General features: G+C 46.6%; 3 protein-coding genes across 8 annotated transcripts in view; 2 read left to right on the plus strand and 1 right to left on the minus strand.

Moving 5' to 3' along the window:
* Positions 1-1,549, minus strand: part of CDC7 (cell division cycle 7) — a 15,422-nt gene extending 13,873 nt beyond the window's left edge. Inside the window, exon 1 of the mRNA XM_069862769.1 lies at positions 1,499-1,549. The gene's annotated coding sequence lies outside the window, so the exon portion shown is untranslated. The remainder of the gene's footprint in view (positions 1-1,498) is intronic.
* Positions 1,550-15,868: 14,319 nt separating this feature from the next.
* On the plus strand, positions 15,869-42,918 carry HFM1 (helicase for meiosis 1). Its single transcript, XM_069862773.1, has 39 exons — positions 15,869-15,995; positions 16,593-16,691; positions 17,078-17,190; positions 18,603-18,924; positions 19,697-19,959; positions 20,155-20,202; positions 20,416-20,486; positions 20,947-21,079; positions 22,124-22,275; positions 22,622-22,699; positions 22,824-22,985; positions 23,428-23,628; positions 23,712-23,800; positions 24,608-24,651; positions 24,738-24,839; positions 25,419-25,564; positions 27,008-27,102; positions 27,839-27,972; positions 28,858-28,905; positions 30,248-30,328; positions 30,925-31,016; positions 31,824-31,930; positions 32,021-32,068; positions 32,271-32,368; positions 32,455-32,586; positions 33,023-33,108; positions 34,008-34,091; positions 34,886-35,043; positions 35,739-35,842; positions 37,299-37,454; positions 37,879-37,974; positions 38,371-38,489; positions 39,329-39,411; positions 39,562-39,671; positions 40,543-40,641; positions 41,097-41,157; positions 41,429-41,519; positions 41,897-42,054; positions 42,326-42,918. Exons 2-39 carry the CDS (start codon positions 16,621-16,623, stop codon positions 42,390-42,392), a joined length of 4,302 nt encoding a protein of 1,433 aa, XP_069718874.1. The 5' UTR covers positions 15,869-15,995; positions 16,593-16,620; the 3' UTR covers positions 42,393-42,918.
* Positions 42,919-72,440: 29,522 nt separating this feature from the next.
* Positions 72,441-114,686, plus strand: ZNF644 (zinc finger protein 644). Of its 6 annotated transcripts, XM_069862811.1 has the most exons (9): positions 72,441-72,520; positions 87,512-87,567; positions 97,543-97,616; positions 98,596-100,630; positions 101,072-101,627; positions 102,084-102,689; positions 105,226-105,348; positions 112,285-112,387; positions 113,104-114,686. In XM_069862811.1, exons 4-9 carry the CDS (start codon positions 98,627-98,629, stop codon positions 113,294-113,296), a joined length of 3,585 nt encoding a protein of 1,194 aa, XP_069718912.1. In that variant the 5' UTR covers positions 72,441-72,520; positions 87,512-87,567; positions 97,543-97,616; positions 98,596-98,626; the 3' UTR covers positions 113,297-114,686. The 6 variants fall into 6 exon arrangements, with proteins under 6 accessions (XP_069718912.1, XP_069718907.1, XP_069718911.1 ...); XM_069862807.1 differs by lacking the exon at positions 105,226-105,348 and adding an exon at positions 74,096-74,203 and having other exon boundaries at positions 72,495-72,520; positions 98,596-101,627; XM_069862806.1 differs by lacking the exon at positions 105,226-105,348 and having other exon boundaries at positions 98,596-101,627.
* The last annotated feature ends 27,181 nt before the right edge of the window (positions 114,687-141,867 follow it).

The raw sequence follows: 141,867 nt of genomic DNA on the forward strand, positions 1-141,867 counted from the left end.
CTAGCAATATGGAAAAAGGGGAAAAGAAAGAAGACCACGGGAGAAGCATAGACATAACAAGAAACAATGACACATGCTTATATTGAAATGCTTCTTTCCAAATCATGGGAACACTGTCAATACACCTGTACATCAGTACTGTACAAATATTGTACAACCAAAACACCCTGATAATCCTGCTTCAAGAGGAAAAGAAAGGCAGAGAGCTACAGGGCAGGACAAACAGCAACAGGTGAGCCTGTAAGCACCTTTCCCAACACTGGTTCCACTCAAAGACCTCCCTTGCTTGTAACTCTGCCAAACCTTCAAAGTTCTGGCTGAATTTTTCCACATAGGGGAAACACTCTGAAAAACTTCAGACTGGAGGATTGATCGATTTCAACTGACTTCATCTGTTTCGTCCCCAAGGAACTGGAGCTACCTTTACTCTGTCATGCTCACGCAACAGAACAGGGACAGGCAATTTCTGAGGGAGCTTTGCTGAAGAGTGGGACTGACAACCTAAGGAATGAGATTAGGAATATTTCTGTGCTCTCACAGGCACTCCTGCTAGTAGCACGTAGGCAGATAAGCCAGTTCCAAACCTGAAACAACAGGGCCTCAGTAACAGAACACGGTGTGGGGCAACAACATCTGGGTGACCTCTTCCAGGGCCTCCCCACCCTCACAGGAAAACATTTCTCCTCAAGATCTCATCTCAATCTCCCCTCTTTCAGCTGAAAACCGTCCCCCCTCATCCTACCCCTGCATTCCCTGACCAAAAGCTCCACCCCAGCTTTCCTGAAGCCCCTGAGCCCTCGGCTAAAGCAATGCCTGCACCTGGATCGCAGCCTGCTAAAGGGCAAAGCTCCTTTAACAGGCACTGACACCGACACACCTGGAAACAATAAAGCTGATATTAATGACTCGACTTTGGCAATTAAGGGAGGGGAGCGCTTCAGCCAGGTTAAGCCCTGCACTAAGGTGGGGCCCGGGGAGTGGGGGAGGAGAACAGGGGGGTGGAGGGAACAGGCTGAGGGGAGCAAAGAGGGTAGTGAAGGGGCTCGGGGGAGAAAGGGAGGCAGAGGAGAGCGGGGAGCAGGGAGGGGATGAGAGGGGAGCAGGAGGCTGATAGAAGTAGGAGGGGGAACAGGGAGGGCAGGGGGTGGCTGGGGGTCGAAGGGAGCAGAGAGGGCGGGGAGGGATCAAAGGGGAGCAGAGAGGCTGAGGGGCAGGCAGGGAGGGCAGAGGGGGATCCGAGAGTAGCAGGGAGGGGGCGAGAGAGGAGCAATGGGGTAATGGGGGGGAGAGAGAGCGGGAAGAGAGGGCTGAGGGGAAGAAGCTGATGGGGGGGCGGGGAGCAACGTGGGGAGTAGAGAGCGGAGAGAAGCGGGAAGAGGGGGCTGAGGCGACAGGAGGCTGATGGAAGCGGTGGGCGCTGAGGGGAGCAAAGGGAGAGCGGGGAGGCTTTGCGGGGCGCGGGGGAGCGATGGGGGCGCTGAGGGGAGCGGGGACTCACGCGCGCGGCGATTCGCCGGCTGCCGCCTCGTCCCCAGCGCCGCGCGCGCCCAATGGCGGCGCCAGCCGGAAACCGCCGCCCGGCCAATGGCGGCGCGGGGGGAGCGGCCATGGCGGCCCCGGCCGGGCCCGCCCCCGGCTGCCCCCACGGCGGGGGCTGCTTGTGTCTTGTGAGCAGAACGGCACTTGTGGGATCGTAGGAGCACCAGGTTGGAAAAGACCACGAAGCAACGGAGACCACTTGAGCAACGAAGCTGGTGAAGGGGCTGGAGAGCAGGTCTTAAGAGGAGCGGCTGAGAGAGCTGGGGGTGTTTAGCCTGGAGAAGAGGAGGCTGAGGGGAGACCTCATTGCTCTCTACAACTACCTGAAAGGAGGTTGTGGAGAGGAGGGAGCTGGGCTCTTCTCCCAAGGGACAGGGGACAGGACGAGAGGGAATGGCCTCAAGCTCCACCAGGGGAGGTTCAGGCTGGACATTAGGAAAAAATATTTCACAGAAAGGGTCATTGGGCCCTGGCAGAGGCTGCCCAGGGAGGGGGTTGAGTCCCCTTCCCTGGAGGGGTTTAAGGGACGGGTGGACAAGGTGCTGAGGGGCATGGTTTAGTGTTTGATAGGAATGGTTGGACTCGATGATCCGGTGGGTCTCTTCCAACCTGGTTATTCTATGATTCTATGACCCACCGGATCATCGAGTCCAACCATTCCCATCAATCACTAACCCATGTCCCTCAGCGCCTCGTCCACCCGTCCCTTAAACCCCTCCAGGGGAGGGGACTCGACCAGAAACTACTTAGAAATGAGCAAAGGAAGGTGGTTCTTGCCCTGGCAGTACTGAATATATATATAAATATACACACAGCGAATTAAATGTTAATGATGACTGTTAAATGTATTCTTCAGTCTTCATTAGCCTAAGTGTCACATGCTGTCAAACTTTTAATTCCTCTTCTTGTTGGCAGCATGATCCCAGGTCAATGTTTTCTCTCTTTGCCACCAGGTTGAGGCCAATCTGTCTGCGCTGTTGTGCCCTTCAGGAATACTGTCAAATTCAGTCATTCGGGACTCAGGAGTCTTGCAGTGACGTGAAGAGATTGATCTGAAAACCATGGCACTAAAGCCCTGTTTTCTGTTTTTCGTTTTGCATTTCCATACCTTAACTGTTTTACAGGAAAGCTGAGATCGCCAGCTTTGCTGTCACGTGTAGACAAGCCCATCTCGATGCTTTGCAGCTCTGGAATAACGCACTTGGATGTGGCAGTGACTGTCTCTGACAGGATTTCCTGATCGCTTATATCTGAAATGTCAAGAATTATTGCGGTGTCAGAAAACAGACCAGAATAAAGCAGCCTCTGCAACCTGCTTGAAGGGAGTTAAAAAATAGATATAAAACTGGCCTTGGGCAAAGATGCAGAGGAATTCTTGACCTTTTATAAATTGGGTGTCATTGAAACAAAATATGTTTTAATAAATCAATAGAAGACATCAGAATAAGGATCGCAGGCTCTGCTGCCCAGTGGGAAAGTTGGAAAGGACTGGTGAATCAGCTGATGAGTTGGCCATAGCAAAAAGGTTCGCTCAGATGATGGCTTACAGAGCACAGATGTTTATGGTGGCTCTGCTGAGGGTGATTAAGGTATGGTCTGCACGGGTCTGGTGCTCACAGTGTGTGGCGGGTACTGAAGAAATGAAGTGAGCATAGAGAAGAGCTGCAGAATGACCTGAAGTCAGAGAAAATACCATGTGATTGTCCTATCACCCATCACTTGGGAGAAGAGACCAACACCCACCTCTCTGTAACCTTTTAGGTAGTTGCAAGGAGCAATAAGGTCTCCCCTCAGCTGACAGACAAACCCAAAGCTTTCCTCAGCAGCAACAACCCGTTTGAAGCCATTTCAATGTTCCTGTACTTACTGCAGCTCATGGCATCAATTGCTTCCGAACAGGAACGCCAGGTGTGGCCAAAGCGGTACCTTACAGACACAGACCGAGCACTTTCCCTCTACCCATGTTATATCTTGACTTGGAGCATCTGACTGAGCACGTAGTTACAGTCATCTTTGTCGCTCTCTGTGTTTTACCACCATGCAAGGGTTTTTTTTGTGATTGAACAAGAGATTCTGCTCTTCAACAGATCTGTAGATGCCACTGTGCTTTTGCTCCACTATCCGACGCAAGGCTGAATCTGGTAACCTCACTTACTGAGTAATTGTGTTGTCACTGGGAATACTCCCGTATGTAAAATGAGCGGGACTTGGCCCTTCGGCCATATTTTTGTAATAAAAGATAAAATGAGATTTTTAGGAAACTGCAACTTATGACCATAATATTTATGAGGCTGTCAGGGCTGCACTGTAAAAACTCCTATTATTTAATTCTTCACTCTGACACTAAAGCATCATTTCATCTATATGCAAATAAGAATGTACTCTACTGCTGTTTCTTCACTGAAGAAGCTGTTTGAATTATTCACATTTCATTAATAAAGCTTCATAAATAAGTATTTTTTCTACTCAATTGGTAGTGGCCAGGGGAGAGAATCTATTTATCAGCCTTTGCTATTATGAGCTTCATAACAAAATATGAAGATTTATGGAGTGCATAATTAGATGTTATGTGATTGTAATGGAAACACTGGGTTATCCAGATGAAATACTCTTTTCTTTATGCATTTCTCCTTGGTAGAGGCGCTTTCTGGAAAATGGGCTAAACCCATCCCCATCATGAAGTTCCAAGAGCTGCCTCTGGAGGGCACAGGGCAGTTTAATGCCTTTTTTTTGATTATACACACCAAAATAATGTTGACTAGTGAGAAAGTGCCTAAGGAATGCCAGGGAGAAGCAGGCAGAGGAAACACTGTGCCTGGCTGGGCAGAGGTGCTGGGCTGCAGGCTGGAGATTTAACTGCACCCAGAGCAATCCAGAGCACAGGGATGCCCTGGTGCTCTGCTCAGCCAAACCATCAGCTGCCTCGTGTGCAGCACAGGGAACTTCAGGGACACAGGTATCCTCTACAGCAAAATAAGAGTGAGCCACTGAGGCCAAAGTGGCTCAGGGAAGTGCCTGACAACTTCTTGGTCTGAGTGAGGTCCTCCAAGCAAAGGGTTTGGCAGCTCACAAGCCCTCCAGGGCAGAATTTTGATGACTGCATCCTGGTTTTGATTCTGGTTCTTCACTCTGCAGTGTGCAAACCACAGGACCAGATGGCACAGCTACAGATCCGTGCGAGCCGGTTACGCAACTGCTTCCCTTTATAGCCACAAAATATGGGAACAATGAGGTAAACGGATCAAAAATAATGCCACTCTTCAAGAAAGCAGCAAGCTGCAAGCACTGAGCTGTGAGATCTGCAATGCTGTCATCCAACAGGCTTTTCTGAAATATCTATCTCTCCTCTCCCATGGTTCTCAGCCATGGGAGACACAGCCATGGGAAGGGAGGCTCTCTGGACGGTATTTTAATGGTCTGACGCCATTCCCTGCAGCAATGTTACCCAACACCCAGTGCTCTCGTGTTTGCGAAGCGCTAATGATTCAATGGGGCTGAATTAAAGAGCTCCTCTTCTCAGCTCATGCTCTCCTCCACCACCTTGAAGTCCTATTTCCAGCCAGTGTTTCGGAGCTGAGGGCATTCCAAAGGGCCAGGACTCCCCCTGCGGCATCACCTATTGCCTTCTTCGAAAGGAGTTGATTACAAAGCAGAGGAATTGGATGTACAGGATTGAGATAGTTTGTCTCTTTTTCCTGAGAACTGGTAGATCATGAACCTAGAAGATAGGTTTAACACGACAATGACAGTAATGAAATGCCGCATCTTTTTTGTTCAGTCTCAGTTTACACCTCTCTTTTCCAGTGTTTCTGCAGCTGTTCCTTGTGGGATGTGGGGTTCAAAACAGCAGTTATTTGAAATGTCATGAACAGCCAATAGAAATAGGACGAGCTGCAAGCTCCCCTCCCCAATTTAACATGAGGATAGTGGGGCTTTAATCCCTCCTAAACACACAACCAACAGTTCTTGGTATAATGTTAAAATATAACATAAAAATACCATTTCATGTAAATTGCAGCTCTCTATGACTGTAGACACATGCTGCAGACTGTCTAGCTACATATATCATCACGGTAGAGATGGCTTGTTTTTATGACAGCAGCAAATAATGCTGCCAACATTTCTACTAATAAAATAAAACTAGGAAACTAGGAAAAAATGTAGATAATGCAAAAATACAACTGAAATGTTTTTAAAAAGGAATTCTACACCTGTAAAATCTCATTTTACTGCCTTTTTCTACCAGAATGTTCTGAATGAATTAGAAATTACTGAAATGCTGCTGAAGCAAAGCCACGTTCTGCTGTAATTTCACCACAAGCAGAATATTCCACTTGGAGACATCACGTTTGCCCAAAGTTTGGATGGAGAGTCTTAAAACAATTCATTATTTTAAAATGGAAGCGTTCTGAGGTATTGGAATTGCTCAAGCATCACCTTGAATCTGTACCAGATTGTCCAAGTGCAAAGACAAAGCCAACTAAATGGCCTAGCACAGGGATCGTATATTTTGAAATCTCGCCCTTGTCCTACTGTGATGAGAATGCCGGGGGGCTTTCCAGAAGTCAATTAAGGAATCACTGGTTATAACAATTAAAAATCAAGCTATGCTTTACTGCCAGAGAGGGGAGGTGGCAGCTACTGGGAAAACACTCTGACTCCTTGAAATTCTCTGTATTTCAGTGACACATTGTACAACTCTTCAATGGGCAGAAAGGAATAACGGGTAAGATGTGTATGTTGAGCTGGACACGCAGCAGCAGTGGTCACAAAGGGGAAGTTGGGCTGCTGGGTTTTATCTTGTTCCCCAAGGTAACTGCTGTAGATCAGGTTTTGCCCTTTCCCATACTCATACATCTTTGTGCTGATATTTCTACATTTCCAGGGCAGATTGGTCTGCATTTAATGCTGGAGACATGTTCCATGCTCCCAGTGTCAGGCAGCGAGGACCAGGGGACAATCAAGCTGTATTTTTACTCCTTGAAATACACACTGCACACACCCCATGAGCTAACAGTGGAGCAGACAGTCTCTGTGCAAGACCCCTGTGTGCCGCCTCACTCTTTGGGAAACAGGACGAGAAGCAGCAGTAATGACTTTGTCTTAAAAGCTTGGAGAATATTTGGGGAAACTAGAATTTATTTTTGAAAGACAAGCTACCTTGTGAGTAACTGCGACCAGATCTTCCTTTGGAAACCAGCTTCGGCAGGGGCTGTCAAACTCAAGACACAGGATCCAGGTGCCCCTTCCAGGTGTCTCAGCCTCTCTGCCTTGGTTCTGTTTTCCCCTTTCTTTTACTGAGTAAGCCTCCCCGACTGAGCTGGCGTCCCCTGGAGTATTGCACAGCCACTACTGTGGGGACAGATCTCAGCTCCACCACGAGAACTGCCTTCTCCCTCTGCTCTCCTTGCGCACCTGGAAGTGGTGGGCAGAGCTGTGCTGCAGAGCTGCCGGCTGCAGCGGCCACACAGTAAATCCGTGTGCTAAAACTGCACAAACACTGGCCTTCTGTCGCGATGCTCTGGCACTCTGCCCTTGCTCACACTCCCAGTTTTTACAATACTGTTATTTCTAATGAATACTGTGAGTTTGCTGCAGCCACAGTTCAGAGTAAGCTGATCTTGTTAATTTGATGTAAGTCAGTATGATTTGCAAAAGCATTCTGTTAAGGTAGAAGTTTTTAATATTTAGTTTCTTTCATACTAAATTAAACAGATTTAAAAGCGGTATGAAATCCACGCTTGCAGTTCAGCACTATTAGAATGCGAACAAATTACATTTTCCACTTTTGAATATTGATTTGGCTCTTTGGTTCTCCTTGCAAATGTGATCCAGACATAACTGATGTCACCAGAAATACTTTGCTTGCTTATAGTGGGTTTTTGGTTGGGTTCCTTTGCATGAATTAAATATTTGGACAAGAGCAGACATCCCTGTACTCTGCTGTAGCCTGGGGGAATGCAGTGGTTTGGTTCGGGGGAGCTCCCAGCTGATTTTCCTGAGCCAAACGCTCATGCTGGCACATATGCACTCTTCCTACAGAAGGTTTAATTATGCCATACCATTTCAAATGGTTTTACTATGGAGGAGCTGAGACAGGCCTGGCCTTCTAAACCCAGCAATTGAGTAATTGGAGTTTTCACCCCAAAGGTAGGAGGTGTGGATTGAAATCCACATAATAAAATAAAATAAGGTATCTTGAGTGAATGCTAGAACTACAATGCTGTTTGGAAAAACAAGAAGGGAGAACACCACATACTTTGGAGTGACTTGCTGAATTCCGTAATTTCCCAAGTCTTCCCCAAAATTACATGGGAAGCCAAGGCCTTCAGTCATTCACAGGACATTCCAGAGAAAATCCACGTGGTGCACCACATCCCAGCAGAAGGGATGCACTCAGAGCATCGAGGCATCCTGCCTTCTTCAGCAGATGCAGCCTCAGGCCACTGATCATGCCGCCTTTCTCCATGTGTTTAAATATATATCCTCTCTTCTTAATATCTTACCAAAAAACTAACCACTTTCTCTGTCTGGTCTGAATTAATACATGAAAAGGCTGATTAGCGAATAGCTGGACTAAATATGCAAATTACAAAGTTTTCATCGCTTTATTTGAGAAAGTGGTTTTAAAACTTTATCAACGTCAACGTGTCAGCTTGCGTTTCTCTGTGAAATCTTGAAACTGCTCTTTCATCTGTGTTGTAAACACATCAACAAGTATGTAGAATGTCTTGACTTTGAAATGCTGTCACCTACTTTCTGTATCGTTGTCAGTAGTCAGCTTGTTATAAAAGTGTTTCATATCCAACTCTGTTTCTTTTGGTAGTGTGTCGACATACTGCATTTTTCAACTGTGTTCCTTGCTGCCTCTTCCATTTTTATCAAAAATTCTGTCTGACAGAAGTTTTTCTCTTTCTTTGGAACATGTTGATGTCTCAGGTTCTCCACTGTCACCAAAGCAGTTGTGCTACTTTGAGGATAACTTGAGTCTGTGTAAACCATCCTCAGCATTTTGCGCCAAAGTGCACTGGGATTTTGAACTCAAATGTTTCTGTGATGGTGAGAAGTCCCCAGGCTTCAGTTATTGCCTTTACTTCTTAGTTTGGAAGTTTCCCAGAACATGTTCCATCTAATACAATGCCTATTCCTGACGTGCTCTGCAATGTGGAGTCCACAGTTTGCTTGGAACAGACCCATCTGGTGCTGGACAATTTAAAGGGTGGTGTAGTCAGGCTTTCTCTTCTGCTGCTTCTCAGGTAACTTTCTGTTTTGTTTGGGTTTTGCTTGCAGAAGATAACGTGTCAGAACTGGTACAATCGCACCAAATACTCCAACTGGAAGTGGAACATCTGTACAAATTACTGCACTGCAGAATGTAAGACACTTGCTATTGTCATGTTTAGAATTATAATCATTTCATGATGATTTTCAGTCCAAAAACACAACGCTGCTCAAGTTTATAGAGGTACAATTTTCGCTAAATTGGAAAAAAATATTCTGTTCAAATGCTTTCAGGACTTGTACAGCAGAATTGCATCAAACTGTACAGGAAGGCTGTGAACCCAAGAACTGTCATGAAGTACTCGACATAACAATATTAACATTGGATACTAGCATCATTCTGGTGCGTACTATAATGCCAACATCTTGTCCAATCTGCAACACTAGGGTTCCCTCACACCTTTCAAAGGCCCACAGCATGTTCAGTTCCTAAATTAATGCAGTCCAAGTGCTTTAGAACACAACCATTTCCCTGGTATCTAATGTGGACTCAGGAGGGTTGGCTTGCATCCCTTCCATCACCTGCAAGGGCCCATCACTCTTCTCCACTTGTGCTGCCACTGCAATGACAACCTAATGCTCTCTTCAGGACTAGACCGTGCTTTTGTGGCTGTGTACGGGAGACACAGTTTTACATGTAACCATTTTATGACGCACTCAATAAATACTGTTATATTTTCAAGCATCAAATTATTAAATCTAAAATCAAAAGGCTCGAGACAATGTTCTTCACGATCATAAAAGCTAAAATAGCTAAGTATGGGAGAAAGTCCACACTTAAAGGAGTGTATGCTTTCTACTTTAATGCAAGGAGAATAAACTTCTTTCCTGAAGAAAGATGACTACACAAACTTTTTTCCCCCACTACTGTTACAGATCACAGTCCTGATAACTAACATACCATAAAGAAGTATTTTCTAGTTACGGTATGTTTCAAAACCAGGTTGACATGAACCAGAGATCAAACAAAATCTGTATACATGGACCTACTTTGAAAAAGCTAAGGATCTGTAGGGTGTTCAGATCATACAGGCTGCTGAAATTTAATTGGCATACTGTTGCTGTTTAACTTAAAACACACAGCACAGCTACAGCATAGAAGATTATTAGAAATAACTGAGTAAGCAGGCTGTCAGCTTAGGAAAGGCAGTTTAAGATTATCAGAATTAGCTCCAGAATACACATGTCTTAGCCCTGACTACACTGAGCTATTAATTATGTTGGCTGGACCCCCTTCACCTCACACCATTTCTTCAAACATGGCTTGTGGGGTTGGGTTGCTTTATTCCATTTTAATCAACCTAAGTTTAGTAATTAGGATGAGACCAGGGAAGGAAAAAAGCATGTAAGATAAGCTTTCCTATAAATCTTTGGACAAGCATTTCAAAGAGGACAAGAGCTAAAATATTTGCTGCTTTTTTCTTTTCCTGAAGAAAACAAAGTGGACATGAACCAAAGAAAACAAGTTCCTCTGAGGAGGACTCCGACAGGGGGATGCTAAGTGGCCACAGTGTCATGCAAAGAGTCAAGGTCTGCTTACCTCTTGTCAGCTTCTCAAACCACTAACTGCCAAAATAAAAAATGTTTCAACAGACATAAACCCTCTTGGTGAAAAAATCACTTTGTCTAAAACAAAATATATTCTGAAAATCCACCTTATGTCAGAGCTGTATTTGCAAAACTCACGGATTTTCTCCTGTCCCTCAAGTGGGGCAGATACCTCAGTCGTATTCAGATTTCTGTGTATGTAGCTTTTCCAAGATGGGAAACACCTCTTTGCCTGAGAATTACATTCCTGACTTGTTCAGTGGACTTTTTCTTCCCTTAATGCATTTTCTGGTCAGTTTAAGGAGCAGCAGCAAGTTAGCAGATTTCTCTTACAAGCCTGCTTCAAAGCCAACTGCTCTGCAAGTACTATCGAGGAGTATTTGTAGAACTGAACATTCAGAAGATGAACATTTTGGATGTGTATGTATTCAGTGATTCAGTGATACATGAAGAATACTATGAGTAAACGTTTTAAAAATTGACAATGCTGCACACAAAATGAAATTCCTAAACAGTGCATATTGCTTCAAAACCTGGGCAGAAAGAAAGTTTATTTTCTCCAGGGAACTGGTTTGATAAAATGAACAGGCTCACGCTGCAACAAGAAAACAACTTTGCTGCAGTTCCCTGCTCATGCACAAAGCTCACTGCAGAACTATTCATAACATTAATTTGTGCTAATGTTTATGTTTTATACAAATGAGAAAACTGTTCTAGGAAAAATCTGTAGATTCTAGAATTATATAGATAAAATTATATCTATTCTATTAAAATATAATACACTCATCTAATGAAAAGAATAAATCTACAAATGTATTCCTTTTCAGGGGCTTCTGAACCATTCTTCTCAGTGATAGAATTATAGTTTCCAATACAAAGCAAGGAATTGTGCTGACAGGAAATATTGTCAAAGACCTGGAATCCAGATGTTAGCCATTGTATAATAGTAAATATCATTGGTTCATAATAATCTAGAAGAAAAGCTAATGAAATAAGGACATTTTGTTGTACCTCATCCTTCTGTTGAGACCTGACTTGGACAGAATAGCTGTATTTCAAAAAGCGTCCCTCTCTCCTCCCTTTAAAAAGTACATTGTTGGAATTGACACAATGAAAATAACCAAATCAGTTCTTCTCCAAAACAGTGGTTGCACATACAATTCAGAAGCAGACTCCATGCATCAATGGGACATTCTTGGTATTTTACTTTTAAGAAAAGCAGCGATGACCTGCCTTCTAGAAGGTACATGTCATGGCACTAATCTCATTTTCTTTCCTTCCACATAGGCCACATTTGAACAACCGAGTCTTTAATTTAAATATACAAAATTTAAAAGTATCAGCTAAGTGAATTGTAAATTCTATACTCAGTAATATGATGCGATATGGTATCTATGTGCAAAACATGGATGTCTCAATAGTTTGTGACATAAAATACTGTGTTTGTACATGATGAGACTTGTTCAGGGTGGAGTTGAGAACAAGAAATGTGCTCGTTTCGTTAATTTGAAGTAAGATGCTAATACTATACAAAATTCATGTGGTCCTTGGTGGGTAGCCTATGCTTGAGGGGTTCAGCAGAAGGAATTAATCTCTTAAAAGAGAGAATCCTGTACAGGTAAGAAAGTGAAAAAGGAAACAAATGTAAAAACGAAAGAAAAGAGAAGAACACTTTCCCCACCTCACTATGAAAAAATATAGTGTGAACTATATTTTCCTTTAGTCCCGTAAAGCCCAAAGTTCAAGAGCCAAGCTTGCTGGGAAGTGCGGAGAGGGGCACGGCCAGAGCAGGCAGCTGGCTGCCGCCCTGGGGAGCGGCACGGGGATCAGGACTGGGGGATCCCCTCCGGCGGACACGCAGAGCGGCACTGCCGGGGCCCCAACGGAGCTGCGTTTAGCTCTCTTAAGACCCAGCCTTGCAAACACTTATGCACATGAGTAACTTCAGCTGCCACGAATCGAGTTATTCACCTGGTTTGCGTTTTTGCAAGGGTGGTGCAACATCAGGGCCGTGTTTGTAAATGCCAGCCAAGGGGAGAAAAGGGAGGAAACTCCCCTTTTCTTTTTCTTGTCTAAGCAACTTAGTTTTCACTGTATTTTTATTTCTCAGTTTTGACCGGAATAGGTTACAACTGCAAATATTTTTTTTTAAATTCTTGAATCTTACTATTTTTTTTAATAAATGAATCGTTGCAACCATCTCAAGCATGTGATAAAAATTGTACAGTTCAAGGGCTGTCTGCAATTTTCAGACCTTTTAATGCTTGACAGTGATTTCTGTTACGAGGGAGGGCACTCTTTAGAGAGCAATGGTTTTGTCACATCTCTGAGATTTTGGATAAAGCCAAACAAAGGGAACTGGGAGAAGACACCAATGATTGTCAGCCCACTTGTGTCTGGATGCTTTTCTGCATTTAATTTGTTTGCAGCTGATTTGTTCAATTTGTAAGTTCTGGAGAAAACTGGATCTTCTAACAGCTTTGTATTTACTAAGTATGGGTATTGTTCTGTTATCATACGGATCACTGACCAATGTCTGGTGTTTGTGATTTTCTAGTTGCGTTGCTCCAGAACATGCAGGTTTATGACTTAGTATGTGATCTCCTTGAGCTGGAAAGACTCAAAACATATGGCAGATCAGATGTTAGGCTTGGGGAAAATCAAAAATTAAACTGTCTCAGAGCAGTTGAGAGACTGCTTTGCTATATATTTTATGTGATTTGTGCATGTGTTGAGGGAGATGTCACCTAGGGAAGAGAATCGAAGAAAAAATAGCTTTAAAAACTGAACTGTTTGTATTATCGCTTTAAACTTTAAAGTCTGGTCAGCTAAAAGCAGATGTTGTGAACTAAGATGGAAACTTGCCTGAGGCCAGAATCAAAGAAGGCATCCTCTAATAGTAAGAAGTAAAAAAGCTTTCTGGGTTCAGAATTTATTACTAGCACAAAATGAATGCTTATTGTATGCTTGTAAGTCCAAACATTTCCCCACTTTTATTGAAATTACTGAATAACATTGGTAGCTTCAGAATTTAATTTCAGACAAGGGGTTCATTAGCAACCCTGATTGTATTCTGAGCTCTTTATCATAAAATCTTTTGTTGTTCCGTGCCAGCCAAGATCCTGTCATGTTGGAAGTCGGAATGCAGTGCTGCTTACCCTTTGGCTGGCTGCCCAGTAATTAGACAGGGAGGTGGATTAACGCATCTAAACATTTGGTGTATATTTGGAAGTACTGTAATATGACACAGTTCTGATGCAAGACTTTATAAGGTAGGAAAAATAAAGGAAAGACCTCATATACACAGAACTGCAAAAATGAGCATAACTCTTACTACATGCTTTTAATTGGCCTGGGCTTGCGCAGTCTGACAGACTACACTTACACTGCGTAAACAGACAATGTCTAAGAATCTGAAATGAAAAGTTAAAAATTAATCAATACTTTCAAGAAAGTAAACCAAATACGTTGATTAAATAAAAATTATTTATGTCAAATTCAATCAATATTTGAGAAAATCTTCTGTCTCCTTTTCATCAATTTATGTATGAGGAAATACATATTCACCATAGCTGCTTCTACAGTAGCTGTTGAATGGCACGAAGCTTTGAACCAGCTCAAAATTCACTTTTTCTGAGACAGTTCTGCAATTTATTTTGAATTTACTAATTCAAAAGATATCCTGGCAAGTCCAGAATTAGAAGTTACAGTATTTCTGTGTGGGAAAAAGCAGTGCTGCAAATACTTTACCTGGTATTGTTTTGGTTCATATAAACTGAGGCAGCTGCTCTAGTTCAGCAGCAAGAAAAGAATATATGAACAATTTTCCAAAATCCACTAAAAAGAATTGTATGGATCGATATTTTCAGTGTACTTATTTCTTCCTGTAGGGAATCCTTTTGCTAACAGCGTTGTACAGTGCAGGAATCTGCCACCTTCTCTGGTTTATACTCAGCTATACTCAGTGTGAACTGAGAGAAAAAAACACCTCTGCTCTCAAGAGTTTCTTGTAAACCAAAAGTCACAAATGTATGTTTCTGATACTGTTGTCTTCTAGATAAGTGGAAAGTGACACAGGAATGATGCAAACTCAGAGATTAATCCTCATGAGAATTGCAGGGATTTTTTTTGAGAGCAGCCCTGTGGAGAGGGACCTGGGGGTCCTGGGGAATGAGAAGGTGGACGTGAGCCAGCAATGTGCTCTCACAGACCAGAAGCCAGGGACTTGTCCCTGCCCATGGTAGGGTGGTGGCCCCTTCCAACCCAAACCATTCGATGATTCTGGGAAGATTTATCCACATACCTGTAAGCGGGAGACACATTCAGCTCTTGTCTGGCTGCACATGGAGAGCACTCTCACGATGCCCAGGCTCGCGTTAAAGGATCCTTGCTTTGTGAAGCTCCAAAATGGGACTCAGAGAGTTGATTTGCTGGCACTTTTGGTGTCACTGATACAAGAAGTGCAATATTTTGATTTAATCTAAAGTAATCATTGAAGCAAGTGTATTTTTTGCAAGTTGGGCAGAACGTCTCAGCTCCAAATTAGCAAGAGATGTGACTGACGTTCATAATGACATTACAGTGAGTCCTTGGAAAGTAACAGAACATGCATAAGATTCTGGGAAGATTTATCCAGCTCTTGTCTGGCTGCACATGGAGATTATTGCATCGTGTTGGCATTGAAGGGCGTTTGCTTTGTGAAGCTCCAAAATGGGTCTCAGAGAGTCAATTTGCTGGCATTTTTGGTTTCACTGCTACAAAAAGCAGAATATTTTGATTCAGGCTGAAGTAGAGTTGAGTTTTCATCCAAGTAACCATATTTTTTGAAAGCCAGACAGAATGTCGCTCCATGCATGTTTATTGCATGCTCTGACCGTGCATGGATGGTGATCGCTCCCTCAAGTTGCCTGGGCTGGCGTTGAAGGGCGGGTGCCCTTGCTCCAAAGGGGTCTCGGAGTCGATTCGCTGGCACTTTTGGTGCCACCGCCCCTCGCTGCTTTCAGCGTGGAGCCGCCCGGCTCCCACAGCCTCTGGAGGGTAGCGCTGCCCTGCGAAATGACCGAGTGGGAATCTTCCCTCTCCCTCGGCAGGCGTGGCTGAGGAGCTCCGAGTGGTCCTTGCGCCGCCATTTTGTGTGAGGGCGCCGCCCTGACACCCCCGATGCCGCCATTTTGTGTGAGGGCGCCACCCTGACACCCCCGACGCCGCCATTTTGTGTGAGGGCGCCGCCCTGGCACCCCCGACGCCGCCATTTTGTGTGAGGGCGCCGCCCTCACACCCCCGACGCCGCCATTTTGTGTGAGGGCGCCGCCCTGGCACCCCCGACGCCGCCATTTTGTGTGAAGCTGACCCGTGTGGAGTTCGCCTCAGATGGGAGAAGGAGCCTGGCTGCAAGCAGGGTACTTGCAGGAGCGGAGAAGGAGCGTTCTGAGGAGGGGACACCTTCTGTCCCCTCTGTGAGCAGCACTGCATGAAGGTCTGTTGTGCCATGACATCACGTATTTGTATGTACATCGTTAAGCAATTGAAATTAATGGAACCAATCAAAGAATAAATGATGTACGGAGAGAGGAGGGCCTGAAGGGCCTGCGAGATTCAATATTGTGAGTAACGAGGACTGCTCAAGGGTGGAAATCACAAATCCAAATTACTTAAATGGAAGTTGCATAATTATAGATTGGATTCCCCAACTGAGGTATGAAAACCATTTCCTACTGGTGTGAAGTGTTTGCAGCTCTTGGTGCTTATGGAGTGGTGTTTATTCAGCTGGATAAGCACTTAAGGCAGATAATTACTATTTGAATAGCTTCAGCTTGATGGGACTCCTGGCAGATGCTATCTGCTTTCTCTGCTGATGCCCAGCCTGAGAACTCCTGCTTTGGATTACTGACATTGAAAGTATGCGAAAGCACGGTGGCAAAATTTACTGTAAACTTTATTTGGATCTTCTCACATACCTACTTGTCCCCTCCTGATGTGGTAACGAACAGGTTGTTTAAAGTGCTGTCTTACAGGACTTTTTGGTCATAAGTAAAAGGAGACACATTTTATCAGGAGGGGGTTTCTCTTCTTGAAGAAGAATTAAGGACCCAGGCGAGAGCTCTAAAGGAAAAAAAAAAGCTAGAAATTAAGTATCAGCACTGATAACAAGTGAGCTTTGTATCGCTTATTCAGGTTCAGTTTAGCAATTCCAGTGTCACAGCTCCTTGTGCTGCCTCTTGCAGATTAAGAGACTTCACGTTTGATCTGAAAATGTTCCGCTCTGCCGACAATGGCTTTTCATTGGATAGTTTGTTTTATGAAAGACCAGATACAAGACCTAGGTAAATTTTTATTATTAAGTATATATAACTGTTTCCCAAGTTTTTCCATGCTCTGATTTGTTTTACAAAAGATTTTTTTTCTGTAACTCCCTTTTCTGCCTACCAGTAGAAATGTGGGGCTAGAAATTTATAACCCATACTGCAAAATGTTTGTCCAAGCACAGTGAAGTTTGAGTGGTGCAGGTGTATCTTAGGGTTGTAAGAAATATTGGTCAGCTGAAGTTTTGCCCCTATTTCCTGTGATTGAAAAATCACATGAAGTGAAGAATAAGCGTATTTTTTTTTGCAGGAGGAGCAGTAGGTTATTTCAGTTGGTGATATTGAACTAGGTGCTGTGGAGGATGCTTAAAGAATGCTTTCACCTTCTGTTTGTGTGTTAAAAATAGGTCTCTAGAAGATGAAAAGCCTAAGTCTTGGTGTATTGCGCCTGCTCCAGCTATTGCTGAAATTCCGGCTGCAGAGGAGTTGCAGAGGGAACTGGAAGAAAACACTCTAATGGGTAAAATATCATAGAACAGGGTCATTGAGGGTGGAAAAGAGTCACAGAGTCCAACTGTAAATCTAACACTGCCAAGTCCCACTGAACCATGATGTTTGACATTGGTATTGAATGGCTTAAGAAATAATTAGCTTGACAGAGAATTCCTCCTCTCCAATGCTGTGAAATATGAAACATTCTAGGTGTGCAAATATAGACAAAGAATGCCTTTTAGTTGAGAGTGATGGTCTTACACATGTTTGGAGGATTGGCAGTCGTCTTTGGGCATGTACAGGCTAAAAGTTTACTGTGCAGAGGTGGCCAAGGTAAGAAGTGGGATCAACATTTTAGCTACTCGTTTAGCATCCTAACGGAGTGGGATACAGCTGTAAGCACATAATGTGACACGTGGATCTGATGCCCTGTCCTGCACCCAAGGAACACAGGGTTTCCATGAACCTGTCTTCCTTCTCGGGCTTTGTACAGATTGCTCTTCAGGAGGGAAGATTTGAACCTGGCCATTGATTGCTGCAAAGCCGAGTATTCCTTCTGCCTGAGCATTCAGGATCACCTGAAGGAAATGGGTGGTAACAAGTTTCGTTGCTTTATCTCTGTCACCCTGATTTCTGTTATTCTGAGTGGCTATGCTGACTTCTGATATTCTCTATTCAGGAATTCTATTCTTAAGACAGAAAGGTTTTTTTTCCTGCTTTACGCAAGGGCAATTCTGTTAAGACCTGCTCACTCAAAAGAGCTTTCTGGTGTTTGTTCTGTTGGCACTGTTGAGGTTATGGCACAAACAGGCTGCTGCCATTGTAGGTTTCTAGATGGATAACACTGCAATTAAGAGCCTGCGGAACAGAGCTGTTCAAAGATCTTGTTCCATTGAATTGCTTATTCCTGCTCTTGCCTTCCGTTTGCTGACAGCAATCCTTGTGCAGTCAGCCTGATCAGGACACCGATCCTGCTGAGAGCTCACCCTGCAAAAGGTGACAGTTAACCAAGCTGGCTGTGAAACCAGCCTGTCCCTGACAGCATTACTGGTTGTGACTGCTGAGATTGCAGGGTTATCTCGCGGCTGTTCCTCGGAGGAACTTATAGCTTGGTCATTGTGTCATTTTCTTAAAAGACCAGCTTTCTTCTGGGACAGGGTGAAGAATTTATCTCTTACAAACTACTTTGTAGTTCTGAGTAGTTTTGCTCCATTACTTTGTATAGGAAGCCCAGAAAGTGACCCTATTTTTAGAACTTTTGATTTGACAGCAGGTACGTGGCATTCAGCTGCACAAGTCATAGAACATACACCACAGTTCTTGCAGTAAGATAGAAATACCAGCTCATATGATACATGTGAATTTGGCTTATTCTGTGTGGAAGATATTTAATAAAACTACTATGAATATTAATAGAAGTAATAATGTGTTGTTTTGTAGGAGGGAGAACGCACCAGCAGTTTATACAGCAGTGTAAGAGTAACGGTGAAGCAGTCAGTGGTAAATCACTAGCCCCTGTTCGGTTTGGCATCGCCTCAGAGAAAAAAGTGCTCCAGTTAAGCATGGGAGAAAAAGAGAACGTTAGTTTTCAGCGTGAAAGTCTGAAGATGGTTTCATTGTTTCTGTCTTCTGACCCGCACAAAACTCAAACAGCAACAGGGGTTTCTCAGCAACCTGGTGCAGACTTTTCCCAAAATAAGATCTTAAGTAATTTTCCAGCAGACAGTGATGATGAAAGTGTTCATTCAGCATTTAGAAAAAGGTATGTGTCTGGTCAGCTCTGGTAGGTCATCAGCTGTCAGAATAGTGCTGTTATTATACATGCATGTGTTGAGCACAGACATTTGGGTCCTTCAGTTAAAGGTACTTTAGCAGGGCTCCGCGCACCAACCTTTTTCAGTATAAGGAGAAGAGACACTTCTTGTTTGCAGTATTTTAGTGCTGCCATGAAATGTGTCCTGAGCTTAGCCTCTTTTGTGAGGAAAGCAAGGATGAGGGTTTCTCTTTTGATCTTGAAGAAGTTGTTAGATAACAAAGGTTTTTCAAAATATCATCTCGAGTTCTTCAACCACATGATAACGTTTGAGCAGACTGAGGTCACTGGCTCTTCAGAGCAGAGGTCAGCCAGCCAGGAACACCTTGAGCAGTTCTCAGCATAGTTTCAGTGCTCCTGGGAGGAGAGATTTTTACAGATAGACTACTCTTCTATGCCCACTCTTCTGTGTTCCTCAGAACCTGGGTTTCTCTATAGGTTTTAATTATGCAGTTTGACAGTTAATCTGTTGTCAGATTTCCTGTCTGGACAGACAGGTTTTTCTTTCACGTTCTGTCTGGAGTGAAAGTAAAGGGAAAATGTATCTGGCGAGGCGTCTTCTTCAGGTGGTAGAGTGTCAGTTCAAATACAGCCAGATCCAAACTTGTCTTTGATTGTATCTTGCTAGTTCCGTTTCTGATACAAACATACCTGTTTTTCAGATGTTAGAGAAACTGTCTAAGGTTGCAATAAACTAATGAAGGTCCTGAATCTTTTGCAGCTTATTTAAAATGTCTGGTTCTGTGTACAAAACCAACGAATTTGAAGATCATTCTATGGATGCGAAAGAAATTGATCCTCACTTAAATATGAGTGAAAACATGGAAGAAGTGAGAAAAGAAGCCTTATGGAGAAAGAATCATGCTCCAGTAACTCAAGACTCAGATTTTACTCTGCATAGGGTAAATGATGGGGACATTGTGCCTGAAAATGGAATCAAAATGAAACCATTTCGTAGTGCTGCAGCAATTCTGGATGTGACAGGTAAATGAATGCTTTGCAAATGATGAGCTTGTGACCTCCCTGTCCTATCCTGTCATCTCCTGTATCCCCTAGACCTTGCAGTTCCCTGCGGAACCTCACAGAATGCCCCCATGAATGAGGTCACGAAGGTACCTTTCACGATTACTGGTTCAAAACAAACCCAGTTTCATGAATGTACTACTTTTATTTCTTCAGGAACTACAGGAAGAAAACTGGACATGTTGAGGTCTGTTGCAGAAATACGTATCCTTGTGCTGGCTGGGTCTTATTCACTAAGCTCACTACAATGCTTTTGCATTGACAGAATCACAAGGTTCTGTTTGTAGCCACAGGAACTCCTCTGTTGCACTGGAAGAGTTTTGATTGGTAATGTGGTACTGGGAATCAGATGATACAGTGCTAGAATAAATTGTATGATTTTCACTCAGTTGTTTTAACTTCCTTAATGCTGCCAAGCAACCCAATTTAGAAGTATTTTTAAGGAGTTCCCATATTTTAACTACGCACAGTCTAAAGCTTTGGATGATGTAAGTATGACATGTGAGCTGCACCTGCATGTAGTACTTTGCAGATAAATTTAAATGGTATTTTGCTATTCCTAACTTAAAAGGGGTTGGAAAACTGCGATATACCCAGTAACCTCTTCCTGGAATAGCTGAGCAGGATTATGCTTAGCTGGTAGAAGAGACCAGAAGGACTTTATGAAATGCTTTTTCTCCATCTTGAGTACGTTTGTGTGAAGGTATGAGTTACTTGTGTATTTATGTGTACAGATCAGGAATTGTGTTTAATGGTTTTCACAGGAAGATTACGAAAAGCAGAACTTGTTGTCCTTTCACATTTGATAGACAATTTTTCAGAGGACTCCATGTATCGGCGTAGTAATAATGTCCTCACGTTGTTTTCCCCAGACAGTACTTTTGGGATGTCTGAGTGAGTACAAGGGATGGCTGGTTTATATTCACTCCTTTGCAATTCCTTTTTTAGCTTCTCTACACAGACAGGAATTTTGTGATTTGCGCTCCAACTGGCTCTGGCAAAACTGTGATGTTCGAGCTGGCCATTACCAGATTGCTCATGGAAGTGCCACTGCCATGGTTAAACATTAAAGTTGTTTACAGTAAGTCTTATGCAGCTTTCAGCCTTTTGGTGACAGCAGTAGCATTGTACCTGTTAGTATTTAACAGCACTGTGGGAGCATGGTGTTCAGCATTGCCTGGACAAATAAAGGTTTAAAGAAACGTTTGAAGAGTTTGCCCTCTATGGCAGTGAGGTCTATGTGAGTAGCGGAGAGGGAAGCAAAGGAAATGAAAGCCAATTCTGAGTGCCAGAACCAGAGCTGGTGCAGTATCTTCTGTGTGCCTGACTGTTGCTCTGAGAGGAGGATCTGGTTTCCCAGCATGCACTTACCTGGCAGGGTTTCATGGGAACTGCTGCTTTCTGTCTGCCAGTTCAGAGGCAGCAGAGCTGTTCCCCTTCTGGGTTAGATGAGCTGTATAGGAACTGAAGAAATTACTGAAGAGGGTCATAAGCACACATTTTTCTTTCCTTCTTGGAGAGTTGAGTTCATATCATGTAAATCAGGTTTGAAAACTGAGTTTGCCCTGGTTTTAATGAATTCATCCGGTGATAGATTTGTCAGTCTTGCTGTTAATGGTTAAGCTTTATATTTACAAAAGTTTCAGCCTATTTTTTTAATCTTCAATTTCTATGTGTACAAATTTTTACAATAAAGCCAGTGTGGATTTAGAGCGTACTGTACATTGCAAGCAGGTCTTTAATTAAAGGTGTGTGTTACAGTTTCTGTGTCAGCAGATTGAGCTAGGGTGTTTCTGAGTGCTGTAATGGGTTTGATTGCCCTGGTAGCATTTATACAAAAGGACTAGTTGGAACTTTGAGGAAGAAGAGAGGGTGTAAGTAACCTTAATTGAAGGGTTCTGTTTCTGATTGCCTGTAGGGAAGCCCAAACTCCACATTGACCTGTGCAAATGGAATAGGATAATGATACCAGTTACAAGATTTATGGTTCTGTGAGCAAAGCTGAAAATTAGGGAAATTAAATTAAAGCATACTGCTTAAGAATGTATGCATTTAGCATCTTTAACAATACAGTGGAAGATGTGGTTTTCCTGCTATGGCCCTGATTATTTTGCATTATTTGTAGTGGCTCCAATAAAAGCTCTGTGCAGCCAGCGTTTTGACGATTGGAAAGAAAAATTTGGACCTATAGGACTCAGTTGCAAGGAACTGACAGGAGATACAGTGATGGACGATTTGTTTGAAATACATCACGCTCACATTATTATCACGACCCCGGTAGGTTTCAATCCTGATCCTTACAAAACCTGGAATAAGCAGACCCTGGTAACTGCTCACTGTCTGCTACTAGTATTGCTTCTCTGGTTTGTCATAAGCAGTCATTTTATGCTCCTTACACTTCCCTGCGCTCGGCTTTGCTTGCTACTCGTTCATATAGACAACCGTTAGTAAACTCATGGTGTGCCAGGTGAAACATAGGTGGCATCAGCTGGGATCGAGTTAATGAATTTTATTTAACTGTCTACTGAAGTTCAAGCAGGGCTGCTTGGGCTGTACTCTGACACATGTTGGCCTTCAAAGCATCTTTCACCTTCTGTTTGGTTGAGTTGTTTTTTCCTTTTAGGAAAAATGGGATAGTATGACTAGAAGGTGGAGGGACAATTCTGTAGTCCAGCTTGTGCGACTGTTTCTTATTGATGAGGTAAGAAAATTACTGTTTATATGCACTGGTTTGTTTGGAGACTTGGAAAAGATACTGTTCACTTAACAGATGTACAGACTGTAACTGGAGGAAAGTTTAGCTGATCTTCTACAATTCCCAATAGGTGCATGTTATAAAGGATGAAAGCCGTGGTGCAACGTTAGAAGTTGTAGTCAGTCGGATGAAGACTGTTCAGTCTTCTCTCTGGCATCTTTCGGAGAACCATGACACTGTTTCTCCCTTGAGATTTGTAGCTGTTTCTGCAACAATCCCAAATGCTGAAGATGTAAGTGTTACGTTTTAACTGTATTTTAATTCACGGAGCTGTAGTTTGTACAAGGTACGTGGAGGTATAAACTCTGACTGCTGGCAGAGCTGTCCTTTTGAAGCTGTTGGCTGAAGGCAGGGTGAGGTTGATGTGAATGTAGCAGATCACTACAGCCATATGGAACCATCAACAGAGTAGGGACAAGCTTCAGTTTTAGATTTCCGTTTGTAGTTTTTGTCTCTAAGAACAAAACACAGCAGAATTGAGATTTCAGTCCAAATTAGATTGGTCTTGTAGAACGCAGAACCTCCCCTGTGATTTTAGTGATAAATGTGATGTCAAATGTGTTACTGGCTTACATGGGACAAAAGCTAAGTTAATTGTTGTGTGATGCAGTTAGAGCAGAGAGTGGTTAAAAGCAGAACTTTGTCATTTCAATTTTATTTCTTCTTCTTTAAAGATTGCAGAGTGGCTTTCGGATAGCAAGATGCCTGCTGTATGTCTGAAAATAGATGATGATCAGCGGCCAGTGAAGCTACGCAAAATTGTTCTTGGTTTTCCTTGCAGTGACAGTCAGACAGAATTCAAATTTGACTTAACTCTCAACTACAAGATTGCCAGCGTCATACAAACATACTCAGAACAGAAACCAGCGCTTGTGGTACAGCAGCTTGTTTTTTTCCATCATATTGGAAATTGTTTCTTAAAGGTGTTGATTCAAAAAAAATCTTTTCTTATTTATAGTTCTGTGCCACAAGAAAAGGAGTACAGCAGGCGGCCTCTGTTCTTGCAAAAGACGCTAAGTTTCTGCTAAGTATCGAACAGAAACAAAGGTATTGTTGTATTTGAGTTGTTAATAAGTGTTTCTGTGGTTTAGTAAACCTGTGGCATCTGTGAAGCTGGTACAGTTTCTAGCAGAGGCACATCTGCAGCAAAACCATCACCACAGCTGACGTTCTTTGAGTAAACTGACACTCTTGTTTGGAAGTTTCGTTCTCAGATTTTAGGATACTTCTCACAAACATTCAGTTGTTTGTAGAAGTTGCTTTCTAAGCATACGAATGTTAATTCCTGTGGACCTATTAGTCCTTGTAGTGGAAAGATTAAACATATGGCTAGTTGAATGGGATGTGGTCTTAGTGTTTTAAATTAAGCCATAAGTCTTTGCATTATCAGATACCTTTATTAATTACACTCTGACCCAACGCATTTGTTATTTATGACAGGATTGCCTGGTGATGGCAGCTCCAGAAGCTGCTTCCCAATAGTGGACCTCACACATGGTGGTCTTTGCCCTGTGTGAACAGCACGTCTAGGTTGTAGGCTGTGGTTTGGGGAGGTGGCTGGGCTGTAAAGGCTGCCCGAGAGTGTCAGCTCGTTTCCTTCGTGAAGATGGGAAAGGTGGCAGTTGAAACTATCCAGGATCTATATTTAAAAAGTTATCCTGTGACTGTGTCCTTTTGGCCTAATGGGGAGGGAGGCTTCTTGCAGTCTGCAGTGGGGTGATTGCATGTCTAGTTTCATGTGACACTTTGCTTTTGCAGTTTAAAAACATACTTGTGATTTTGCATATTGCACTTAGATTAGTGAATTTGTTCTGTGATTTTGAAGTATTCTTTTTGTATGTGTGTGTTGCATAGGTTACAGAGGTCTGCAAATTCATTGAAAGATTCCAAACTCAAAGGTAAGTACAACATACTGCTCTTCTCTGTGAGTGAAAACTTGATTAAGGACACATAGCCAAGTGATGGATGTGGTTTCCATTTTCAGATCTTTTAATGTGTGGTGTGGCTTATCATCATGCGGGCATGGAGGTATCTGACAGAAAAATGATCGAAGGAGCTTTTACTGCAGGAGACTTACCAGTGCTTTGTGAGTGATTGTAACTTTGCAAGTGCAAATGTTGTTAGTGTGTCCTGAGAAGATTGCAGCTTGGAAAGGGTGATATGCTATGATTCTGTGGTATGTTTAACCTTTGGAGTTCATTTGTGAGATGCAGATAAAGATGTGTTTGTGCTTTTACCCTGTGAGTGCATATGCATGCTGTTATTAATAACCACAGGACTGCTCTGCTTTTCACTGTACATGGAGGCCACCCTCCCTATCCACCAAGGGATGGGAATAATGTTTCTTCTCAGTGTGTGTTACATTGGAGACAGATTGGGTTCTGGGTTGGCTCCAGATGCTAAGGAACGTTTAAATACAAATATCTGGGATGCACTGTGTTAAAGAACGTTTGGTAATAAGTGGGCACTAATGATCAGATACGCAGAAATTGTTATGCAAGCACGTCTGTGATTTACGTGTGACTTGTTGTGGTGCAGAACGCCCACTGACTTTGTTAGGAAATTAGAGCTTTCAGGAATCACAAGCGAGTTGCTTATTGGCTGCTTGTTTAGTGCCTGCTGGACATTTCAGTGGTGCTCATCAACGTTCTTTAACCTGATGTAGTTACCACCAGCACTTTAGCCGTGGGAGTCAATCTGCCTGCGCACCTGGTGGTCATAAAATCCACAATGCACTACGTTGGAGGAGTGTTTCAGGAGTACAGCGAAACAGATATTCTGCAGATGATTGGGAGAGCAGGGAGGCCTCAAGTAAGTCCATGCTGTGTTATACTGATGCTGTCTATAGGCAGATTAGTGGAAACTGTTCTTGGCAGAGAAACTACAATGCACATAATCTTACTGCAGCATTTGGTTCTTAAAGGGATGTTATGAATAGTTAAACTGGTCCTGGGTAACTTCCTCATTTAAAAAGAGATCTATTTGCTTTTGTATTGTACACTGAGAAGTGCTGCCTCCTCTTGTTATGGGAAAATGTAAAGATTACACTTGACTTACAAAGCAGATTACGAGTAGAGGACAAGTAGGGAGCTGGCACACAGCTTATAAATCACATGATAAAAACTCTTGGATGGAGAGCAATGTGCTTTTGTTGTAACAGCAGAGCAATAAAATATCTCGTTAACAGTGGAGCAGAGGGGCAGGCTCAGAAATGCTGCCTTCAAAGAGCTATAATTCATCGTGCTTCCACAAGAGGCTGCTGATGCCAAGAATGATGTGTTCAGAAAGGGTTTAGATGCTGCTCTGCTTGTAGAAAGGAAAGGGTGGGGATTAAAAAATGATCATTTTAGTTTTATCTCTTTTAAAGTTTCCAAGTCATTTATGTTAGATCTTACTTTTAGGTCTTTTAGGTTTTGGGAATACGGGTAAAGTCTAACACAGGAAATCGCTTACCCTGCATCTGTCTCCAGAGGCTGCTTATGTTGGCCACTGGTGGATGCTGTGAACCTGACAGCATCTTATCTTGGCCTAAGACCTGAATTGGCACAGACATTCTGATGTTCCTAACTTTGGGGTTTGTTTGGGTTGTTTTTTTTTTTTTGCTAGAGACTGTAATTCAGTACGTTTTTAAAGTTGTGATGCAGAATCCTGAGGCACTTTAACTCACAGAGTCACAACCTGAGTATTTACCAAACTCTGCCTTTCAGTAACATGTACGCTAATTTGATTGGAAGAACACAAGGGTCAGGAAACTGTTTGTACAAACCCCAGTAGATCAGTCTGACAGGATTTTTTTCATTGCAAAAATAAATAATCTAAGTGAGGTGGCTGGAGAGCAGGTGATGAAGACATAAAACATTACTGTAAAAAGGCTGACTCTTCACTCAAGATGTTCTAGTGCTTGTGGATGACTAATGGTAATGCACATCATCTCCTTGGCTGTAGGCCTTGACAAGAGGTCAGTGCAGTTCGGTTTGGGGTGTTTGCTGCAGGTCTCCACTGTACATGCGTGAGCACACAAGGGCTGATATGCTGACCGTCCTGCCACAGGACTGGGATCTCCAATCCTACTCGCTGCCCGGAGTAGTGAGGACTTGACTTTAAGTTAGAGAGGCCTTGGCATTCGACAGCCAGTTCAACAAGGATTTTAAGGAAACATGTTTAGTGGCTTCAACAGATACAGAAGGCGTTTTCAACTGTGATTCTTCTGCCGAGAGCTAGAGAGCAGGTTTTGTGTGTGCTTTTACCTTTCAGTTTGACACTACAGCCACAGCAGTTATCATGACTCGTTGGAGCACGAGAGAGAAGTACATACAGATGTTAAATGGTGCTGATGTGATAGAGAGCAGGTAACTCACAATTTTGTGAGGCTGTATAGAAGGGAGCAACATGTCATAGTTCCTACAGAAAGTGTTTTCTCAGATGGGCTTGAGGTGCTTTTTGGTCCATTTAGAAGACATTTAAGAAAAATCTAATGCAATTCAACTCAAGCCATTGACACCCTCCGTTTTATTAGCTAAAACTATCTTGAGAATGTCTTAAACTTAAACAAAAGGTAGTTGTAGGTTCCTGCTGGAAAGCTGCCACAACTGGAAAAGTCCATAATGCAAAGGCAAAAGGCAAGAACTGAACCAAGATTGTGTGTCTGAATTTTTAGATGATAGAGCCTGGTAAACACCACACTACAGAGTTCACGTGAGGTGAACAGTAGCAAGGGAAGTAGGTAGGAAATTACAATATTAAAGGGTAAAAAAGGAAATTTTGCTCATGTAGTTTTGCTAAGTTTTTTAATTTTTCAAATATATACAAACTATCAACACTGCTGTAACTTTTACATAAGTGAAGCATTGTTTTCTAAGTCATTGGGAAACCTTACAATTGGCAAGTGTTTTTATTTTTCCTTGCTGGACATTAAGTGATAACAAAGAAATGGCATTGTTGATTATGTATATATTCTTTACTGTTTTCTATTGATACAGTAAAGTGGCGGGGGGGGGGAGTGGAGCTGGTTATGTTTGGGGCTTTCTCAAGTTTTAGTGCTACTAATTGGGAAATGTACTCACCTTGTTTGTTTGGTTATGTCAGCTTGCACAGGCATCTTGTGGAGCACTTAAATGCAGAAATTGTGCTGCACACTGTCACAAATGTCAGTGTGGCTTTGGAGTGGATTCGATCGACATTCCTGTACATCAGAGCCTTAAAAAATCCAGCTCATTATGGTTTGTTGATTTGTTTTTAATCCATCTAAACTATGACACTAGGATGTGTTAGCACTATAGTGTTTGTTGCTTTTATTTTCTTGTGGACTGTTATTTCATAAGAGATTAGAAACAAGGTGTGTGATATGGCCTGTAACGTTAACAGGAACAGTTTCAGGTGGCTTACTGGAAGAGATAGGAGTTTCAGTATGGTCTAACCCTTAAAAACTGTGAATAAGCCATTGATACCTATGTAACGATCTGTTTCTTGTGCTCTCAGTACACCGAGCCACACATTAATGCTGTCCCAAGACGTGATGTCCGTTTCAGCCCTGATTATGCAATCTGCTGCTAAGGAAGAAAATTACCTAATATTTCATAGCTTTTCTACCACGAAGGTTCAATGACCTTAATGCTGGGGTTACAGCTGAGCTGTCTCCCCATTTCAAGCCCTGGCTATTGCTGCGGACCTGGCCGCTTGCTCTGTGCTTGATTCCAAAGTCACTGGGCACCGGCTGTAGGCAATTTTGTTTGAGGATTTATAGACAGGACTGGAACATGGTCCCTCTAGGACCAGAGCAGGTGTTCCAGGTGCCTTCTTGTACTCTAAGCTGGGAGCACTCTACAGCTGAAGGTGCTCCCTGGCATTTCTGCAGCATGTAGGACCCTGATGTTTTACACATGGGTATCTGCAGCTTTTGCTCTTGCACATCTATTCCAACAGCCACTGGCTGATACCCAGGGACTTGCACTGTGGGAGGCTTCCAGTGTAGTTGGTAGCTACAGATTTTTCACTTCAGGGTGTTTGGCTCCCAACAGTCAGCAAATCTATTTTGGTGGGGAACAGAGCTGAGAAGGGAGTATAGAATTGCATTGAGTTAAAAAGCCTCTTGTCTTTACATGAAGGTTTCTCATCTGGATTGGATAAAACTGGAATTGAAGCAAAATTACAAGGTAAGTGGCTTTTAAGCCATCTTTTGGTAAGGTGTTGCATTTTAGGGCAGGTTCATCCATGTTTCTATCTCAATTGACTCAAATAGAATCATTCACAGAATAAGTGTGACTTACTATGTTACGCTATTTATTTAATTTGATAACTTTGAAACACTATCAGTGTATTTTGACTGGTAGAAAAGTTTTTCTTGCATAGAAAAAAAATTAAATGCCTTTACGTACCTCATTTCCATATTCAGAAACATGGAGCAGAGCACTTTTAATTTTGATATCTTGTAATTCTTTCTAATTGTCCATTGACTGATCTCATTCACTTTCCTTAATTTCTATTACTATACTTTTTAAAAAGCTCTTTTCAGAAATTGTCACCTTCCCTTCATCATAGATCTAGCCTCAAAACAAAGGATGTAAAATGTAAATGTTTTTCCCTTATTCGGAAACAGTTTAAAATTGCAGGAATGGAGCATGTTATTACCTAAATCAGCCTGTATGGGAGAAGGTGTGGTGTGAAGTCCCCTCTACAGATAGCGCTAGGGCAGAAGGCTGCACTTACAAATGTGTTTTAGGTGTGGATTGCATTTCCTTGAAGTGCTCTGATCTCAGAAACAATCTCTTTACGGTTCTGAAGGAAAACAGCTCCTTTTCTCTGCACACATGACATGTTTTGTAGTGATGCACCTAGTTATGTTTTCATACATTCACATGCAATGTGAGTGATTGCTGGTTGCTATGGGAGCTATCGCTTTGGATGCTTTCCCAACTTACTTTTAAATGTTGAACATCATATTAATGCAATTTTTGTCTTTTAATTACATTGACTTGGAAGGAGAGAAAACCAAAACACTGCAGTCATCCTTCTGCAGGTATCTGATGAAATAGGTTTAGTGAAGAAAACACAAATGCACTTGATACAGGATGAAAATTCTGGTGGAGGATTCATGAATACCTGTGGGTGCTTGAAATTTCAGCTGTTTCAGTGTTAACACGGTAGCAGAAATCTTGTGTATAAATGGTGTGGGCTCTCCGGTCCCTCATTCGGAATTGAACAAGGCAGCGTGTGTTCCGTGTGCCCAGTTTCTCTTACTTTGCCACTTGTCCACTTATGCCTTACTGAAAAAGAGCTGGGATTTCCTGTATGAGATATCTTGGAGTGAGCTGTCCCTGGAGAGGAGTTAACCACTGGCTTTAGCAGAAGCAGGACCCGTCTAAATCCTTGGCTTGAGTTCTGGGAATTACTTGGCTACACGTTCATTGTAATTTGATGGTGATGTTGTTTTGAGTTGTATGTGGATAACTTTTTCTGTGCACCCTAAAAATGCATCTGTTTTCAAATCGTTGACAGAACTGTGTTTGAAGAACTTAAATGATTTATCATCTCTTGATTTGATCAGGATGGATGAAGCAAATAATTTCAAACCAACAGGTAGCACTTTTAAAAATACGCTAATTGTCAGAAGTGATGTTGAGCTAGCAGTGAACTGCAAAGGGGCAGGACTCTTCCTGTGATCAGTAACAGGACTACCCAAGTGTGGTAGAGAGCAGGGTCTGAGGGGCTGTTTGAGCAAAGTGTAGGATTGAATGATGTTCTCTGAATGCCGATCCATGCATGGATCTTGTCTTGTGGGTGCTGGAGATTTAATTGCCTATTAGGAGACAATTACAGAATGTGATCCCAGGATAACTGGGTGTGACACTGCAATGGAAGACGGGTTTGATCAGTACCTGCTCTTCACAGCCCCCTGCCAGAGGTGGGAGGCTTCTCAGCGGCCACAGTTCCCAGTTGATTTTGTCAGTGTGAATCCATCTCCACTGGAGAACTCGAACTCCATGTGTTCTTCCTGCCCCTCTGTGCTCGGTCAGTGAGGTCCAGCAGCAGCTAGGGGTGAGAATGCACTGAGGCAGCGGGAGGAATGGCATAGAGCCACATCCTAAGAGAATGAATTTGATTTTGTGACTTGAAAAAAATACACCGAAAAGACTTGGCAGATTTCTTTTTTAAAATATATTCTTCTCTTCTAGAGACTGGAAGATTAATGGCTTGGTATTATATTGCATTTGATACAGTGAAACAGTTTTTCACCATTAAGGGGACAGAGACGCTAAAGGAATTGGTAATTTAACTTTATAAAAAAATTTACGTATGTTCATTGTACTTTAAACAGAATCAAAGATAAGCAGCAGAAGGGTTTATTTCCTTTAAAGAGCTCAGGCTTTATTTATGTAAAGTTTTAGAGAATAAATCTAAATCGATTCCATATGGGGCATTTCTGAGGCTTTGTACTCTGAGATCTTGCAATTTCCAACTTTCTCCTCTCACCAGCCTTGCTTGTTAATATACGAAGTTGCTGAAGTTGTTCAGTTTGTGTATTAAGTATTGTATTGTTTTGTATTGTAAAATCCAGCTGCATGGAAAGCAAGTTTTCCTTCTAAGGGAATCTCTTTGTCTCGCTGGTTTAAGTAGTTTTCCTCTGTCAGATCACAGGTTGTTATCCTCACTGTTGGGTCACAAGAGATGTTTTGTTTTCAAGCAAATGCAACAGTAGAGCAAAGCGGCCATGATTAAATGGAAAGCCTGTTCTGTGGCTGGCTTTGCTACTGAAGGATGGAGAAAGTAAACTGAAATACATAACAGATTTGTATTTGCCTTGTATGTCATAAAGTGTCAGCAGTGGGGTTGATGGGGGATAATTTAAAGGGGAAAAGTAATGTAGAAATGGAAAGAAATACCTTCCCCTTTTGCCATGTGGCAGCCTTTACAGAAAGGTGATAGGGAGTTGGTTAGGTCAGACCTGACACCACTCTGCATAGTTGCAGTGCTGAGACAATAAATGCTTTTTAGAAGTGTTTTCTTAAAAAGAAGTTGAAGGAAGCAGTAGAAAATGGCAAAGAGAAACACTAAAACAGTTCAATTGTTACAGGTCACGATGATCTCCAACTGCGCAGAGTTTCTGGATGTCAAGCTAAGAACAAATGAGAAAAAAATACTGAACACTTTGAACAAAGACAAGGACAAAATAACTATCAGGTATCAAAAATAGATACATTGAAAAAGGCGAGTATCTTTTTAGCAAGAAAGAAAATTAATAGCACAAAATATGTTCATTTTCATGCATAGGTTTCCAATGGAGGGGAAGATAAAAACAAGAGAAATGAAAATAAACTGGTAACTATCACATTGTGTTGTTACTTCTTATGGAAAAGCTGTTGGGTTATGGCTGTTGAAGGCCTTGTATCATTTTACAGAGGACCAGATCTTGCATTTCATTATTTCTGTTCTGAATCTTCTTTTGTTTTCTGGTAGGAACTGTTATACTGTTAAACTTTAGCTTACCGTACAGCTTATATACCAAAAACTCTTTTCCCAGTCTCATTCAGGCCCAGCTAGGATGCATTCCTGTTCAGGACTTCACTTTGACACAGGATACTGGCAGAATATTTAGAAATGGCTTACGAGTTACTAGATGTACGGTAACATTTAATCCTTCTCTAAGCTATCTAATAGTAACCAACATTTTATCTGAGTAATACAAGTCAGCCTTGGTTTTACAGGGTTGTCTGACTTCCTGGCATCGTGTAAGAACAACTTCTCTGCTCTGTTGAACTCTCTGATTCTAGCCAAGTGTTTCAGGTGCAGGCTTTGGGAAAATTCGCTTCATGTGTCTAAACAACTGGAAAAAATTGGTAGGTACTCATCAGAAATTATAAAGGTGAAATCTGATAGAGAATCAAGCCTCATTATCAGGCTGCTAATTTCTGGGGGTCTGCTTACATAGTTAAATGAGTCTCCTAATTACTCATTTGCCACAGTTGAGTCCCACAGTTGTCAGCATAGTCTGTCATGGTAAAAGTGGTCCATTTAGTGATTTATTTGTTTTTCTGGCTTTCAGAGTATTTGAGTTGTTCTTTGATTTGTATTGCATTTCTTTTTCTGTACTAATGGTCAAATGAAATTAAATAACAACTACCAAAGATGTGTAGTGATTTGCTGGACAAAAAGCTGGGACAAACATACTATAAAATGATTTCTGCTTGTTTTTTCCTGCTATCATTGAGTTGATGAGAAGAATTTGAGATCAGGGATTGTCACTTAACAGCATAAAACTTAAATGTTTCACAGGTGTCTCGCTGTCAAACGCTATGGTGAATGCAGGGCTGACAACATTCAAAAAAATAGAAGACATAAATGCAAGGGAGCTCGAACTGGTAATTTGTAATTTTCTGTGCAGATAAATATGATAAGGGAAATGGGGAGTGTTAATCCTGTTCCATACAAACAGTGTGGTTAACGTAGATCTGCTGTATAGCAGTCGGCACCATTTTAAGTGGGTTAGATGAGCAAATTAAAAAGTGCAGCTGCTGCTTGTTTTCCTTGACAATATGTTTTGTTTTAGCAAATTTAGCAGGGATGATTTCACCTATTTGGCTGATTTTGAAAAGCAGTTGCTTTGGCGTGTAGAATTTGGTCATTAGCATAGTTTGAAACAAAGGACAATGTGCATTTCCCTTGTAAGAATGTTAGAGAAAACATAAAAGGAACAGGTATCGACAGTTTCTGTTACTGTAGGTGAATGATGAGAGCTCTGGATACCTGTTATTGCTGGGTTTAGTTAAGTTAGAAGGAGGATGAGGAAGTTGGGTTTCAGCCCAGGACAAGAGCTTTGCCTCTCCTGAGGCAAATAGTGTTGTGGAAGATCTAATGGATTTCTGAAGGAAATGGATCTTACTTGGGGTTTGCTGTTTGGGCCTTAGGAATTTGATTTTTCTTTTCTGCCCCCGTTATGGTTTTCCTGTCCTTTGGTTTTGTTTTGACTAAAGCTGAGGCAGTGTAGAACCCTCATCTCCCGTAAAACCGAAGCAGTCTGGTTTGAGGCTGTTGGCTGGTTCACTGGCTCTCACCTGAGCAGACGCGGTCCAACATGGAGCAGTACTGCCCTTTTGTTTTGATGATGTTGCTGTCCTGGGCATCACTGACAGCAGAGAACCAGGGGTGACAGAGCTTTTGCTGGTAGCATAATTACTCAGGTGACTGATTCCTTGGATTTACATTTCTATTGGCATCTCTGATCAGCTGAATGTATCAGAAATGAAATTAAACTTTGCAGATTTTGAACAGGCATCCGCCTTTTGGAAACCAGATAAAAGAGTCTGTTCTGCACCTTCCAAAATACAAACTCGTCATTGAACAGGTAAATACTTTTCTGTTTATTTTATGGTTTTATACTGATACTATTAAGTGAAAGAGCAAATACTGAATTAAAAGACATTTTGAGCCTTTGCTGGTAGAAGATTATACAATGTAGAGGCCTCTTTGCACCTTAGCACACATAATCAAACTCTTACAAACTGAAGGAGAGCCTTGGAATGTACCTCCCTACAATACTTTGGCCTCTCATAATAGCATTTTGTTATAGATGCAGGGTGCAATTCCGTGTGCGGGCAGAGCTTTTTGGTTCTGGTACACACTTGGTCTTCGAACAGGTCACATAACTTTAAAACAGCCTTAAAATGTCTCGCAAAGATAGTGCAACTGAAGATGCCTTTGAAGCTAGGAACTAAATAAAAGTGTGAAATCCTATTGGTATAATGATCAGTTCTGGTTTATTGTTTCATTTGCCATAGTAGCAGGTTAATAGCTCTAATGCTGTTCTTGGAAGAAAGATTTAACAATTACAAATATGTTGGGATGCCAAAATTTACCTCATTTTCTTTTCACGTCTTTCTCTTTGCTTTGAACAGCAGGGAATTTTTCTAGGGCTCAGTGCAGACTCTCTTTTATTCTCAACACTTAATCAAATCTTGGCTGTTCAGCTATGGGCAAGTTAGTATGGTGTGGTGGTGTCTCAGAGCAAGAAATACAAATGGTACCACAAAATGCCATTTCTTGGATTGAGCTGTTGTGCTTCTATTAAAAATTTATGGAAGGGCATATATTTTACTTGGCATCTTTTAGCAATAATGTCTTCATGTTATTCTTCTCTAGCTTCCAAAATACAGCAATACGTTGGCTGAAATAATAATAACCATCACGTTAACCAACTATGAGCAGCTGCAGGCAAAGAGGACAGCAACAGACTTTCACTACGTTACTCTGATCATAGGAGATGCTGACAACCAAGTCATTTTTAATCAGAAGATTATGTTCGTATGACCAGGGGGTTTGCCTCACATCTTTTCAGGGGGCTGGCTTTTAATCCTCTCTGTGACTTGCGGCATTTGCAGTACTTTCTACTGATGCCAAATGGTACCAAATCATTCTCTGTCACACAACATTTTCTAGTCATTGCTGCCACTTAAAATGGTGGGCAAGATTCACAAACTCCAACCATGCCAATGTGCCTGTCAGCACAGAGAGCAGGGCTAAATGTCTGCACAACGCTGACAGCATATTGTGGAGGTCATAATAATTCCCACCTAACTATAAACCAAGTAAATATACCTGTTAAAAAATACATTCTTAAGCCTTATTAGCTGGATTTCTTTAATTATATCATATAGTCTAAATTGTTTTGTGCTCAGAGATGGAATTAAATTCTCCAGTTGGCCAAGATATGCTTGGAGCAAATGGGGAAAGAGAAACAAAATCTTTTTCAACTGTATGCCCTTCATGTGAGTTTGGGCCAGTCTGGCACTTCTGGCAGAGCTGAATCTGCTTGGCAGGATCCTAGCTCTCTCATGGCCAAAAATCCCATTGGAAGGTTTTGCTTGGGCCCCTGACCCAGCAAAGCCCAAGAGCTAAGGCCAAGTAAAGGCTGTTTCATTTGATTACAGAGACCACAGTGCTCGGCCTTATTTGCCTTGTCTGTGTCTAACAAAGCTTCTCTGATACATTTCAGGGATTCTGCACTGCTGAAAACTGGAAACTGGGTGAAGAAAATTGACGTGAGAAGAGCTCTTAAGTCAGAGGTCATCAGTATAAATTTAATTAGTTCAGATTATGGTAGGTGGATTGGTGGGCTTTTAATATAAAAACAGCTGCAGGAGAGTTTTGAATAAATTATTAAAACACTTTATATAAAGACAAAAATGTAATACAATCAATGGGTCTGGGAGCAAAATTCCATTGCATGTCTTTTGCTGGATCCTAATTATGTAACTGCTTGTTTCATTTACTCGCATATTAATGAACTGGGAGACATCCAAACTGCTGCCAGGAGGTAGCGTTTGGCTCTGCTGGCACAGGTTAGGATTTGCTTGTGCTCTTCACCTTGAAGCTGAATTAACTTTCAGTGGGAACAACCTATTGGCTTCATAGGTTATTTGTGCAGAGAAGAGCTGTCTTTGTGAATGATGAGGTTTTGCATTGGGATAAAGAAGTACTGAGTATGGGTTAGTGTCCGCGCCAGCAGAAAGAGATTTCTACAGTGGAGAACATTGTGCCTTAAGGTGTGTGGATTGAAACATTGATCCCCTTGTGGTTGGCTTCCATAGAACTGAACTGGAGCAGCAGCTGGGGAGAGACAGCGATGGCTCTGGAACCTAGAACTTGGAAACACAATTTAACAACAGATTAATACGAAATTTTGTTGCTGGGCCCCACCTGTAGAGGTGGTTGCTGCGTGCTAGGCTAACCAAAGTATAATGGGTGCTTCCGAGATAAACACTGAGTAGTGAGACTGTTACAAGAATCCAGCCTGGAATAATCTGTGTTCCTGCAGCTAACCCTGCGGCTCGGGAAAAAGGAAGGGTGTTCTAACCAGAGATGAAGACAAGGTTGTCCTTCTATTACTGCTTGGCTATCTACATGCTGTGCCGAGTTCAGTAAAACTCACCAGTCTATTTTTCTGAAATTAGCAACAGCATGGTTAGACTGAAACCAGGTCTTACCAGTCTCTAGTTATTTTAGAGTCTGCCGCTGTTTCAGACCTGAAGGTGATCTCTCAAGGTTTTTTAAAAGCTTGTCTGGTCAGAAAATTTGCCCAATAAAATACAAAAATACTCTTTTAATAAGTGGTATGTGTCATACTCTCATGTTGATCTTGGTTTATTAGAACCAGAACTGTTATTAGTGTTCAACTTCACAAGCACTGTTGATGTACTCCTTGCCAATGCAGAGCTGCTGTTGCTCCTGTAACGAAGTGAGTACGATTTTGAAGTTAGCATTATATCAGCAGTGCAAAGCCAGAGAGAAATAATACAGAAACGTTCTGTTAAGGGGCTGAATTATTACTTATTGAGTCACCACGTCTTTAATTCCGACGACAATGTTTGGGGTTTTTAATCTCAGTCACAAAGAATCCATTCACATTATAGTGTATTTTTAATGGTACATTATCCTGATGAACTTCTGTGATCTTTTAATAACTTTTTTTACTTTCTGAAGTTCTTCAGAAAAATGAAGACAATCAGTAGTTTAATAATGGTTTATTTTCAATAATTCTCTCTGGTTTTCCCAGTTGGCCTCGACATACAGCAAGCGTACACAGCATTTTACCTGACACCAGCACCAGGCGGAAGCAGAGTGGTTGCAAATCAAAAACTGACAGCGGAGCCTTCCCTTGATCGGTGTTGCGGCTCACCCCAAGGTCTGCCGGCAGCAGAGGCGGCTACAGGTAAACGGTCAGGTCGCAGCATCCACAGTGCCAAAGGCAGCAGAACATGGCAGTTTGCTTTCAGTCCAGAGCCAGATCGTTATTTACCTGTGCTGCTTCAAGTGTAATAGAAGTACCGCGCTGCTGCTGCACGTTGATGAGTATGACAGTGCAGGTCTTTAAGGAACTGGAAAGTAAAAACAACCTTTGGTGCTTGGTATCAAATATTAGCATTTGAATGGGGGAATGTGGTCACACCTCTCTCTTTCAGTAACTCTGATGAAGTTATTTCTAAATACATTGTTTGAGCAGCCCAAAGTTTGGTTGAAGGCAACTAAATTCTAGTGACCCGGATGACTTACAGCCTGTCCTTTACTGCAGGAAGTATGTTCCAAACAATAGATAAGGAATTTAAAAAGAGCATTTCTGTGTTGTGTTTCTCTAGGAGGCAGATCTAAACAGGAGATTGTTTACAAGAAATCTGGAAACAGAGAGTGCAACCATCGCTGTAGGAATAAAAATGTGTGTGGGCACGACTGCTGTGAGTTTCAATAAATCTACTGTTTCTGACACTTCCAGACAAATGTAATTTAGAGTAACTTCGTTTCTACCAGAAGCTCCGTTAGCAGTAGCAGTGAAAGCAAGAGTCAGGCCTGAGTTGTTGCTATGCTGCAGTCACGCAAGCACTAATGAAAAGCTTTGCCAATAACACTTTCATAGGCACTGCAATCATAAAATCACATGCTAGATGTTCTGAAAAATATTAAGAGCAATGAAAAGCTTGTTGCACTTTTATATAAATAGGGGTGTGTTAAATCTTTCAGGATATTTTAATAGAAGATACTAATCTTGGTAGCAAAATTTCCATTAATCTGAAAATAATTAGGTTTTAATCTGTGTAAACTCCTCTGAAGGCTGTTTTAATTCCTTTTCTCAGGTAAAACAGGAGTAGATCCAAAATCCGAGATGAGTGGAGATTCAAAGTTTTCTTTGTACCTCGCTGATTTAAGGAGCAGGAACTCAATCTCATCTGTACCGCCAGTGAAACGGTTAAAGGTTCTTTTGAACACAGTCAGCCAGTAACTGGACTTGGTTTGATATCTGCTGTGTTTGTGTACATTGTTGGCAGAGAGAATTTTATAACTGAAAACAAAGGTTCAGTTTTGTCTTTTTCTGTGTGGAATGCAAAAAGCAAAGTACAAAGGTACCAGGGGTCCAGAAAGCTTTGAGGGATTCTGCTTGTTTGGAACGCCTCCAGCGATCCACTGCTGTGCGAGTGCTCTCTGTGTGTGCTGTTACGGTGTTTGATAGGGTGGGGTGGGGAGGACCGAGGCATCACTGGAAGAGACTGTACGGTGACTTGGCCTTGGCAAAACATGACCCAAGTGTAAACAAGTAGTGGTATTTCCAGAGTAACGCTGCTAAGAGACCTTTCTGCATTGATAGGTAGATCTGCTTGTTCGTAAGAAACCAAACCATGTTAGGTTTTTGCCTCTGAAGATCTCCAGGCTTACACTTTATCCCTTTGACTGTAGTACTATACCAGTTCTTCCTGTAGCAAGAATGGCACCTGAAATATTGCAGTAGACTATTTCCTTCTCACAGTTTTGTTTGCTTGTTTATTTGCTAAAGAGAATGATTTAGCCGATACAAGTGAGTCAGCAATAACCAGTCTGACTTGGCCAGGGTACTTGGATAACCCCACTAGGAGCAGGGAATTCAAGCCTTTTTAACTGATTATGTTAGATGTGCAGACACTAGGGAGATTTTATGTGTGATCTTTAAAAATAATGTTAACTTGATGCAATATTAACGATGCTACTAAGATTGGGAAAAAAACCAATAGTTTTCAGTATGTCTATATCTTACCGGTTACAATAATCTGCTTTCTTTAGATGCAGATGTTAAATCAAGCACAAAATGTGGATCTCAAACAATTTGCTTTTTCACCTAAAGCTTTGTTGCCAGCATTGCCAAGGTACTGATTAATAGGAGTAACAAAAAAAGAAATCTGCCCTATTTTAGATAGCAGGTTAAGTTGTAACAGCTAAAACCCGTTTTCTGGATACAGTTGTGTTGCAACTTTCTGCAGCTGTTTTTCTGAAATGTCACTGATTTTCTTTGACAGGGTTAGCAATGAACAGTCCTCTTTGTCCCCTGCAGTGGCCCGGCTAGATACGGGTAACAGCTTAGGAGGGTCTGGGAAACAGCTGCAGTCCTGGAGCTATGGAAAGAGCAGTAAGTTATAGCTAATATCTGAAATGACCATTTGCACTGTTTTGACTTAAATAGACCAGTGAACTCCAGCTTGCTGAAATCACTGCAGTAACCGGTACAGCATCATGGAACACTGAGTGTACCGGGAAACGTAGTAGCCTTCACTGGCTTGCTTTCTGCTGTCACTGAGAATTTCTAATTCAGAGCTAAGCATCTAAATGTACCTCTAAATAAAACAGTAATGACTAAATCGAATGTATTAGGGTCCAAATTGATAAATACTCCCTGAAAGGCATGACTATAACGTGTTCCACTGAAGCTACTGGTAACAGAAGAAGTGTTTTACCCCTCTGTCTGTACATTTTCCTCTTCTCTTTCTGCTGGAGAAGTTGGTGAAATGTGAGCTTTGGTTTGGTAGATGTTGAAATGTGACTGTAAGTAACCGAGTTTACTGCCAGTCAAATGGCTCTGTCTGGAGAGGAATTCCCTATTTCTGTTTCTCTTCCACTGGAGAGGCCACACATTTTTACTTTTTTGTTAAGTGATCAGTCTTCCTTATCAGTGCAGAACCAATGCTTCTGGCAGAGGGGAAGAAGGACATTGCAGTGATGTTTACAAGGCCTGTGTTTCTAGAACCTCCACCGTGGATCCGTGTTCTCAAAGTAATGCTGAGGCAAAAGCGCATGTGACAATCCTCTGTTCAACAGATGGAACAACTGCCCTAAAGCATAGCATGTTTTTTGTACCTGTCCCTTACAGATGTGGTACAGCTGTCTATGGAAACATCCAGTGCTGGGGAGGGAGAGGAGCCGGGAGGCAAGACATTAAAAGCTGTTAAAGATCTTTAATGCGTAACTTGTCTGATATAGATAAAAGCAAGATTGTGTTTCAGATGCTCTGGCTGTGGATTTTGAGCTGAGAAGTGATGTTTGGGACGACATTGATGATGAGAATTTAGTATTTGCAAGCAGCTTTGCCAGCAAGGAATTAGGTAAGGTTACTTTGACACCATTCTTTTCCTCCTAGACACGAGTTATTGTGCAGGCTGTTGTTTGAGAATCATTTCTTCCAGCATACAATGAACTGCCTGACATTTTTGGTTAATTGCCTAAACCACCAGGTTTATTGCTCTGTCTTGACTGTCGCCTGTACTGAGATAAAGCTGGGATGGAAGGGAGACCTGAGAAAGTCAGAATTAGAAATTTTTTGGGTGGCCTGCAACTGTGTATTTGTTAGTTTATCTGACTGCTTATCTCTGCTTGCCTTTACATTAGCCCAGAGCCCACGGCATGAATATTTCAAGTGTTACAACATTGAAATAATTTTCTAACTGTTATTTATCATATTATGTAAAACATTTATAAGAGGGTTTGGCTGTTTTGTGACTCAGTGTTTAAAACTTCCATTTTTACATTGGACATGGAAATATCTGTATTGAAATTCCAGAGGAGTGTGAAGCACTTTGCCAGCCTGTAAGAAGCAGAGCCACCGATGACGTTTTGATAGAGTAAGCAGTGTTTAATGTATCACCATTTGATTCAGTTAACGCCATTGTCTGTATTTCACATGCATCTGTATGATTAAATACATAGGAGGTTCTTCTCTCATGAAAGTGAGTGAAATGTCAGCTTTTAAAAGGTATGGATTATTAAGTGATACAATTTTTTATTTAAATGTGCAGGGAAGTAAATAGAAAATTCTGAACTGAAGAGTGAGTAGTTTTGTATTTTAAGTATTTCTGTAAAAATACTTAAAATTATCCAACTTTCTGTTTTCAGTTTGTGCTCATTGGAAGATGAGACCGATAGTCAGAACTCAGTTGTGTCTGTGGCTGACGTGCTATCTGCACGGAGTGGGAATATAAATATGGTGAGTCACAGGATTTTCCTCTGACTAGAGTATTTAATGTGTAAATTGATTTACTGTATCTGACTGATGAATCAGTGTGGACATACCGAGTGCCTGAACCTTTCAGCTTTGTGCAAACACACATGCATCCTGTGGTCAGTGCTATTCATGATACAAAGAACTTGGGCTGGAATTTACTGTATATAGTACGACTTCAAACCCCTTTACTCAATGTGATTGTGATTCTGCCTGTCATCCAGTAGGTAATTGCGTTTATGCTGTGCTTGCTCTCTGTCCGATACCGTCCCATCACTGTCAGTACCGGTACCGCAGCAGCCTGGCAGTTCCACTTTCAGCTGGGTTTTTAAGCGTGTCCACCTTTAATGTCTGCTTTGCAGTTCAGTCTGCAAGGAAAAAAGCATTGGAGTCCTCCAGAAGAGCTGGGAAACGTCTGTTGTTCTTCTGTCTCAGAAACAACCTCAGGCTCTTCTAAACTCACTCGGAAAGAGGATTTTTTTATTTGCACAAGAGGCCAGGAAAGAGCAGTGGATCCCAGGTAATATACAGTTGTCTGTGTTTTCTGTTGCCTGTGTTCTAGTGCTCAGTTCTCCCTGGAATACTGGCCTTCAGGTGATGTGTCAATTTATAACGTTCATTGTAAAGAGATGAGTTTTCACTCTAACAATAGCAATTAACTTAGAAAGGAAAACACTTTACAATTGCTTGTCTTGTGATATCTCCTGACTGTATTTTGTGTGGTGCTTCTGACTTTAGGCTGTGAAGTACCACACCTAACTTAATGTTGTTGTTGGCTTAATCTTCATTAGGTACCTTCCTGATGGTGAAAGCGATGATGTCAAGCCCTTTCTTGGAATATTTGACGGCATTTTGTAAAATGTACGAACAAAACACATTGTAAGTGCTGGGGGCAAAAGTTACAGGCGTTTGCACAGGGCGAAGCTTTCAGATCCTATGAAGAGAATGGGATTTCTGTTGTTCCCTGTTTACCAGCAGCTGGGTTGCTGCACAGAGTAGGTAACAAACCTGTTGTCCTATTCATGGAATTCTAGGTACATTGTCTTATTTAACATTTAATATGTGTTTGTTGACCTTGGTGTTTTCAGGATGACAAAGAAAACCATCGGTCTGTGTCAAAGGAGAGTAGTTCCCAAACTGGTGGTGCTCTTCTAGCTCAAGTACAAGCCTCACAAGGGCAAGTGAGCTGTTCGATACATGCTCTGCTTACAGTTCCTCCTTAAAAGAGTGAGGCTCGCTCCTCAGAAAGGTCTTAATGCTTTTTGGATTTCTCTTTCAATTTCTCTAATGCTGAATTTTTCCTAGCACCGATTCTGTAAAATAACTGATTTACGAGTAAAAGTAACAGAACAGTGAATTACTTCATACTCTGTTCTCTTGGGCAGCGCTGGCAACTTGGTGTTAAAGATGTGCAGCTTCCCTCAAGCAAATGTGCTTCCAGGCTCTTGACGAACCTGCGGTAAAACGTCTGTAAACAATATTGTAAAGTTGTGTTGGCTGTTGGCTCTGACACCCGAGGTCATGAAATGGGCATTTGGGTGGCCCTAGTGCAGGTGGCAGCACCCAGGCCTTGGACCTGGGCATCTTTGTACCTCTGGGGTTTGACCAGGACGCCTGGCAAGTTCAAGAGTTAGAAAAATACACGATGTTGCCTAAATCCCAGAGACTGTTAGTTTTCACTGTTAATGATTCAAAATGTGTGGAATTAAAATGTTGAAGTCACACGTGGAATCTTAGCTGTCTGTTTTTACAGTGTTGTTTATGGGGCAACCAAATGTAACCAGGTTTTACTGCACTACCTGGCTGGGTTTTTCTCACTGACTCCAGTGCTCCCTGATCCTTTGGGCTGATTTTCTGGTGTAGCTCTCTGTGGAAAGGTGACCTCACACAAGCAGCCTCCTAACTCGCTGCTCAATCTGGTTTTGGCTACACACATTCCAGCAGACCCAAGCCGAGAGCTCGCTTTGCTATATCTTAAATAGCGCCTTGCAGCTGGAGGCTGGTAGTGTGCCAAAGCTCTTTGGGTCTCAACCTCTTTTAAAATTAAACTTCCTCCCTGAGGTTGCTTAGAATGGCTGAACTGCCCCTGTGTCAGCCCAGCAGCCCGTCATGCACATCCCAGTCACCTCCCAGTTCTGGGTGAGATTTTGGGTTGCAGAGTGCCCGATGTCATGTTAGGTGCCCCAGAGAATCATCCCTCAGCTCCACCTACCGTGCCAGAAGAGCCCAGGGCTCCTGCGGGGAGATGTTCCAAGTCCCCTGGGGTATATGAAGTGGTACCCAATGCCGATGTGGGAGCAGCTGCCCCTCTCCCTGCTGCTGAAGTACACCATTTGTTTCCCAATTAGTAGTTCATATTGACAGTGTATGTTAATCGCTGCTGGATCCTGCCTTTCCTTGCAACAACTGATGGAGTGGGTCCTCAAGTTCTTCATGTTTGACAAAAGCTTTTACACTGCAACACTAAGCTGAGCTTCAAACATGGAAAGTGGGAGAGGAAGGAAACAATTCATATAATCTTGTGACAATATCATTGATAAAATCTTGTACAACCTGCAGCTTTCTAAACCTCACTCATCTGCTGGTTGCTTGGGCCTCACCTGTAAACCAGGCATGCTTCTGACAGCAGGCACTGCGTGTTCTCCTGCTGGTCTGTGTGGAATTCCAAACAGCTGGAAACTGTGAAGCAGCATCTGCAGTGGAAGTTGGTTGGGCTGAGGTCTTCACAACAAGGAATAAAGTCAGTTTCCGTTCATTTCTCTGCATTAAGGAAGTATCTTCTTGAGGATAGCTTTTTTGCCCCATTCCTACACTGAAGTTGGATTTCCATTGTTCTCTGAAATACTTGGGTGGTTTATATATAATGTCTCAGAAACAATTGACAGTCTTTTTTTTTTTTTGTATAGTCTAAATACAGTGGCTTGAGTTTAGGTAGTTCATAGGAGTGGGTTTATATTTCAACTGTTACTTCAAAGAAAATCATCCTTGCAGGCAGGTACCCTATGGTGGGGTTAGACTGGGTGATCTTTAAGGTCTCTTCCAGCCCCAGCCGTTCCATGATGCTATGTCTGATGGCAGTCATTTAACTGAATCATAAACCGGATTACCGAGACGCTCTGTGTGGTCAGTAGGAAGAGGCAGACGCTGCCAGAAGGTGACTCGGGTTGTGAGTGGGCCAAATACCCTGTGATGGAAGTGACCCCACGCAGGTAGCACCAAGAGGCCACGTGCTGTAAATCCCCAGCCAGGCTCACCCAGTGCTGTCTTTGTGCACACAAGACATCTGTGCTCTTTTGTCCGCACAAGTACCCAATTTGTAAGTTGAGTAGTTGTGTTTCTGTAAGGCAACAGAGGGCTGGGCTCCACTGGCACGGCCGTGTGCAGCTTCTGCTCTGGTGCTGACCAGCTGATAACGCAGGCCAACCAAATACAACAGGACAATGTCACACAGTTTCATTAAGCAACTGACAATAGATAAAATGCAGACTAAATTATATAAAATCATTGTTACAGGCCGAAAGGATCCTTGTTTTGCATTCTGCAAAGATTTGGAACATGAGCGGGCTGAGTTTGAATGGGTGCAGTGTGTGAGTACCTCTTTGGGGACAGCAGAACAGCTCAGACTTCAGCCTGGGCTGGGCTATATACAATTCACATTATAAAAACTCTGCTTACTGTAACAGAGTAGGGAACAAAAATTCAATGTGACAAGAAGTCAGGTTTTCCTGTCTGTCTTGTCTGATTCTGTGTAATAAAATACATGCTTATACCTGCTTTTAATTTAACTTCCACTTCCTTGTGTGCTTCCTCATCCTGTCCCACAGATTGCTTTCAGAATCTAGAGCGAGGTCAGCCATGTCTCTGCCTGAAGAAACACAATGTGAGCTCAGAAAAAAACATGAGCTTCAAAACCTGTTGGCAGGAAAACAAGTGCAGAGTTTCAACACACTGCCAGCTACAGCTGTGTTTAAGGTACGCTCTGAGAATGCAGAGGACTGTATGTGGGTTGTGACAGCATTTTAATTGCACACAGCATGTCTCCTGATTGTGTTAATTAGGTAGCCTTTATTCACATATTTGAAGGTGTTAATGGGTTAAACATTACAGTAACTGTTACAATAACACCAGCCACAGCAAGGCAGGCTCCTGTTGTCCAGAGGTGGGTTTACTTAGATCTTCCTTCACAGAATGCTTACATGGAATAACAGAGTCATGGGTTGGATTGGAAAGGACCCCAAAGCCCATCCATTATATAAATTAACCAGTATGTCCTTTGCCCTGTGAAACTTTGCTTAAAGGAGGCACAGAACTTTCAAAACAAAAAAGATGCCTGTGACTGTAAATGGCTGTGATGTATCTGCTGCTCCTCCACCTGTTTGGAGGCAAAACCTATTTATGAGGCTTTAATAAGTGCAAATAATCCCATAGATTCCATGCAGGAGAAACAGCTGTAGAATATGGTCTGATTTGCATATAAATGACATGATTTCTGCTCAGAAAAGGATATTGAAAAATAGATAGTTCTGCAGTGAAACTTGCTCGTCACACGCGGTAAGGTCATGTTGTGTAACTTCTTCGGAGCTGCTGCATGTTGGTACCTGATCCCACTTCCAGCTGCATCCAGGCTGTCAGTGTGCTCGATATGAAACCGTGAATTCCTTCTTTCGAGCTAGTTAAGCTATCATTTGTAGAAGCAGATTCCAAAACATTTGTCTCAACATTTTAAGCATTTAAAAGCACTCAGAATATTGACCAATACAAGGGGGCAGCACCAGGCTCGGCCCTTCTCCTTACCCTCACTGCTGGGAGTTTGTGAGGTGAGGGGATTCCCATTGTTTGAGCCAGGAAAACTTGCTCTAGTCACTTTAATAAAGGATAGGACGTAATCAAAGCAGACTTCAGGGGGTTATTTTTACTATTGCAAATAGTTTCCTTAGGTTATCTTTTCTATTAAAGATAACTTTGTGCTTCTGAAACTTCTGCCTGACATGGGCCACCTGTGACTAGCCAAGGTACTTGGCCAAACCAAAAACCAGAGGTTTCAAAGCTAATGTTTTATGTCCCACGTTATCCCAGTCACTCCAGCTCACTGCACCAACTCTCTGAAATAGATTTATTTCAGGATCAGAATAACTCCAGATGGTTTTAATACAGAATAGTCACATTGTTCACCTACAGGCTCCTGCTGCTGCTTAGATGGATCCAAGTGTACAAACAGGTGTTGGGGAGCCAACCAATAAAGGGTTTGGGAGTGACTTGCCAGACCTTGGTTTTCAAATGCCTGCTTGGCAAAGGCCTTTCTCAGCTGAATGCCATTGCTGGAAGCCATAGGTTGCCTGCTCAGGGCACTGACTGGCCACAGGGAGTCATCGTCAGTCTGAAGGCCTCTTGGAGAGAGACTCATGAATCTGTTCAGCAAAGAAAAAGTTAAAGTTTTGCTGCCTAGAAACTTGAATATGCAGGCCAGAACTTCTGTTTTAGCCATTTCTTATAAAGGCTGTTTATTTATCTGAATGAAAGTGGGGCGGTAGAGTTGATTACTAGGGTTCCAGTCTATTTTTTTCTGGCTGTGGTGTAATATTTCAGCTGTTGTCGTCCAGACTCATTAGGTTACCAGGTGCAGGAAATGAACTGCTTTCATCCCAGGGCTCCATTCTTGTGTCTTGCACATTATGCCTAGAGGAAGGTATTCTGCCTAACTGGAAATTTCTGTTCAAGGAATCGTCACCCAGCAGCTGGTTCATCAACATCTTCAGTATCTCCATGGTTATAAAGATTTTAGGCTCTGTACTGATTGGTGTAAAAGGAGTGTTCACCATGATCAAATACTGGGGTTTCAAAGGTGCTGCAGTAGAAGTGATTACGAGAATGTCATCAATGAGACAGATCTTGTGATGTATCATAGAGGTGTATCTCGGAGACTGGAGGCTCTAAGAGAGAACACCAGAGGTGCGCGTGGATCTTTCTCTCTCTCAGCTGCAGTTGTCTCAGGCTGGACCTTAGATGCGCCCTGGGCTTCTTGGTTTATGGAAATGGCAGTGCGTGCTGAGGATGACAGCGATAAACCGGGCAGTGTGTTCTGGGAGAAGATAAAGTTGGCAGCTCGGCATGGTGGGAGACAGCTTCAGATAAGCTGGTGGTTTGGTAGAAATTAGTCTCTGTCTATTGACTTTATAGCAGCCCATCACGGTCGCTCTTTTGGTTCAAGCAGTCAATAATAGCCCAGCACTGCAGCTTAAAGGATGCCATTTCCAAAGTTATTGTAGTGCGGGGCCGATAAATTTCAATCCACGGAAGGCAGTTTTCCATGTAATTTATTTGAGATTTCCATCAGGGGTATGTTCCAACACTCCACATGAAAGTCAAATTGTCCATGTAAAATGGTTTTCAGGTGATAAGTTGACCCCTGGGGTTTTGGTAAAATAATAGATTCAGAGCTCTATCTGACTCTCCAACCCATAACAGCTACTTATCAGCTATTTGAGGGGCTTGATAAGAAGGAGGGAAAGAAAAAGAGCTTCTGTATAGTGACATTTTTCTCATTAACGGGGACAGTGTTCGAGTCACAGACTCCTCCTGGATTTGACAGTAAATACTGTGCTGACATGTTTTGGGAGGTGGTGGTTCTGTGCGAGGAGTGTGTGTGTCTGATGCTCTGTGGTGTGCAGATGGAACAAGGAATGTTCCTGACACAGATGGCCCTTCAGAAGAAGGGCTCTTCCTGTGCCACCACCTGGGCGTCATTTCTAAATGCACTGTCACTAGAGCCCATCTCCGCACAAGTGCTGCTGGAGAACGACCATCTTGCTGTGCCCAGAGAAGCACCAGGAGAACAACATCAGTGTTTTCCTGTCGACGTTCTTCAGTATTTAAGTGTAGTGCAGAACAAATGGTAGGGAGGCTGTAAAGAAAGATTTACCCTGCCATGACACAATGGGGGATATAATTTCCAAGCTTCTCTATGTGATCCAGCTCTCCAACTGATTGGAGTGTTCATGGTTTAAAGAGTGATTCTGTCCTGTCATTCCATTAGCACCTCCTCTTAGAAATCCCAGTGCTGTGGGTGGCTTTATCAGAAGGAGGAGCTTCTACTCAAAGACAATGGCTAATTCAGGGTCCCTGTGGATAGGACCAACAAGAGCCAAATACTCTTAAACTTTGCCTTTTTCTGGTGGTGTCTGCTGGTTTTAGCTTTAGAGAGATAACTGGGTGCTGGTCCTGCAGGTGGGTGAAACGTAACGGCTGTGGGACAGGCCTGGTCCCTCACCGGAGGGAACTCTGCTCATCTGGGTATATACGAGCTCTCCTGCGATCTGGCACGTACACAAAACCAGAGTCTCTTGTGTTCTTAAAATGCTTTTCTTCTGGAAGAGCAGATCTGAGGCACAGAAGAGTTACAGAGAAACTCTGACTCCTACCCTTAACTGGATTTAGTCTGCATTAACCATTTCTTCTCTTACCTGAAGAAGAGAAGGCTCTGAGGAGACCTTATAGTGACCTTCCAGCACCTGAAGAGACTACAAGAAAAGCAGAGGAGGGACTTTTTCCAAGGGCGTGGTGTTAGGATGAGCAGGAATGGCTTTAAATTGGAGAGGGAAATATTTAGATTGGACATTAGGAAGAAATTCTTTATGATGAGGGTGGGGAGGCCCTGGCCCAGGTTGCACAGGGACATTGTGGCTGCCCCATCCCTGGAGGGGTTCAAGGCCAGGTTGGATGGGGCTTGGAGCCCCTGATCCAGTGGGAGGTGTCCCTGCCCATGGCAGGGGTGGGACTGGATGGGCTTTGAGGTCCTTCCATCCCAACCCATTCTGTGATTTCCAAAGCAGCTGTGTGTTCTCTCAGGTTGTTTGTCACAGAGGCTCGTTCTAAAATGTCTCACCCAATTCCAAGGTCCCAGGTGTCAGCACTGAAACACTTACCCACCCGCTGAGATAATGATTGAAACTGTGTGTGTGTGTGGCCCCAGCTGGCTGCAGGCCACGCCTTTAGCTCACCTGGAGCCCTGAGTGAAACTGCGTCTTGGGGTGGGAGGATGCACAGGAGGTAGTGTCGTGCTGTATCTGAGTTCCTCTAGAGCTGCTGTGCGTTCTGGAAGTGCCAGGCCAGCCTGGTGCCAGGTGTCCAAGTGTTTCCTGGAATACCTGCGGACACAGAAACATCAGGAGGCTGCCAGGGCTCTGGTGCGGGGAAGGTGTGCAGAGCAGCCCTGGGACAAGGACAGCGATCCACTCCCAACAGGGTAAGACTGCGAAGGAAGCCTCTCGTAGATGTGTTGATATGAAAAAGTCCCTCCCGTAACCCTAATGTGGGAGGGGGGCGCCTGGCCTAAGGCTTTTAATTCGGCTTATCTTGTAACTGGAAAAAAACAGGAGGGAAAAGCTACTGGACAAAGCATTGCCTCCTTCAGAGGCGCAACTTTAGGAACCCTCTGTTGCTTATGTAAGGCACTGAGGCTTCTGAAGCAATACAGGCATGTTAAGTTGGGGTGTTCCTTGCCTCCACTGCTTGTTCTTTCTCATCTTTCTTATGAACAGCCTGTGTTGGCTGCTGCTGGACAAAGTCATGTTGACTGGCCAGGTGTTTTTAAAGTTAGTGTGACTGGAATGCGATGACGTGGGAGCCTGACTGGTAAGGAAGGCACTGGCTGAAAGCATAGTTTGGGGTTAAGCATGTTCTGGCAGTAAAGCCTGTTGGGGCTGCTGAGCTCCACTCCCGCCCTGTGCTGATCCAGCTATTGGTGGGTGAAATCAGTTAAAATCAGGGTGGGGAGGCCCTGGCCCAGGTTGCCCAGAGCAGTGGTTGCTGCCCCATCCCTGGAGGGGTTCAAGGCCAGGTTGGATTGGGCTTGGAGCTTCTGATCCAGTGGGAGGTGTCCCTGCCCATGGCAGGGGTGGGACTGGGTGGCCTTTGAGCTCTCTTCCAACCCAAACCATTCTGTGATTCCATGAAAAAGAAACCAGGTGCCCAGAGCTGCTTTGGGCTGAGCTCCCTTCCCCTCCTGTGTGGTGGGGGAGGAAGAAGTGGTGAGGCTTTCACTGCTCTCCTGTCCGTGCTGGATGTGGCGCTGGGGCTGAGTGGACAGCAGTGACGCTAAACCTGGCGAGGGCCTGGGTGTGCTGGTGGCTGCAGTGGGGACACACAGGGGCCCTTCCCCACCCCTGAGCCGGGTCAGCACGGGGACTGGTATCCAGCTTCACATTCAGAGTTCATGAGATGTTAACTTTTTAAAGGGAGGCCCCCCCTTGTGGATTTATGCTTCTGATTGGAGGGTTTAAACTATTAATGCATGAAAAATGACTGTAGGAGCTGCATCCTCCCCTGTGTGCACAAGGACTGCATGAACACAGCTTGCAGCCGCTCTGCAGCGAGGCTGCTGCAGTTCCACGCTGTCTTTGGGAACATTATGGAATGCCTTCCATTGCCAGGGCATGTTAACGCCTTGATTTCCATCGGTGGGGTTTTGTCCCTTTTGGATTTGCTTGGCTCTAACAGCCAGCGCGTCTTCTGTTTGCTCTGAGATAACGCCTGGCAAGTTAGGCAAATTAAAAAATGCATGTAAAACCATGGTGCTGGCCACATTCATCAGCTTCGTTATTTATTAATAGGCTCCAATTGCCATGCGGTAGCCTACTCTTTGTTTCCACTTTGGCTCAATGGATGGTTTATGCCAATTACACGCAGTTTAACGGCTCTGAAATCTGTTTTTGCTTTTGTTCTGCATAAAGACATGGATTCTGTTTCGGGTTTTAATTAAACTCTACACTGATTTTAAAGATTCTATTGTCCTTCGCATTTAAACAGGACTTTTGTTCACTCTTTAACAAGACCTCGGCGGGGTCATAAATCCAAGCAATTGTCCTTATTAGGAGTAGATTATCCCCCAGAGAAAGTCACAGAAGTAACTGAAACCATTTGTAGAGACTGAATTAAGGCGTTTTTCTTCCTAAACATTAAACAGACTCATGAATGACTTGCTTGGGCGCTCAAATTAAATTAAATGACACTTTGTTTATTTTTCCAAGTTTCAGCATAGGCTATTTGCATTTACTGAAACTTGGAGTTTCCCTGAGCAAAATTCACTCCAGGGTGAGGATCCCTGCTTCCAGGATAGAGCTGTAACCAAAACCCGGAGTCTCCTGCTGTTTCTTCTGTTGGTAACCCTTGCAACGCTTGTGATTTACAGACCTTGCAGACAGAGGGAACATAGTCTTAGTGCATCGTATTTGCCACAGCAGATGAGTCCTGGCTGAAGCGTTAGCCTGGTGTTTGTCCCACGCCCCCGCCAAGTGGAACAACCGCAGAGTACATAGCAGCTCCTGTGCCACTGCGAAGGGAGATGGTGTAGTTCTTCAGCATCACGGCCTCTCCGTGCCCCGACAGGGAACTTGGAAGGTGCTGAGGGCAGATCGGTCGCCTGGCCGCCGCACTGCTTTTGGCACAAAGCTGGGGAGGATGCACTCAGCCTGGCTCTTGGGCCTGGGTTGCAGCTCTCTGTTCCTCCCAGCACGCACTCGGTGGCTCTCCTAGGCTGTCCTGCTGCTGGTGTCACCGTTAGTGTGACTTGGAGCACAAGGCGATGCGGTGGCCGAGAGCGTGCAGCCTGTGGGACAGACAGATTCTGGGGGAATTCTGGGATTCTCCATCCTGTGTTGTGTGGCAGTTACAGTGTTGCCTGAATCAGGCCCTAAATGCACGGGGCATAGTGTTGCTCCGGATTCTCATCAGGATGTGGTTTTTTCCCTGTTTTCTCCAGCAGCAGGGCTAGGATCCAACCTGTTTAGGGCTTGGCAAGGTGCGATGGAGAGGGCCCATCTCTGCAGGTTGCCGAGAGATCCATCTCTTCTCTTCCTCCTTCCCTCCGCCCCTGTTTCTGGGGCGTGCGCTGTAGCCGTAGGCAGGCGCCAGTGCCTGCCATGTGACAATGACTGCGGGTTCAGGAAATGCAGGGCAAACCAAATGGGCTCCCGCTGCTTGCCGGTGTGTGTGATCTGATGATTAAAGGGTCCCTTCTTGCCTTGCACTCTGAAGGAATGTGTGTTCCTTTGGGATGCTGAGTGTGTACAGCGTAGTCGTGGCTCGGTGCAGTTGCACATTGGCCGTGTGCTGAGCCAGCCTTGTCCTGTGCTCGCAGCCGCCTCCCTGGAGGGGGAGCGAGCAGCTCCAGAGGGCAGGGGGTACCTGTGAATTGAAGGCGTGAAAAGCTACCCTCTCTCTGCCCTAAGGCACAAACCTCCTTTCACTTTGGGAAGCAGAGCGAAAGAGCTGGGATCCAGCAGCGCTGTAGGTGTCCCTGAGTATCTGCGCGATGGCAGTGATGTGTGTGGATAAGAGAGCCACTTTGGCTCTGAACTGGAATAGCTGAGGTTTGAGTGGGAAAGGAGTGGGAATGTTAAATGATTGCTGCTAACACTGAGATGACAGCAAATATCCTCTGTATTAATGATGGACTTTTAAGACCAGATTGAATCTTCCTTTATTAAAGGAGATAGGAAGCCAATCTTCCACTGGGAAATACAATTTTGAAATCCATTATCTCAGGAATGCAATAATCAAACAGAGTAATAACTGACATTAAACCTACTCTGAATATTATTGGAAGTACTGCTCAGATGGAAACAGGTTGATAGGATGGTGTCAGGTTCTCTTGGACATTTATTTTCCTTCTGCAGTTGCTCATACAACAAAGGGAGTTTAATTGGGATACATTTTCTGGCCGTGTGACTGTGTGGGACCTCTCAAAGCAGAAAAAGTCACCATAGGATTAATAAATGCTGCCGTTTGCTGTATCAGTGTTATTGTATAGCAGAGCTCTGCCCACAAGGTCCTCTCCAGGATGGGTACCCAGAGTCCCCCATCTCTGGGAATCCTTGGTGTTAGGGAGAAGACCTGTTAGTCAGTCTCAGCACGGTTTGTCCTCCCCGGTCAGGCTGCGCCCCATGCCGTGCACAAACGTGTCCTGCCGTTCCCCACTCGGTAATCTCTCCTGTTTTTCCCAAATGTTATCATGTTTCCTTTCTCCTTCCAATGTTTTTCTTTTCTCTTTCCCCATTTGTATTGCACATCTGCGCTCTCTGTTGTTTTCAGCTTCTGATTAAATGCCATGGGTGAATTCCTCGGTCTCTGCGGTTCATTAGCAGGGGCGATGTGGGGCCGCTTGTGACAGAAAGCACCGCGCTCCCGAGGCAGGTTACAGACCGGCGTGGGTCAGTACTCTGCGGTTTGGAACTTTCAGCTTTGGTGCTTTAGCGGATGTAAAATGATCTCTGGATCTCGTTTGCCACTTCAGTGTGAGAACACAAGGAACGCGTGTTCAGGAGCTGCAGGACTTGAAAGGCCCCGTGCAGCCCTGGGGAAGGGCTGTTTGCTGTGTAAGCAGAACCAAACCTGACATGAACACGGTGCCAGGTGAGGGAAGCCCCCTTCTCCTTCCCATGCTCCCTGTGCTCTGTTTCGGCTCGCCACCGTGCTCGGGGCCGGGAGAGTTGGCAGAGAGGTGTGTGTGTCCGAAACCCCGTCCCCCTGTGCAAGGCCGGAGGGGTGAGAGGAGTGCGGCTCCTGCTACAATCTGGGGATTGCTTTAACCCAGCCAAAATCTCCATGGTTGGAGCTGCCAAAGAGGCGTTTGTGTGCTGTGGTGGGTGGCAGAGTTGGACGAGGGAACAAATCCAACCACGAACTGCCGTGTTGCCTCATCGGGTCAGCCTGAATGCGGGTATTGACTCAAAGGAGGGGGTTGTTGGGACAGGAGGGAAGATGGGCTGGCACAGCCTGCGCAGCAGCACCACAGGGCTCTGGGTGCCAGGGTCTTTCTTCCCAGCAGGGGTTTAAGGACGTGGATGGCCCTGCTGTGCCAGTGAGGGCTGCGCGTGTCAGCAGTGCCCAGGATAAACCATGCGCAAACACTGGAGCAGCGTTGGACTGACAGACCCATCCCTTCACACCAGGAGTTTTCCACCAGGAAAGCTCTCGTTCCCAGCCCTGGTTTAGGCCAGGGGAGGTGGCCTTGTCGTTTCCGATCCAGCTGGGCACAAGGACAGCCTTGGGCAGCAGGATTTCTGAAAGCACCTTGCAGGCTGGTCTCCTGGCAGGGGCTTCCTGCCCCTGGTCCTGCCGGGCTGCAGTGCTGGGGGCAGCAGCGCTGCCCAGGGGGGCAGCTTGAGTCCTTGTGACCTAAAGTTCAGACAGTGTCCAGGCCACCCAGAGTAAATAACCCCCTGGCCCCTCGGCACAGAGTCACATCTCCCATGTTGCACCAGCTGCTGACGTTAATAATGTTGTGTGCTACTCCCTGAGCACCGACTCGGAATTGGGGAGTGTAAAACGTGCCCAGGGGGGTGGCAGCAGCGGGCGTTTGGGGCTGGATGTGCACCCGGTGCCAGATGAACTTGCTGCCAGGTAACTGTGCAGATAATGTTTGGCCTTGCTCAGCAGCAGGGCTCTAAACAGAAAGGCGTATCTCGGTCCTGATCAGTTTTTCTAGAAGGGAAGATGTAGAAGGAAACTGAATTAAAAATTACCTTTGCAATGAGCTCAAGGCTTTTCACCATCCTCGTACAACTCGAGACACCAGAGAGGCACAATCATAGAATGATAGAATGGTTCGGGTTGGAAGGGACCTCAAAGCCCACCCAGTCCCACCCCTGCCCTGGGCAGGGACACCTCCCACTGGGTCAGGGGCTCCCAGCCCCATCCAGCCTGGCCTTGAACCCCTCCAGGGATGGGGCAGCTGGGCCGGGGCCTCCCCACCCTCATGGTGAAGAAATTCTTCCTTAGGTCTGGTCTAACTCTGCCCCTCTCCAGTTTATCCCCGTTCCCCCTCGTGCTGTCACCACAAGCCTTTGTGAGCAGCCCCTCCCCGGCTTTCTCGTCGCCTCTTCAAGTACGTGAAGGTCACCAGGCGGTCTCCCCGGAGCCCTCTCCGGGCTGGGGCGATGCTGACTGCCCTCTGCTGGTACAACAGGGCGGCCGCGGGCAGCCAGGAGGGCCCGGAGGGGTAAACGGTTCTTTGTGTTTGACACCTACAGCCAAATGCAACACCACACGGGAGCTGCATGGATTTATTTCACTGGGGTTTTTCTCGATTTGCATCTTCCTATAGAATATGCTAACCAGGCACCTGTAACTAACTTTGACGACGAGTGCAAAGAGAAAACAAGAATAAAGGATGAGGGCTAATAAATGCAGATGAGTGATCGGTATGGTGACAGCCCCCAGATGTGTCCTATCTGCATTGCTAGTAACGAATCACAACCACGCTGGGGTTTGATCCCCCCAGACCCTCCGGTGTGACCAGAACTTTGGCCGCGAGAAACATTGCTGGCTTCTTCACTTTGGGGTTTTTGTGCAGGTTCCTTCAGCGAGTCTGTCAGTAGGGACTGCGCCGTTAATTGTTCCTGATTTAAGTAGGTCATTCTCGCCAACAGGAACCTCCTGTCTCCTCGTGAGCCAGGTCACCTACGGGAAGGGTATGGAAAACACATGTTCCACAAATAAGGGTGGAGAAAATAACTTACCAGAGGACCCCCACGTGATGTGGGGTTGCACAACCAGTTTCTATCAATCCCCGGTCCGAGCACAGGATGGGGGAGGCTGTCGGGTTGTGTGTTTGTGCAGAGCTGACCAGGTGGGGTGTGGAGCGTGCTCACGTCCCACAGGGCGCAGAGAGTGGCGGTGGCGTGAGTGACCTCCTCACCGCCCTCGCGCGCAGGCCGTGTCCTGGTGGGGTGACTCCACCCAGAGAACCTTGTTTCAGCAAAATGGTCTTGTCGAAGAGACATTTGAAACGGGCGATGGGAAAATAGGTCAGGTCCTCCTTCGAAACCAGAGCAGCATGTGTATTTGTGCTACTTCCCAGGTTTGTTTCCTCAGAGCGGGTTTGGCAGGTCTGAGGGGAAGCTGAAGGTGTATTTTTGGTGCTGTAGCAGATGTCACACCTGCTCTGCCGAGACAGCCGCTTTCATCTCCAGCACTCCCTGCTCGGGTAGCAGTGAGCAGAGTCGGATCCCGCTTGAAGGGGGTAGCGTTCGCTGTTCACACGCCGCTGGAGGGGAGGGAGGCTGGTTTGGGGACTCCAGGCAGCCTTTGATCGTCATCGTAGAGCAAACACGGTTGTGTCCCTCTCAACAGTGGTTTCACCTCTCTGGAGAAGCGATGGATTGACATGCCCAAACCCAGGGCCTGTGACCCCAGCATGGGCCGGAGGTCCGTGGAGACGCCCGGCTGGAAGTGCTGTTGTATTTCTGGAGCCCCTCGTTCTGCAGCAGCCGGGTGGGTCTTTGGAAAGGGCCGTTTCTGGGGAGTCCCTGTGTGCTCCATTCGCACTGGTACGAACCACACGCTGCTCAGGGTTGTGCTTGGCCAGGCCCCGCCTGGGGGCAGAGGAACACTAAGAATCTAGGACCGAATCCTCAGCTCTGGAAAACACCAGAGCCCTTTGGGAATGTGAATCCACAGAGGGTTCATCCTGTGGAGTGTGGGCAGAGAGGCACAGATTACTGACACGCTCCGATGGCAACACGAGGGATCCTGGGCAGCGGCGGTGCTCACGGATACCTGTTGGCAGGCGGGAGCAGAGTGTGCAGTTGCCTTCAAAGACGTGACTGTCCCCTGGCTCGCTCCGCAGTGCTTCCATCTCCCTGCAAATGGGGCTGTGCCTTCCAGCCAAAGCCTGGCTGGTGGTTGGAATAGCTGTCCCGGTTTGTTCCAGGCTGGCACGGACCTGCCTGGAGTGGCCAGGCTGTGAGGGAGCTGTGAGCGGTTACCGAGGAGCGGAAATACCGTTAGCCAGCGGCTGGTTTCTAGCAGAGCCGTGTTCTCAGCTGAACTGAGATCCTTGTCTGTGCACGGTGGGCTCAGAGGTGACACCTGGCACTTAAGTGCTGTTCAGGAAGCAATGAAACATTCACTCTTAAAATCAAGAAGCATGAAATAGATGTTCTTTCTCTGGCCTAGAGGAGGCGGGGAACGCTAAGAGAATCCCGTGTCTGCACAGTTGTTACAGTGACACTGGGAGACCTCTGGCATTTGCTTGACATAAACCGCAACACGAGGCTCATATCTGTGTGCTTGTCAAGGCCAGGCGTAGCCATCAGCTCACACGCTTATCAGGCAGGCAGTGTGTGCCGGGATGTTCTGCTTCCAAGCTGCCTGCTGGCTGGAACGGGGCCTGTGAAGAAGCCAGGTGACTGACCTGCAGGAGTTTGTTGTTTATGAGCTGTGAATGTCCTCTGTTCCAGAGCAATGGCCCACGGCTGGTGAAGCAGGGAAGGTTTGAATGCAAGTGTGAAGGGCAGCACTCAAAGATTCTCCACATGCCTCTTGTTTGAGTCTTGGAGATAGAGAAATGAAGCCTTGGAGAAAGTTTGTCCTGTGCTGGGGCTGAACCAGTGCTTTCTGAAAAGCAACAGTGCAGTTAGAAAATATTGTCTGTGTGTGTAATATGCATTTCGGTCAGCGGGGATGGAATCCAAAGCCACCAGGCTCTTGCAAGGTGGACCCTTGGAACCAGCCCAGAACTGCACGGCTGCCACTCAAGCCAACCTGCTGTGAGTCCTGCTCTTTCTGAGGCTGTTGCTCTGATTCTTTGCGATTGCATCTCTCTTGCTGTGCTCTTTCCGCCCGTCCTGCTTGTCTTCTCTGGCATTGGCTGTGAGGAAAGCAGACGGGGCTGCTGAGACCGAGTGCCCCAGCAGAAGCGCGGCAGGGGGATAAGCGCTCACTCTGTGAGGTTGTGCAACATGAGATTAATCTTAAGGAGGTCGCCTTGTGGTTATTGCCCAGCGTTCATGGGCCGTGTGGTACCTGTTTGAAAAACAAATCTCCGTCATCAACTGAAATAATTGAAATTGTGTTGATTTAGGGAAAAGACTCATGTAAGCATCAATGAATTAATTAACCCCAGTCGCTTCCTTGAGAAACAGGGAAGTTGTCGTGGTTTAGCCCCACCCGGCCCAATTCAGCAGCTAATGCCCCGCAAAAATCCCTTCCCCCCCACACCCTGCAGGAAAAGGGGAGAGGGAAATGAGGAAAAAACTTACAAGCTGGAAACTACAATTACAGCTTTAATGCAATGCTAACGATAACAATGAAAATAATTAGAAAGTAATAAAATATATAGGAATTAGTGTTGTAGTTCGAGGTAGATTAGAGTCAGTTTTGTGACCAAGTCACTTGCTGTAAGTAACTTCCAGTCTGATAACTAACTGCACGTTTTTGAGAGGGCATCCCTCTCTACGATAACGCAGGGCCCTGGCACGCAGTAAGGCCAGTGCTTATAGTTAACCAAGGCCATCTTCAAGCTGGTGGAAAAGGGCGTCGTGGACACCAAGGTCCTTGGAAATGGGAGGGCCCAGCAGGACAAACCAGAACAGGCCTCGCCAGAGACCTCTCAGCCCTGCGGCGCAGCCTCTCCAAGGACCACGGGCTGCTCGCCCTCTAACAGTTGTGTTATTGGATACCCCCCTGCGATCCGCACTCCCACTGGGTGTGGTGACCCAGGGAAGGACCGAGGATGCTGTGAGAGAGGAAAGCCAGCGGGCTCAAGGGTTCCTGGGCTTTGCTCTGTGCGGAACCTCTACTGGTTTTTCTTTCTTTTTCCTCTCCTGTGTGCTTTAAAGTTCTGCTGTAAACAATAAGAGGGAATTTAGCGATAGCATTGCCTGTGGAGACGAGGAAAGTCAGAATACATTCTGCATCCCCGCTTCTCTTTGTTTGTCTCTGTTATCTCGGTTACCTTTGATCTCCTGCAGATGAAGCCACCAGTGAACCTCTTCCCCGTGCCGGGCTGCCACTCACACCGACGGCACTTGGCTGGCACGGGAGCTCGCGCCGCAGCACCAGCCGCTCCTTATTCCAGTGCAGTGACAGAGCACGTGGGGAGACTAAAAACTCTGTTCTGAAGTGGAAAAGAACCTGCAGTTTCAATTTTGTTTTGATTTGAAATGTTCCAGCTCCCTATCAAGACCAAATCCTTGAACTATTTACTTAGAGTAACTGCAATACCCCCGCTTGAAATCGCGGATATGCAAGATTTAGCCATTAAAGAGTTGGGGTAAAGTTAAAATCCCCTTCAATAATGAATAAAGTCAGAGAAAATCTTTCAAGAAAATTAAACACTTGATCACAACGAGAGCTGAGTTCTCGTTGAGAGCATAAAGATTAAACAGGAGAGTTGTCTTGGGGAATAACCATTGCTGATAAGTAGCAGGCAGTTAATGATATCCCCTCAGGGATCTTCTTTCGCTCCAGGAGGGTTTTGGACAAATGTAATATTAAATTTCTTATAGTTAAAGTGCGAGAGAGCTTCACATCATCCCAGAGCAGCCGCAGAACTTCAGTGGAATAAGGAATGGAATAACTTCAGTGGGGAGGGGGTGACCCAGAAGCTGAAACCGTGGGGAATCAGTGATGCTTCTCTCCCAGTATCTCTCCTGTTTAACCCCAATCCCAAGCCCTGTTCCCAGTCTCCCCAGGGCCGCTTTGTGTGGGATCTGTGGTACAGGATCAGTGCTGTGACTTTATGTGGTGTCGTGCCTTGAAGAGCTGGAGGTGAGGGAGAGGCCAAGCAGGCTGGGGTGTGATCCCGTGGTGTGAAGAGGAGCTGGGTAAAGCCGAGCGTGCAAACGGGTGAAGGGGCAGAGCTCTCGGGATGGAAATGTGCAGCCAGGGTGGAGGGGATGAAGGCAGGAGGGCTCGGAAAACCTCCCCAGCCAGCTTTGCAGCTGGAGAAGCCGTAACGTGAAACGCCTCCCTTGATCTCTCATTTTTCTTCCCTTAGACTCTCCTCCTTCCTAATTACAATAATAAATCTTCTTGCTCCTCAACCATCTTGTGGCTGTTGTGAACAGTGAAGAATTAATGCCGTTCTCGCACACAATGCACGTGTTCTGTGTGTCCCCTGGCGTCCTCCCACCATTTATTCATTTATCATGTACACACAGGGTTCCCATAAAATATTAATCTGAAATACAAATCTCTCCTTGCATCCCGGGAGCATTTGCATCCAGCAATGCTAACGAGACTGTTAATTGTGCGGCGCAGGCCGTGGGCTGTGCACAGGGCCAGGTCTCTCTCAACTGCGCTTGATCAGTGAGATTCAGAAACGTGACTTTTGTATTTAAAGTGCTGAGTGGAAAGCGGCTGCTTCCTACAGCTGAAGTTTTGTCCCAGAAACTCAAACAAGAGGATTTGAAGCTGAGTTTTTCCATTTTTCCTTCTAAGGATCCCACTGTAAAAGAAATTTTGTGCTGCTTTCTTTCTGCCCCGTGGCTCCTGACGGATGAGCAGGATCTGGAAACAAAAGGGTTATTTCAGCAGTGCTGTGATCCACGGGGAATCGCAACGTTGCTCTTGCAGCTCATCCTTGTTGGGAGCATCAGGAGGAGCTGCGTTCCCGCTGGCTGGGGCTTGGCTGCGGCGGGAAGGGTAGAAGGGACCCAAACGCAGTGGGGCTGGAGAGCACGGAGTTTTATCAGGGGAACAAAGAGGGAAAACTGGGCTGGCACAGAGATATCAGGGCCCGTTACACACACCCAGGGTCCCTCACCCCTTAGCCAGGGGTCTTGTTCTCGGTGGTGGTAAAGGATTGAGTTTCCCTCAGTGAAACCTGCCCCGCTGGAGGTTCCCAAAGGAGTTTTAGTGGTTAAAGTGATGCAGCTGAAGTTGGACCTTTCCATCTGCCAGGACAGGGAGAGGACAGGGGCGGCTGCCAGAGCAGAGCAGGTCCCTCCTGGCAGGGCCAAGCCCGGGGGGAGCAGAGATCTCAGTGGGGAGCCTGTCATGGGCCCCTGGTTGCCACTTTGGGGTCTCACAACGCTCTGTCTGTGCTACAGGAAAATCAAAGCCCTTCTCTGTGTTTCAGGAAACAAGGTGTTCTCAGTTTGACTTTATTTCTGCTCTGATATTCAAATGTTGATGTCTGTAACTTGTGAGAACAGTCGCTGCTCTCCTGCCTGCACGAACAGTGCCGTCAGTCCTTCTGCTCCAAGCTGTGAAGTGTTCACTTGGCCATGCAGCGCTTAAAAACATCCTAAACGAAGGACGTGAGGGAGGCTCCACAGCTGGAGTTGAGAGCTTCCACGCGCTTGCTGAATCAGGGCCTGAGCTGTTGGAAAGATCTTTCAGGACTGACTGGAGATCCATAAGAAATTGTCTTGACTTAACCAAGCCGGCGTACTTTTCTTAATCACTGCTACATCATCTTCTTTTCTTTCACTTCCCTCTTATTCATGCTCAAATGAGAAACATCTGGTTCCATTTTTCACATTGTTCTCCTGTGTGAGTAACGACACCAGACATCTTTTCTTTTTTCCCTGCACTGTTAAAGAATAAATTAGTGTTGAGTTCTGAGAAGTGCTTTAAAGCGCTAGAGCAGAACATCTGTTTCAGCTGCAGGTCATTAGGATGAGAGATCAGCGAGCAGTGCAAAACTGTGCCAGCCCGAGCCCGCTTCTCACCTGCCTTTGACTGCAGCGACCGGAGGCGGCGAGTGGACAGTGAATCCTGTCTGCAGGGATGGAGCCTCTAAAAGCGCTCGGTGCTGCAATCCACAGCGATGCCTTGTGGTGATGGGTCCTGGTCTGATCTGGAGACACTTGGATGTTTCTCCCGTGTTGCAGACTTCAAGTGGAGATGCCCCTCAACCTCCCCATCTTCCAGCCAGGCCAGCATTGCCTGATCCCCTGTAGGCGTTGGTGTTACTGGACTTGAGCCGAGGATCCCTTCCTGCCCCCAGGAAGGGGGTTGTTTCCAGGGCAGAGGAAAGCTCGACTGGCAAATCCACAGGTGAACAGAGCTGCTCGTGAGGTGCCAGAGCCCAAAGGTCTCTGCTAACACCACAGTAATTTAATGACATCAATTAATTATTGTGCATTTCTTTTGTGTACCTGAAGCACGGGGCACAGTGCAGTAACAGACAGCAACTCAATGCAGTTCCGCAGAGGAGCAATTGCGCTCGTCTCCTGTTAGCGACTCCCTGAAAGGTCAGCACAGGCCCCTGCGAGTCGAGGATCATAGCCTGGTTCCTCTTCTTCCTCTCATCCGGAATCTTGATGGTTACAAGTTGTGCTCAAGCAGAGCCAGCGAGGCACCCGTGGGAGGCGAGGCTGCTGCAGTCGCGGGCTGGGGCAGGTGCACACGACACCTTCTCTGTTGGCTGGTGGGGCTCCTGTTTCTCTACAGATTAAATGAAAGGGGCACGAGGCTTGTGTACAGACCAGGCTGCGTTTCTTACATAGGAATGTGCCGTTTCCATTCTCTGCGTCGCACGGATGGTGATGCTGAGCAGTGACGTTACTCAACAGCTGAGCCTACGTGAGAGACACGGTGATGTTTTTAACACACTCACTGAAGTCTTCACTTTTATGTTATTTTCTGAGCAGTTTTACCTGGTTTAGGACACTGGCGCACGTTGCCTTAAGGCCACAGTAGCAGAATGGATCCCATACATTCTTTTCTGGCTGTGAGACTTTAAAACAGGCATTTCACTTGCTTGCCCTTGATAAGATGAGAAGAGCCGCTGGGGAGGAGGACAGTGAGGGGGCTCTCGCTCCCTCCTGGTGTAACGTGTGCCCTGCGTGACAGCAAAGGGAAGAAGCTGGATCCCTTTTCCCCTCCCACTGCCATGGGCTCCCTGACCAACCATTTTCCTTTTGGGATCCCTGTGCTGATGAGATGGTGTCGCCCACAGAGGTCCCGCCTCTGTTCCAGCTGAGCCAGCAGAGCTGAGCAGCCACAGGAGCACAAAACTGCTCTTGTGTACAGAGCTGCAGCTCCCGTGCTCCCAGCCTGCCTTCCACAGCCTCTCTTCTTAAGCCCTTGTTAATGTTTAATGCAGGGGTGAACAGGCTTGATTTTGGGAACCGTGACATTTCTCTTGCCAGTGCTGAAGCCATGAAGATCAGAAGCACGGCCGGGCCTTCCTGCTCTGCTCCTTCTGGCAGGTTTCATGATTTGTTCATCAGACTTCGCAGAGCGTGGACGTGGCTCTGACCCCCTGCAAGGTGCCACACGTGCTGACATGAGAGCAGACGCGTGGCCGGGGCCTTTTCCTCACGCGCTGCGCTGGGCCCCAGGGAGAAGAAACCAGAGCCTGCCCGTCATTACATGGCCAAACACCCGCAGGAACTTCCAGTGCTTTTAAATAGCAGTAAAATTCAGATTGAAACAATATTCCCAACAGCAGAATGTAAAGCGCAGGCTCTTTCCTGAGTCTCCCAGGCTCTGGAAGACACGGCTCAGCTCTGGGCCTAGCCGGCTCTCACACTCACAGTTCCACTGAGGTGAAATAAAGAATAAGGAGGAATTCTGGGTTCTCCTCCAAGCTCTTTCATGACAGTTCCCATTTCTATGGTCTCTTCTCAAACCCAGCCAGTGCGAAAAACAAGAAAAGAGAAATGAAAAAAAGAAAACAGTAATTTCTAAATTAAATGAAGCGCAGAAGTTTTCAATATACAACTATTTCTTTGTAAGGGATGTAACTATAACACGTTACCGATGGAAGCGATCGTGTGCTGTTCAGTGAGCACTCACTGTCCTAAATCGACCCTAACCAGCGCTGTTTTCCCCAGCGTGTGCCAGTTTAGCAGCTGCTGGGAAAAGCTGCGCTTCCGAAGTTGCTACCACAAACAGGAGGATGCTCTCCTCCTCTAAAAAGCGCAGCTGATATGTGACAGACGCACAGCTAGTGCTTATTCCTAAATGGGGACCTTTTAGAAGTGTTCCCCGTCCCACATCAGCGAGGTTAAATGACTTGCTGAGTCAGACGTCCACATGAAATATTAAACCCCCATTATCTGGCTCCGGTTAGGATTGAGAATCCAGATTCTCTTTTGTGCAGAGTGAGTAAAAACTGCTCTGCTGCTTTAAAGCAGAACACAAACATGGTAACTCGAAGCCAGGGGAGCGTTTGAATGGCTGCTCACACCTAAGCTCTGCAAAAGGAGCTCCGAGGTGCCTGGGCAGGGACTGGGGACACTTGGGAGAGGGGTGTGAGCTCTCCACAGCGCTGCCCGGCTGAAAATCCCAAACTGCTCTGCTGGCTCTTCCTGCTTTCATGGATACTGCATTTTTTCTCTATGGATTAGCCACACAGTCCAGCTAAAAATACGCCTCCAAAGCCTGACCCAAGGCCATTCCCACATGCCGACCTCTGAGCGCACTGCTGGAAACCAGAGCCACAGGCTGCGAAACTGGGACACGTTTTACAAGAGAACAGAACTTCTAGGTTTCTTCTTCCTTCTGCCTGCAAAACCCCTGCTCAGCACGCGTTCCAGGAGACCAAAATAACTGTTGTACAGCAGGTTTAAATATGGGGGTTTCTATTACTGGAAAATTAGCACTAGCATTTCCTTTCTGGAGCCTGGTTGAAAGCTCATTAAAGTCTCGGCAGCCGTTGCCCTGAGCTCGTAATGAGACATTTCGTGTTCTGGGAGCTCTGCACTAAGGGCACTGGTGCAATAATGCAAGGTCTGCCTGCAAATCCCACACCTGCAACAGCATTTCCTGAGAGGGGCTCCAACAATCCATCGGAGGGGATGTGGCCAGGCTGGGGAGGCAGGGGAGGAGCGGGAGGTGCTGCTCTGCCCTTGGCACAGGGAGGGACCAGCAGGGAGGCTGCAAAGGAAGAAGTTCAAGGGTGATGAAGCTGGCCTTGTGATGACCCTGGGTTGTAACTCGTCCTTTCCGTTTCTGCCAGCCCGCCGTGCCAGACGCCGGCTCTGTACGACCACAGAATCTGATAAACAAGTTTTCAAACTTGTGTATTTACTGAGACTGCGTAAATCTGTCACAGTTTCACATAGTTTTCCCCCTCCGCCTCAGGATTCAATTACCAAGACATCTGTTTTCATGCCCTGAAGATATAGACTTACCTATACAGTACAATATACTTTAAAAAGGCTTTTGTAGTTTTTTAAACTCCATCTCTGATGTTAGAAGACTCAGCTATATTCATAATTAATTGTCTTGATCAAAACCAAACTCCTTACAATTAAGAAACAAACAGAAGGTATGGCATATCAAACAGACTTTCTGCTGCTCTGATCTTACCTAAACACAAAATAAGCTCCTCAGCACTTCCACATTAATAGTAATAAAGTGCTTTTTTTGCTTTCTTTTCTTCTTCTTTAAATCTGATTATTATGTGTTCCCATACCCAAAGCTCTGGTGCTTTATGAACAATAATGCAGATTTACATAAGGCCAGGATGGCGTGTGTCCACCTGAAAGGCAAGGAACCACGATCACTTCCCCGCCGGGCAGAGCACTGGGAGGCTGTGGGAACAAGAGGCGGTTCCAAGCCCTGCCTGGGTGTGACACCGCTGGGAGGAGAGCAGAGCATGGCCCTCTGCGGGCCCTCTGAGCTTTCCTTCCCACCAGAAACGCTTTGCCAGTGCGGGACAGTCCTGGCGAAGTTCAGGGTGTGATCAATAGTGGTAGGACCTGGACTCTTTTAAGCCCTGTCCTCTGCAGGGGTTCGTTAAGGCTACCAGTGTGACACTGGAACAGAGAACTTGGAACAACTCTTTCTGTCTTCTCCTTGTGTGCGATTTTGGCACTAGAACGTTAACTGAGCCATCAGAGTGGGTTAAGCAGAGCTATGATAATTTATACCTGTTATTGCGAGGTCCTTTCCATCATCTACTGAAGGCCAGTTTATTGCCACAGCTTTCTTCCTCTCCACCTAAATCACCATCCATCAGCAGACTCAGGAAGAAATCTCTTCTGGTTCTGTTGTTCATAGCACGGTTTCATGCTTTGCTGCTTCCTGTGCAAGATGCTCGTGGCAGCCCTCCAAGGCTGCACTCTTGGTTTAAGAAGGTCGGGGCTATAACGCACAGAGGCGGCTTCCTACTCTAGTCTGATTTCTTGTGATCTCAGAATCCTGTGAGGCTTGAGCTCAGTCACTCAGATGCGAGAAGAGAGATGTCAGGTCCTCCTGAAGAGAACAAAGATGTAGGAATAACTGTCATCGTTTTAATGGGTATGAATCCGAATAACGTGAGACAAGAGAAAATAAGCATAGAGAACAAAGTTAATGAATTACTACTGGTAATTAGTCAAAGATTTGTTTGTTAATGATGTTTATTCTGGTGGTACCTGGGGAGCAGTGAAGAACGGAGCCTTGCGTGCCAGGCGGCCAGCGCTCCTCTCTGGGCAGAGGCAGATGACAATGACTCCTCACTGGTGAGGCTGGAAACGGGAGATGGTGGTGGGAGGCCGGGATCGGAGCTGCTGCCCTGCAACAAAAGCTGCTTTGTGAAAGCAGGTTTGAGCCACGGCAATTCTTGTACAGGGCCCTTGGACAGCCAGCCAGCACCAGGACCCAGAGCGGCTCCTGTCTTTGTGAGACAACGAACAGTGCCAAGCAGTAATATTCCCCTTGGCAGAGTCTCTAAGCATCCTTCCATTGCAGAATGTGTTATTCCAGGACTAACCTTACCCCGGGATCACTGCTAAGAGAGCCAGAGGTTTTAATAGCTGGTGGCTTTAATTTCACCTGTACATCCTTCCTGCCCTCTTGTTGGTTTACTCGCAGTCCTGAAGGTACCGACAAAGATGACAGGAATATCTTGATTTACAGCAGAGACTACACTTATGTTATAAATAAAATACATTTTTTGGTGTGTCTGGAAAACAGACAAGACTCGACAATCCTCTTTAATTAACGCTGACAACTGCATTTCAAAAGAGCCTGTGAAAGCAGCAAGCCAACAAAGCAGGAATCCACAGCTCAAACGACAACAAAAAAATGGAGTTCAGAAAAGTCACTTTTCCTCCTTCAATTTTTATGATGTTGAAATAAATCAAACTGCTCCAATTCATTCTGTTATCAGTTTTTCTAAAATTTCAATGGAAATCATGTTAATTACTGAAACAACCAGTGCATCTAAATTTGGTAGTATTGGTGAAATAAGTGCTAATTTTTGTATGAAAGGCCAAGAAACTGGAAACATCCCTGTTGAATGAACTGAAAAGCTCTGTGGCAAGTCAAACAATAGCACAGATATCTTTTCTGACCTGTTTCTGGGGGCTTTTTTTTGTGTAGTTATGAGGGTAAAGACAGGAAAGCTTTGTAGCTAAAGTTATTTTAAAGGTATTTTAGTAAGACAACCATCTTGGCAGCAAAAAAAAAAGCATGATGTCTTGGGTCCTCAAAAACATCTCTACTTTTTAAATTTCTAGTAGTGGATTTAATAAAAGATGCTATGCTACTTTTTCCCCAATAAACCCCATTTTTGTCTGAAATTCAGACATCCAGGATTGTTTCAGTTTTGACAATGTTACAGAAGACAGAATGTTTCTGTGGAAGGCTGGGTATAAAGATGAGATCAAAGCGGTCAAGGAGAGGGAAGTGGGTGGGATAAATCCAATGTATCTATTACAGGAGCGCATTGCTATTCTGAAAATCATTGTCCTGCCCCTCCAAAACATATGATTTAACCTTTTATCTGTTGTTGGTCTGGGCGCTACATACGGGATAAGCAGAGTATTTTGCTATTGAAAGAAATGTGTCAACTGGCAATGAGATTTCCAGAGAAGGATGCCTGTAGTGGCTCCATTGCCATGGTGAAGCTCTCTGCGTAGCATTAATGAAGTGCTTGGGATCCCAGGGAATAAAAGGTGCTACATAAATGTAAGAAATTATCATTAAAAAGTTTTTCCCTCCAGGCATTTGGGATTTTGCTGTATGTGTTACAAGGAGGCATTTGCTATCTTCTTTCGTTCCAAACGCCTCAGCTTAGACCCACGCCAGCTCTCCCTCTGCAGCTTCAGCCGCAGAAATGTTTATATGAAGAAACAGTTTCTAAATCGGTTTCAGTTAATTATATTTTGCTGCTAACATGAAAGAGCCTGCCTTGGCTTAAGCTTTTTAGAGGCATTTTGAAGGCCAGGAGGAATGAGGTAGCGAGCGTCTCTCGAGAGGTTTCACATGCTGTTTTAACCGCTGTCAGGCCTTGCCTGTGTTGGTGTAGAAATAACGCAGGACACAGCCAGAATTCCTGGGAAGACAAAGCCAGCTGTGTAGCGCCTGACTTCATTTTCAAGAGCTGGATCACATGGTCCCTTGCTGGCTGCATGCGTCCCTCCCCTGATCTTAGAATGCCTCACTTCAGGCTCGTCCTAAAACTTCTGCTTCATGCATACGTGCAACCCCGCTCTCCACAGAATCACAGAAGCATTTAGGTTGGAAAAGACCTTTAAGTTCCTCAATCCCAACCGTAAACCTCACACTGCCAAGTCCACCTCAACTCTTCTTAACCCAACATGCAGCCTTTAAGATCTTCTACTGCTTCTCACATATGATAAGTGGCAAAGCTGGTGGAGTGAGAATCAGAACAAGAGTTCTGACACAACTGGGCATCATCTTTTACTCCCTGCCGTGCTGATGTTGTAGTTGTGTGCTCCATTAATCCACGCCACATGTGGATTTTTCTGTGGATCCACAGACTTTGTGGATCAGAGGCATATTTTAGTCCACTACTGCCAATGGGGTTGTTCTTTCAGCCCCAGTATTCTGCCGAGGAATTCAAGCGCTCAGTATCTTTAAAATCTTAATAAACTGTGAGGTGTGGTAGCAGTAGAAAAATCCACATGCGGATCCCAGTTCAAATTTCCTGACACTAACCATTTTATTTTTTCACAAGTAGATGTGAAATATAATAAAACACTAAATCTTATTCTATAAATTAATGCTTTTATAGAATTTGGCATTCTCTCTTCAACTATTAAGTGCAGAGTTGTAGCAAGAATTGGTGTTGCTTAAAAATCATCTGCCAGGGGACAAAGTATACATAAGTAAGCATGATGACCTTAAAATAATTGGGTACAAGAAAGTATATGACATTCAGCAGGAAGCATAGGGATAGTAGTAATATTTGCTTTTTTGTCATTTTATTGTTTGTATTTTGGTTAGCACGGAGCACACATGACCAAAAATCTCAGAAGACATCTGTGAATCACACGAGTTGATATGGTTTCCTTTGTTTAAGAGCAGTGGAAAGCAGTCCATATGTGCTCCAAAATACCAGTGCTTGATTTTATAAATGTATCTTTTCAGAAAACAAGCTCAATTCTCAGCAGAATAACATCAGCACTCATTAGGGGACCGAGCGCTTTCGGGTACCGTTAATGGAATTCATAGCCTTTTGCCTGTGGGCTATCGGTTTGAATTCAGTCTAACCAGTGGAGATTAAAAATTGGCCTATTTAATGGCCTTTTAGTCATCTCTAATGAGAGGAGTTTGGTGGGTCTCGGTCCCATAGCATAAACCATCCACACTGCCTTCTCCTAACAGACGAGCTCCAGAGACACCCCCAAACTGAACGGATTCTGGGGAAAATTACTCACTGGTACCATGAAGGGAACAAAGGAAAGCCAAAGCCTCGATTTGCACTGGTTACATGTGCACTAGGAAACACATTATTCTTAAACGGGCAATTTATAGTGATGCGGTTTATAAATTAGCGAATTAGCTGAGCATGGGACATGTGTTGCCACGCAGCGGTATGGAATGGAACATGGCAAAGACTCCCTCAGGGGCTATCAACAGCTGTGTGTAGAATCACACCAACACAGTAACTGTTCAAATGCCTCTGGGATTCACTTCCATCAGGAAAAAAATCATCCCAGAATAGGTCCCAGCACTGGACAGGAACTGTGGTTACAGAGAGTGATGCTGGGAACAGCGACTGCCTAGTCTGCCTCCATCACTTCACGGCAGTCAAATCCTCCTTATCTTCTCTTATGGGTAGTTAACTCGATCTTAAAAATAATAATGACGTTTCCAGAATCCTGTAGTGCATATATGCCACTTTTATTTATCCATATTAGAGAAAAACTTCCCTAATGTCTAACCAAAACTTCTTGCAGTGCAGTTTGAAACTGCTGATTTTTGCCCTCTCTGCAGTGGGTTTACTGAACAACGTATTTTTCTCCCTATAGCTTTTTTTTTCTCTAGACTGAAAAATCTCAAGCATTCCTATTTTCAAGCATGGTCATGTCTTTAAAATTCTGATTCTCCTCCCTTCCCTGTATTCCCTTCTGTTGGACTTTTTTGAAAGAATTTTTACTTAGCGTGCAGAGCCCAGATCAGAACACTGTGTTACAGCTGAGACTCTGCCAGTGTTAAACAGGAGGAGGCTTTCTTCGTGTGTCCTAGATGTGACAGTTCTGTTTACACATTGGCAGCTTTCCTCACACCGGTGTGACGTGTTCATGTGATCTATCTCTGGTCCCCAACCCCTTTTCTGAAGACCTGGTGTTTATTCATCTGTTCCCATTCTCCTAATTGTGCAATTGTCATTTTCGTACTTAAATGTCAAAATTGGCACTTGTATTTATTCCATTGCATCCTATTTCTGCAACCAGTTTGTCAAGCACATCCTGACTTCTTTTCTTGTCCTGCAGCTTATCTCCAGCTCTGCCATCCTGGCATTGTTTGCAAACCTAGTCAAGGTAAACTGTGCTCTCAGTAACATAAAGAGACTTGGTACCAAACATGGGACGTACTCACCTCCAAGGAATTGTATTTTCTATATCCCGCTCTTTTTCACTGCTGATGTAGTTGTGCAATCAGATATCTTTTGCTTGCTCAATTAAGAGTTCTCCTAGGTGGTGTCAAAAGCCTTGCTTAGGTCAGGTCTGGCACCGCCCCCATCCACAGCCCATTATCCTGTCACAGCATGGCATAAATTTGGCTTGATACGGTTTTCTTGACAAATCCAGGCTGTCTGTAACTTATCACTTCATCAGCTACCCTGCACTTAAAGAGGTGTGAATATTTGCTTCAATACTTTTCTGGGAATATTGACAGTTCTTGGCTCTACCTGTTCCCCTCCCCTTTTGAATTACATGTGTTGTGGTTTTCCTTTTCCTCTCTCCTGAAATCTCAGTTGTCTTCATGAGCTCTCAGGGATGATTGTTCACACCTCTAACATCGCCTTAATAAGCATCTCACTCTAGTGTGAAATCCTCCAGGCCTGGCAAACCTGAAGGGAAGAATCAAATATACCAAAACAGTCTCTGCTAGATGAGATCTTAGGCAGAAATATTTTGCTGTGAGGGTGGGGAGGCCCTGGCCCAGGTTGCCCAGAGCAGGGGTGGCTGCCCCATCCCTGGAGGGGTTCAAGGCGAGGCTGGATGGGGCTTGGAGCCCCTGATCCAGTGGGAGGTGTCCCTGCCCATGGCAGGGGTGGGACTGGATGGGCTTTGAGGCCTCTTCCAACCCAAACCATTCCATCAATCTATGGTTCTGTGCCTCTGTGATACCATGACTTACTGCTCTCCTCTGCACCCCTGCGCTTTGGAATCACAGCGTGCCCTCAGAGGCATTGATCTGATGGGAGATTGGCACCAAACGCTCCTACCTTCCTCCTACAGGGGAGGGTTAGGGTGGACCTTAGGAGAAGGTTCTTTCCCCAGGGGGAGGTGGGACACTGGCACAGCGCCACGGCGGACCGTATTCCAGAAGGGTTTGGCCGACGCCCTCAGCCTCACGGGGCGAATGTTGCAGCGTCCTGTGCAGGGACAGGGCCGGGACTCGGTCTCCGTGGGTCCCTTCCAGCTCAGGACAGTCTGTGATTGCCCGATTCTGCGATGGTGTGACGGCGTGGTTCTAGCTTTGCGGGGTCCTGTGACCGTAGGGCTCTAGGCCCCCACGACGCGTTTCCCTGAGACTCCCCGGCCCCGCGCCCCCGCCCCCCCCTCGACGCCCCCTCACAGTTTCCCGCCCTCAGGCAGCGCGCGCGCAGCCCTGGGCGGGAACGGAGGCGCGCGCCCCCCGCGGGCGGGGCCGGGGGATGTGGGCGTGGCTGGAGAGCGGCGCCGGCGCGGGAACCCGCCGCGCATGCGCGTTGAGCCGCGCCCCGCCTGCCCCCGCCCTCCCTTCCCCCCGCGACGCGTGTGCGCGCGTGCGTGGTGCGCGGTGACGTCAGCGCGCGCCGCGTCAGGACGTAACCCCGGCGTGACGCGCGGCGCGGGCGGCCCGTGAGTTCCCCCCGTTGCGCGGCGTCCTGCCCGCCTCCCCCCGCCGGGGCCGCCAGGGAGAGGGGCGAGGGGAGGAGGAGGAGGAGGGGCCGCGGAGGCGGGCGGGCCGCCCCGGCGGCGGGGAGGGCGGCGCCGCCTCCATCCTGCCGCAGCGCCGAACATGGCGGCCGCGCCGGGCCTGCTGCGGCCCCGCCGCCCCCCCCGCCGCCGCCGCGGTAAGTGCGGCCCGGCCGGGACGGGGCGGGACGGGCTCCCCCATCCGGCCCTTCCCCACCCCGCCGCGGCCCTCCCCGAGCCGGCCCTTCTCTCTCCTCCCCTCCGCCCCCCGACCCCCGCGCCTCGCCCCCCCCTCCCCCCCGCCCGGCCCGGCGAGCGGCCCGCCCGGTGCCCCGGCGGGGCCGGACACAAAGGGCTGCGCCGGGGAGGGCCCTGTGCGCGGTCACATGCGGCGGCGCAGCCAGTGAGCGCGGTGCGGGGCGGGGGAGCGGCGCCGCCGCCATTGCCGGCCGCAGGAGCCGGGCGGAGCGGGGCCTGCACCGCGGGGGGAGCCGCCCGGGGCCGCGGCCCACGCAGGTAGCGCCCGGCCGGGGCGGGGGGGGGGCCCGCTCGGGGGGGTCGGCGGGGCTGCCGGGCGGACCCGCGCCCCGGGATCGCCCCAGCGCCTCGCCGGGGCGGGGAGAGGCCGCCCGCTGCTGTCCCGGGGCAGGGCTGGCGTGCCATCCCCTTCCTTCCCTTTCTCCTGGGCACGGAGCGGCGCGGCTCCGGAGCACACGGGGCGGCTGCGACGGCTGCTGGGCCCCTGGCCCGCCGCAGGACCGGCCGGTGTGCCCCGCGCCTGCAGGGCTCCCGAGCCGAGGCCATCGCAGCAGAGAAGGAAAAGTTTGGGTGTCCGAGGCCTGTGTTGCGGCTTCCAGCTGCTCCAGGGCTTGTTTCCCTGTGAAAGTTTGTCTTCCATCAAGTCACAGTGGCGAGTATCATCTCGGCTCATATAATTTATCTGAAATCTAGAAAGGTGTCTTTTTTTTCTTCTGGCTTGTACGTAACCTTTACTCTTTAGCATTGGTGCTACTTCTGGTGGGGCTGAGCGGGCGATAGACTGACAAGTTTCCCTGCCTGGGGAAGGGTGAGGGGGGTTGAAACTGGCTGATCTTTAAGGTTTCTCCCAACCCAAACCGTCCTATGATTCTGAGTCACAGTGGCAGGGAGAAACGAGCATAGTGTATCAAAGTAGGCTTTCATCAGTATTGTACAGCTCTGGCCCTTTAAGCCAAATCTCATTTGCAGCGATATTCCGGTTCCTGCCCCCCTCTTTTAGCACATAATTTCATTATGAAGGTTGTGTCAAGGAAGTTAGCTTTCAGGCACATGCAGAGAATGAATGTGCACCAGATTTTAAAGTAAGAAGCCATTTCACATTGTAGAAGTCAATGAATTAATACACAGGACAGATGCTCTTAGGAGGCTGATCAGCATCTCCAGAGTCTCACCGCAGAATCGTACCTTTTATTGAGAAGTTTGGGCAGAATTTTATTTAAAACAAGTTGCAAAATAACTTTTCATTCAATTGTAAAACAGATCTCTAAAAAAAAGATGCTTCACAGCTGAGGGTGAAGTTCTTCACAGTTTTAGTAACTCAGTGCGATTCTTTGCGTGTAGAATTCTTCACTCCCTGCCTTGTGCAAGGTAGGTGATTTGAGGACAGGATAAATGGACTGATTAGAAAATGCAAAATAGATTTGGAAAAGCTTTTAGTTGGGTCACTGGGATGCAGGGAAAATGCAGCAATTTTCTTATTGGAGGGGAGTTTAAGTAGAGTGCACAGAGGAGCAGTGCGGTGTGACAATCCTATTACACTGACTTATAATCAGAGCTGATGCTGCAAACCTTTCTAATATAACTGCAGAGGGACGTGCTGCAAGGCTATGCAAGAATTACAGTGAGAATTGGAATTGATAGTCTTCAAAATGTTGTCTTAAAGTAGTTTCTTCTGAACTTTGGTGTTCATTCAAATTATTTTTTATACAAATAAAACTTATCCAAAGAACAGGAGTTTTGCAGAGGAAAAAAAGTTGTTAATGTCAGCAAAGAAACTTTTCTTTTTATATATATATTCTTCTGTTGTATTCTCTATTCTGTGTGGGTTTTTTTATATTGAAAAATCTTTGGCAAATGTCATTGTAACAAAACCAGAGCAAATATGCACTGTTCTGGCTTGTTTTGAAGTTCCATGCAGTCCAGCATCTGGGTTATACTGGGTGGCACTGGAAGGAATGTGCCGAGGGAATTGTTTCTGGGAGTTCCTGAGTGAGTGGTAGGAGAGAGCACTACCAGCTTGAACTCCCAACAGGTGACCTGGCCAGCAGAAGGAAAGACACACAGCCTGGGAGCATCCTTGGGAGGTTATTTAGTGCAGCAACAATTGATTGAAACAGGAGCATCAGCAACTGAATAAACAGGATGTTAAACAATAGTGGCAATGCCTTCTGCTTTAAAATAACAGTGTCGGCTGAATTTCAGTATGGGCTCTGAATTCAAGGGTTGGCAGGGGAATTTCTTGCAGAATAGTTTGTGCTTATACCTGCAAGCATTAGCAAAACCTGCTGGCATTCGTGCTCTTTTTTATCCAAGCTTTTTGAAATTGCTTCTGGAGAAAACAGAGCTGGAAAGGGCATAAAATTGTCCGTGGTAATAAACCCCACACTCACTCACACACAGTAATTTCAAACACTTGAACTCTTTACCAGCTTGCAAGAGATCTGAAAACCTAAAGCTGGGGAGAGTACAGCATTGTTGTTGCTTGCTGAGCAGTTTCACCTGAAGTTGGTTTGAACGAAGGGTCCTACGGCAGGTGCTGGTTGGCCATGTTCGTACAGCAAGGTAATAACTCACTTTCCTGCTGTTTTTACATTTTCAGACAGCTTTTTGTCTTCAGCAAAGCTGAAGTGATGACGCTATTAGAGCACTGCCTTCAGATACTTGTGTTATCGCCTCGATTATTGTAATACCGAGTGCACTGCTGTAGTGTTACAGTGACTTTAAGCTAAATTGAGTTAGTTCCCACTGTGCTTTGGATTGTGATCGTAATGTGCCATATATTCAGAGATTGGGAGGACAAAAATTAATAGAATGAGTTTAACATCTGCCCAATGTTGTGCTTGCTTAAATTGGCTTTGGGACTGGTTTAAGTTGGTGTAGCCTCCACAGCCCAATTCCTTCAGGTGGAACTGGTGTTCATGCGGCTTCAGACTGTAGAGAAATCCCGGATGAAATAAACCAGAACAAGTCTCTCTTCTCTAAAAATATCTTCATTTCTGTTTCAAGCCCTTTAAATATAAGCTGGATTTTGATAATCACCGTTTCTCCTTGCTGCTGCTTTTTTTTCTATGTAGATGCAAACTTGGTACAGCTACTGGAGAAAGACCAAGGAAACTGTGAGTGTTGGTCATTGACTGGTGTGTGTAAAGGTACTGCAGGGCTGCCTGGGTTCAAGGGCCTCATGGAGGTTTTAGTAGCCTGCAAAAATATCCTTTTCAGGCTTAATTAGAAAAAGAAATAGCACTTGCAGTTTCTTGCCTGCGTACGTCGAGTCCCATAAATCAAACTTGTGTTGGTTAATAGGAACTGGTCACATGAGCAGGGGTGGCCAGAAAGCCGTGGCCACCTTGTTCACGGAACTACGGAGAGTCAGGGGTGGGCAAGGGTCACTCTGACTCCCCTCGTTCTCCAAAAATGGATGCAGATGCAACGCATCTCTGCTGTGATGCAGCAAGATTGGATTTGATGCCTAAAGCACAGCAGTCTGTCAGGAGAGGCTGCGTAATGAGTTTACATCAACTTCCAGTGTGTGTATGGTCAAGAAATTTAAGAGCATGATAGTCATGGGATGGGTCACATTACCTGTGCGTGGTGCAGCATAGTCTAATGAGCGTTCCATCTTGATACCCAGAATTCTGTGGCATTTACTCATAAAGGGTGTTGCTTGACTGAAGGAGGGCAAGCCTTAAAGTTCAAAATAAGAATATAAAGCAATCCAAATCAAAACGAGTGTCTGGTTGTGATGCTTTTCTGCAGCTGTTCCAGTGTGCACAGCAGAGGTTCTATGGAGATGTAGCAGCAATGCCCTTATATTGCTAGTGAGGTTAAAGGGGAGAAAACAGCGGCCTAATGGTGAGGGTTTTTTTGGTCCTGGTTGCGCTAACTATTAGCAGGCTGAATATTTCCAAGCAGACGTGGTAACACAGAGAATGCTCACTGCCATGGCTGTAGCTGCGATACTCCTGGTGTGGGAGTTGCTGGAGATGGGTGTGACCGAATCCAGCCGCTGGGAACAGTAGTCGAGCTGGCATTTATTGATCGAGACAGGGTGCTCAATCTTACCCAGCATCAACTGGCTGAAGGGTGGTGGGATATTTAGTAATTCATGATTTCTTGAAACTCAATCCGGCAAATGTGAAGTTGGTGCTCGAATTAGAGTAAAGGGCAGATTGCTGGGCTTTGGAATGTTTCAGGCCTGTTGTTAGGGTGTGATAACTATTTTCAGCATGTTTAGTGTTGCAAGTTCGATGCTTAAACTTTGGAGTAGTCTTGTTGGTTTCTGAGTGAGAATAAACGAAGTACAAGTTGCACTCCAAGTTACTTGGAGTCAGATTTTTTTTCTAAGGGGGCATTATTTTGTGAGTATTGGAGTGACTGTATTTTTTTGCTTGCCTTAAATAAGTGGTTGATGATGTTATGGTTTTCACAGAGCAGCTGGAGCGGGGGAAGTGATGCAGCTCAGGAACAGGATGGAAGGAATTACAGGTGCCTTACTGAGTTTTCCAGCTGTAGCTGAATACAGAGATTGAGATCATGGTAACATCCTGGTTTCTGGACCCGCTATTAGCGCTCCCCTGCAACAGTGCTGTCCACAGTAAAGAAAGAGCACAAGCGAAACCAGTTGCAAGGTAGATGTAATTCACCTTTATTTACAGGCTTTTACCTGATATGCCCCTGTTTAGTTTAAGTGAAAGAAATTAGGAATTGCTGAACAAATGCAGTCGTGGTAAAGTTGAAAAGCAGTGATGAGATCCCTCCCTCACAGAGTAATGATGCGGTGCGTTGCCAGCATGAGCTGGGCTCTATCCCATCTGCTTTCATGGTGTGGCGCTTCGGGGGTTGGACAGGAATAGGGTTTTCCCCCTGGTTTCTTTCTGGACAAGACATATGATGGGAGGTCGGGAGCTGCTTTTGGAACACCGTTCTGTCTGCCTGCTGCTGACACCTGGCAGTACTGGAGCTGCTCCGCGCCGCTGGTAGGAAGCGGCAGGTATCTGTTTGGCTGCAGTTGCTGGGGTGATGAATAGTGGATGTGGGTTGGTGTTTGCTGGTTTGTTTCTTGTTTTGAATTGCTGCTTTTCATAGAGTGCACTGGTTGGTAAGTGGCTTCTTGTTTTAACTTCAGTTTTGTCCTCTTGGATATCTGTACTCTGAGTATTTCTGCTCTTGGCATCTCGTTCCGCTCTGCTCTCCTAGGAGTGCTATGTATAGGATATAACTCTTGACAGCTACTTTTTGAGAAGGCCCTTAATGTTTATTAGTGTTTGCTGAGATCTTTCTTCATCTTCAAATTTTCATGCACACAATGGTTCTGTGGCTGTAGAATTTCAGAAATGCTCTCTGATATTAACTAGTTTAATATAGTTAATAATAGTTTAATAACTAGTATATATTATATACTATATATAATATAGCATATATAGTATAAAATATACAATATTTACTATATACTATGTAGTAAATATTATAGTTTAATAACTAGTAAGTCTCGATTATGTGTGCTCTTACAGGGAGGGGGAAGTGGCAGTCCTGCAGTTGGTGTCTCCCACATTGTAGTGGGCACTCTGTCCTCTTCTGCTTCGTTTTTTAATTAATATATATACTGGCATTAGTGAAATCACCTACTCTTTTCTGTTCTTGAACAGCAGTTAAACTGAGAACCTGTGACATGTAATGACAATAATTGCATTGTATACAAGTTATAATGAACGTTAGAGCTCTGGAGTTACTTTAGAAACAGGTTTTTGTCTTCTGATAAATAGACAGCAAAATACCAGTGAGTGCTCCCTACTCAGGTACTTATTAACAAAAAATATGGTGGCAGTTTTTTCAGGTCAAAGACTGGGAAGATAAGTTGGGAGGACATGATGGTGAATTAATAGAGATAAGCTGCAATGAAATAATTCGGAGGCTTTGGAATAGTTGCAGAATGGGATGGAGCAGAGTTTGTGTGTCTGGTATGCGAACTGCAGTGCTGCTGAAACTGAGGTGGAAAGGCTGCTTGTGTTGTACATAAACTGAAGAAGGCCGTAGATCGTTTGGTTTATATTCTTTCCACATCTTTGCTTTGGAGAAACCTCTGAAGGTTTGTTGTGTCTGACTTGTTTTCTTGAGCATGCTTTGAAATAATGAATGTCTTTTTCTGTGTCCTTATCAAGTGTTGAATGTGCTGGATGATAGTGGCACGTGTTGTGAGGAGAAGGGGCAGGCTTGCTGACGAGCTGCTTCAGCAGGGCTTCAGGCACACCCTCCCTTGTTTAGCGTTCTGAAATGAGGGAGGCACAGCCCTAACTGCCGCCTTCCCCGAAGTGACGAGCCCCTGTTCCCAGACTTGCTGGCTAAGTTCACTGGGGTTCTCATTGCTGTACATGTGGCAGAAGGTGCTGGTGGATGAGAGGTCCAGTTTCTTCTCTGGCGCATGTGAGGGCTGGAGAGGAAGAGGAACAACTTGTCCAGAAGAAAATGGTTTCCCAGGGCTGCCTCTCTGCTGCGCCTTTCAGCCTGCTGTGGCTTTTCACGGTTGTACCAGCAATGATGCACAGTAACCACTGTGATGTATTTCTGCGCACGGAGAGGACCAAAAATAGAGGTGATACAGGGGAGAAGCTGTCCAGGTTCCTCTGTAACTGTAATGTCACACTATTTCTAAAAATACTGTACAGGTACCATGAGAATTCATTTTTAGAAATGTCTTTAGGCACTAAAACCAATTTGGGAATCTGCCTTAGGTTTGTTAGTCCAGTGAGGTCGTAGCAGAGGCAAGCAGAGACCATGTTCGAGAGGCAGCCCAGCAAGGATTTGTCACAAACAAACAACAAATGGTGATGTTACTAATGGGAGGGGCTTTTGTAATCGCTGCAGGAGTTTGTGTGTGTGCACACAGTTCTTGTGTTGCTTTGCTTGTCTACCCAGATTGATCTTTATAAATATTTATAGAGACAGGCAGTTAAAATCTTCTTCATTGCTTTCCAGCATAAGAGTATTGTGTCACAGAACAAGGTTCAAAGTGCTACGTTAAGGTTGTATTTAGGGTTGTGTCTTGACATTTAGTAAAATGGTGAAGGCATCCCAGTTCTGCGTTCTGTCTAGCAGTGTCCACCAGTGAGTTAGAGAGTGCATAAAAAGTACTGTAGTATCCAAGCAAAACATCCCTTCGTGTCATTGGAGCTCTAATGTTGAATTGGGTTTTTTGCCTGTTAAGCCACTTAGAGAGAAATGCATTAGCTTGACTTCTCTGAGGTGATTATTTTGGTGTTTATGTTGGGTGTGGGAAACATGGGAAGCATAGAAGTTTCTCTGCAACAATTACAAACCTGTCACTTGTCTGTGTTCTGAAATGGAGTCATGCGAGTGGCTTATGGCAGCTGTGTGTGTGTTTATTTTATGCTCTTGACTTGTTACAGCCTTAGCCCATGCAGACTTGGTTCTTCTGCACTGTCCCTGTGATACAGTCTAAAGCACGTGGAACAGGGCTGGACTGCATGTCTTGTCTATTCTTTCTTGGGCTCCTTTTGGAGCTGTGGCTGGGATCTGTTTTGGCCAGGGAAGCTGACAAATCAAGAGTGTAGATTTTTTTTTTTTTTTTAACCCCAACCAGATTAGCTGTCTGAGGAGAGCCAAGGGGCAGGCTGTGTGCCGGGGAGGACAGCCGGTATGGCAGCCTGTTTGCTGTGGTCTGTCCTGGAAGCCCTACAGCCTCTTTAAGGGCACGGTAGAAGCATGTTTTTGTGTAGCCAGAACAAGGGCACTCACTGCTTTAACACATCATGTGGTGGAGATGTCAGTGCCTTTATCTTGAGCTCAGCATTTCATACGAGTAGCGACCAAATTGGTGGTGATGAAGTGGCCAAACACACACAATGTCATGGGTTGCCTGGCCTGTGGTGTGGCAGGAGCATTGTGACCCTTAAATGCCTTAGAACCTGTATGCCCTGCCTCAGTTTCCTGCTCGTGTCATGGTAGCTGGCTGGTGGAAACTGATCTGTGAGATGGATATTTGCAGATGTGACAGGGCAGTGAAGCCAGTGTAATTTACTGTGTATGTGCAAAGGAGTGGCAGTGGATCTCTGTGTGAAATGCTGCATGCTTACACCTGACATCCTAGCTGTCCTGTGACTGTCCAAATACAAGCTGGCAGGATTGAGTTTGTCTGTGGGCTGTCATGTGTTTGGAAGAATTAATTTAGGTAGGAAGAGAATGAAAGATAAAAATCCTTTTGCCTGATTCATGGCCAAGAAGAAGGAAGTGACTGATGGAACAAAGTCCATGAGCGTTGGAAGGGTTCAGGTGTGGTTTGTTCCTAGTGCAGCTATGGAGCGTAAATATGTTAAAATAGAACACAGTTGGTTTAATTATGTCCCATTGCTGCAGCTTACCTAATGGAGGAAATAGGTTTTTTTCCTCTTTACTTAGGTGAGGGACACTGCTGGAAGCTTACAGTGCTAGCAGCCCAAGAGTGAACACTGCGTAAATCAGCGAGGACTGGATTTTCACTTCTTTTAAAAAACATTTTTAACAGCTGTTAAGGCAATAGTGCTGTCAGCATATTCTGACTTTACTCCTTCACCAAAACCACTCCTGACTCATCAAAAAGCAGGCAAAAATGAAGCTAAGGTTGTGTATCTGTCTCCCCAAAGGGATCTCTCATAGATTCTATAGACTCCTGTTAGACAGCACAGGGTTTTGTAGCTTCACTTCAGGTCTGATTAGCAGTAGTTGATCCTATTGTATAAGATGCCCGTATATTTTATTTGGACAAAGCTATTGCAAGAAGAGTGCCAGCACTAGAATTGGTATTTTTGGGTGAGTATTTTATATGGTGATTTTCTTCCTTCTGGCACATTCATTGCAGTGACAGCTTATTCTGCAGATGAGCAGCAGCCTCGCGTGGGGCTAGCAGTGGGGTTCAAAGACACTGGTGTTGCCATGTCCACTCTGTCCTCTTCTGGAGGTTCCTGTCATAGGGATATTGATGTAAAAGGTCTCAGCTGCACCGATTCAGAGGTCGGCATAAATCTGCCTTTGTTTTAAGCTGAAGTTCTTACGCAGAAGATTCTTTATAAGTAGAGGTCTGCAAATATTTATGGAGATCTTAAGAGTGCATGAAATCTCTAGGACACTTTTGTTAGCTTCTACATTTTCGCATGCACAGAAGATACACAGGAAGGCGAGAAGCAGGAGATTCCCTTTCCTGCGAGGGAAGTGTCAGAAATGCTGTCTTGACAGGGTACAGCAGATGTTAGAGTTCGTGATCCCAGCACAGTGACCCGTTCAGCTGTAACCAACTTGTGAGGAGTCAAACTTGGGCTTGAGATCCTGCTCTGTCAGGGTTCCTTCAGTGCAGATCCCAGCTTGCTGGTCCCTGCTGTTGCTATTAGGAGTGGTGATGCGTTCAACTTCCTTGTGAGTGCCCTCCCACCACTGCTTGCTTTCCAGTGGTCAGAGGACAAGACAGGGAGCTGAGGTTAAACAAAGAAGTGATAAGTGTCATGTATCACTGATTCTGAGCTATAAGGCTTCAGGTTCAACCTAAACTTGCATTGCAGTTTGAAGAGAGCCTGGAAGGTGTCTCAGGTAGTGTCATTGTTGAGACTGCAGAAACACAGACAAGGAGTTGGAAATGAATGGGGACGCTAATTTGGTCTTAAAGCAGTTTTTAAGAGATGTCAGTCTACTGAGAAACTGCTTGTGGGTGCAGCCCCTGTTCTGTGTTTCTGCTCCGAGGAGGGGTCAGTGTGGCTGCTGTCAGTGCGGTGACCGGGCTGTTAGCCTGCTCCTTGCCATCTTGTCTTGGGTGGTGTCCTTGTAGCCTGCCAGTTGAATCACAGCACTGTGGGTCTCTCCCAGCATCCTGCACGCTGTTCAGTCTCCAGAACATAGGAGGTTTGGGTTCAGTGGATGCCATAGAATTTTCATCAGCATGAGCTGAAGTGGTGCTGGGAGCTCTGTCAGGTGACGGTGTTAGGCTGAGAGAGGTACCTGGGAGCCAGGGAGAACTGCAGAGCAGTTTGCCGCCTTTGGGTTTGAACGGAGATTGCAATAGCGACATTGGCTCTGGAGCAGCTACAGCTGAAGAGAAAATGGCTACCAGGCATCGCTGTTGCTACAGTGACAGCAGGGCCTGGCTGTTCACGCGCTGCCTGAGCCAGACTGGAATGTAGCGCGAGTGCCGCTCATAGGGAAAAGTGTCTGTAATGGGAACAGAGATATACATCCACTTGGAAATTAATGGATGTCATCAGGCTTCTTGTATTAGAATACTCACCTACTTAGTGGAAAACCTAAATTCTTTTAAGTATTTTTAAAAACCTAATTATTGCTTTTTCTACCCCAAAAAATTGCTTAATGGTTTGCAATTGTATTAATAAATATAATATCCTTATAAAACAACTTGCAGAAGAGAAACAAGTACAGGGTATTGATCTCTTGGTAGTAATTTTTTAAAACACCTCAGATCCTGTTTCTCAAGGTCTGTGCTGGCTGGTAATGCAATTCTAGCTTTCAGAAATTAAGCCCTTGGTGTTTTTTTCATGCAGCAAAGCTTTTGTTTAAGATATTTCTGTGTTTTGAGTTCAAAATAAAAGATATGGCCAACCTGAATCCTGTTTGCAGATTTATAAATCAGGGTCAGGTTTTAGAGTGGAATCTGCTTGAGGATATGCATTGGATTTTATTTCATAAAGGCATAAGTGTATGTATTGTGTATTATTAATCTTTTGCAGTTTTTTTGTTAAGAGGGCATTGATGCTGAAGCCTTGCAGAGGTGTATAATGAGGTACGTCAGGAGAAGGCTGTGTGAGGGTGAACTGGTGCCTTTCCGTGTGTCAGGATTCCACAGGTGACAGGGATGGTGGCAGGTAGGGACTGACAGTGACCTGTGTCTGCTGTTTGTGCAAGTCCTGTGTGTGTGTGCTGTGTCCTCTATACCTGGAGCAGATCCCATTTTCCTGTAGTTCTTCTGATTTTTGAGGGATTTGGTGAGGTTCTCTGACAGACTTCCCAGCTGAAAAGGTCCAGGGTTCATTTGATAGGAATGGAGCCAATAAACTGTTCTCTGTTCAGGGGCCTTAGGAAAGATTATTCAGTGATCCCTGGAAAAATTCAGAAGGCCTTTACTCAGAGTATGCATCTAAAACACTTGATTGCCCATGAATTGGAAACCAACTTCTGTGCTCAAAGCACAGTATTGAAGTAGCTTTATTTACTGTGATTGTACGTGTGTATTGGTTTTATTATACAATCTTATCTCTCGCCTTCCTTGAGTATCAGGTACGAGACACTCTTAGGACTGATTGCTGTGGAATCCTGCCTCGTTTACAGTGATGTGTGCCAGATACATAAAGTGCAGCTTTGCAGTCATAATAAAATGCAGAGTATGTCATGACAGTGGGAACGTTGCTGCTTGGGGGCACTGAAAGGGGATGTGCCGATTTGATGTACACAGCCTTGACCCAAATGTTTTTATTCTTCTGCTTAGCTTTGCCTTCCTCCTGTTGTTATTAACATTCCATGGGATTTGGAGAAAGGCGAGGGCAACACTGCAGATGTCTGACGCCCCTGTGCAGCTCTGTGTTTGAAAAACAAAGATTGGAGGGTAACAGGCTGTTTTCTGAAAGTGAGGACATGGGAGGTGCTGTCTCAGAGGTTTCTTCGTTTATTTATTTTTTTTAAAGACAAAATGCATGGATTTGGATTAAGGCTGTCGGTTCCTTAGAAAAGCCCTTCAGCAAAGCAGCTTTCTGGTTTTGATTTCCATTTACTTAGCTTCAGCTGAGAAACCACGTCTGCAAACTTGGACTGGAAGCGTATAAGGAACCATAAGTGATGTCTGTGAGACAGGCAGGGTCTCCTGTAACTCTGTGTGTTCTGGAGTGCATTCACACAGTAGTTGCTGTCAGAGGGCACAGGACACTCAGTGATGGTATGGGAAAAGAATGTATAGGAATTCTGACTGGAGGGGATAGTGACTCTGCAGCTGGAGGGCAGAGGCAGTTCCTGCACAGGAAATGTACTGGTGAGGTTTTACTGGCAGCACAGTGAAAGGAGAGGTGTGCAGTGTCACGGGTGATACCAAGGTTGCATACAGCACCATTTGTATTTGGAGTGGGGAGATGATGCAGTTCTGTGCTCTAAGCTTTGCCTGTGTGAGAGAAACTGTTGTAGTCAAGATAGAAAAATGCAACACATCAAGAGGTGTTTCATGTGGTCAGGATAAATAGGCTGAAGGGTAGGGTGTCTGGAAATGTGCTGTTATGCAAGTGATGTGTTGGTCTGCAGCTTCAGCTGGTAAAGAAGTAATAGAAGAGGCAAAGTACTCCTCTGCAGCTTCTTGCTCGCTGTGGCTCTTGCTTATGTGTGCCATTTGATTTAGTTGGGTATTGATGGGCTGTAAACTGATTTACTGAATATCAGTGATACTTAGAATGTTACAGCTAATCCTAGCTGAGGGGAAACGGCATTAGTAAGTGCCCTTCAGGAACGTATATTAATGTTTTATCTCACGGCCTTGAAGTTGTAAATGGTTTCAGAACTCCATCTTTGAACCCATGCTTGGCTTTAGTGTTTTTACAATGCTTTCATTTGTATGCCGATTGTTACATGTTTGCTTACTGGATAATGGATGCTCAAAGTAAACAGCTTGTACTTGTGTTCCTTTCCCCTTTCTCACGTTTATCATGTGCCGATTGCGTACATCTTTGAACGCTTGCTTCCTTACCTGCTCAGGAGGAACAAGAACCTCTTTGACCAGTGTGTGTTGTTAGTTCTACCTCCAGCCTATTGAGCATATTTTTCCCTCTGGCTTTTCCATTTTTTCCATTTACCTAAAAGAGATTTTTAATCTCTTTAATAGTAAAATTTGTTGTGCTTGACTTAATAGATGGTAAAACACCAGTTTGTTTTTCAATTCGAGCTCCTCACCCTGACTGCGTTTTTCCTTACTGTGATCCTTCCGTTAATGCATTCACCTACTTGGAATCATCTTGTTGGGACTGAGGCAGCTTCACCGTCTCAGGTGGGATCAGTTGTGTTTGTCTCCTCTGCTGCCACACTTCTCCATGGAGTGCTTCCCTGTCCCATGTGGGGTGTTGTCACAAAGCAGAGCTTCTTCCAAGTAGAAAAATGGGGCATTTCATCACTTCCACATGAAAGCCCTGCCGCAGCGTTGGGAGCTGTGCGTGTGGCTCTTTCTGCGAGGAGCAGACAGAGAAGAACTGTGACTGCTTTGAACTCTCTCAGATAACTCTCAGTCTAGCAGGAGATTCAGAATGCAGGAGGTAGTCTCCTGTCTTGCAGTCTCTTGCTTGCTCATGTTCAGTCGCTGCAGCGTCTTTGAATTCAGAAGCATTGCCAGGAAAAGGACTTAAAATTTGTCTCTGCATGTTGTGAAGTGTTAACTTCCTGCTTAACTTGACTTCTGGATTATTCAGGCTTCGGTAGGGTCCCTGCACTTCAGTATCGCTTTGCATTAACTTGTAAGGAGAGTGGTTCTTACTTTTCCTTTGCAGATGGAATTTTGGCAGCCCTGTTTGTGGGATTTATGAATCAGGTGGTTTAAACAGAGGTGGGAATGGCATTGAGCGAGAGTACCACAAGTACTACTTGGAAAAGAGAATGAATTTTGTGATTTTTAGAAACCCTCATGTTGGAATTTGAGCAATTATTTAAATGAATCTACACTGGATGTTGGCTCTAGGTATTTGTGGGTACTGTATTTTTATACTTTTTAATAGAAATCACTGGAGTATCCAAGCTCCTTGGGAGATCAGAAAGCAGGAAGTTGCATTTTGTACAGACGGGATCATTTTTTACTCTGTGTTGGGAACGTGGCAGCATAGGCTTGTATTTAAGGAGCTTTTCAGCTGCGTTAACTGGTTTAGGAGAATATCATCTGCTAAGTTTTTCTGAAATTATTTTATCCTTGGTAGCCGTGTGTACAATTTCAACTGGAGTTGTTTATGGGCTCCTTGAAAGAGCTTTTTCTGAGAAGCAGCTCTCCTCCCCACTGGCTGTTTTCTCCTACACTGGTTCTTGGGGTTATTAAAGTTAGATTAAAAAAAAGTTAGATAAAAGTTAGTTAAAGTTAGATAGAGCTAAATCAGAGATCAGCATTCCTGAAGGCAAACTAAGTTATGATTTAAAATGGGCCAGCTCACCTTAAAATCCTAAACACAGCGTTGTCCTAGGCAAGTTGAGGGACTGGTAAGGCCCACGTCTAGAACCCTCCAGTGTCCCATCTCAGATACGTTGGTCAGGTTTACTAGAAAGATTTTAAAGGAAACTTTCCCTTGTAGCCATTTCCTTTCCATACTCCGTCCCTGGTCAGAGAACTGGGGATTGCTGACTTTGGAGGTACTGACAGAAAATGCAGCACCGCTTTTCTGGCTGTGCAACTTTATCCCTCTGTTCTGCCCCTGTTTAATAGTGTGCATGTATTTGATAGGAGTTCTTGGTGGATTTCTTAACTAAAGTAGCAGCATCTGTTGTTGTTTTCAAACCACATGTGTATGTGAGGGAAGGCCACTGGGATTTTGTGTTTCTACCCTGAGACAAACCTGATAGAAATGTTTTGTAGCTGTGGATTCCTCCCCTCTGCACTTTGCCTTTCTTGTCTGATAGCCTGGTACATGGGCAGGAAACAGTGAGAGCCGTACACTAAGGTCTTGTTTTCTTTTGCAGGTTGGTTTTAATGTGGAATTGGATCTCTCGGCTTAATGCACATCCAGCAAACAAAGGTGAGTAGAAGTTTTGGGTTGTTTTTTCCAAATTCATTGGTTGGTTTTAACTGTTTGAGATATCAGGCAAAATCAGCCTTTCTTCCAGAAACTGCCTTTGATGTATTTAGTATTGGGTTACCTGAAAGTACAAGGTGTCATAAATGAGTGACAGCACCCCAGGTGCTGGAGAAGGGTAGGTTACATACAGCATTCTGCACACGATCAGTTGGAGGGGGGGACGGTTGTCTTTTGTTCACTCAGACAGGAATCTCTTATACTTTTCATCTTGTTCTTATTGTCCTGGCAACAAGAAGTTCATTTTTCTGCCTTTAAATCACTTATGGCTATGACTTTAAAAAAAAAACCCAAAAAACAACCCAAACCCATTTCTGTGGGGAGTGGCCTTATGTGTCCTTGTCCTGTGGAATTCCGAGTGTTGTTGGGTCATCTGGTCGCGTACAGAGTCAGAGAGCTTTGGGTCTTTAGTATCTCAGTGTTCATCAGTAAGGGCGATAACTTTCTCCAAGTGGACAGAATCTTTTCTTCTTAATCTAAAAACATACGAGCAATTTCTTGGCCTTACCTGGTGCTCTTCCTTACAGTGTGATTGGCTTTATAACCTGTGAGCACCAGAAGAACGTTCAGGGTGATGAGAGCCAGTTTCCTAGTCAGGATGAGTGAATATCATTTGATGTAGTTCATTACACTGAGGCTCTAGGTGAAATGAGTAAAGGCAGACTGTTATTTCAGGTAGACCTCTAAAAATTGGGAAAGACAACGTGCTTTAGGAGGGCAGAAGTCTCTGCATTAGCAGGGGTGACAATCCTAAAACATGTGGAACTGTTAAAATAAATGCAGCAGATGGTTCCCAGCCAAAAAAACAAAGCACATGAGAATTGCTGGATAAAAAGAATTGCAGCTTTCATTGAATTAATTGTATTTTAATAGGAAATACTGTCAGAATTCTTCCGAAGTTGAAAGGTGTGTCATGTTCAAAGATCAATACCAGTAATATTGGGTTAGACTCGTTTTTGTGTTGTCTTTAGGAAAGCTGTGCTGTCAATGCATTATGCAGCATCGTGTTGTCATGCAGGTTTTCAGCTGTGCTTGGTAGCACTGGCACTCCAGATCTGGTTCACTCAGGTAATGAATGATGTAGCGCAGTGAATCAGGTAACTATCCCAGTAAAAATAGTCCAATGTTCCTGACTCCTAAATACCCTTCCCTGTCAGGTAATCCTTAGATACTAACCACAGCACATCAAACAGCTCACCCAAATAACAAGCTGGGTGCTCATACCTTGGGAGGACTTTCGCTTCAGTTCCTGAAGTCACCTTTCTCTGAAATTGGGGGTTATGGTGGGGATAAGACTTGTGCGGCCAGGTACCCTGTTGGGAGCATCTGTACTGAGTTATGGGGCATTATAGTCAGTTTGTTGCTGTTCCGCGTATTGCATTTGCATTGGAAGGGAGGGCCCCTTGCTCAGCTGCTCACAGAAGGGATCTGAACACACCGATGGAATTGTAGGAACCCCTTTGTTTTCAGCTGAGAGCCAGGTGTAGAGTTGAGTGTGACTTTTCTGTGGGTTCTGCTTTGATCAGTTCTTAATGTCTCATTTAGTGGCTTGGGGAACTCGTGCTCTGCTCGAGGCGGGTGAGGATGTGTGTGTTTGGAACTTCACCACCACTTGGTGGCAGTGCCCAGCTTCACAAGGACTCATTTCTGAGCAGATAAAGGGATTCTGTAAAAGCAGAGGTTAGGGGGGAGTAGGTTTGTTTTAAAATGTTGAAAAGTTAGAGACGTGTTTGAGAAATGAAAATAGCTTCATTTAACCTCCCAGAAGGTGTGTCTCCATGAAAGATCCAGCCACCGTGTCTAGAGTAATTCGAGAGGATTTTTTGTGTTCGTGATATTCTCAGAAGATGTTTTTAATGTTCTCCGGTTGAATTAGTTTAGCATTTACATCTAGCATTTTACTTCAGTAGAGCAGTGCACTTGCGAGTGATTTTAGAACATAAACGTGCTTCCCGGTGGTGTTCTGCACGGTGCTGTCTTAGGCAGCTCAGTAATGGACTGTCCAAGCAGCGTTTGGCCTTTTGAAATGTCCTCTGCAGATTCACTTTTTTTAGTGACATAAATGTTAAGAAAAGATTCCCCCGTAGATTTATCTGTCAGCAAAGTCAGTAAAGGTTGGTAAAGGCAACTCGCAGCTGTTGCCTCTTGAGTCATCAGTGCGTGGGTCCCAGCCTTCTGGGTAATGAAATACTTGATAGTGTGGAAGGGGGAATGTGGGGGAGTGGAGGGAGGTAGGAGTTGTTTAACTTGGCTTTACTGTGAAGAAAAGTGTAATTCCAGTGTACAGCACAGTGATTTCGCAGCCTGTGGCTCTGTGTTGAGGCTGCTTCCTCTTCCCTGCAAGGCGGAATCCTCTGCGGTGACAGCAGCTCTGTCATATTGGTGTGATCCCCCTGGAAGTGCCGTTGGGATGAGACAGAGCTGCGAAGGGTGCAGGGGCTTTCCTAGACACGTGCTCTTTGTGCAATACCTCCCTACCCATGACAGGAGTTGTGAAGGCACCACTGGGCACTATGAGGAGGAAATGATTTTGTTGTGTTGCCTGAAAATCCAGCACTGGGAATCCAGCGTCCCTACCCCTCTGAGATGTGACATCAAGAAGGCATCTAAGTAAGTTGTGACACAGAGGAGGAATTCAACCCCTAGGAGGTTGTGGTGGGGTGATCCTAGCTGGATGCTGGTACTCCCCAAAAACATCAGGCTTGTTTGTAGGCCAAGGTGGGGACAGGAGATCCCTCACCAGTTACCATCGTGGGCAAAGCAGGCTCGAATGGGGCAGAATTAATTTAATTTATTACCAATTAAATCAGAGTAGGATAGTGAGGAATACACCTAAATCATAAAACACCTTTCTACCTCTCCCTTCCTCCCAGGCTCAACTTCCTGCTCTCCCTCCTCCCCCACAGGGGGTCAGGGAATGGTGGTTACAGTTGTTTTATCACATGTTGTCTCTGCTGCTCCTTCCTCCTCCGGGAAGGACTCCTCACACTCTTACCCTGCTGCAGTGCGGGGTCCCTCCCATGGGAACAGCCCTCCACAAATTGCTCCAGCATGAGTCTCCCAAGGGGTCCACCGGTCCTGCCAGGAGCTTCCTATGGGGTCGCAGCCTCCTTTGTGCATCCTCATGCTCCACGATGGACCACAAAGGGCTGCACAGTGATCTCTGCTCCAGCATGGACCTCCCTGGGCTGCAGATAGGCATCTGTTCTAGCATGGGCCTTGGTGGTGATCTGCTCCACTGTTAACCTCTGTGGGCTGCAGGGGAACAACCTGCTCCACTGTGGCCTTTCCCACAGGCTGCAGAGAATCTCTGCGCCAGCACCTGGAGCACCTCCTCCCCTCCTTCTGCCCTGACCTTGGTGTCTGCAGAGTCATTCCTCTCACAAATTCTCACTCCTCTCTCCAGCTGCTATTGCTGTTGTGCAGAGACTTTTTCCCTCTTCTTAAACGCGTTATCGCAGAATCGCTGCCACCATTTCTGATGGGCTCTGCCTTGGCCAGTGGTGGGTTTGTCTTGGAGCCAGCTGGCATTGGCTGTATCGGACCCAGGGGAAGCTTCTGGCAGCTTCCCACAGAAACCACCCCTGTAGCCCCCCCTGCTACCAAACTCTGGCCACGCAAACCCTGTACAAAGGTCCTGAGCTGTAGAAATATCAGAAATAATTGCCTTTTTTGTCAGTGTCAACGGTGATGGTGATTTTGGATTCAGGTTTCGTTTACCCATGCTCATGCAGTACAGTGTTTTGAAGCATGAAATTCGCTTTACTTATTAATGCTGATGGGTTTGTTTTTACTGTTTATTTTTTTTTATATTACATTGTCAAATTAAAGATGGGGGGGAAGCAAATTTGAGAGGGTTTGTTGTGTGAGTTCAAAAGTGGACATAAAGCAGTGGAAACTGCCAGCAGTGTCAACCAAGCATTTGGCCAGGGCACTCTCAGCGAGTGCAGAGCTCAACATCGGGTCCAAAAATGTAATGGAGGCGTGAGGCCATTGTTGAAGCAGACCCACAGAAAACACCTCAAGAGGCTGCAGAAGAACTCATTGACCATTCAGCAGTTGTTTAACGTTTGCACCAAAGTGGAAAATCGAACTAGCTTGAGAAGTGGTGCCTCATGAGCTGAACAGAAACCCTAAACATCAGTGTTACTGCTCTGTGCTGCTTTTGCACAACAAACCCAATCCATTTCTTGATCGCATTGTGACATGTGATGAAAAACGGATTCTGTACGACAACTGGTGGCATTCCACGCTGTGGCTGGGCCAAGGTGAAGCACCAAGACACTTCTCCAAACTGAAGCAAGTGGTTGGCAAGTGGAATCACCCAGAACATCTTGAATCCTGGCGAAACCGTCTGGACAGAGAAGCATTGCCAGGGAATTGACAAAACACACCAAAACCTGCAAGGTTTACATCAACATTGGTCAGTAGAAGAGCCCAGTTCTTCTCCTTGGCAACACCCAACTGTGTCTGACAAAAGGCTCTGCAGAAGCTGCATGAACTGGGCTACAAAACTGTCACTCACCCAGCTGCCTCCCCAGGCCTCTCTCCTACCCATCACCATGTTTTCAAGCATCTCAACAATACCTGGAAGGTTTTCCACAACCAGGCAGCAGTTCAAAACACCTTTGAAGAGTTCCTCAGTTCCAGAACTCCAGGAGGCTTGTGCTTCTGGAATAAACAGATTTGTTTCCTGCTGGCAAAGATGTGTAGATTCTAATGGTTCTTATTTGATAAATGAACTTTATTCTGAGCTGACGTAGATTGCTTTAAAGTTTGTTGTTAAACCCAGCAATTATTTTTGCCCTAACTTAACAGAAAATGAGAGTTGCGAGAGTTCTGGGAGGCAGAAGCACTGGAAGGGAAATGGACATTGCATTGTAGTCTTTCTGTGAGTATGTCCTGCATAACTTGGGAGAGAGGGAACGTGCTTTCTCTGTACCTGATTTTTGTGTCATAACAATAGACTGCTGTCAGAACAATAAACGTGAAGTTCATGATTGGTAGCTTTTTTTCCTATTAAAATACTTTTTTTCAATATTTCTTATATTTGATACGAGAGAAAAAAATGGAAAGTGAGCACTCCCGAGAGGAATGAAGGAAGTGAGAACTGCAATTCTATGTGGCAGAGCGTACTAAACCAGAGTCACAGAGCAGTTGAGGTTGAAAGGGAACCTGTGGAGATCATGTCTAATCCTCTTCCCTAAGCAGGGTCACCTTGGGCAGTTGCCCACAACCCTATCTGGACAGCTTTTGGATGTTTCCAAGGATGGAGGCTCCACAACCTTGCTGAGCAGCCTGTGCCAGTCACTCTCCCTGTAGAAGTGTTCCTTGTTTTGAGATGGAAATGCAGATATATCAGTTTGTTCCTATTGCTTCTCATCCCATCACTGAACACCACTGGGAAGAGTCTGACTGTGTCTTTTTGTACCCTCCATTCAGATGTTTGCATGTGTTGATGAGGTCCTACTGAGCCCTCTCGTCCCCAGGCTGAACAGCCTTAACTCCTACCAGCCTGTCTCCACATGTGATGCTCCAGTCTTAGCTGTCTTAGTGGCTTTTTGCTGGGTTCTCTCCAGCAGCTGCATGTTTCTCTTGGCCTGGGCAGCCCAGAGCTAGACACTGCTCCAGATGTAATCTTTCCAGTGCTGAGCGGAGGGCAAGGATCACCTCCCTCAGTGCACTGGCAAGACTTCTCCTGCAGACCGGGCCGCCTTTGCCCCAGGGGCGTGTTGCTGCCTGACAGGGAGTTAGCTCAAAAGCGACCTCCAGGTACTTTGCAGCAGAGCTGCTTCCCAGCGTCTGCTGGCTCATGGGGTTGATTGTGGTGTAAGGCTTCCCTTTGTTGAACATCATGAGGTTTCGTCAGCCTGTGTCTCCAGCTGGTTGAGGTCCCTCAGAATGGCAGCACAACCTGCTGGTTCATCAGCCGCTCTGCTCAGTGTGGCATCACCAGCAGCATCACTGAGGGTGCCTTCTGCCCTGTCTTCCTGGTCATGGATGAAGGTGTTGGACCTACTGCTGACCCCCAGATGGCCACCAACTACAACCCTTTAGTTTCTGCCTGCCTGATAAAAGCAGTGTCTCGCTACAAGGATGAGCTTTTATTAGTGGACTGTAATGAGAAGAAACTTCCTTGTTTTGTGATGCTGGTGGTTAATAAACTAAACCGTTCATTGTCTTGTGTCTGGATAAAAGCAGGGGTTGGTGCTTGAGGCTCAAGAATCCATTTGGCTGAAAAATACAAGTACTGGTGATGAAAAAGCTGAAAAGCATTTGCTTAAACATTGAGTCTCTTTGGGAGAAAACAGGTGTGAGCAGGCCAGGTGACCAGAAAGGAGAAGCCATTATTTATGCCTCTAGAAGTCCATAAAGGAGCCGTTTTGGAGAGGAACAGTGCGTGTTATTGCAGAGCATGCAGTCTGTTTTTCAGAGTTCTCTGTCTCTTACTGGAGCGCCACCGGTCATTGCCACGTGTGGCTGTGTTCAGGGAAATCCCATATGTGATTGTAATTCCTGTCTTCCATGGAAAGCACCACTGATGCGGTTCAGGGACTGCTGAAACCCCTGACTAGACAAAGAGCTGCAGGGACGTGGGGGCTTACGTTCTTGTCTCTCAGCAGGGATCTGGAGTGCAGGGGTCAGGGCAGCCTGCGGAGCTGCCAGACAGCGTGTGGCTGTTCTGAAGTTACCGTGTCCAAAGTCTTGGGGTTTGTACTGGCTTTGAGAAATACACAGGGCACTTCGGAGAAGCCTCTACCAACGTAAACCATCAGTAGCTCTTATAGCTAGAAAAGTGGGTTTTACAGTCCTACGTCTGATTCCTGTGACACTGCAACTGTCCTGTTGTTTATTCTATTGATCTCAGTATTGAGTTTTAGCACGGTGCCCCCTGTTGTGACAAACTGGTTCCTTTTCCCAAGCGAATCAATACCAGAGGCACACGATTAAGAGCAGTTGGTGGCAGTGATGCTGTTCTCTTCTGTGATTCCTGAATTGTGCAACCTGGAAGTGGTGTAAGCCTGGTGAGAAATGCAATTAATAATGTACATAGAACAATGGCATTAAGTACGTTCCCATCAAAAGGAATTATTAATGAACAGCAAGTGGACAGCCTGGCTCTGCTGGCAGGGAGGTTGCGTTGAACCTGAATTACTGAGTGACCTGGGAAGCTTGCTCAGAGGGATTACTGAATAATTATGTTAATATGCAATTATCACCTCATTTCTGCTGTAGTAACCTCAAGCTGGAGTGTAGCGAGGGTGTTATAGCAAGTGCTGATAGTTTGCAAAAATAGTAGTGTTCAAAATTTTGGAGACAATAAGATTCGCTTAGGGCATTTAAATGTTAATTTGTCAGCTTGGAGATGGGTCTGACCTTGCGCTTCCATAACACTTAGGCTGTGTCCGCAGGCAGTCGTATCTGCAGAGCTCATTATGGCCTTAAAAACTTGTATTTTATGAAGAAAAACAATATTTAAGAAATATATAAATGCAGAAGTGCTTAAGTAGGGATGGGGTGGAGTTTGGGTGGGTAAATAATCGGTTGCCCTCTGCATCTGAAATATTTGTGATACAGTGATAGCACATCGCGTAATGGGGATGATGCTGCTACCTGCTGCGGCCGTCCAGGTGAACCCACACAATGGAAGTGAGGTTGGCCTGGCCTCTTGGTGTGTTTCAAAGGGCTGGCATGGGCGTGGGGACCTTGGGTCGGCTTTTTGAGCACTGTCCTCTTCACGCTTGTGTACATAACCATCACCTTGACAGCACAGCACTTGTCCTAGTGCAGGATACAACAAGCAGTGTCGTTGGCACGTTTAACGTTTGATCTCAGCGTTCAGTTTTTCAAACACAATAAGGAAGGATTTATTGTGATGTATTTTGACAGGATTAATAATTTCTCTATCCTGAGATGGTGTAGAGAGCGTGACTTTAAACAGTAATGGAGAGATGCACAGAACATTGCACAGCCTATGTTATGTCTCTTGTCACAAGGGTTGATTTTCTGTTTTCCCCAGAGCTTTCCTGTTTATTGGTGGTTCCGTTTGGGTGTTGCACTCCCTGAGCAGTATGAGTTAGATAGTAACACTTCCTCAAACCTGTGAGTTTTGTGGAATGCTTTCTCGCCTGTGTCTGGTTACACTGATCGCTGTCACTGCAGACATTCCTACCCATGGAGCAGGTAATGTCCATGCAGGGTTGCATCCTGGCTCAGGGTCACCACAGGACTCAACGTCACCCTGATTAAAAAAGATATTTTATATGTTTTCTTTGATGCCACCCTCTTCAGACTGCTAACTTTCTTGTTGTCCTGCACCTAAAATAGTGAATTGTGCCACTCTGATAACTGGAAAAATGGTATATTTGGCAGAAAGTTATTAAACTGTAACACAGTGTTGGTGATACGGTGTTTCAGGCCCGTTTTGAAGGCTGAGATCTCCTGGGACAGCTGTGCCACTATAGAAGACCTTATTGGATCCATATGGAATAATTGACAGTCTCCGTAAACGCACAGGCTGGAAAGGTGTCTCTGATGGGATTGAGCAGTGTCGTGTTTTAGGTACTGCTCATGGTAGCTGTGGAGAGAGTCTCGATCTAAAGGCGATCATCCAGTGCCCCAGCCACCTCTTTAGCATCAGCTTTAGTGGCGTCCGCAGGGTTTGGATGAGGAGCGACACGGCTCTGCCTTCCCCCTGTACGGCTGCGGCGTTGTCGGGAGCCGTCCCGATAATGAGGGCAGCAGTCTCCAGGAGGGCAGCGTGTTCTGCTCGGGGGCACCGCTGGAGCTGCTTTCAATGGGAAGCGTCTGTTCCTCCTCCGAACCCCTCACACCACAACAGATGGGTGGAACTTGGGACACGGGAGGTTTTACCTCCAAGGAGGTAACAGTGAAGCCACTCATTAACACTGAATTTACCACTTCGTTAGCAACGTTGCTTCCTGTTGAGAACAGCTAATGTGAGCTCTCCAATCGAGTGAGCACACGTTTGTCTGCCTCTGCGGTGATGAAACAGGGAGAACACAAATATTTCTGGCGAGACTGGCTCACTAAATCCCTTCTAAAATCTTTGTGAACAGTTTCGTATGCTGCTGCCTGGTACGATGTGAAGGGGACACTGTTCCCTTGTAAAATTGTTGAAGCTGGTGTGCGTCTCAGAGATTCCACTTCTTTTAATTGACTCTTGCGTTACTGATTTTCAGTGTGTTTTTGCAAGGCCCTTTTCTAACCTGTGCATGCGATGTTGAAACCCCTGCGGGGTGGTGCATTATCACCACTTTAGGGTGAGAGCTTGAGCGCCATCTCACTGGAAGTCTTTGTTGAGGTGGGGAATGACCGTGGTCTCATTACAAGTCTCTGTCGTGGGGGGAAATGACCATGGTCTCATTACAAGCCTTTGTCATGGGGGGAAATGACCCATGACAAAACAGCGCAGAAAGGCAAAAATCTGAGGAATAGGGAGGTGAGAAACGGGGGCAGAACATTTCCATGAAGGCCCGGTAGAGATAAAGAACACAATGAAGTATTTCATACATTTTAAGCACTTATTGTGTGTCTGGCATGAGCGGTGCTGTAATCCCGAACTGGTCAGTGGTGGAGCAGCAGAGGAAACATGTTTGTAACGGCAAATTCTTTTCATTATATTTCTACTCCAAATGTAATTACTTGTATCTGCAAAATAGGAAATTAGCTGCAGTATGTTATGGTTTGGGTTTTACAAACTTAAAGGAGGTTAAAGTATTTGTTGTGTTCTTTTGCTGGTTTGAGAGAAACCAAGTGCAGTAACAAAATTTCTATGGGGCTGTAGCTGGCTATGGGTTGTGTGGATTGCTGTCATCCTGTCGAACTGCAAAACTAACAGAAACTAAACAGAAAATGACAGTGGTGCCATTTAACCAGGCTGTTTCCTCTCCCTAGGACAAAAGGATGTCGAGTGTGGTCTGCCTTGATTTCGATGAAGGACCCTTTGCGGGGAGCCATGGACCTTAGTTGTGAGTTGTAACGTCTTAATTCACGGTCTGGGTGATGACTGCTTTTGACTGAGCTCTGCTCAAAATGTTAATTAGTAACCAAAGCCAAGTGTGTGGTGGCAGGAATTAAATCTCCCAAAAGATCAAAGCCAATAATACTCTGTAAGGGTGAAATGCATTATTTCTGTAACACACATAATGGTGCTCCCAGCTCCGGGGTGGGTGCTAGGATGCCTCGTGCCTCCTCTCTTCTGAAGGCCCATATAGCATAAGCAGGATCTGATTGATTTCTTTTTAAAGCAAGTGGAGTCTCTTGTAAGAAGGAAACGGGAAGACATTTAGCTTCTTCAGTGTGTTTGATCCTCTGCTATGTCTTTATCAGTAACCAGGTATTCAAAACCAGCTTAGGTGTGTTTGCTCCTTCAATTCCAAAGTGAACATCTCTTCAGGCTCGTGTGTAGCATCAGGTCCATTATACACAAGCACTGGGAAACAAGTGATACCTTGAGATCTGTAAAGGTTGTTTTCTTTTCACTGGTGCTCAAGGAAGTATGGGTTTTGGTTGGGTTTTGTGGTATTGGTTTGGGTTTTTTTAAGTCACTAAATTCTAGCAGCTGTCTGGGTAGCCTTTACTCCTCACTTGTTTTACTTCCAGAGGACAGCTAAAGATAAACTCTGTGTTTATGTTAATGTACATGTGGGATGTATTTGCACAGATTTTGATAGTCTCATTTCCCCCATCTTGCTTGCATGTAGGTGTTCAGGCTTGTTTGAACTCGGATGTGTGGTTTTAATCTAGCACAGCAACAAAGTATAATGTTTTTAATTGATTTATTTTAAGTGTCTTGAATATCCTAGCTAAAAAAAATACTTTTAACAAGTTCAAAACATATTTTAATGACAGTGTGAAGAAGGGTGATCCTGCAGCAAACTGTAAGTTGATATTGCCATTATTTATTTCTGTGAGTCCCTGATTCTTTTCCTGTTTGTTTTCTTTTAGTATAAATGTGCTTAATGGACAGACCAGCAATATGGATGATTTAGAGAGAAATACCGAAGTCCTTGGTGCTAAAGAAGAGGAAGAAATCCTGTGTGATGATACTTTCATATCTGAGGAAGAAGGCGGCATTCCTAAACCCCAGGAGAGCGACACACCGTTTCAGAAGACTCTGCCTGAGGAGCTGTCGAGGGACAGATCTGAAAACGCCTTAAGTGGAGGCCAGGCTTCACTATTTATACACACTGGTGCTCCTACTGTTTCTAGTGAGAACTTTATCTTGTCTCGCGGAACTGCTGTTAATGGACCAGTTTCACACTCCACCTCAGCTAAGACTTCCATTATGAATAAGGGCGGTGTTTCATTAACCACTGGACAGCCCATAGGGCATCACACAGATTCCTGCTCAACTCTGGCAGTGGTTCATGATCTTCAGCTGCCTGCCAAGAGCGCAACGCAGAAATCTAATCAGCACCAAGTTTTATTTTTGTTACCTGATGTAGCACACGCTAAGAACATGACTCATTCCATTAAAAATCTACCTACCTCTGCCTCAGTTGATTGCGATTCGCAGAAACCAGTAGGAAGTAGTGTTGACAGCACTTTAGTAGGGCAAGAAGTTTGTGAGGATGATAAAGATTTGCTAGCGAAAGATGACTGTGTTGATGCATTAACAGGCATTTCCTCAGGTACAGGTGGTTTCAGATCGGGCTGTGATCCCAGCTGGGATCCGCAGAAAGAGTTCATCCAGTTTCTGATGACGAATGAAGAAACGATAGAGAAGTCTCCCGTTCACTGCAAAGTGGGCTTAGAAAAAAAGCGGAAAAGGAAAATGGATGTCAGCAAAATTACCCGCTACACCGAAGATTGCTTCAGTGATACCAGTTGTGTTCCCAGTAAATCAAAGCTGTTAAATATTGACTTCTTAGAGCAGAATGAGGAGCTAGAAATAGTTGAACCACAGAAATACTCACTGAGCAAAGTAAAGCCTGAATCCACAGACGAAGAGCTAGAAGCTGTCGACGCTATCCAGCAGCTCATTTACAGCCCCAGCAGTAACTGTGCAGAGGATGCTTCTCCTGTTCACACTAGCACTTTTCTTCCCAGTCCTTTAAAAAACAAATGTGAACAGAACGACTCTGAATCACCATCCACTTTCAGTACGGATGAACCATCGTTCTATCCCTGTACAAAGTGCAATGTGAATTTTAGGGAGAAGAAGCATCTGCACAGGCACATGATGTACCACTTAGATGGGAACAGTCATTTTCGACATCTCAACGTCCCCAGGCCCTACGCATGCAGGGAATGTGGAAGGACATTTCGAGATCGTAATTCCCTTCTTAAACACATGATAATTCACCAGGAGAGAAGGCAGAAGCTGATGGAGGAAATCCGTGAGCTGAAGGAACTTCAGGACGAGGGCAGGAGTGCACGGTTGCAGTGCCCACAGTGTGTATTTGGTACCAACTGCCCTAAAACGTTCGTACAGCACGCAAAGACCCATGAGAAAGACAAAAGATACTATTGCTGTGAGGAGTGCAATTTCATGGCTGTGACAGAAAATGAACTGGAATGTCACAGAGGGATCGCACATGGAGCCGTGGTTAAGTGTTCAATTATCGGTAGCGATATGTCCCAGAGGAAAACACAGAAAAAAGCATCCTTGAAAGACCCGTATTTCGGATCCTCAAAAAAGTCATCGACGTACATGTGTAAGATGTGTCCCTTCACGACTTCAGCCAGAAGCGTTCTAAAAAAACACATGGAATATTTGCACCCCGCGTCGTGCATCGACCCCTTTGGTAGCCACCTCAGACTAGACAAGAGGAAAGGCAGCGTCGTAGAAGAACCTTTCGATTTCGGTAGCAGGACGAAACAGTTGATCAAACAATCTTCTACTTTTCCAAAGAACTCTGCTTTAAAGCAGGATGTAAAAAGATCATTTGGCTCTGCCTCGCAGTACAGTAACTTCGCCAAGCTTCACAAGAGACCCTACAGGATACAGAAGGCTCGGAAAAGTGTTTCGCATTCATCTGTAAGTGCGTGCAATCTAAATTCTACAGACAAGACCTTTTTGGGTAGAAATAGCATTGAACAGAAAACTAAGTGTTCCCATCAAGCAGCAAGGCAGAAAGCTAGTGTCAAAACAAGAGGTAATTGTTTGTATAGACACAAATATGGAAACTACAGGATGATTAAAAAACCCAGTGGCTCTTCTTCTTTGCATTTAAAAAAGGAAGAGTCCATCTCTGTCGGTTCTTTACATTTATTGTCTTCGTCAAGTAGTCCCCGTAATAGTTGTTTTGTCATGGATACAAATACTCTTGGTTGCAAAGGGGCAGAAGGCTATAAAGATCGTAGGCGTGTAGCTGTAAAAAGAGTGGTTAAAGAACCCAAGAGGGAAGGCTCTGTTACAGGAGATGGTTTGGATTGCTGTACAGATTTTCTGCATAAAATGACTGTTGTTGTTTTACAGAAACTTAACTCTGCTGAAAAAAAAGACAGCTATGAAACAGAGGATGAAAGTTCATGGGATAATGTTGAACTGTGTGATTACACTACCCAGTCTGTGGAGGACGAACCTTACAGTGATATCAATCAGGAGCACGTAAGCCTGTTCCCCATATTCAAAGGTAAAATGGAAGATCATGATGCTGGTGATAAATCTTCACTTAGTTATGAGCAGAACGATGGCTTTTATTTTGAGTACTATGAAGATGCTGAGGGTGGTAGCTTCCTGCATGACTTGCATGACCCTCAGAATTTAGAGAACGTAGGATCGGCATTGCCAAAGCATAATTCGGTTTTCCATTGGACTGATTTGTCACTGGAGAAGAAGTCCTGCCCGTACTGTCCAGCAACCTTTGAAACAGGGGTTGGCTTATCCAACCATGTCCGAGGCCACCTCCACAGAGCTGGACTCAGCTATGAAGCCCGTCATGTCGTTTCACCAGAACAGATAGCAACAAGTGACAAAATGCAGCATTTTAAAAGGACCGGAACAGGAACTCCTGTTAAACGTGTCAGAAAAGGTAAGGTGTTTCTTGGGGTTTTTTAAACTGGGGTATAGATAAAGAGAAGAGGGGGATTTAAATTGGAAGATTTAGGGGGGAGGAGGAAGATTTAGGTTAGACATTAGGAAGAAATTCTTCACGATAAGGGTGGGGAGGCCCTGGCCCAGGTTGCCCAGAGCAGGGGTGGCTGCCCCATCCGTGGAGGGGTTCAAGGCCAGGTTGGATGGGGCTTGGAGCTCCTGATCCAGTGGGAGGTGCCCCTGATCCAGTGGGAGGTGTCCCTGCCCTTGGCAGGGGTGGACCTGGATGGGTTTTGAGGTCCCTTCCAATCCAAGCCATTCGATGTTTTATTGAGCACTAAACAAGCCCTGCTTTGTCTTGTTGTAAAGCCTCTCCTCCTGTCCTTGTGGTTTGCTGTTGTAATCTGTAATCGTGTATGTTCATCAAAACCCATGAATATTCTTCTCTTTGTAGCGATTGAGAAATCGGAAACTTCCTCCGAGCATACATGTCAGCTCTGCGGGGGCTGGTTTGATACTAAAATTGGGTTGTCTAATCATGTGCGAGGACACCTGAAGAGGCTTGGCAAAACCAAGTGGGACGCACACAAGTCTCCAATCTGTGTGTTGAACGAGATGATGCAGAATGAAGAGAAGTACGAAAAGATCCTGAAGGCTTTGAACAGTCGCCGCATTATTCCCCGACCGTTTGTTGCTCAGAAATTTGCATCGAGCGATGACTTTTTATCTCAGAATGTTTTACCTCTTGAAGCATACCATAATGGCCTAAAGACTGAAGATACGTCCGTGTCTGCGTCGGAGGAAGAAGGGCTCAGTTTCCTAAACGAATGTGATCAAACAAAAGCAGTGCTGCATGATGGGAAAAAAAATCAGTCGCTTACACTGATAGAACTCCTGAAAAATAAGAGGTTGGGAGAAGAGAGGAATCCTGATATTTCTCCTCAAAAAAATCATAATCAAACCGCAAGAAAGAGGTTTGTTCAGAAATGTGTTCTTCCATTAAACGAAGACAGTCCATTGATGTATCAGCCACAGAAAATGGACTTGACTATGCAGTCAGGTAAGAAGGTGTTTCCAGCTGTCTCAGCAGCGTTCCCAAAGAATCCTTTAACTCACAATGTACACGTGCAGGGTGTTGCATGTGGGGTCCTGTTCTTTTAACTCTTGTCTTGTTTCCAGAGGACTTTGACTGAGAGAGGTAATGCAGCAACTCTGCCTCACATGTTTTTCCTAAAGTAATCCCGCCCCCCGCACCACTGGGGCGTTTTTACGGGGAACATGGTTCCCGTTCTGCGTGTGGCAGGGCACACAAACCCAGCGCAGACACAGAATGAGCCCCAGTGAGAAAGAAGATACATCCTTAGAAGGATACAATTAGAAGTTGAAGTGTCCGTGCATACTTGGTAGACTAACAGTTCTGAACTGTTTGAGTTCATGACCCTGTTTCTGGGCATTAAACTAGCTGGTTTGGGAGCTGCTTTGTTTCAGTCCTTGAGGTCTGAGCAAAGCAGCATTTGCTCAGAGTACCAGAACTGCCGATACCATTATAGATGCACAGCAGTCCAAATTGGTGAAACACTCAACTAATGTGGACTGGTTCAGGCAAACAGACTCTTAAAACGGATTAATTTGGGTTTATTTCAAAACTGCGGCTACTGCGAGAAGCTGATGCTCATTCAGGGCCTGCCTGTCCGAGCGCAGACCTGCGCTGGTTCAGGCTCTGCTGGAACACTGTTGGAACCAGCAGGTCTCCAATGCACAGCCCTGACCGCTAGGGCCAGAGACTGCCCCTCTACAGAGAATTGTGCTAAAGAACCGATTCCAAAACCACCTTCTTAGCACTCGGTGTGCTAACAGGGGTTTGGAGGGATGGTTTGAACCTGCCTAGAGAATCATTGAATCCTGGAACTTGTCACATTGGAGTTATTTCTACTGTTATTAGTCTAGTTATTTCTAGTCTTAACAACATTCTTTTTGATGTGGATGTAGAGCTTGCATTTCCCTCTTTCTTGTTTGGACTCCACCTTATAACACTGCAGGATTCTTTAGACCGAGGAGCAGGATCTTATTTTGATAGTCCTGGCTTTTTTGGTTCTGTTGTTTGCTTGTTACTACCCAGTGCGGGTCAGTGACGCTGGCAGTGCCTCCTACTTTGTCACCTCTATTCTTGTCTTCCTTTAAACAAATAAAAACAATGACCTGATGTGCTCAGAAGTTCTTTTAGGGGACTATGAAAGTGTGGGAATTTCTTTCAAAGGAGGCTTTCTAAAATGGCATGGGAGAAGGAACAGATGGACATCTGTGCTTGTCCTTTACAACAGGCGATTGCTCAATAAAGGGAATGTATCTTTGACAGATTTAGTGATTGAAAAGCAATACCAAAGGAAGAGCTTGCTAAACCTGACCCTGCATACTGCTTTCTGTTCAATATTTCTTGCTGAACACTGGGGAGCACCTTGTGGTTGTGAGGAGCAACCGCCCAAAAATAAAGATAAGCTTGCAGAGTACTAACCTTTAGGAACGGAGCTCTGTAACCATTTGTGGCTGATGTAACAAGAGTTTGACCACTAACGCACTGTGCCAGTTGAGTTAATAAGAAAATCTTTAACAGCAACTTGAAATTCTTCTGGTTTTCCTAAAAAGGCAAATATTTCTAAGTAGTTTTTAGAAGTTTTTAATAGCCAAGTGTTGTTCTTCTGTAGCGTGCCTGAACGAACAGCGTGAATTCCGGGCGCTGCTGGAGAGTTAGGTCCTTTCTTTCCCACAACCAGAGCCTTTCTAGCTGAGCAGTTCTAGCTTTTTTACTTATTCTTCTAATAATTTATTAGTAGAGAACTTTAAATATTAGGTGACCAAAACCACTTATCTGTGGTAAAACAAAGGGAGAAACATGATGGTGAAGTTGAGCAGGGAATAGGTTTCATTGTCTGGTAAGTGAGGAGTTAGTACTGTTCCACTGTTTCTGCCATAAATAGCATGTTGCCTTGTTGATCATATTCTAGCACAAAGATTTTAGCAAAGAACTCCAAATCGTTAACTTTCATTATTGACTGTGCATTGAAAGTAGTGAACAGAGGATGCACCGAGCAGAACGCTGTGTCTGACAGCTGCTCAGTGGCCTTTTACCACCCTGTGCTCCGAGCCTTCAGCAGCCTGGTTCAGTGCGGAGCTCCTCAGCAGGTGGGTAGAACACTCCCAATGCCCGCTTCGTCAACCAAACACCTAAAATTCTCTCTGTTGGGAATATCGCAAGCTCTGAGAAGTGCGGCTCCAACTGCAGGGTTGTATTTGGGGTTAGAGCTGCATCACAGGGAGGCCTGTAGGAACGCGACAGCAGGTATGAAATGCAGAGGAGCCTGATGGGCTCGAGTTGACTCCTTTCTGGTATTTTTTTGTCCCAAATAACATGGTTTGGCGTAAAGCACTACATGGAAAATTAATAACGGGTAACTTGGATCCTTCTGATATACTGAACAATTGCGTCAATGCAGTGAATATATTTTAAACCATCTGTATTGCAGAAAACTTTTTACAACGCTTTGAGAATTTCATTTTTTGAAGAGAGAACTGGATTATAGTTTTCTTTTGACTGATAGGTATGCCTGTGAAGCTTAGAACGTGTGTGCATTGCAATACGACGTTTACAAGTGCTGTTAGCCTGTCCAACCACTTACGCGCTTATGCACGAAAGAAGAGTGCTGGACTTTTGACTGGGACAGGTATGTTTTGTTACAGATGTAAAAGCAAGTCTGTCTATGATACATTTACCTCATCAGACTGGACAAAAGCATATGTTAATTCCAAATAATTTTGAAGCTTCTGCTGATAAACGATTTATTTGCCATAAAACTTCAGCAACTTGTAAGAAAAGGTGCGTTGCTGTTGTCCACTCTTATGTCTGATTTTCATTCTGACTCATTTATATGGGATCCAACACTTAAGGTATGTAAGCAAAGCTGAGAGATTGTTGCTTAAATTCATTCTCCTGCAATATCACAGCTTCCGACCCAGCCAGCTGGCCTTCTCATGAAGTGTTTAAAAGCACCTCAGAAATGAGAGAGGGAGAACCATCCCAAAACAAACGTAAACCACAACAAATCGACAAGTAATTGTACAGTCTAGTGTGTACAATTGCCAAGAATGCTCTAGGTAAAATAGGGAAAGCAAGTGATTTTACAGCGTGTGTATTTCTAACACCATATCATGTGTGGTTGGATTCATTCCTTGTTTGGCTCACAACCCAAAAGTGCCTGCTCTGCCATGGAGTGAGTGCATTCGGCACTGCTAGTGATGTTTCTTATTAAAACACACTTTGTTTTGGAATCCCTCCGATATTCCATGGTTTGAATCATTTCCAGAGGCCTTGCAGTTTGCTTGGCTTTAGGCAAATTCCTGTGGTTAGCTGGATTATTGCTGAGCTTAGTGGGAATTCCTATGATCAACAGCAAACTAGGGAGCAGAAGTGGGATGTAGTGAGGAAAACATGGAGATACAAAGTCAGTTTGTAGCAGTTGTCTGTGTTAACAAGCATAGGCTTTTACACATGCTTTGGGAAAACACATGAACCTTTTTTACCTGCAGATGGAATTCCTTATGCTAGGAATGACAAATAGGCTGGGTTTCAGGCTCTCTCTGCAGAAGGCTAAAAGAAGCACTGGCAGAAATGGGGCCTGTGGCTCCCAGGTCTGGTGATGTGTCAGTTGATGCTGTGACAGAGCAGATGTAGAAGGGAATCAGCGGATGCAGCGATACCAGCGTGTAGGAGCGTGTGCCTTCAGTTTGTGGTTCTAAAAGTTCTCATGTTCGCTCAGTAGGAGGGTGATGACAGTGGGTTTCATCTACTGTTGCTGTGGTTTGACATTAGCCCTGTGCTAAGTGACTTGATTGAAATGCTTCAGTAGCTCTGTATTTCAACTGCATGTTGCAATCTTACCAGTAATTCACTGGAGGAGACATGGACAAACAGCATAGGACACAGTGATTGGATCCTGGGCAAGTTCCTTTTGCCAAACAGGAAAAGCAGAGGTGTCTTGGTATGGTGCTCCCAGGGTTCCCGTGTGTTCTCTAAGCACTGTGTTTTGCTAGCAAGGCTGTAGCGTGCTCATCAGAGCAGGTGCCGCTTTCTGATAAAGCGAGTGCTGTGTCATTGGACCTGGAATTGTGTTTAACATGCAGGTAGGAAGAAAGTGAGGTTAGAAATGAAAATTAAAACAAAAAGCTTGGAAAGAAAACTTTTAAAAATAAAAATAAAACTCTTCTGATATGAGAAGCTGGAGCTGAGCGGCCGAACAGCCAGTCTGGTGTTGAGGAAGGCATTGTACTGAAAGCAGTGGCTGAGAGGGGCTTGAGTTCCAGTGCCAGCATTGTGCAGGCAGCGTCTGTATGAGCTCAGGTGTTGTCATCCAAACTGTTGTAGCTCTGTCAAGTTTGTAAACTTAACTCATTGACTTTTCATTTGAGAAAGTTCAGTGTGGAGCTCGAAGACCAGAAAATACACTTTTAAGAGGTGGTTTTATTTGAGATTCCACTCGATGTTGCAGCTTTTGTGAAGATGCAGTGCAAGATTTTGCTCACACACCTTAGTTTTAAACTTTGCTGTGAGTGTCGCTCTTGGGCAGATCTCGGTTTCCTTTACTGAAAAATGTTTGCAGTTGAGAGCAATTCTGGGATGTCTTCAGTTTGACTTCAGCCTGGAACCCATACGGAGGCAGTGAGGATATGTTTATACAGATTCCTGCTTCTGTTTTCATGAGGCCTTTCTTATATCTTCTGAAATAAACATAACTATCGAAAAGAAAACACATTGTCTCTGTTTCTTGCGGTAATTAAAGAGCTGTGTGTAAACCCAAACTCTGTTCATTCTTTATTTGGCAGTTGTTAAGGGATCTGGCCAGGCATGGCTGTTCAGGATGGGAAACACAGCCACCAGCAATCTTTGCCTTAGCTGACAGACGAGGCGTCTGCTCCGCGTTTCCGTGTGTCTGCACACGGGTTTGATTGGATCGTTCACTGTTGTTCCTCTGGCAGGTGCCCTGCTTCTTCAGTCAGTGATTTGATCCCATTCAGTTAAATCTTACCTGGTTTTGTTTCCAAACACAATGTGACGTATTAGCTGTGTCGGACTGTTCCGCAGAACAGTAAATTTTGGGAGTAGACTCCAGAAAAACATCCTAGAGTTGGAACTTCCCGGGCTGTTGTTTGTTCCAGGTTAGTGTTTATTAAACGTGATTTGTGCGTGTAGTTACGCAGCACGGACCCACTGTACAGCAAACGCCTGTCTGCATTCGTTTAGATGGGTGTTGGTGACTGTCTCAGTGCTTGCATGATGGTGTCCGGGTGTCTGACTGAAACATGAATCTTGTTAAGCAGTCCAGTTTTGAACGAGGTAACGATTCGTTGGCTCATCTTGAGTAGATGCTAATTGCCGTTTGTACCTGTTTTGATGAACAATCTTTCTCAGAGCATGTGGCAAACTCATGTCTTTCTCCTCAATGTCTTCAGAGTGTTGGACAGACCTACGCAAAACCTTCCAAATGCATCTCGCTCTTCTTGGTGTGGTCGTATATCCAGTCATATCTCCAGCTTCCCTGCTTTCTTTCTCTCTGAGCCTCTCTTCCCCCTAGAGTCTCTCAATTCTCTCTTGCACTCTGGCTGTTCACATCTTTTCTTTGCTGACTGTTTTCACCTGTTCAGTCTCTTCTTACTAGCTGCCATCTTCTGGGAATCTCCACCCTCTGCTGTGCACTTTGCTGCTGTGGATGGAGACAGCTTTTTCAGAGGTTGGGGAGTGACTGCACTTCCAAATAATTCTAATACTGCTTTGTCAAAACTTCAGCTTCAGGTTTGCCAGGGAAACATGCAGCTGCAGCAGAAAACCGAGATCTGCAGGCTCTGCATGGCTATTCTTTGCCAGTACAGTTATAACCAATCAGCTGGCGCAGTGAGTTAACGTTTTAGTATCCTGTAAAGACCTTCAGGTAGCAAAATGCTGGAGGGGTTTTTAATGCAGTAGTGATGAGGAGAGATTGCAAGGGATTGAATTTGGAAAACTGGTGAATAAATATACAAGACAGATAATCCATTATTTGTTATGTTTTAATTGGCAGTGGCTTTAAGTGGTTAATTAAATCCGTTCACGTGTGCTATTGTTCCCCTTGTGTTCTTGCGTTATCTTACATTCACGCTGGCAAAAGGTAAAACCTGAATAAGGCCCCAGTCTGTCTGAAGTGAGAAGTGTTTCTTGGGGGATCGCATGAAGCAGAGCATGCAAATTAGTGTGGATGTACTTTAATTTGGAGCCTCAGACCAAATGTCACGGCATGGAGGACCTCTAATTGTGACCTTTCCAATTGGTGGTGTCTCAGGCATGCTTGTGTTAGCCACTTGTCTGTCTGCTTATAGTCCTCCTCGGTGAGTGGTTACAGAAGTCCAGAAGGGTTCTGTACTCAGCCTTTTTACCTGGTATGTGTGTTTGCCAATAGCGTGCTTGGAAATGGACCCTGAGACTCCTCCAGAGCTGGGTTGGCTTCTGTTTTCAGAGGGCTGTTTCTCTGTCATGCTGTTACCAGAGCCTGGTGAAGTGGTGTGACTGGCTACTTACAAAAAGGTTTTGGAGTAGCAGCTAGGAAACACCAGGTGGCCAAATGTGAAGGAAGGAGGCTTCTTCCAAAAAGGAATTGGGCCTTTGTGGAGGATGAAGGGTGATGGCTTGGGAGCTGTGATAGCCACAAGGTAGGCATGAATGGTAGGTGGTTCCTGCCTGTCTCTTGCGATTTGCTGTGATTTTTATGCATCTTGTTGGAACTGAAGTGTCCTTGGTCTCTTCCCAAAAGTGCTGAGATCGTACTTCCGCAGCAGAGGTATTGGCAGAGCAATAACCAAGTGTTGGTCAGAACACGGGTTTTCTTAGGGGTGAGGCCATTGTGTGACTCGATGCTTGCAAGAGGCTGTGAGCATCCTATCAATAGGGTCCATAAGCGAGTGCGTGTGGCTTCATTTACACTTCTGACTCTGGAGAGACAGAAATGGAATTAGTGGGGCACATCTCTGGTTTTGGAATTAAGTTTGCAATCAGCTTTACCCTGATTGTACTTTTTCACCACTCACGTTACTGCTTCACTGGAGTAACTTCACAATGTGCTTGTGCTGCTTCAGCGCCTAAAATGTACAAGAATATATTCACTGGATCAATAGACAAACGGAATGAACAATACTGCTCACACAACAGATTTGGTATTTGTAGTATTTTCTGTCCTTAATGACAGCTTCTTGCGTGTGCAAATCTTCCATTCTTAGTGGGGTTACTCTGAGGATGCACTGAGTGATCTGGATTTTTTCCTTGACGTCTCTTACTGTGATGTTTTCTGTTCCTTGTTCTATAATTTCTCTGTCTAGAGCTGCCGTTGGAAATGGCTCAGAGAAGATGCCCATTCTTTTGGTTTCCTTGTTTTCTCATTGTTCTTGGCAAAGGTACCTTCTGAGAAAGCAGAAGCTACCTCTCCCGGTACATGATGGCAGTTCCTGTCTGTCTGTGTCGTTGTCTGATCACACATTAGCTCAGAGGAGTTTTTTCTTAGAAGATCACACACACACAAACCACGAGGCTTCAGGAATGCTATTGCAGAAGACCACTTCAAGTCCAGTAACAAGGTGTGAGTCTCTGAAATGCTTGGGATGTATGTGAGTGGAACCAAGTTTCTTGATGGGAATGAATGTCTGAAGTTTGCCAACGTGAAGCATATCGGCTCATTCCTGTTTCGGATGCATGCACGCTTCTCTGGGAGGAGCCTGCTGTCTACTGCTGGTTTGTTTTTTCACTCGTATCAACTGACATCAGGTGCAACTCAGGGCTATATTTGCATTTGGATAATACTGACTTCTATTTCCCTCCTTCCTGTGTTCCGCAAAATCGGCAGTGGCAAAGCTTTTGCTGTGCCAACTGCTTCTGATGAATTGTCCCTCGTGCCAATAGTTCTGTCTTGAGAACGGGTTTCAGTATTTTATCTGCTTTCCTTTCTGGTGGTGTTACTGATGTTGCGCCATGTACAGTATCAATACTCCCTGGTAGTTTCTGCAGCCTGTTAACAAAGCAGTTAGCTTTGTTCTTCCTCGTCGTATGAACCTGTTCACTTTTCCGGATGTTCTCTTGGCCATTTCTCTCTTCCTCACCACCTTGTGTCACTGCGTTTATGTCCAGACTACTTTCACTGTTGCTACCAGAAAAAAATGCTGTTGAGCCTCATCTTCCCAGTGATGGCTTTCCCAAGGTCTGAGGGAAGCCTATTTAGGTTGGTATCACTTTCTATTTGTTTGATTGGTTCTGTGGTACTTTCCAACCTCATTCATCTTGACTTTTCTAGATACTCTAGGAATCTTTAAATCAGGGGACAGAACTGGGAAATGTCTGATGTGTCTGCGAGTTAAAAGTTTGGCTGCAGGGCAAAAGCTTGAGAGGTGCTCATTTGGAAAACGCAAGAAAGATGAAGGATGCAGCCACGACTGCATGTTCTTTAAATCAGCATGTTCTGCCTCACCAGATGATATCTTATTCTTCAGAGTAATAAGAGGTTTATTATTCTATTTTATATTACAGGAGTAAAAAATCAGACGAGTGTAACAGTTGTTTTAAATTCCACCGTTAAGGTGCTTCAGGATCATGGCATCGTGCCTTTTTGGTGTCAGGAACACCACTTGTCACTGGCTTTTGGGTTTCTGTGCAGTTCTAGTGTTGGTGTCTTGTGTTTTGGGATAGGGCGTAGCCAGATGCACTTCTCAGTTCAAGCAGTCCCACGCTGCTTATTTTTCCTTCAGCTTTATCAACTGTTTTGATCATAACTATATTAATTCAGTATAATCCCCTCATCCCCCAAGCATGGCTGCGTCTTAGTTTCTCCAGGGTTTGTTCCAGGTCACTATCATCTGTTTGTGGGAGGCGCAGACCTCGGTCCTGGCCGAATCCATTCGCCCTGCGTTTCTTGCGCTCATGCATTTCCATACCCAGTTTCAAACGCTCAGGCTGAGTTTAGGAAGCAGCCATGCCAGCCCTGTGCCTTGTCCTGAGACCACCTCACACTGCCCGGGATCAGTACAGAACTGTTAAAGGCGATGGAATTCGAGCAGGAGTGAGGGAGAAGCCTCACTTGAAATTCTTAGAGTTCAAAGGACATTTTCAAACCAGTGGCAGTGTTCTTTCCAAACTGGGAATTCTGGAGTGCGTTAGCTGAAAGCTGTAACTCTGTGAACCTGTAATATGGGCAAAAGGGGTGCTCTTACGATGGCACATGGGCTGCACATTCCAAGGTTCTGACAGCGTTTCATGCACAGAAGGGCATTTCTAGAGGTGCTGTGCTTCTGTATAGTTCTGCAGTAGGTGAGGAGGTGCTTGCTGACACTGAACCAGCAGGTTAACGCTAACTGTCCAATTAGGGAGCGTTTGACAGAGTAAGCACTACGCTAAACCAAGAAAAATAGCTTCCTTTTGCCAGTACAAGTCTTAGAGCCATGGTAATTGTCTTGGATTTACATTGTAATTAAATGTAGGATAACGAGGTAGAAGTCTTGTCAGTACTGCTGTGGGGGATGCTTGCTGAATATCTCTGTTTGGTTAACGCTCACTGAAGTATCACTTTCACATGTGGAAATTTCTCTCTCCTTAGCTCTAGACTGTAAGCAAAAGAAGTCAAGGTCAAGATCCGGAAGCAAGAAAAAAATGCTGCCATTACCTCATAGCGCAGACGAAGTTTACATACTCAGATGCAGGTACAAAGGCTTATTTTAATTGGAAGAACACATTCGTAAGAGCTGACTAATTTTAGTCCTAGAAGATAAGAGATTATGTGCTGTAAATGTGTTTGTGGTTTAATGGAACGATCGAGCGGAGACCAATTGCCTGTTTTCATTAATTTGAACCAGAGGGCTTGAATCGGTCGCTCTGGAGTCTTAGGCTGCCAGCTGCTTCTCCAGGTCAGATCTCATTGGCCATATCTGAGCAATATGCTGTCCTTCCAAAGAAACCATGCGTAAGAACAACAAATTGTTATTGCTAGAATTAGAAATGTAAGAGTGTACAAACTGCAGTTGTTTTGTGCTCACTGTTACTATAAGTGAAGTCAGGGACTTTTTCCAAGGGCATGGAGTGATAGGATGAGGGTAATGGCTTTAAATTGTGAGGGAAAAGAGTTAGGTGAGATCTTAATAAGAAATTATTCATCATGAGGGTGGGGAGGCCCTGGCCCAAACTTCCCAGAGCAGTGGTGGCTGCCCCATCCTGGAGGTGTTGAAGACCAGGGTGGATGGGGCTTTAAGGTCCCTTCCAACCCAAACCTTTCCATGATTCCATGATTAAAGTTTTTCAGCTAAAATATATAGAAGCAAACTTGAAGAAAATGAAAACTTACCACTTAATGTCTTTATTTTGTAGTTTTTTTGAGTAGAGGTAGCTGTATCTTGATGGAATAACTGTGATATTTGTGTAGGTTTTGTGGTCTGGTCTTTCGAGGACCATTGTCCGTTCAAGAAGACTGGATAAAGCACTTGCAGCGACACATCGTCAACGCCAATCTTCCACGGACTGGAGCTGGCATGGTCGAAGTCACGTCACTACTTAAAAAGCCTGCTTCAATCACTGAAACTTCATTTTCTTTACTGATGGCAGAAGCGGCGTCATAGAAAAAGGAGCCGTTTTAATTGGGTGTAAATTTGAAATACTTTGTCATTTTTTTAAATAAATTGCTACACTAAATTATGTTTCTAAATGCTAAAGACAGCGAACCAGAGGACGTGGATCACAGTAACATCAAAACAAATTGAATACTTAAAGAGTTCCAGTAAGTAGTCTTTATATTTTCTATAGGGTGGAAGATGTGTTTTTAAGGTTTATTATGTTCCTGTCGGTTACTGTGTTCACTGTCGATACCAGACCATTGCATTTATGGCAGCCATTTTTAACTTGTTGCACATGGGTACTTAAAAGACAGATTTTAATAAAGCAAAGAAATCGCGTTCTCTTCAGTGTTACCCAAATCAAGGCTCTGTTTATTCCAAAAAGAGTTACATAGTAAAATAAGATATTATTCTATTTTGTTTGTATGTATGTAGTGTTTTGTATAATACCAAGAACTGCTAATACAATTTACTCGACTTAGGGCATTAAATATCATATACTTCATAGTTCAAGAGACTGTTTCACCCCAATAGGGCAATTAGTACTATTCTATCTAGGTGTGTACGTGTTTTTTTTAAATCACATGAGGCTTTTTGTACTAAAAAAAAAGTGGAGGGAAACTTGTTTAAACAAATTTCTAAGATAAATATGTACATAATACTGGAAATTTGTGGTAAGGAAATATTCTTTACTTCAGTCGCATTTCTCACTGACAATAAAGTGGTGCATCCATGCTACCTCCTACTTGTCAACAAAGATGGTATTTACCCTTCCGGTTTTGTATCATAGCAGATTCAAGCCGAGTTTCTTTATTACCGAACATCTTTTTGTTAACAGGTTTGTTTTTATGATGATTTCCTCTCGGTCTGACTCGCTCACAGACGTTTGCCTCGCTCCTATTTTATTTAACACTGTAGAAATGTACTAATCTGCATCGCTCACTACACGGTTAGCGTAGAGCTTTCAGTTATGATTCTGTTTGAAAGACTGATCCATTTAGAGGATTCGAACGCAGATCGAAATGTTCCTACGTATGAAGAGAATGTTTACAGCTTAAATCTTGGAGCTTGTTTTGGCTGTGATTATCTGTATGGAAACTGTAACACTATGCTCATGCTAAGGACCTACGTACGGAGTTGCTGAAATAAATGTGCTGTGAGGATGGAAACACGGTGCAGGTGTCTTGGTCATGATGGCTTGTGTTTGCTCATTCGAACTGTCCACAGGACGTGAGTTTTTTTGTTTAAATCGAATCAGGTTCCTCTGCAAATCGATTTTGTATGCAAGTAACATTTCATTTTACTCCTGTAGGGTAACAGATACTGTAGTTAAGCCAAGGATATGCATTGATATTTTCTTTATGTGTAAATAAAGTTAAAAGCAGTTAAAACAAGAGGAGTATTTTGGTAGAGTATATACATACCTCACTGCCAGTGAAATTGCTTTCCTATGGTATATCTCCTTACCAGAAAAATCTCTAAATAAAAAGGTTTAAAGAAAATCTAAATGTCTATAATGTGAAGCGTTTATTTGCATTGTGTGAATTAAGTTTGTGACATTGATTTGTCTTGCTTGAGATTAGAATCTTCTCATGATCTTGAGTACAAGTACCTTGACTTGCAATAAACTGACTTGTTCACAGACGCAGTACCTGTGCTTGGTGGAAATATGAATCCATGTCCGTCTTCCCGTACGTGCGCAGGTCGGAGGCGACACACGAGGCTCGCTGATGTGCTGGTAAAACAGGGGCTGGAAGCGTGCAGTGGGGCGGGACGGAGCCCCGAGACGAGCTGTCCTGGCTCTGCCCGGGCTGGCGGGTGGTTCACTGCACAGATTGCTCTGTATCCCCTCTCATTAACTGGAAAATCTACATCTGTGCACTTAAAGGCTGGAGAAGAAAACCTACTTTAGAGATTTTAGGAAAGAAAACTGAGACGCTAAGTGTATTGCAGACAGACTGTGTGTGTATTATAATGCTGAGTAAAAATGAGTACGTTTGTGGGTGATCACAGGGATTTTTTATACACTGTGAAAACAGAAGTTGCACAGCAATGGGTCGGAACAGAGATTAGAGGGGAGTGGTCAGATCACCCTGAGCGCTGATAATGCTTTAACAGAGTGCTTGTTTACCCTTCTCACCAAAACAGTGCTTGGGAGCACTGGGTTCTGCACTGTGTAACAGATAAAAATTGGTTAAGCACAAATGATCTTTGGGGTGATTGTTGATCCAGTGAGTCTTTTCCAGCCTGGTGATTCTATGATTCTATGAATGCTCGTGAGGGGTAGCCATACTGCGTGGGACTTAGCAGCAGCTAAACCTCTCTCTGAGAGCCCCCATCTACCTGGTGCTCCGCAGCGCTCCACCACCTCCTCCTGCACCATGGACGGGTTCATTGCCTTTGCTGCCGCCCCACAGCCATTCACATACAAACGCAGAGGCTGATCACGTTTATCCTAAGTGCGGTTGCTTGTCTGGTTAGTTCTTTAAAGGAGGGCTGGGCTGGGGGTTCCCTCGGCACTGTCCTGCTAGAGCTGATGGTTCTTCTCCCAAGTAGCAAGTGATGGGATGAGAGGAAATGGCCTCAAGTTGTGCCAGCGGACGTTTAGATTGGATATTAGGAAACGTTTCTTTACTGACAGAGTGGTGAAGCCCTGGCAGAGGGTGCCCAGGGCAGTGGGGGAGTCTCCATCCCTGGAGGGGTTCAAAAGGCGTGAGGATGTGGCACTTGGGGACACGGTTCAGTCAGCACAGGGGAGTTGGACTGGATGAGCTGAGAGGTCTTTCCAAACTCAGTGATTGTGATTCAATGCTGCTCTGGCACTGCTCGTTCTCATTCCTAGCTGCACCATGGGCTGGTAAACTTGTATTTTAAAAAGCAAAGCAAGAAGACCCTCAAACTTCAGTGCTCTGTTAAGATCTAAACACGAGTCAGCTCACAGCCTGTTTGTAAAACCTCAAGATACTCGAGCGCATCAGGCAGAAAAACCCCGTGCTCCGTGCAGCCGGTGCCTGCCAGCAGTGGATATGGAGGGGTTTGCTCACGTGTCCTGAAGAGAGACTTGCTGTGATTTTGGGGTAGAAACTGGAATGAGCGCATCCCTGTGGGGCTGCTCTCCTCTAGGTGGAGGCAAAGTTTGTTACAAGAGCCCTGCGAAAGCCCTTCCTCACGCAGGCTCTGCGCACTTGCACTAGGATTTAAATCCAAGCAAGCAGCTCCTTGGCGGCTGTGAGCCCAGAGACCTCAGCATGAGAACCCTTAGTGTCCCCGGGAGGGAGCCACGCGAGCGCTGGAGCCGCCCGCAGCTTCCAGAGGGTTCCTGCTACACGCGTTGGCTCCTTTGCCACACTGTTAGGCTTTCTCTCCTGTTTTTTCACCTAAAAGTACACTTTGCTCTCCTAAAAGGTGAGGTTCACAAAGCGAGTGATGGTGCTGATCCCTCTGCTTTAGTGCCACAGACCTGCAGCGCAAAACACTCTGGCACCGTGTTTGTGGTTTATGGGTTTTAAAAGATCTATTTATAGGAAACTCTGGAAACTTCACACATTTAAAAATTTGATTGTGCACCTTTCAGCCGGCAACAGCTACGGATAGCATTTGTAGCTCTCTGAAACCCATCCAAATCCATCCTCACTGCTGTAGCAACAACCTCTGGAGCTCTGAATCCCGTTGTGTTCTTTGAAACGGCGTCAGGAGAGAAGCGGCTGATCAAGCAGGGTGTGAGCTGACACCGATAACCTGGGGTTCAGCCAAACTAGGAGTTCTGTGTCACCCAGCTACACGTCTCGCTGACAAGGAATAGTTCTTTCATCTGTCTCCTCATGGAAAAAACAGTTGTGTGAAGGTAGGAGACAGAAAACAGCTTTATTTGGAGAAAGAAGCAAGAGAAAAAAATACTTTTTGAAACAAATTGCGAACAGGGGAGAGTCAGCCTGGGGCTGGCACTGGTTTTGGAGCCTGAGACTCAGCCGATGGCTGCGTTTGCTGCGCTGCCACATCCCCAGGGCTCTGCTTGGGTGGAGAGAAGGTCGGGGCCAAGATTGTCCTTGGTTGAACAGCTGAGGAGTAAGTTTGAACCCCGAACTGTTCAAGAAATAGGCAATGACAGGGAAAAGAGGTTTTAAGTCCGATTTCTTATGTTGCGAGTCAGCAGGACCCTGTCCCTTTGCCATCTGGAATGCGTCTGCTGATGCTTTTTAAGTGCTACATGTAAATCCTGGGACACTTGGTCTTGTCTGAAGGAGCAGGAGCTGCTCTTCCTACACACGGCCTCGCTCAAGAATCTGCTACTGAAATCCGAATTCTCTAGCTTGGTTTTGTCGAGGTTACCATCCATCACCTCCAAAAACCACCCCTCGTCATTGTTTGACATCCAACGTTTTATAACATATTTTTTTCGTTGAAACAACCTCCACTACTGAGCTCAGTGTTCTCGGACTGCCGCTGACCACGGGTGCTAATGAAAAACCGAGGACCCTGACCCAGAATGCGACTGTTCTTCCAGCATCCCAACTCGTTTCTTTGCCCTCGGGCCCAGGTTCCCAGCTGGGGATGGTTCTTTGCTGCGTCTCACTGGGCTGCTGACCTGACCATTCTCATTATCTTCATTCCTAGCTTGATTTGTTTTCCCTTCCCTCAGTTTTTGCTTATATTCACATGTGCTTTTTCTTCTCCATTCCTCATCCCCCCTGTTCTTTGGGTCTCTCTTTTACTGCCAGCTGCCAGCGATGGAGCTGCTTTGGGACAGTCCTGTGAGCTGTGTGACCGTGAGCACAGACGAGCGTGGCTGAGTGTTCGTAAAACCACAGCTAACGGCCTGGCTGCCTGCGCCCGACTGGGGAGGAGAGGAGGAGGTGGTTAGAATCCAGGCTGAATCTGGAAGAGAAACGGAACAGAACAAAAGTCCCAAGTTGTACAGTTGATGCCAACTCAAGACTCTGGAGTTGACTCTGCTCTTGGGAGCTGAACCCTTGCCTCGAGATTCACCTTACGCAGCATGAGCCCACCTGGGGAGGTGAAGATCTTGTGCCACCGTTCTGCTTTTGCTGCATAAAGGTGGATTCCCGGCTTTTCTTCCCCCCTTGCCTCCCCTTTCTGAAGCCACAGAAAATTCATGTGTCCGGAGAAGAGAACCGGAGCTGGGGAAGGGCAGGAGCCCGGCGGTTCTGGGAGGCGGCTGGGGGACCTGGGGCTGAGGGGAGACCTCATCGCTCCCTGCAGCTCCCACAAAGGAGATCGTGGTGAGGTGGGTGCTGGTCTCTTCTCCCAAGTAACAAGTGATGAGATGAGAGGAAATGGGCTCAAGCTGCACCGGTGGAGGTTTAGAATGGACATCAGGAAAGATTCCTACACCAAAATGGCTATTGAGCCCTGGTAGAAGCTGCCCTGGGCAGTGGTGGAGTCTCCATCCCTGCAGAGATTTAAAATACCTGGGGATACGGTGCTTAGGGACAGGGTTTAGTGGTGGCATGAGCAGTGCGAGGTTAAGGGTTGGACTCTGTGATCTTAAAGGTCTTTTCCAACCTCAATGATTCTGTGAGTCTGTTTAGAAAATGGAGCATTTGCTTGACTGATTTTGTGAACAAGCAGCTGGTTGGCTTCTTGGAACAAAGGGAAACAAGGATATCTGTGAAAAACCAGTAAAAACACATTGGAGATAAACTCCTCCCGTTTCCTCCTAACTGATGGATGAGATAGCGTGGAATTCTTAGGACGTTAAACCACGATTTCAGATTTATTAAGTGGAAATGAGCCCAGAGCACCTGAGCAGCGCCCACACCCAGTCCTGCCGGCAGCAGCCGCGGTTTCTGCAGCCTCCTGCACGGAGCAGCAGCTGGCAGGGGACTCAAAAGGAGGGGGAGGAGGAAGGGGAGCCCTGATGTGCAGTCCCTGGTGCTGTGACACCTGTGTGCTGGCTGTGGGAGCTGTGGGGTGGCCCAGGCGGTGCTCTCAGCATGTTAACTTGGACACTGAAGGCAGCAGGGGTGTCACACGGAGCACCTACCGCGTAGATGTGTAGGATACCAACACTGAGCATGCAGGTTTACAGTGAACAGATCTCATATTTGTTTCTGTTTTGAAGCCAAAGGTGCTTACCTTGCTCTCAACTTCCAGATTTCAGGCGTCTTCACTACTTTAACAGACAGAAAACAGCCGTCCCGGCTGTCCAGACGGCCTCCAGGGCCCGGAGAGATCCATGACTGGCGGGGGAGAGCTCCCCGTGCTCAGGCAGGCAAGGTTGGTGTTAGATTTTGGTGCTTTCTTTCAGCTTTCTGTCTCTGAGGAATCTGACCAAAGCTGCAAAATCTGTGCTGCTGTTGCCATTGTTACCGTACAGCGAGAGAACGCTCTGACTGGTTTGGGATCGAACTAAAGATCGAGTGGTTACTGAAAATTGGACCAGATTTACGCAGAGCTTCCTCCTATCGGCCCTGGCCCAGGCTGCCCAGAGCAGGGGTGGCTGCCCCATCCCTGGAGGGGTTCAAGGCCAGGTTGGATGGGGCTTGGAGCCCCTGATCCAGTGGGAGGTGTCCCTGCCCATGGCAGGGGTGGGACTGGATGGGCTTTGAGCTCCCTTCCAACCCAAACTGTTCCGTGATTCACACTGTGGTGCAGATGCAGTAATTCAGGTGCTGCAGCGACCAGGCTGCTCGGAACAGAGATTGCACCGACCAGGGTGGTGCCGGTGTGGGCTTCGTCTGCCACGTGCTGAGCAACAACTGCAGGAAAAACGGGAAGCAACAGCTGACCACCTATAATTCATTCCCTGTGCTTGGCAATGAGCCTTGCAGGGAAATATATGGAGCAGATGGGCAAGAAATGTTCGTGGCCTTATGTGCCTGCGTTGTCTTGTAAACAGATCCAAGCGAATGCATCTCAGGAGTTCCTCACTGAGGCCCTTGGGTCACGTAAAAAAAGAAAACGGGCCTGCTGGAGAGGATGCTTGAACCCTGAAATGAAACCATCATGGATGCAGTTAGAAATAATAGTTGTCACTGTTGCAGATGTAGCATTTGCTCATCTTGCACACCTTACAGAAGACTGGGATGATGGGATGAGAGCATCTGGTGCTCCAAGTGGGAGTAAATTAAGACTGCCTGTACGGGGCTAGAGCAGGGGAGTTCTTCACAGGGCTTATCACTAGCCAGAGAAAGTGTTAACGTTCCACACCTTGCTGCAGAGCAGGATGCCAGCGGGCTCTTGGGCCGTGATTCTGCATCGTGTCAAAACTGCCTTTGGGCCAACTGGTAGAGATGGAAAGGAGCGGAATGAGTGGGGCTTTCCTTCCTTTGGGGTCTGCTCTCATCCAGCCAGGGTGGCCTTGCTGGGGCCGAGGGTTTGTGCCCACGGCTGGGCGCGCACCCTCCTCGTGCTGAGCTCCAGGTGTCCGCGGGCTTGAGAGCCCCAGAGCTGGGGTGACTCCCTCAGCACCTGCCACAGCCATGAACCTTCCTCACCAAAAAAAACCCTTTGCATGATTCCAGGTAACAAGAGACCTTGTTGTTCTCATCTCTTGCACAGTTTCAGGTTAAAATACTGCGAGGCTCTTAGTTTTTCTGCACCATTTAATATGGTTTTGTTTGATGCAACAATTAAGTGAAGCAGCGAGCGCACACACGCCGTCACACATGCACACGTAATGCAGATCATCCACAGCAGCATTTTCCCTCTGACTTAAGTGGGTTTAAAAATCCCAGATGTTTATGACTGCAGATGAAGGTCTGAAGTTACCTGGATGAATTGTGGCTCATGGTGTTCCCCAGAACAAGCCGTTTTCGTTGGTAACCCCACGGTTGTTTGCCCTTTCTGATTTTAGGCAGTGTAGGAGAGACAGAGTTAATTGTGGAGGCAGCGCTTTCCCTTTATTCGTGTGTGGTTAGCTCTGCACTGACTGTGTTCGCAGACGCGCTCCTCTACCAGCACTTTATAAGCTCTTTGAGACGGGAGGCATCTTAATTCTCTATCTGCACAGCTTGTAGTGCTGGGGATTTCATTCAGAGTTTCTTCTTGGTGGCACAAATCACTCATCACTGACGTGCTGGTTTGCAGTTGGCACCAGCGAATGAGCCCCACGAGCGGCGTGTCGGGGTGAGACTGGTAACCAGCGGGGAGGAGGGGACGGGAGGCGTCACAGGGATGTTCCCAGCGGGTTTGGTGCCGCGATTTATTTCTGGCATGAGAACAGTACACGAAGGTTTATTTAATGAAGTGTGTTTGAGGCTCTTGGCCACGAGTAGTGAGACCCAGTAGATGCCATCATGCACCAAGCGCCAAGTGTGGTATCACAATCCCATCACTGATGTGGGAGGGGGAACGACCTGGAGCCCTCTTTTATTATTCCGTAAATATGCTGTGCTGGAGGCTCCCAAAGCAAGATGAAAGTAGAGGGGGGTTAATGTTCACTACAAAGGAGTCCTTCTCGCACGTGGTTGGGTGACTCCCCTCTTCTGGCTGCGCCTTCGTGTGGCCACTCGTCCAGAAAGTCTCCAAGATCAGCCCTGATAAAAGATTATCAAATACCGAGAAGCCCTTCTTGGTAATCAAAGTCCGCTCGTCAGAAGCACCAGGTAGTTTATTTACCTTCTGGAAACAATAAAGCAAAAATGGAATAAAGGAGGGCATTCTTTTCCACAGAAATACGTGATAGGAAATAATTTTACATAGCGCCATTAAAATAATGAAGATCACTTAAGATTTGGCAAAAATATAGCATTGAGGTGCCAAATTTTCCTAATTAAGGAAAGGGCTTCAGCTGATCTCCGTGGTGAGTTTGTCTTGGGAGATGCTTCTTAACTAACATCAGCCCTTCCTAACATCACAGGCAACTTAGAATAATAGCATGTAATATGTAATATATAATACATAATAATAGGGGATTAATTGAAAATGGTGCCAAGTGTAGTTAGAAAAGTGTGGATCTAGGCTTAGAAAAGTGTGATATTTACCTAAACAAGGCTTTTTTTTCTTTTTTTTTTTTAGCATACCACTTATTTAACTGGTGTTATGACATGTACCTGGGCATGTGGCCTCACCTTTTGCCTTCGGGGATCACCACCCAGCGCTGGGGTCACCTCGGTGCTCTGATTCTGACTCTACTTAAACATTTTGGTGAGTCCGAGAGTTGCCTTGTCCCCCTCCTGGCACTCCCCCACGCAGCGCAGAGCATCCCCGCTGAGCCGCGGGGCGAGGAGCGGTGTGGGGTGAGCAGGAGCCCCCATCCCCGCGTGGGGAACAGCCGGCACGAAGCCCCGACCCGAAAGGAGACGTCAGGGAAGCGCCTCGCCGGCACCGCGGCTCCAACGCTCCCTGGGAGATGAGAGATGGAGGTTCAGATCCCTTTGGGCAAAGAAGGGATTGAGCATGGATCTCCCCCATCCTGGGTCACTGCCCTAATTACTGTGGTAGTGGATAAAGAGGGAATGACAGCAGCTGTGAGGAATCCAACCTCATCTTTCCTTTGTCTTTTGGGTTGGTTTTTTTTTTTTCCCCATTGCAAGTGCCCAAAATGCAACATTTTGGAAGAAACAAAGGACTTTCCTTGCTGTGAAATTTATGGGATTTGTTTTGTTTCAGCAAAGAAAAGATTCTTTCAGATTAATCTGAACATAGGGGTTTTTTTTGCTTATTTTTATTTAATTCCCTCACATGACAGCAGGATCAATTCTTTGCACAAATCTATTTGTCAATGTTCAAACCCACAGTTTGGGCGCTGTCAGAGGATGGTTAACTGCAAGGTCTCGGCGCAGGCTGGTGGGCTGGGATCCTCCCACTGAGGAGAACTCGCACTGAGGCGACGCGGTGGCCAGAGACAGGTATCTCTGTGCACTTTGGTAATACTGAACAGAGATATTTACATTAATTTAGAAGCTTTAGTTAAAAAGTGGCAGCCTCTCTTCTATAGATGCCTTTTAATGAAAGAAAAGGGGCAGATGGTGACCCTTGGGAAGGTCCATCAGGTACCAATCCGAGGGTTTTTGGGGAAGGAGAGTGACTTGGGACTGGAATGAGCCCTCCAGTGGCTCCTGTTGGATGACTGGGTTTGGATGCTCTCCTGATGGCTGAGCAAGCCAGCAGGTTATAACAACACTAAGTTTAGTTATCGACACTCGCTGGAAGGAGGTGAGTGGACTGTGAGGGCAGAGGGCTCCACGTCCTCAGAGATGCTGAACCCCACTGCCACGTCTCCACTGAGCGAAAGGGAACCGTGGTCAGCTTTACTTTTTAAATATTCAGGATCGCGTTTCATTTTTACTGCTCATCTGCTGGCGAGGAGCGGGTCACCGCAGCCGGGCGGTTGTAGGAAGCAGATGTACACGGTTATTCTACTTCTATTATTCCCTTCTTTGGGCCGTTGTGTATTCCAGTGTGCCCGTTAATTGTATTTTATAAGTGACATAAATGTACACGGAACATTACAACAGGGACAATATGACAACAGTAATAGTACAGAGCAGCATCCCTGCCTCCGGAGCTTGCCGTGCAAAGGCTGGAACATGTTCCTCGTGCTTGGGGAGGGAGCAGTGAGGGATGTTCTGTCTGCGCTTGGCTTAGTGCGGGGGCTGGGACGCCAAGAGATGGGGAGGAAGAGGAGCTGAGGACCAAGAACTCCAGGATCAAGACATCTGGGTCTGAGCATCACCCAGAATGTGCTGGTGCTCTGAAAAACGCTTCTTTGAGATGGATAGGAGGGGTTCCAGCTCCTCATTCGAGCTGACGGAAACTGTTTGGGGGTGAGGGAGAACTTGGGATCCCACGGAAAAACACCATCCATCTGATCCCGACCCCAGCAGGTAAATGTCCCACTGACTCCCTGAAGAGTCTGAGCGTCGGCGAGGTTTGAGCTTGGTCCGTCAGCCTTTTCCTAACATTTACCCAGGCATCGATCGCTCGTTGCTCGTTAGGGGGAAAACTGAGAAAGGCCACTTCATTTTTTTTGTTTGTTTGTATCCAGTATTTTTTTTGCAAGGGAATTGCCAGGATAGGCAGCACGTCTTCAGTACCGTGTCTCTGCCAGAGTCCAAGGCAGCTGATGACATTATCGAGGGCATTTGTTTCAGATCTGCCGGGCCCGAGGAAATCAATAGTTTTCCATTATCGGGTCCGGTTGGGTCACTGGTCTGTCAATGAGCTGTTACAATCGCCGAGCAGGGGTGAGCCTGACCAGTCAATTGCTGCTGACAAGAGGGAAACGCGCCGACAGCCACCGGAACGAGCCAGAACTCTGGCTCGTGCTTCGGTTTGCCACGTGAGGAGCCTGGAGCGGGGCCGTTGCGAGGTGTAGGGCGCGTGCAGAGGGAGGAGAGGCCGCTTCCCTCCCTCCCGTGCAACAGGCAGCCCTGTCCTGCTTGGAGAATTAATCATAGAATTGCTTGGTTGGAAAAGACCTTTGAGGCTGAGTCCATCCATCCCCGTCCACTGCTAAACCAGATCCCCGAGCACCTCATCTACCCACCTTTTAAACCCCTCCAGGGATGGGGACTCCACCACCCCCCTGTGCAGCCTCTGCCAGGGCCTGAGAGCCTTTTTGGTGAAGGGATTTTCCCTGATGTCCAACCTGAGCCTCCCGTGGTGTGAGTTGAGGCCGTTTCCTCTCATCCTGTCACCTGGGAGAAGAGCCCAGGACCCACCTCACCACAACCTCCTCCCAGGGAGTTGTAGACACTGGTAAGTTCTCCCCTCAGCCTCTTTTCCTCCAAGCTAAAGACCCCCCAGGTCCCTCAGCCGCCCCGTTCTTGTCTGCATTTTAACACCAACTTCTGATCAAACTGGAGAGCCGACTAAAAATAAATATTTAGGAATTATCCCAATATTATGATTTTTAATTTTCAACTTTATTAACTTCTTTCAAGTGTTAAATCCTGGCCGCTTTATTTACGCCCCCGGCCGTCCGTTTGATTCGCGCAGAAGTCAATATTCGCTTGTGTTCCATCATCAAACAAAAAACTGGTAATCAACTTTTATCACTGGGAGCCAAAGAGACGGGATTTAAAAAATACACTCCCCAAAAGAAAGATCATTTTCTCTAAACGAGAGGAGGGGGAAGGCTCTTTAGCGGAGAAGAGCAAACCTTGCCGGTAATTAGAGGCACCAGCCCTGCATGACTCGCAGCGTTTGGGCGCTCGATGTCTCTCGCAGCATTAATTAAAAAGAATTTATGTTTTTTTAATAAAACGCTGGGTGTTTTCGCCCCTGTTCCTGCTCCTCTGGGCTCGGTCCGAGCAGGGACTGGGTGGGGGGCGCTCCTGGGGGTGAACCCACCGTAATTAGCGCCCCGAAGGCTAATTATCGCCCCGGCTAATGGGGCGGACAAGGGCGCTGCGTGGCCTGATTAGATAATTAGTGCCTCCAATGACAAAACGGGGCTCTGGGGCAGGGGGCGAAGAGGAGGGAGGGGGAATAGGGATGGGGATGGGGATGGGATGGGATGGGATGGGATGGGGATGGGGATGGGATGGGATGGGATGGGGATGGGGATGGGGATGGGATGGGATGGGATGGGATGGGATGGGATGGGATGGGATGGGATGGGATGGGGATGGGGATGGGATGGGATGGGGATGGGGATGGGGATGGGATGGGATGGGGATGGGGATGGGATGGGATGGGGATGGGGATGGGGATGGGATGGGATGGGGATGGGGATGGGGATGGGGATGGGATGGGATGGGATGGGATGGGATGGGATGGGATGGGATGGGGATGGGGATGGGGATGGGATGGGATGGGGATGGGGATGGGGATGGGATGGGATGGGGATGGGGATGGGGATGGGATGGGATGGGATGGGATGGGATGGGGATGGGGATGGGATGGGATGGGATGGGGATGGGGATGGGGATGGGGATGGGATGGGATGGGATGGGGATGGGGATGGGATGGGATGGGATGGGGATGGGGATGGGGATGGGATGGGATGGGATGGGATGGGGATGGGGATGGGGATGGGGATGGGATGGGATGGGATGGGGATGGGATGGGGATGGGGATGGGATGGGGATGGGATGGGATGGGATGGGATGGGATGGGATGGGATGGGAAGGGAATGGGATGGGGATGGGGATGGGGATGGGATGGGATGGGATGGGATGGGATGGGATGGGATGGGATGGGATGGGATGGGATGGGATGGGGATGGGGATGGGGATGGGGATGGGGATGCGATGGGGATGGAGTGGGATGGGGATGGGGATGGGATGGGATGGGATGGGATGGGATGGGATGGGATGGGATGGGATGGGGATGGGGATGGGGATGCAGGATGGGGATGCAGGATGGGGATTCGGATGGGGATTCGGATGGGATAGGAGTGGGGTGGAGAGGGATGGGAGCGGGACCGAGCTGGGTGTGGGGATGGGGTTCGAGCGGCCCCGGTGCGGTTGCCGGGGGCGGGAGCCGGGGGGACCCTCGGAGCGGTGCCCGGGCCCCCCTCTCCTCTCCTCCCCCCCTCCCACCCCCCCAACCCCCGCCGGTCGCTGCCGGCCCCGGGACGGCGCCCCCCGAGGCCCCCGCAGCGCCCCCCGCGGCCGCCAGGGGGCGCCGCTCCCGCGCGGGGACAGCGCCGGCTCCGCGCCCGCCGCGCATCCTCGGCGGCACCGGGAGCGCCGGGAGGAGGAACCGGGAGCGCCGGGAGCACCGGGAGGGAGCAACGGGAGCCAGTGAGTGAGTAACGGGAGCCCCGCTCCCCTGCCCGGCCGGGACCTCCCTTCCCCGCCGCCGCGGAGCGAGGGGCGAGCTCCGGTGCCGCCAGGAGCGGCTGCTAATTAGACGCGTCTGAGATACATCATATCCCTGAGAGATAATAAGTATTTTGCTGTATATACGAATATATACACGTGTATGCTTGTAAATATATACTTACATATATATCCCATATATTATATACATGAATATATGCATATATGTGTATATATACTGGTTGAGCCTCTGGTCCAGCTCAAATACCTATAGGGAGAGAATCTCTATATATAAAGAATCTCTCTATATATAAAGATGATAGATAGATAGATGGATGGATGGATAGATAGATAGATAGATAGATAGATAGATAGATAGATAGACAGACAGATAGATAGATAGATAGACAGACAGACAGACAGATAGATGGATAGATAGATGGATGGATAGATAGATGGATGGATGGATAGATGGATAGATAGATAGATAGATAGATAGATAGATAGATAGATAGATAGATGGATAGACACACAGACAACCGATATATAGAGAGAATATATATACACACACACATGTATATTACATGTATATATTATATATATATATTCGAGATATATATTCGATATATATAAACATATATATGCCCCATATCATATATATATCTATATAAATATATGTGTGTGTGTGTGTGAGCTGGCCGGTGGGCCCCGCGTATCCCTCCCCGCGGTCTCTTCCCGCTAAGGGTATTTGACTTTAAACACTGCAGCCGAACGCATCGGTAAATTTGTTTTTGAAGTAACTGATGTTCTTAAAAAAAAAAAAAAAAGCTGCGTTTGGGGAGGGCGCGGGGGTGAGTGTGGAGAGAAGCACCGGGCAGCTGCATCCCGGGGAGAGGGACAGGGAGCATCCCGGGGCTCGGCTGCATCCCGGTGCATCGATTCCTTATTATGGAAACACGCATCCCGTCTCGATCTCTCCTCGTTTCCCGGAAAGACAACGGGGAGGAGGCGAGGGAGATGCGATCGCTCCGCTCTCCTGCCCCGCTGCCTCCCTGGGCTGCAGAGATTCCTTCCTTCCCTCCTTCCCGACCAGGACGTGCTTTTGTTTATTGTTATGATTATTTTCTTTGTGGAGAACCAGGCGGTTTCACGCAGCGACGTAAAGTTGAATCGCTAATAACTGAAAGTTAAAATGCAAACGCTTCATTAGGGAGCGTTTTCGTGCAGCTGGTGCAAAATCGCTTTTATTTTTTATCTGCAGGAAAAGAAAAACGGTTTTATGATTTTTTTTTTCCTGTGCACAATTGCACCGTCATCGAAATTGAGATGCTTTTCCTACATCAATGGTTTTCACTGCAGCCTAAGGGATTCTTGGCTTTAAAGGTCTGGTTATTCTTGCTAATATATCAAGAATTTAACTCCTGACTATTTAATAAATCAACTTGAAATGCACCGCACAGTATTTATAACCTTATTTCCAGGGTATATTCTAGCCCAGTAGATCACAGTCTCATCATTTCGGTGCTTCAAAGTGCTGGAGTTGGGAATTGCGAGCTCTGGAGCCGAGGTTGGCTCCGAGGAGCAGGAATCGCTGTGTGCCGCGCTGGTGCCCAGCAGCGCTGCAACCCGCATCTCTCGCGGGTCGGATCGCGTGCACGGCACAACCAGAAATGCTCAGAGGATTGATCTACTGGGGCGTATTCAAAGCAGGATTCGTGTTGTCTTCCAAGGTGATGCTGGAGGTGCAGCAGGAGCTAGGAGGCATCTCCCGAGCTGGAGCAGCAGCAGTGGCGAAGCCCCCGGTGCTCTGGTCACAATCTCCTGCGGCCTACGTGGCCCTCGCCGAGTCCTCGCTGCGAGTGGTAAGCACCTCGCCCTGCTGAGGGTGGAAAAAGCCTCCGGTCCACCAAAGAGCTCGTGGTTTTAAACCTCTCCTGGCTTTGATGGGCTCTTGACCACGGGGTGACGCAACGTGGGGCGCAGGAGCGGTGAGGATGCTGCTGCCCCCTGCTCGGTGGCTTTCCGAGCAGCCTCTGCGCTCGGGGGGTGTTGGGGGTGGCTCAGGCAGGGTCCGAGTCGTCAGCCCCCTCAGCGTGCGGCTGGGAGCGGCAGGGGCAGGTGGGCTTGGGATGCTCCTGAGAAGGGGACGTCCAGCTCCAAGCTTGCGGTTCGCCAAGCCCGCTCGGTGAAGGTGGGCAACGTAACCGGTGTCTGGTGGAGCTTGGGCTTCATTCACCTGCGCTGTATCCGATTCTCTTCGAGTCTAAATCCATCGTCGGAGGTTGGATGGGGGGAACCTGGCCGCACAGCGGTCATCCTGTCCTGACCCTCTGGGAAACGCAGTGCGGTGGTTGTTGCTCCGTGGCCAAGGGAGCACAGGAGCCTGTGGTCGCTGCCGTGAAGGCCTCCGCGAGGCTCCTGCTCTCGGGACACCCTCGTGCCATTTACTAACCAGGTTAGTGCTCGGCTGTGCTATTACCGAGCAACCCGTGCCTGGAACGCTGCTCCTCTGCCTGGTGAGGAGGCCGGGCCTCTTCCTTCAGGGATGCTGTGAGGGAGGCCTGTCCCGTCTCGTGTGCGGGGCCGGTGATGGGTGGTGGGGCAGAGGGGCTGCAGGACAAGCGGAGGCGGCAGCCGAGCGAGTTTGGCCTGCAACGCGCTGCCCTGCGCCCCTGCTGCTCCTCCTGCAGCTGCCGGGGCAGGGGGTGCTCTGGCTGGGAGGCTGCGCTCTTGGGTCCTGGCTGTTTGAGGTTTCTTTCCATCTCCAAGTTAGTACAAAATCCCAATGAGCTCAAGTGCAGAAAATGGTTTCTCCTTCCTGCCTGACATCATCTTGGTGGAGACCCGGCTGCAGTTATTGCTCCCCAGCTGGTAGCTGGATCTCGAGACCTTCCCTGGGTGCTGGGGTGGACATGTAGAGTTGAAGAAATCTATTTACTTAATGAGTAATAACTTTGTTTAGCAAAGGCAGTTTGTTTTTGTCATCGTTGGGGATATGGTTTTTTTTTTCTGGGAACCAATTTGATTAAAGAATCCAGCTTTTGGGTTTTTCTTTTTTCCTAATGAATTTAACAGTGCTGAAAAAAACCAACCATAAGAAGTAAACAATTAGATCTATAAACCAGGGCATATATTTCTTTGGAAGGGTGTAATTGAGACGATTCAACCTGTGTTGTGAGAGCATCCTCTCCAGGTGTAGGAGGAGAAAAGCATTTTAAGCCAGCAGAGGGGTTTTCCACCCCTTTCTCTTTCCCATCGTGCTTTTCCTCTGGTCTGGAACGGGACCCCAAAGTTGGGCTCTGTCGGGGGGCTCCACATCCACCCTGGGGGTGGGATGCGGGGATCTCAGGGAGGGATGCAGGCAGGATGCGGGGACCTCTCAGTGGGCTCAGGGGGGGATGCAGGACATACAGGAGGGGGGATGCAGGGCATGCAGGGGGGGATTCAGGGCTTGCAAGGGGGGTTGCAGGGTATGCAAGGGGGGATGCGGGGAGGGGGGATGCGGGGCATGCAGGAGGGGGATGCAGGGCATGCGGGGGGGATTCAGGGCATGCAAGGGGGGGATGCAGGGCATGCAGGAGGGGGGATGCAGGGGCTGCAGGGGGGGATTCAGGGAGGGCTGCAGGGCTGCGGGGTCCGGTCTCGGCGCAGACAAGGAGCCGCCTCGGAGCAGCCGTCGGGGGCGAGCGGGGGGCGGACAAAGCCCGAACGAGGCGAGTTTGAGGCGATTTCGAGCCTCGAGAAGCAGCGACAGGGCGATCCTCTCCCCGGCTCGGGTGGGAGGCTGAGATCTCGCCAGCAGCGCCTGCATCTGGGTATTTAATCGCGACCCGGCCGCGCGTTCCTGCTGGGGAAGGATGCGGGGGACAAGCGAATCCCTAAAAAACGCGCAGACAAACCCGGGCGAGGGAAAAAGTGACCGATGAAGCGGAGCCGGCGCCGAGCGAGCTGGCAAAGGCATCGCCGCAGAGTCAGAGCCCTTCGGAGAGGAGCAGGAGTTTGTTTTATTGCGGTTCTCCAGAGCTCTATGGACTGTCGGAGCGATGGGGGAGAGAGGAGCTCGTGTGCCCTGTTTAGGGTACGAACCTGCAGATGAGATCAGGCTGTTTCACTCGATTTCAAGCAGTGAGAGGAGCAAACCGCGCTTCCCCCGCTGAGGAAACGGAAATCAAAGAGCTGGATTATATTTTTTAATGTTTTAAAGCCGATTTAGGCTTGTTTCAACGCAATAATTTCACGTCGGGGCGCAGCCCGGCTCCCCTTCTCTTCACTTTTGTGCTGTTTCCACTTTTCAAAGAGGCTGCTCGTGATTACGAGGCGTTTAACTTCTTGCCAGGCTCTTTCATCGCGGCTTTGCGTTTGCACCTCGCTTTTTAGGAGAGGTAATAACACTCCCAGTCAGGGGCAAATCCTGTTAATGAACAAATTAAAGTTCAAACAGTTATTCAAGTTCACAGCCCCGCTCGCTGCTCCTTTAATAAGAGTTATACATGTTACTTTCTCCCGGGATCACTCCCCTTTTATTACTTTTTAAGCTTTTTATAAGCACTGGAGGGCTATGCGGGCAGCTCCCAGACTCTAAAGAGCCCACAAATCCTACGGATTTGTGGGCTCTTTAGAGTCTGGTAGCTGCCCAGCCTTAATTTAGCAATTTTTGTAAAAGAAATAATAGCTGGGGTGCGCTGGGAGGGCTGTGGGGCAATCCAATCCCCCCCAAGCTCTCAGAAAAAAAAATAAATTAAAAAAAAAAAAAAAAGAAGGGGAAAGGAGGAGGGAGGGGAAAAAGCACCTCTTCATAGAGGGAGATCACTCCGGTTTGGGGGAAAGGAATAAAAATCTCCCCTTCCCGGAGGAAGATCAGCCTGGTTGAAGTGATGCTGGAGGAAAAAGCATCTCTTGACGCAAGGAGATCGCTCCAGTTGGGGTGATGCTGGGGGTTTGATATAATCACCATGACAACTGCCGCCTAGGAGCATACAAATAACGGAGATGAAATGGACACAAGATTAGCATGGCCTGAAAAGTACAATAAGTTTCTTATTTAGCATTTAGATAACTGTCTTCCCTTCGGAGCGGGCTTCAAAGTTGAACCCAGTTTAGACCAAGAGGATTAATTCTTTCTCCCGCATGCTTCATTGAATCTCTCATTACCAAACTTTGTCTGTATTGATGTAAGATTTGATTGAAGATTAGAGCATTTAGCAAATCTTGCTTTTCTGCATGTCTCGGGCCTTTTCAAGCGCTGCCCAGCGGTCAATACCCTCACTTTTATCCGGTGTCTGCTTCATTTAAACTTAATCAACTCCCTCAATGAACTGGAACGGGGAAACGTCCCTGCGGTAAGAATGTTGTGCTTTTCTTAGATAATTCTTTGCTCCCTCTCCCGAGCCGCTGCCCTTAAACCTAAAATTGCTCTCTGATGGACTTAATCAATATGATAATGACGAGCGGGGCCGGTGGCTCCGCGAGGAAGAGGCGTCGCTCAGCCCGACATCTCCCCTCCCGGCCTCTCCTTTTGTGTGGGCGCTGCCCCCACCTTCCCCTCCCTCCCCTCTCCTCCCTCTCCCCTCCCACCTTCCCCTGTCCTCTCTCCTCCTCTTCCACTTTCCCCTTCCTCTCCCTATCCTCTCCCTCTCCTCCCCCTCTCCTCCCTCTCCCTCTCCTCCCTCCTCTCCTCCCTCCCCTCCTCTCCCACCTTCCCCTGTCTCCCCCTCCCCTTTCCTCCCTCTCTCCTCTCCCCTCCTCTTCTCTTCCACCTTCCCCTTCCCCTCCTCTCTCCCTCCTCTCCTCTTCCTGCTCTCCCTCTCCTCTCCCCCCTTCTCTTCCACCTTCTCCTCCCTCCCTCCTCTCCTCCCCCACCTTCCCCTCCTCTCTCCTCCCCCACCTTCTCCTGCCTCCCTCTCCTCTTCCTCCTCTCCCTCTTCCTCTCCTCTCCCCTCCTCTTCCTCTCCTCTCCCTTCCTCTTCTCTTCCACCTTCCCCTCCCTCTCCTCTCCCTCTCCTCCCTCCCTCCTCTCCTCTCCCACCTTCCCCTGCCTCCCCCTCCCTTCCCTTCCCCTTCCCTCTCCCACCTCTCCCTCTCCCTTCCCCTTCCCTCTCCCACCTTTCCCTGCCTCCCTCTCCTCTCCCTCCTCTCCCCTCCCTCTCCTCCCTCCCTCCTCTCCCACCTTCCCCTCCCCCCTTTCCCTGACTCCCTCTCCCCTCCTCTCCTCTCCTCTCCTCTCCTCTCCTCTCCTCTCCTCTCCTCTCCTTCTCCCCTCCCTCTCCTCCTCCCTCTCCCTCTCCCTCCCCTCTCCCCCTGGAGCACGATGCTCTCTGTTCACTGGTCCCTCTGTCCCTCGTGTCCCCTCCCGGCCGGGTGAATTATCCCCCTCCTCGCCGTGAGTTATTTGCGCTGCTCCCCTCCCAGTCAACAAGTTTCGGAGGGGAGGGCCGATCAATCACGGCCGGCAGGGCAAGCGTGAGATTTCTCTGTAAATCTGGAGCCCCGCTCGGCGCCGGCCCCTCTATATCATCCTTATACGGCTACCAGTAGAGCAATTTCAAAAGTATTTGCAAGGAAAATGGATGTTCCCATCTGTTCCCGGGATCGTAAATGTGCCACTTTCGGAGGGTTTTCACCGGTAATCATATCTTTAATGATGAACAAACTTGTGATATATACCTTTCCATAAAATGGGGGTTTCTCCGCTTTATTGTGATTGGCTGGGATAAATAGCTTTTCCATATGGTAGGGAGATAAAACATAAGATTACCGGAGCTCGTTTGTCGCATCGTAAACAAAAGAAACAATTCTCTGCGAACGCGACTAAACAGAAACAACCGCGGGATTAAATTGTATTAAGGGGCTATCGGGGGGCAGGGGGCGAGCCCCGGGGGGACCCGGGTGGAACAGGAGCAGCGGCTCCTTCTCGCCGCCCGGGTCACCTCGGAGCACGCGTGGATTTTAAATTCTCCACGCTCATTTGAATTTTTTTTTTTCCTTAAAATTCTCTTCTCTTTCTCTCTCTCCTTTTTTTTCCCCCAGCTTGGCTCTGCATTTCCCCAGTTCAGGAGGGAGCAGCGGGTCGCCGTGCGCTCTGTTTAGAGAGAAAGGAAAGTCCTCAGGATCCCGGACTGGTTTGTTGTCGCTCACCCTCCAGTCCCTGGGGTCGCAAACGCGGAAAATCCGCCCCGTGCCCGAGCTCCGCATCCCGGGGGAGCCGGAGGGGGGGGCAGATCCCGTGCTCCCGCAGCATCCTCGGCGCGGGATGGGGAGCGAGGATGCGGTTCAGAGCCGCTCCGCCCCGCGGCTGCTCGCAGGGATGCAGCCCCCCCCCGAACCCGGGATGCAGCCCCCCCCCTTAACCCGGGATGCAGCCCCCCCCCCTTAACCCGGGATGCAGCCCCCCCCCCTTAACCCGGGATGCAGCCCCCCCCCCTTAACCCGGGATGCAGCCCCCCCCCCCTTAATCGGGATGCAGCCCACACCCCTTAACCCGGGATGCAGCCCCCCCACTCCTTAACTGGGATGCAGCCCACACCCCCTTAACTGGGATGCAGCCCCTCCACTCTTTAACCCGGGATGCAGCCCCCCCCACTTAGCCCGGGATGCAGCCCCCTCACTCCTTAACCCGCGATGCAGCCCCCTCAGTTAGCCTGGGGTGCAGCCCCCCCCCTTAACCAGGGATGCAGACCCCCCCTTATCCCAGGATGCAGCCCCCCATCCTTAACCCGGGATGCAGCCCCCCCCCCTCATTTCGGGGTGCAGCCCTACAGAGGGTTTCTCCCCTCCCATTCCATGGGGTGGCCCCTCCGCCCCCAGACCCACCGAAATGGGGTCTGAGGTGCCGAGGTTCAGCGCCTCTGGGGTGGGGCCGGGGGGGGTTCCCTGCCTGGGAGACCCTGTCCCCCCAGCCCCTGCTCACGGAGCAGCTTGGGGTGCCATCCAACCTGGCCTTGAACCCCTCCAGGGATGGGGCAGCCACCCCTGCTCTGAGCCAGGGTCTCCCCACCCTCAGAGGAGAACATTTCTTCCTAAAATCTCATCTCAGTCTCCCCTTTTTCAGCTAAAAAGAGATGGTGACTTAGGTCCTGTCCTGGTGAGACGGTTGAACAGTTTCCCCCCCCCCAGTTAAGGGGTGAGTTTCCTTTCCATAACAAGTCACCTTCGTCTACTCCAACTTGTCAGGTGGATATTTTGGAGCCACCTCCCTCGGCTTCTTCCCACCTGGATCCTCAGCATCCCCCACCCACCTGGGATGCTGAGCATCCCCCACCCACCTGGGGACCAGGTGGGTGGGGGATGCTCAGCATCCCAGGTGGGTGGGGGATGCTTAGATGGTCCCAGGTGGGGTCCCACCCCACCTACCCCTGTCCCTGGGGGGTACCGCTGACACAGGAGGGGACACAACCGGTTTTACCCCTCGCTTTAAGCCGCATCCTTCCCGGTTCCTCTTGTTTCATTACCCAAAATCCCAGAGAAACCACCCGGCAGGATCAATCAGTCGCAGGCAGCCAGACAGTTCCCTTGTACTTTATTAAAGTGTAATCAAACATCGGTTAAGTGGAAAATAAATATCCAGATCTAATAAGCTGCTCAGTCAGATCGTGTAAATGCAAATTACAAGCTGGTTCCCATCTCCCCGCCAGGGGACTGAACAAGCCGCAGCCATCGCTCCATCCACCGCGACTGTAAATCAACTAAAATAATGGCTGGATAATGACCAGTTTGCGGTTTCAAGCAGATTGAATGATAACAAACTGCGCGTGTCGCACCAGCTTTTCATTTAGCATCTCAGCCGCTCGCCTCGCAGCTTGGCTGCCTCATTAGGGTCTTGGAAATTCGGGAGGCAGCCGGCAGGTTCCCTGACAGAGCTGCTGCCAGGGGCCGCGGAGACGAGTCAATCCGGCCCCTGCACCCTCCCCGCGAGAGGAGATGCTGCTCCCGCGGAGGAGCGCGGAGAGCCGCGCAGCCGGCCAGCTCCGCGCACCTTCAGGCTCTTTTTCTCCTCCTCCTCCCCCCACCCTTCGTTTTCCTTTTTTTTTCCTCTCTTTCTTTCTTTTTATTACTTTTTTTTTTCTCTTTTATTCTTTCTTTTTTTTTTTTCTTTCCGTGATGTTGATTTAGCTGCTAATTGGTGACAGAAATTGTCAAATAAGTGGCAGATAGCGGCTCCGGGAGCTTCCCCCCTAGAAGGTGCGAAAATCCTTTCAAAGATGAACTGCTGCCTTAAAAAGGGAGAGGGGGAAGAGAGGAGGAGGGAGGGATGCGGGGAGAAACTCGCTAAATTTCTCCCAGATATTTATTGCGCGCGTTAAAAAGATAAATCAGGAGGAGAGCGAGCGAGGCGTAAAGCAGGTATTACAGAGCCATCCCCGCTTTATTTAGAACATGGATCATCGTGTTTGTTTGTGGAATATGTTTGCTTCTAGGATGTAATTTAACATACTAACACTCAACCTATTTAAACAGAGAGACAGATAAAGGCTTACTGGAGATCTCAGGGGGAGCCTCCAGAACCCTGCTTTGACTTCTCCTTTCCTCAGGAGCATAAAATGAACAGTAATTAGGCTTTGATACTCTGGCAAATGAACAGTAATTAGAATCTGCTACCTCGAGTCCTTAACTCCGCTCCTCATCGAATATTCACACCATTATTGAGCATTTAGATGAGCGGCTCGGCCGGGCCGGGCCGGGCGCAGGTGGCCCGGGGAGAGCGGGGGGCGCTGGGGGAGCCCCTGCGCCCACGGAGGGGATTTTCTGGTTATTAGAACCCGACTAGATCGGGGCCAATTATAAAGAAAACTGTCAGTCAAGGGAAAATTGCTACATGATTAGTGAAAAGGACAAAATCAGGTGAAAAGTGTGAATCATTCAGGCAGCTTTGATTTGCTAATCAGGGGAAGGGAAAGAACAGGGAAGTCCCCAGCTGTATCCCGGGTTTACTCTTTTCATTTTATCGTGACCTTCTTAGCAGCCACTGATATCATCTCCGAAAAAAAAGGAAAAAAAAATAAAGAGAGAAACAAGCGGCTCTGCTGAGCCCGGGGATGGGATGGGGATGAGATGGGGGTGGGATGGGATGGGGGTGGGATGGGGATGAGATGGGGTGGGATAAGGACCAGGGAATAACGCCTGGCCCAGGACCAGCCCGGCTCGCCCTGCTTAGGAGGGCAGGGCAGCCCTAATTATGGTAATGGCTTTTAATAGACTAATTCCCACTGAAAAAAAAAAAAAAAGCCTTTGTGGAAAGGCGCCGCCTATCTCCGGAGAGAACGAGTTAAGGAACAGCGGGGGTTGGTGTTTATTTTGGTAAAGTGGGGCGGGAGGGGGTCCCGGGGAAGGCTCGGATGGGCTCGGATGGGCTCAGCTCAGCTCGGATGGGCTCAGCTCGGCCGGGCCGGGCTGCAGGCAGGCAGGGAGCCGCGGAGAAGATGCCCTAATGAAGAGCGAAGCGGAGCTGCGCTGACAGCTCTGGCAGCTGATGCCTGCGCTCCGCGACAATTCCTGGCGGAGGCGTTGATGGATCCCAAAATCTTGACCGCGCATCCCATTAGCCTCTGCCCGGCAGCCGCAGGAAGGAGCCCGGCGGCTGGAAGAGGGGAGAGAACCCACCGGGGTCGGGAACCCCTCGCTGGTCCCCAAAGCCACCCCCGGAGAGGCTGCGCTGGCTGGTCCCCACAAAGATGCTCGTGAAACACCCTCGTCGGTCCCAGCGCTGCTGGTCCCCGATGCACAGTAGGGAGAAGAATGGCCCCAAATTGGGATACAGGGGCGGGCAAAAATATAGATAATCGGAGAATTGTTCAAGCTGGGGAAGACCTTGAACATCATCGAGTCCAACCGTAAACCCACACTGCCAAGTTCGCCTTTGAACCGTGTCCCTAAGGAATGGGACATCACCAAACACCCAAACCACCGTAGCCCCCCCAAAGCCCCGTAGCCCCCCCAAGTCCCCGTGACAGGCTCGGGGGGTAATTATCGCAGCGTGATGAAGGAGCCTCCGCCAGGATGGATTGCACCGCTAATTACTGTCCTTTTTTTTTTTTTTTTCCACAGGCTTCTAATGTGAGGAAAAACACGCGATGACAAGTGTGGAAAAGAGCAAGCACTAAATTACTGTCAGAAAAATAAACGGCGGAGCGCGGTGCTGGGCGGTGATTTACAGGGGCAATTAGCCACCGCCCCGCCGAGCAGCCCCGGAACGGGGCTTTTCCCTCTCTCCTACCCCAAAAACGGGGACGGAGGAGGAGAAAAGAGGTGAACCCCAAAACCCGGAGGCTGTGTTTGCGGGGAAGATGCAAAAGCATCCATGGTCTTTGGCTGGTGCCCAGGTGTGATTAAAGAGGTGAGGAGGTAAAGTTAAATGAAAAATACTCTTGGAGAGAAGGAGCTGGAAAGGCTGTTGGGGCTGGGTGAGAGCATAGAGGTGGCTCTGCAGCTGCTGCGCATCTTCTGGAGGTGCCGTGGGGGGCCCTGAGCGCCCAGGCAGCCCTGCCGTGACTGGGGTGGATGTTACACCCTCATGTGCTGTTTCACCAGGGCACAGTCCAGGAGAGATGGTCTAGGTTGAACCTAGCAGCAAAGAAAGAACAGACAGAACAAGCTCCAGTTCAGCCTGGGACCGTCGCAGCAAGACCCCAGCAGCTGGTTGTGGGGCTTCCTGGAGGGCAGATGGAAGGACCACAGAGTCCCTGGTGTAGATTTATAGAATAGAATCATCAGATGCTTTGGGTTGGAAGGGGTGTTTACAGCTCATCCAGCCCAATCCCCCTGCAGGAGCAGGGGCATCTTTAACTCCATCAGGTTGTTGAGAGCTCCGTCCAACCTGGCCTTGGATGTTCCAGGGGTGGGGCCTCCACTACCTCCCTGGGAACCCATTTATCACAAGTGCCTCCCCATTTATCACTTCTTCCTTATATCCGGTCTGAATTTCTCCTCCTTTAGCCTAAAACCATTTGTCCTGTCACAACAGGCCTTGCTAGCCTGGGCTTTGTCCTGGACCCCGTGCCTGGGGAGGGTACCTGGGCCTGAGAGCTGCCAGACTGATTCCTGTCTTTAGGGTTGGTAATGATAGTATCATGGAATGGTTTGGGTCGGAAGGGACCTTGAAGTTCATCCAGTCCCACCCCTGCCCTGGGCAGGGACACCTCCCACTGGATCAGGGGCTCCAAGCCCCATCCAACCTGGCCTTGAACCCCTCCAGGGATGGGGCAGCCACCCCTGCTCTGGGCAGCCTGGGCCAGGGCCTCCCCACCCTCACCATGAAGAATTTCTTCCTAATGCCTGGTCTAAATGTTTCCCCCTCCAATTTATAGCCATTCCCCCTCATCCCATCACTATATGCTTTGCTTCTGCTCCTCTTGCTGGGTTCACTTTGGGCATGTAGTTGTTCTGTAACTTTGCACCGCTCTGCTTCCCATCTTTGACCTTGCCATCCTTACTTAGTTGGTGGCCAGACCTAAGGTCCTTCAGGACACCTCAAGCTTGTGTCCATCCCCTGAGCCGCTCCTGGCTCCTGCCGGAGGCAGCACTCTGACTTTGGATGCCTGCTCCCTTAGCCCTGCCAGCCTGGCTTCTGGCTCCTCTGAATGGTTGGCGCTTGGCTCATCGGAGGCAGCCTGTCCGGGCTGCGGCAGCAGCTGGTGCTGCCACCTCCGCCAGGAGCCGTGCCAGCAGCACGAGGAGCGCCAGGCCCGGCTCCCCCAGCACACCAGCCGCTGTCCCACCCAGGGACAGAGGGAGAGGCAGCAGAACAAGTCCCTCTTGACACGGCACCTCGTGGGAAAGGCAGGCGTGTGCCTTTTGGAAGAGGATGAGGAGCGGCTGCGGGTCCCGGTGACCGCAGTAAGTGGCCTTCCCTCCCTGCTCCAGCTTCCCAGCTGGTGGGAAGCACGTGGAGCTCACCCGCCTTTGGGAAGCACTGGAGGATTATGAATGGAAAGTGGATCTCAGAAGCAAAGCAGCAGGGTTTATTTTGGGGTCTGCCCTCGGCTGGTTCCTCGCTGTCTAGAAGAGATTCTCGTGGAGGTGTGTGTGCACGTGCACACCAGGTGCTCCTGCTGCCCACCTCCTCCCGCAGGTTGCTAGGCTGCCTCCTATTAAGTGATGTCACCAGCATCTCTCTCGTGTAGCCCTGTTCCTCCCATTGGAAAAACTGTTTGTGTCCTTTAAATAAATATTTAATAGCTTTCATTCTTTTCTACCGTGTTGCTTGTTTTCATTATTGAAGGCGAGGTCAGAGTTCTCTGAGTAAGGAGTGGTGAGAGATAGAGCGAACCCTCCATCCCATGGGAATTTTTTCCATGTATTTCAGGCCGGTTCCTAAGAAAGTCTTTTTTTATTTCTGCGCATCTGTCCTTGAAACCAGTGCGAGAAACAGAGTCCAAATGACAACAGCATCGCTGCACAGCCTGGGCACAGCTCCATGGCCGCTCTGGAGGCACAGAGGACACGTGTGGACCTGACTGCACTTGATGGGAATCCAATGGGAATGTGGAGGGAAGGTTTGATCTGACCACAACCCAGAATGTAAATGCAAGCTGGGATCCTACTTCAAAGCCCGTGCAAACACCTCACCAGTCATTTTTGTTGTTTCCACAGCTGGTTAATGTTGCTGGGGTGTACGAACACAGAGCACTGTGCGCACGAGAGCAGGATTCCCACACGTGCCTTGTCCAGCTGGTTAGCACCTATGATGCTGAGACATGTAAGAGCACCTGAGGCTCCCAGCCCTTCTCTGATGTTGTCTCTGCTACCAAGTTATCAAAGGTTCTCAGTGATGTCAGGTCTTCTATTCTCTTGTGCTTGGGCTTTCCTACCTGCCAGCTCTCAGATAACTTGCTGCCTTCTAGCCTGGGTGATTGAGGAGAGGGCAGAGTCTCCTAGATTGTCCTTGAAGGTTTCCACTAAAGGGGGAAGTGAGACCTTCAGGGAAGATCTAGGAGACTCCCTAACCCTCCTTCATCACCTGTGCTGCTGGAGTTTTAAAAGTTTTAAACCCTGCTCTCCTGTAAATGCTGATCCATGGGATTTCACAATTGGTAAGCAGGTAGATGCAGGTATATTTTATGGTCCAATGTTGCTTGCTGGGATGAGGGCAGCAGGATTCATGTCACCCAGGATCAAGGGTGAGAGATCCTTCGTGTCCTGTTGGAGGGCACCGGTGAGGCAGGAGGGGATGGAGCCTCTTCAGGACCATCAAGGCAGAGGCTTCGCTGGGACATAATTCTAAAGAAAAGAGGTTGACAAAATGAGAGTGTAGTGTATGGAGCAGCAGCTTCGGAAGCCGATGTTACATCTTGGGTGGACTGGAGGTCCTACAGCTAATTTTCTCCTGTGGAGTGTGTTTGTGTGCCTGGAGGTCCCGCACGAAGGTCTGGCAGCAAGAGCAAAGGTTTTGCCCCTAGAGCAACCACATTGGCCTGTGCTTTTTTTGGGGAACGTCTTGGAAGGGCAGCGATCCCACATGACGTGTAGCAGGTGGGTGTCACATTCATTTCACATAGATATTTTCTGTCCTTGCACGTCATGGGTCCTTGGCAGGGCAGCACTAAACCTCCTCCAGTGCCCTTACTGCAGGACGACCCCGTCTATGTGTGTGCCTCATGAGAAACCACAGGAACACGCCGCAAAATTCAACACTGAATCAGCCTGTCAAAGCCAGGGGTTTGGGATTAAAATTCATATTTTTATGCAACGCAGACATGGGAAGTCAAGAAGTCGTTCACCATTAGATGGTCGTTATTCCTACTCAAATTCGTTGTCATACCCGACTTAATGGCTGTTACCAATTATTTTTCCACTTTAAAATAGTATTAGTAAGGTTTTACATAATATTCAAATAATTCTGGATAATTCCAGAAAGCAGTTTCTCCTCCTTTCATGTACTGGTGACTGAGGGGCCGCTGGCTGGTAGCGATT

The sequence above is a fragment of the Phaenicophaeus curvirostris genome, chromosome 8, assembly GCF_032191515.1.
Source record: "Phaenicophaeus curvirostris isolate KB17595 chromosome 8, BPBGC_Pcur_1.0, whole genome shotgun sequence".
NCBI lineage: Eukaryota > Metazoa > Chordata > Aves > Cuculiformes > Cuculidae > Phaenicophaeus > Phaenicophaeus curvirostris.

What these genes read in the sequence shown, in the direction of transcription:
- ZNF644 (XM_069862806.1), top strand. Translation starts at nt 98,627, where the DNA reads ATGGATGATTTAGAGAGAAATACCGAAGTCCTTGGTGCTAAAGAAGAG. An exon ending in TGTTAAACGTGTCAGAAAAG is followed by an intron (nt 101,628 to 102,083) that starts GTAAGGTGTTTC and finishes TTCTCTTTGTAG; the next exon opens with CGATTGAGAAATCGGAAACT. An exon ending in GGACTTGACTATGCAGTCAG is followed by an intron (nt 102,690 to 112,284) that starts GTAAGAAGGTGT and finishes CTCTCTCCTTAG; the next exon opens with CTCTAGACTGTAAGCAAAAG.
- HFM1 (XM_069862773.1), top strand. Translation starts at nt 16,621, where the DNA reads ATGTTCCGCTCTGCCGACAATGGCTTTTCATTGGATAGTTTGTTTTAT. An exon ending in AAATAATTTCAAACCAACAG is followed by an intron (nt 30,329 to 30,924) that starts GTAGCACTTTTA and finishes CTTCTCTTCTAG; the next exon opens with AGACTGGAAGATTAATGGCT. An exon ending in ATTTTTAATCAGAAGATTAT is followed by an intron (nt 35,044 to 35,738) that starts GTTCGTATGACC and finishes GATACATTTCAG; the next exon opens with GGATTCTGCACTGCTGAAAA.